General features: G+C 42.3%; 2 protein-coding genes and 1 pseudogene across 2 annotated transcripts; 1 reads left to right on the top strand and 2 right to left on the bottom strand.

Moving 5' to 3' along the window:
• Window positions 1-14,579: 14,579 nt before the first annotated feature.
• LOC115169178 (retinoid isomerohydrolase-like) lies at window positions 14,580-19,131 on the top strand (annotated as a pseudogene).
• Window positions 19,132-24,143: 5,012 nt separating this feature from the next.
• On the bottom strand, window positions 24,144-28,153 carry LOC115169614 (RING finger protein 11). The gene is made up of 3 exons (XM_029725410.1): window positions 27,532-28,153; window positions 26,191-26,360; window positions 24,144-25,872 (listed from the first exon to the last, which is right to left on the bottom strand). Exons 1-3 carry the CDS (start codon window positions 27,643-27,645, stop codon window positions 25,701-25,703), a joined length of 456 nt encoding a protein of 151 aa, XP_029581270.1. The 5' UTR covers window positions 27,646-28,153; the 3' UTR covers window positions 24,144-25,700.
• Window positions 28,154-32,880: 4,727 nt separating this feature from the next.
• On the bottom strand, window positions 32,881-134,219 carry LOC115169613 (voltage-dependent R-type calcium channel subunit alpha-1E-like). The gene is made up of 50 exons (XM_029725409.1): window positions 134,152-134,219; window positions 131,442-131,925; window positions 119,113-119,388; window positions 117,204-117,309; window positions 116,122-116,261; window positions 81,970-82,073; window positions 81,660-81,818; window positions 69,279-69,469; window positions 68,883-68,986; window positions 68,639-68,754; window positions 67,534-67,587; window positions 66,431-66,502; window positions 65,982-66,185; window positions 65,548-65,660; window positions 65,153-65,265; window positions 64,542-64,673; window positions 64,092-64,161; window positions 62,242-62,359; window positions 61,871-61,938; window positions 61,632-61,699; window positions 60,972-60,977; window positions 59,059-59,859; window positions 58,572-58,915; window positions 58,270-58,411; window positions 54,304-54,433; window positions 54,150-54,209; window positions 53,799-53,905; window positions 53,327-53,338; window positions 52,879-52,975; window positions 52,539-52,699; window positions 52,187-52,324; window positions 51,589-51,790; window positions 49,627-49,791; window positions 48,976-49,086; window positions 48,748-48,828; window positions 48,347-48,466; window positions 42,834-42,899; window positions 42,157-42,248; window positions 41,799-41,973; window positions 41,330-41,457; window positions 41,009-41,105; window positions 40,691-40,796; window positions 40,310-40,417; window positions 40,116-40,216; window positions 39,865-39,974; window positions 38,669-38,768; window positions 34,860-34,970; window positions 34,226-34,361; window positions 33,735-33,904; window positions 32,881-33,496 (listed from the first exon to the last, which is right to left on the bottom strand). The coding sequence occupies exons 2-50, from the start codon at window positions 131,789-131,791 to the stop codon at window positions 32,948-32,950; spliced, it is 7,284 nt and encodes a 2,427-aa protein (XP_029581269.1). The 5' UTR covers window positions 131,792-131,925; window positions 134,152-134,219; the 3' UTR covers window positions 32,881-32,947.
• Window positions 134,220-144,179: the final 9,960 nt, after the last annotated feature.

Genomic DNA, 144,179 nt, shown 5'->3' with positions numbered 1-144,179 from the left:
TTTTACATATGATCATTTTTGTTTATCAACAATCCCACCTAGGTACAGTTGTCTGTGGTTGTTTCTGTAACAAAATCATACAAACTAGAGTGAAGAATTCTGGGAATATGCAAATCAAGAAGCAAAGATCAGTCATTAAAGGGATAGTTCGGGATTTGGGTAGAGCAGTCTAATAGTAACTGACATTTGAATAATAAAATGTATTTTTATTTAGTTGAAAGAGTAAACGTGAGAGAAAGGGGTACAGTAGTTTGAGAACAAAACTGTGGGCAGAGAGTAGTCTGAATTGGGTTCTGGAGGTATACTCCAACTCACACATTGCACTCACATGCCAGCCATGAGTGATTCCAAACCAGTGAAGTCACATCCACCAGAAGTGCTGGAGAGCTACACTTGCTGGTTTCTCCTGTGAAGACAGCTCACAACAGCCAATATTTTCTGTGCACTCATTCACCCAGAGAGGGTGATGCCCTGCTAGGGCAGTCATTGGCTCCTGTCTCAGATCTTCCCCAAGGTGGTTGGTTAAGTGACTAGCACTCTGCATGTGACCTCTACGATGAGCTTCCACCCACAGGAACAGCATTAGAGTAGATCTTGTTATATAGTGCCACAGCAACCTCGACCTCTTCTATTACGGTTTTACAACTACTTATAAAAGTACCGTTTAAAAAGAATCATGGGCAGACAATATATTTTACATATGATCATTTTTGTTTATCAACAATCCCACCTAGGTACAGTTGTCTGTGGTTGTTTCTGTAACAAAATCATACAAACTAGAGTGAAGAATTCTGGGAATATGCAAATCAAGAAGCAAAGATCAGTCATTAAAGGGATAGTTCGGGATTTGGGTAGAGCAGTCTAATAGTAACTGAAATTTGAATTAATAAAATGTATTTTTATTTAGTTGAAAGAGTAAACGTGAGAGAAAGGGGTACAGTAGTTTGAGAACAAAACTGTGGGCAGAGAGTAGTCTGAATTGGGTTCTGGAGGTATACTCCAACTCACACATTGCACTCACTATGCCAGCCATGAGTGATTCCAAACCAGTGAAGTCACATCCACCAGAAGTGCTGGAGAGCTACACTTGCTGGTTTCTCCTGTGAAGACAGCTCACAACAGCCAATATTCTCTGTGCACTCATTCACCCAGAGAGGGTGATGCCCTGCTAGGGCAGTCATTGGCTCCTGTCTCAGACCTTCCCCAAGGTGGTTGGTTAAGTGACTAGCACTCTGCATGTGACCTCTACGATGAGCTTCCACCCACAGAAACAGCATTAGAGTAGATCTTGTTATATAGTGCCACAGCAACCTCGACCTCTTCTATAACGGTTTTACAACTACTTATAAAAGTACCGTTTAAAAAGAATCATGGGCAGACAATATATTTTACATATGATCATTTTTGTTTATCAACAATCCCACCTAGGTACAGTTGTCTGTGGTTGTTTCTGTAACAAAATCATACAAACTAGAGTGAAGAATTCTGGGAATATGCAAATCAAGAAGCAAAGATCAGTCATTAAAGGGATAGTTCGGGATTTGGGTAGAGCAGTCTAATAGTAACTGAAATTTGAATAATAAGAGTATTTTTTATTTAGTTGAAAGAGTAAACGTGAGAGAAAGGGGTACAGTAGTTTGAGAACAAAACTGTGGGCAGAGAGTAGTCTGAATTGGGTTCTGGAGGTATACTCCAACTCACACATTGCACTCATATGCCAGCCATGAGTGATTCCAAACCAGTGAAGTCACATCCACCAGAAGTGCTGGAGAGCTACACATGCTGGTTTCTCCTGTGAAGACAGCTCACAACAGCCAATATTCTCTGTGCACTCATTCACCCAGAGAGGGTGATGCCCTGCTAGGGCAGTCATTGGCTCCTGTCTCAGACCTTCCCCAAGGTGATTGGTTGAGTGACTAGCACTCTGCATGTGACCTCTACGATGAGCTTCCACCCACAGAACAGCATTAGAGTAGATCTTGTTATATAGTGCCACAGCAACCTCGACCTCTTCTATAACGGTTTTACAACTACTTATAAAAGTACCGTTTAAAAAGAATCATGGGCAGAGAATATATTTTACATATGATCATTTTTGTTTATCAACAATCCCACCTAGGTACAGTTGTCTGTGGTTGTTTCTGTAACAAAATCATACAAACTAGAGTGAAGAATTCTGGGAATATGCAAATCAAGAAGCAAAGATCAGTCATTAAAGGGATAGTTCGGGATTTGGGTAGAGCAGTCTAATAGTAACTGAAATTTGAATTTAAAAAATGTTTTTTATTTAGTTGAAAGAGTAAACGTGAGAGAAAGGGGTACAGTAGTTTGAGAACAAAACTGTGGGCAGAGAGTAGTCTGAATTGGGTTCTGGAGGTATACTCCAACTCACACATTGCACTCACATGCCAGCCATGAGTGATTCCAAACCAGTGAAGTCACATCCACCAGAAGTGCAGGAGAGCTACACTTGCTGGTTTCTCCTGTGAAGACAGCTCACAACAGCCAATATTCTCTGTGCACTCATTCACCCAGAGAGGGTGATGCCCTGCTAGGGCAGTCATTGGCTCCTGTCTCAGACCTTCCCCAAGGTGATTCATTAAGTGACTAGCACTCTGCATGTGACCTCTACGATGAGCTTCCACCCACAGGAAAAGCATTAGAGTAGATCTTGTTATATAGTGCCACAGCAACCTCGACCTCTTCTATAACGGTTTTACAACTACTTATAAAAGTACCGTTTAAAAAGAATCATGGGCAGAGAATATATTTTACATATGATCATTTTTGTTTATCAACAATCCCACCTAGGTACAGTTGTCTGTGGTTGTTTCTGTAACAAAATCATACAAACTAGAGTGAAGAATTCTGGGAATATGCAAATCAAGAAGCAAAGATCAGTCATTAAAGGGATAGTTCGGGATTTGGGTAGAGTAGTCTAATAGTAACTGACATTTGAATTAATAAAAGTATTTTTATTTAGTTGAAAGAGTAAACGTGAGAGAAAGGGGTACAGTAGTTTGAGAACAAAACTGTGGGCAGAGAGTAGTCTGAATTGGGTTCTGGAGGTATACTCCAACTCACACATTGCACTCATATGCCAGCCATGAGTGATTCCAAACCAGTGAAGTCACATCCACCAGAAGTGCAGGAGAGCTACACTGCTGGTTTCTCCTGTGAAGACAGCTCACAACAGCCAATATTCTCTGTGCACTCATTCACCCAGAGAGGGTGATGCCCTGCTAGGGCAGTCATTGGCTCCTGTCTCAGACCTTCCCCAAGGTGATTGGTTGAGTGACTAGCACTCTGCATGTGACCTCTACGATGAGCTTCCACCCACAGAAACAGCATTAGAGTAGATCTTGTTATATAGTGCCACAGCAACCTCGACCTCTTCTATAACGGTTTTACAACTACTTATAAAAGTACCGTTTAAAAAGAATCATGGGCAGAGAATATATTTTACATATGATCATTTTTGTTTATCAACAATCCCACCTAGGTACAGTTGTCTGTGGTTGTTTCTGTAACAAAATCATACAAACTAGAGTGAAGAATTCTGGGAATATGCAAATCAAGAAGCAAAGATCAGTCATTAAAGGGATAGTTCGGGATTTGGGTAGAGCAGTCTAATAGTAACTGAAATTTGAATTAATAAAGTATTTTTATTTAGTTGAAAGAGTAAACGTGAGAGAAAGGGGTACAGTAGTTTGAGAACAAAACTGTGGGCAGAGAGTAGTCTGAATTGGGTTCTGGAGGTATACTCCAACTCACACATTGCACTCACATGACAGCCATGAGTGATTCCAAACCAGTGAAGTCACATCCACCAGAAGTGCTGGAGAGCTACACTTGCTGGTTTCTCCTGTGAAGACAGCTCACAACAGCCAATATTCTCTGTGCACTCATTCACCCAGAGAGGGTGATGCCCTGCTAGGGCAGTCATTGGCTCCTGTCTCAGACCTTCCCCAAGGTGGTTGGTTAAGTGACTAGCACTCTGCATGTGACCTCTACGATGAGCTTCCACCCACAGGAAACAGCATTAGAGTAGATCTTGTTATATAGTGCCACAGCAACCTCGACCTCTTCTATAACGGTTTTACAACTACTTATAAAAGTACCGTTTAAAAAGAATCATGGGCAGAGAATCTATTTTACATATGATCATTTTTGTTTATCAACAATCCCACCTAGGTACAGTTGTCTGTGGTTGTTTCTGTAACAAAATCATACAAACTAGAGTGAAGAATTCTGGGAATATGCAAATCAAGAAGCAAAGATCAGTCATTAAAGGGATAGTTCGGGATTTGGGTAGAGCAGTCTAATAGTAACTGAAATTTGAATTAATAAAATGTATTTTTATTTAGTTGAAAGAGTAAACGTGAGAGAAAGGGGTACAGTAGTTTGAGAACAAAACTGTGGGCAGAGAGTAGTCTGAATTGGGTTCTGGAGGTATACTCCAACTCACACATTGCACTCACTATGCCAGCCATGAGTGATTCCAAACCAGTGAAGTCACATCCACCAGAAGTGCTGGAGAGCTACACTTGCTGGTTTCTCCTGTGAAGACAGCTCACAACAGCCAATATTCTCTGTGCACTCATTCACCCAGAGAGGGTGATGCCCTGCTAGGGCAGTCATTGGCTCCTGTCTCAGACCTTCCCCAAGGTGATTGGTTAAGTGACTAGCACTCTGCATGTGACCTCTACGATGAGCTTCCACCCACAGAACAGCATTAGAGTAGATCTTGTTATATAGTGCCACAGCAACCTCGACCTCTTCTATAACGGTTTTACAACTACTTATAAAAGTACCGTTTAAAAGAATCATGGGCAGAGAATATATTTTACATATGATCATTTTTGTTTATCAACAATCCCACCTAGGTACAGTTGTCTGTGGTTGTTTCTGTAACAAAATCATACAAACTAGAGTGAAGAATTCTGGGAATATGCAAATCAAGAAGCAAAGATCAGTCATTAAAGGGATAGTTCGGGATTTGGGTAGAGCAGTCTAATAGTAACTGAAATTTGAATAATAAAGTATTTTTATTTAGTTGAAAGAGTAAACGTGAGAGAAAGGGGTACAGTAGTTTGAGAACAAAACTGTGGGCAGAGAGTAGTCTGAATTGGGTTCTGGAGGTATACTCCAACTCACACATTGCACTCATATGCCAGCCATGAGTGATTCCAAACCAGTGAAGTCACATCCACCAGAAGTGCTGGAGAGCTACACTGGCTGGTTTCTCCTGTGAAGACAGCTCACAACAGCCAATATTCTCTGTGCACTCATTCACCCAGAGAGGGTGATGCCCTGCTAGGGCAGTCATTGGCTCCTGTCTCAGACCTTCCCCAAGGTGATTGGTTGAGTGACTAGCACTCTGCATGTGACCTCTACGATGAGCTTCCACCCAAAGGGAAAGCCTTAGAGTAGATCTTGTTATATAGTGCCACAGCAACCTCGACCTCTTCTGTTACGGTTTTACAACTACTTATAAAAGTACCGTTTAAAAAGAATCATGGGCAGAGAATATATTTTACATATGATCATTTTTGTTTATCAACAATCCCACCTTGGTACAGTTGTCTGTGGTTGTTTCTGTAACAAAATCATACAAACTAGAGTGAAGAATTCTGGGAATATGCAAATCAAGAAGCAAAGATCAGTCATTAAAGGGATAGTTCGGGATTTGGGTAGAGTAGTCTAATAGTAACTGACATTTGAATAATAAAGTATTTTTATTTAGTTGAAAGAGTAAACATGAGAGAAAGGGGTACAGTAGTTTGAGAACAAAACTGTGGGCAGAGAGTAGTCTGAATTGGGTTCTGGAGGTATACTCCAACTCACACATTGCACTCACATGCCAGCCATGAGTGATTCCAAACCAGTGAAGTCACATCCACCAGAAGTGCTGGAGAGCTACACTTGCTGGTTTCTCCTGTGAAGACAGCTCACAACAGCCAATATTCTCTGTGCACTCATTCACCCAGAGAGGGTGATGCCCTGCTAGGGCAGTCATTGGCTCCTGTCTCAGACCTTCCCCAAGGTGATTGGTTGAGTGACTAGCACTCTGCATGTGACCTCTACGATGAGCTTCCACCCACAGAAACAGCATTAGAGTAGATCTTGTTATATAGTGCCACAGCAACCTCGACCTCTTCTGTTACGGTTTTACAACTACTTATAAAAGTACCGTTTAAAAAGAATCATGGGCAGAGAATATATTTTACATATGATCATTTTTGTTTATCAACAATCCCACCTAGGTACAGTTGTCTGTGGTTGTTTCTGTAACAAAATCATACAAACTAGAGTGAAGAATTCTGGGAATATGCAAATCAAGAAGCAAAGATAAGTCATTAAAGGGATAGTTCGGTATTGGGTAGAGCAGTCTAATAGTAACTGAAATTTGAATAATAAAGTATTTTTATTTAGTTGAAAGAGTAAACATGAGAGAAAGGGGTACAGTAGTTTGAGAACAAAACTGTGGGCAGAGAGTAGTCTGAATTGGGTTCTGGAGGTATACTCCAACTCACACATTGCACTCATATGCCAGCCATGAGTGATTCCAAACCAGTGAAGTCACATCCACCAGAAGTGCTGGAGAGCTACACTTGCTGGTTTCTCCTGTGAAGACAGCTCACAACAGCCAATATTCTCTGTGCACTCATTCACCCAGAGAGGGTGATGCCCTGCTAGGGCAGTCATTGGCTCCTGTCTCAGACCTTCCCCAAGGTGGTTGGTTAAGTGACTAGCACTCTGCATGTGACCTCTACGATGAGCTTCCACCCACAGAAACAGCATTAGAGTAGATCTTGTTATATAGTGCCACAGCAACCTCGACCTCTTCTATAACGGTTTTACAACTACTTATAAAAGTACCGTTTAAAAAGAATCATGGGCAGACAATATATTTTACATATGATCATTTTTGTTTATCAACAATCCCACCTAGGTACAGTTGTCTGTGGTTGTTTCTGTAACAAAATCATACAAACTAGAGTGAAGAATTCTGGGAATATGCAAATCAAGAAGCAAAGATCAGTCATTAAAGGGATAGTTCGGGATTTGGGTAGAGTAGTCTAATAGTAACTGACATTTGAATAATAAAAGTATTTTATATTTAGTTGAAAGAGTAAACATGAGAGAAAGGGGTACAGTAGTTTGAGAACAAAACTGTGGGCAGAGAGTAGTCTGAATTGGGTTCTGGAGGTATACTCCAACTCACACATTGCACTCACATGCCAGCCATGAGTGATTCCAAACCAGTGAAGTCACATCCACCTTAAGTGCTGGAGAGCTACACTTGCTGGTTTCTCCTGTGAAGACAGCTCACAACAGCCAATATTCTCTGTGCACTCATTCACCCAGAGAGGGTGATGCCCTGCTAGGGCAGTCATTGGCTCCTGTCTCAGACCTTCCCCAAGGTGATTCATTAAGTGACTAGCACTCTGCATGTGACCTCTACGATGAGCTTCCACCCACAGGAACAGCATTAGAGTAGATCTTGTTATATAGTGCCACAGCAACCTCGACCTCTTCTATAACGGTTTTACAACTACTTATAAAAGTACCGTTTAAAAAGAATCATGGGCAGACAATATATTTTACATATGATCATTTTTGTTTATCAACAATCCCACCTAGGTACAGTTGTCTGTGGTTGTTTCTGTAACAAAATCATACAAACTAGAGTGAAGAATTCTGGGAATATGCAAATCAAGAAGCAAAGATCAGTCATTAAAGGGATAGTTCGGGATTTGGGTAGAGTAGTCTAATAGTAACTGACATTTGAATAATAAAAGTATTTTATATTTAGTTGAAAGAGTAAACATGAGAGAAAGGGGTACAGTAGTTTGAGAACAAAACTGTGGGCAGAGAGTAGTCTGAATTGGGTTCTGGAGGTATACTCCAACTCACACATTGCACTCACATGCCAGCCATGAGTGATTCCAAACCAGTGAAGTCACATCCACCAGAAGTGCTGGAGAGCTACACTGGCTGGTTTCTCCTGTGAAGACAGCTCACAACAGCCAATATTCTCTGTGCACTCATTCACCCAGAGAGGGTGATGCCCTGCTAGGGCAGTCATTGGCTCCTGTCTCAGACCTTCCCCAAGGTGATTCATTAAGTGACTAGCACTCTGCATGTGACCTCTACGATGAGCTTCCACCCACAGGAACAGCATTAGAGTAGATCTTGTTATATAGTGCCACAGCAACCTCGACCTCTTCTATAACGGTTTTACAACTACTTATAAAAGTACCGTTTAAAAAGAATCATGGGCAGAGAATATATTTTACATATGATCATTTTTGTTTATCAACAATCCCACCTAGGTACAGTTGTCTGTGGTTGTTTCTGTAACAAAATCATACAAACTAGAGTGAAGAATTCTGGGAATATGCAAATCAAGAAGACAAGATGAGTCATTAAAGGGATAGTTCGGGATTTGGGTAGAGCAGTCTAATAGTAACTGAAATTTGAATTTAAAAAATGTTTTTCATTTAGTTGAAAGAGTAAACGTGAGAGAAAGGGGTACAGTAGTTTGAGAACAAAACTGTGGGCAGAGAGTAGTCTGAATTGGGTTCTGGAGGTATACTCCAACTCACACATTGCACTCATATGCCAGCCATGAGTGATTCCAAACCAGTGAAGTCACATCCACCAGAAGTGCTGGAGAGCTACACTTGCTGGTTTCTCCTGTGAAGACAGCTCACAACAGCCAATATTCTCTGTGCACTCATTCACCCAGAGAGGGTGATGCCCTGCTAGGGCAGTCATTGGCTCCTGTCTCAGACCTTCCCCAAGGTGATTGGTTGAGTGACTAGCACTCTGCATGTGACCTCTACGATGAGCTTCCACCCACAGAAACAGCATTAGAGTAGATCTTGTTATATAGTGCCACAGCAACCTCGACCTCTTCTATTACGGTTTTACAACTACTTATAAAAGTACCGTTTAAAAAGAATCATGGGCAGAGAATATATTTTACATATGATCATTTTTGTTTATCAACAATCCCACCTAGGTACAGTTGTCTGTGGTTGTTTCTGTAACAAAATCATACAAACTAGAGTGAAGAATTCTGGGAATATGCAAATCAAGAAGACAAGATGAGTCATTAAAGGGATAGTTCGGGATTTGGGTAGAGTAGTCTAATAGTAACTGACATTTGAATAATAAAAGTATTTTATATTTAGTTGAAAGAGTAAACATGAGAGAAAGGGGTACAGTAGTTTGAGAACAAAACTGTGGGCAGAGAGTAGTCTGAATTGGGTTCTGGAGGTATACTCCAACTCACACATTGCACTCACATGCCAGCCATGAGTGATTCCACCTGTGTGGTTGTTTCTGTAACAAAATCATACAAACTAGAGTGAAGAATTCTGGGAATATGCAAATCAAGAAGCAAAGATCAGTCATTAAAGGGATAGTTCGGGATTTGGGTAGAGTAGTCTAATAGTAACTGAAATTTGAATAAAAATAGTATTTTTTATTTAGTTGAAAGAGTAAACGTGAGAGAAAGGGGTACATTAGTTTGAGAACAAAACTGTGGGCAGAGAGTAGTCTGAATTGGGTTCTGGAGGTATACTCCAACATTGCACTCATATGACAGCCATGAGTGATTCCAAACCAGTGAAGTCACATCCACCAGAAGTGCTGGAGAGCTACACATGCTGGTTTCTCCTGTGAAGACAGCTCACAACAGCCAATATTCTCTGTGCACTCATTCACCCAGAGAGGGTGATGCCCTGCTAGGGAAATCATTGGCTCCTGTCTCAAACCTTCCCCAAGGTGATTGGTTGAGCGACTAGCACTCTGCATGTGACCTCTACGATGAGCTTCCACCCACAGAATCAGCATTAGAGTAGATCTTGTTATATAGTGCCACAGCAACCTCGACCTCTTCTGTTACGGTTTTACAACTACTTATAAAAGTACCGTTTAAAAAGAATCATGGGCAGAGAATATATTTTACATATGATCATTTTTGTTTATCAACAATCCCACCTAGGTACAGTTGTCTGTGGTTGTTTCTGTAACAAAATCATACAAACTAGAGTGAAGAATTCTGGGAATATGCAAATCAAGAAGCAAAGATCAGTCATTAAAGGGATAGTTCGGTATTGGGTAGAGCAGTCTAATAGTAACTGAAATTTGAATAATAAGAGTATTTTTTATTTAGTTGAAAGAGTAAACGTGAGAGAAAGGGGTACAGTAGTTTGAGAACAAAACTGTGGGCAGAGAGTAGTCTGAATTGGGTTCTGGAGGTATACTCCAACATTGCACTCATATGCCAGCCATGAGTGATTCCAAACCAGTGAAGTCACATCCACCAGAAGTGCTGGAGAGCTACACTGGCTGGTTTCTCCTGTGAAGACAGCTCACAACAGCCAATATTCTCTGTGCACTCATTCACCCAGAGAGGGTGATGCCCTGCTAGGGCAGTCATTGGCTCCTGTCTCAGACCTTCCCCAAGGTGATTGGTTGAGTGACTAGCACTCTGCATGTGACCTCTACGATGAGCTTCCACCCACAGAAACAGCATTAGAGTAGATCTTGTTATATAGTGCCACAGCAACCTCGACCTCTTCTATTACGGTTTTACAACTACTTATAAAAGTACCGTTTAAAAAGAATCATGGGCAGAGAATATATTTTACATATGATCATTTTTGTTTATCAACAATCCCACCTAGGTACAGTTGTCTGTGGTTGTTTCTGTAACAAAATCATAAAAACTAGAGTGAAGAACTCTGGGAATATGCAAATCAAGAAGCAAAGATCAGTCATTAAAGGGATAGTTCGGGATTTGGGTAGAGTAGTCTAATAGTAACTGAAATTTGAATAAAAATAGTATTTTTTATTTAGTTGAAAGAGTAAACGTGAGAGAAAGGGGTACATTAGTTTGAGAACAAAACTGTGGGCAGAGAGTAGTCTGAATTGGGTTCTGGAGGTATACTCCAACTCACATGCCAGCCAGCATGAGTGATTCCAAACCAGTGAAGTCACAATCCACCAGAAGTGCTGGAGAGCTACACTGGCTGGTTTCTCCTGTGAAGACAGCTCACAACAGCCAATATTCTCTGTGCACTCATTCACCCAGAGAGGGTGACGCTCTGCTAAGGCAGTCATATGCTCCTGTCTCAGACCTTCCCCAAGGTGGTTGGTTAAGTGACTAGCACTCTGCATGTGACCTCTACGATGAGCTTCCACCCACAGAAACAGTCTTAGAGTAGATCTTGTTATATATTGCCACAGCAACCTCGACCTCTTCTGTTACGGTTTTACAACTACTTATAAAAGTACCGTTTAAAAAGAATCATGGGCAGAGAATATATTTTACATATGATCATTTTTGTTTATCAACAATCCCACCTTGGTACAGTTGTCTGTGGTTGTTTCTGTAACAAAATCATACAAACTAGAGTGAAGAATTCTGGGAATATGCAAATCAAGAAGCAAAGATCAGTCATTAAAGGGATAGTTCGGTATTGGGTAGAGCAGTCTAATAGTAACTGAAATTTGAATAATAAGTGTATTTTTTATTTAGTTGAAAGAGTAAACGTGAGAGAAAGGGCTACAGTAGTTTGAGAACAAAACTGTGGGCAGAGAGTAGTCTGAATTGGGTTCTAGAGGTATACTCCAACTAACACATTGCACTCATATGCCAGCCATGAGTGATTCCAAACCAGTGAAGTCACATCCACCAGAAGTGCTGGAGAGCTACACTGGCTGGTTTCTCCTGTGAAGACAGCTCACAACAGCCAATATTCTCTGTGCACTCATTCACCCAGAGAGGGTGATGCCCTGCTAGGGCAGTCATTGGCTCCTGTCTCAGACCTTCCCCAAGGTGATTGGTTGAGTGACTAGCACTCTGCATGTGACCTCTACGATGAGCTTCCACCCACAGAAACAGCATTAGAGTAGATCTTGTAATATAGTGCCCCAGCAACCTCGACCTCTTCTATTACGGTTTTACAACTACTTATAAAAGTACCGTTTAAAAAGAATCATGGGCAGAGAATATATTTTACATATGATCATTTTTGTTTATCAACAATCCCACCTAGGTACAGTTGTCTGTGGTTGTTTCTGTAACAAAATCATACAAACTAGAGTGAAGAACTCTGGGAATATGCAAATCAAGAAGCAAAGATCAGTCATTAAAGGGATAGTTCGGGATTTGGGTAGAGTAGTCTAATAGTAACTGAAATTTGAATAAAAATAGTATTTTTTATTTAGTTGAAAGAGTAAACGTGAGAGAAAGGGGTACATTAGTTTGAGAACAAAACTGTGGGCAGAGAGTAGTCTGAATTGGGTTCTGGAGGTATACTCCAACTCACATGCCAGCCAAGAGTGATTCCAAACCAGTGAAGTCACAACCACCAGAAATGCTGGAGAGCTACACTGGCTGGTTTCTCCTGTGAAGACAGCTCACAACAGCCAATATTCTCTGTGCACTCATTCACCCAGAGAGGGTGATGCTCTGCTAAGGCAGTCATATGCTCCTGTCTCAGACCTTCCCCAAGGTGGTTGGTTAAGTGACTAGCACTCTGCATGTGACCTCTACGATGAGCTTCCACCCACAGAAACAGTCTTAGAGTAGATCTTGTTATATATTGCCACAGCAACCTCGACCTCTTCTGTTACGGTTTTACAACTACTTATAAAAGTACCGTTTAAAAAGAATCATGGGCAGAGAATATATTTTACATATGATCATTTTTGTTTATCAACAATCCCACCTTGGTACAGTTGTCTGTGGTTGTTTCTGTAACAAAATCATACAAACTAGAGTGAAGAATTCTGGGAATATGCAAATCAAGAAGCAAAGATCAGTCATTAAAGGGATAGTTCGGGATTTGGGTAGAGCAGTCTAATAGTAACTGACATTTGAATTAAAAAAATGTGTTTTATTTAGTTGAAAGAGTAAACGTGAGAGAAAGGGGTACAGTAGTTTGAGAACAAAACTGTGGGCAGAGAGTAGTCTGAATTGGGTTCTGGAGGTATACTCCAACTCACACATTGCACTCATATGCCAGCCATGAGTGATTCCAAACCAGTGAAGTCACATCCACCAGAAGTGCTGGAGAGCTACACTGGCTGGTTTCTCCTGTGAAGACAGCTCACAACAGCCAATATTCTCTGTGCGCTCATTCACCCAGAGAGGGTGATGCCCTGCTAGGGAAGTCATTGGCTCCTGTCTCAGACCTTCCCCAAGGTGATTGGTTAAGTGACTTGCACTCTGCATGTGACCTCTACGATGAGCATCCACCCACAGAAACAGCATTAGAGTAGATCTTGTTATATAGTGCCCCAGCAACCTCGACCTCTTCTATTACGGTTTTACAACTACTTATAAAAGTACTGTTTAAAAGGAATCATGGGCAGAGTATTTATTTTACATATGATCATTTTTGTTTATCAGTTGTCTGTGGTTGTTTCTGTAACAAAATCATACAAACTAGAGTGAAGTATTCTGGGAATTTGCAAATCAAGAAGCAAAGATCAGTCATTAAAGGGATAGTTCTGCAGCACTCCATCAACCAGGCCTTTATGGTAGAGTGGCCAGACAGAAGCCACTCCTCAGTAAAAGGCACATGACAGCCTGCTCGGAGTTTGCCAAAAGGCACCTAAAGACTCTCAGTTCATGAGAAACAAGACTCTCTGGTCTGGTGAAACTAAGATTGAACTCTTTGACCAGAATGCTAAGTGTCACATCTGGAGGAAACCTGGCACCATCCCTACGGGGAAGCATGGGGGTGTCAGCATCATGCTGTGAGGATGTTTTTCAGCAGCAGTGACTGGGAGACTAGTCAGGATAGAGGCAAAGATGAACCGACCAAAGTACAGAGAGATCCTTCATAAAAACCTGCTCCAGAGCGCTCAGGACCTCAGACTTGGGCTAAGGTTCACCTTCCAACAGGACAACAACACTAAACACAGCCAAGAAAATGCAGGAGTGGCTTCAGGGACAAGTCTTTGAATATCCTTGAGTGGCCAAGCCAGAGCCCGGACTTGAACCCGATTGAACATCGCTAGAGAGACCTGAAAATAGCTGTGCAGCAACGCTCCCCATCCAACCTGACAGAGCTTGAGAGGATCTTCAGAGAAAACTGGGAGAAACTCCTCAAATACAGGTGTGCCAAGCTTGTAGCGTCATACCCAAGAAGACTCAAGCCTTAATCACTGCCAAAGGTGCTTCAACAAAGTAAAGGTTCTGAATACCTATGTAAATGTGATATTTCATGGGTTTTTTGTTTAATAAATGTGCATAAAAATTCAAAAAAACTGTTTTTGCTTTGTCATTATGCGGTATTGTGTGTAGATTGATGTGGGAAAAAAACAAATTAATACATTTGTAAATATGGCTGTAACGTATCAAAATGTGGAAAAAGTAAAGGGGTCTGAATACTTCCGAATGCATGGTGTCTATCATCACTTTTCATGTTTGCCATTAAATTAGATGAGTAACATTTCCTGTAAATTATTATTTTCTAGCCTGTATCTGATCCTTCATATCAATCAGTGTGTATATTTTTACGGTCGCTGCCCTGAACGTCATTTTAATGATGACTCAGGTCAATTTCAAAACTGGTGTGTGGGTTTCTCCGTGCAGGTTTTTCACTTACTTCAAGGGTGTTGCGATGACTGATACTTGCCTGGTGAGCGTTTATGTCATTGGTGTAGATTACTACGCCATCACAGAAACCAATTACATCACTAAAGTCAACACTGACACACTGGAGACACTGAAGATGGTAAAAATTGAGATTCCATCCCCCTGTATTACATTATTCCCAATATATTAGGAACCACAGTGTTTACATATATTCTTTGTTCTAATTCAACTGACTCCAAAAACAGAAGTGTTACCGACTGGTCCACTGATTATAGACAGAAATTGCACTTCTCAATAAGTTATAACACATGAATAATGTATAACATGATTCTGAATAACACATTAATAACACTATGACTTCACTTCCCCTCAGGGGGACTTCGTCAACATCAATGGAGTGACAGCCCACTCGCACGGAACAGTGTTCAACATTGGAGACTGCATGGGAAAAGGAGCGTCACTGACCTACAATGTTGTCAGAACCCCGCCCACACAGAAAGGCTGGGCTTGTATCCCAAGAAATTAAAAAGGGTACGATATTAATTCAGACTTCATGCACATGTTCCACCTCTTAGTCGATGTTTGAGTTAAGCTACAACATGTAAGCAACTTGTCCTTGATATCTTAACATGTTCTGGATAGGAGAACTTGTAACAGTAAGGCAAGCTGAAGGCTTGTGCCCTGATTGCATCTTGTGTTCTTTCCTCAGACCCCATTGAAAAGTCTATGGCTGTGGTGCAATTCCCGAGTGCCAAGAGGTTCAAGCCCTCCTATGTGCACTGGGGGGTCATAATAACATGTCCACCATGTTTATAGTCAAACTTGAGGTCCCCAAAACAGCATAAAGTCTAACATCAACACGCCTCCTGTGGTACAGACTGCAGTGGCAGTTTGTGTAATTGGACTAAGCCATATGTCATATGGTTTCCATATCACCCTTAGTTTTGGCATGTCGTAGAACTACATTGTCTTCGTGGAGACGCCTGTGAAAATCAACCTTCTTAAGTTCCTGAGTGCATGTTATTATGATGTACTGCTTCGAGTCCAATAAAGTTATTGATGTCAGGAAATAAACACTCAATAAACTTTGGTTTAAAAGTGACACATTTATATACAGGAACATACACAGTAACAGCATACTGTACCTAATCTTGGCACTGAGAACCAAATCATGCATGTGTGCTGTCCCCACCTGCATTTCACAGACGTTGTTCCACATCGCCAGAAAGGACATTGGAGGAGGACAAGGAGAGTATGTTGACCATAAGTTCAGAGCTGCTCCTATCAACCTGTTTCATCACATCAACACTTACGAGGAACAAGGCTTCATCGAGGCTGACCTGTGTACGTGGAAAGGGTAATGGAATAGCAAAAAATTTCTCTCATAAGCAATGGCAATGTCAGTACCCTGGCAAATGTAAATGTGTATATAAAAAGTGATGACGTCATGACTGACTAGATAATTTATGGACTGAGGGATTTCAGGGGTGGCATACATTTTAAGAGAGTTGCCTTAACACGAAACCCAAACCGGCAGCGCGCGTGCACCATTGTGCACAAATGTATTTTGTCCCCCCCATACCAAACGTGATCACGACACGCAGGTTAAAATATCAAAACAAACTCTTAACCAATTATATTAATTAGGGGCAGGTCGAAAAGCCTTAAACATTTATGGCAATTTATCTAGCTAGCTTGCACTTGCTAGCTAATTTGTCCTATTTAGCTAGCTTGCTGTTGCTAGCTAATTTGTCCTGGGATATAAACATTGAGTTGTTATTTTACCTGAAATGCACAAGATCCTCTACTCCACCAATTAATCCACACATAAAACGGTCAGCCGAATCGTTTCTAGTCATCTCTCCTCCTTCCAGGCTTTTTCTTCTCTTGACCTTATATTGCAATTGGCAACTTTCATAAATTAGGTGCATTACAGTCACTGACCTCGTTCGTCTTTCAGTCACCCACATGGGTATAACCAATGAGGAGATAGCACGTTTGTAGCTGCTTCTATAAACCAATGAGGAGATGGGAGAGGCAGGACTTGCAGCGCGATCTGCGTCAGAAATAGAACTGACTTCTATTTTAGCCCTTGGCAACGCAGACGCTCGTTGGTGCGCGCGAGTAGTGTGGGTGCAACAATTGAATAACATGTATGTCTAAATTTATTTTGCAACGCTCGCACATGCGATGCGAGCAGTGTAGTCAGTCTGTTAGCAATGCCATTTTTCAGAAGAATTGATTAATGATTCCTAGCCCATGGTCTTTAAACACTGTCAGTTCAAAGGATTATAAAACTCATTCTTTATTTTGTTTCCTGGTAGGTTTGAGTTTGTTTACAACTACCTTTGGCTGGCCAACCTGCGCTCCAACTGGGAGGAGGTGAAGAAGGCAGCCATGATGATGACTCAGCCAGAGGTCAAGAGATACGTCATCCCACTGGACATCCACAGGGTAAATTATTCCCTTCCCTGAATGGAAATCCTGAAATGGAAGCTGAAATCCCCGAAAGGTGAAACAGCGCCACTGGTTGCCCCAAGCATGTTATTGTTTTTGTTCTGGTTTTGAAACGGAGGACATGAGCATCCAGCTTCGTGAAGAAAAACAAATCTTGGGACGTACTATGTTCTATTGCGCTTGCAATGATGTCCGAGGCGGGGAAAAAATGCATTTGTTTGAAGTCACGTCTTTGTTGTTGTAATATCGCAAACACCACGGATTCCAGCTTTAGAAAAAATAAATTTTTCATTTCCATATTTGTGTCCATTTTTTTTTTTACATTCAAGTGCATATGTGCCTACCCTGTATTTCCCCTTCTTTTGGATAGCAACATATACTGATTATATGTTCCAGGAGGAGCAGGGAAAGTACCTGATCTGCAAGCCGTACACCATGGCAACAGCTGGAGCCTGAAGTGCTGTTCTCTGGGCCCCGCCAAGCCTTTGAGTTCCTTCAAATCAACTATTAGAAGCACGGTGGGAAGAACTACACATATGCGTGGTTGAGGCGATCCCTGACAGGGTGAGTCGTCTTGTTTGCCACAAATCTGTCTTCAAAATCTTCTAACTCTGAGCAGTGAATAGCAGGGGCCATAGCATGTTACCTGAGTGACCATGAGTTTCTGTCTATATGTGGTTGTACATCATCAAGCTGAATGTGAAGACCAAAACATGTATGTTAGACCTTGATGAGTCTCTGTCCACTTGCGGCTGTAGATTATCAAGTTGAACGTGAAGACCTAGGTGTGGCAGGAGCCGGACTGCTACCCATCAGAGCCCGTTTATGCAAACCCCCAGTGGCGTGGATGAGGATGATGGTATGTACTGTACTGTACTGTTACTGTAGTATACGGTAACAGTTACAGGTATGGTGCAGGGAAAACACATACCCAGTATCTTGTTTGTGTTAGTGTTAGGAAGAGAGTTTAAGAGACTTTAGCTATTTATCCAGGGCATTTTCGATTTAGTAGAAAAATGTTCTCAGCAAAATTGATCAAAAGTGGGGTTACTGTAAAATTTGGTGGGCACTGTATTTTCAAACCTGGACTCAGGGGTAGACGTAACATAGTAAATGTAAATCTGTCTACCTCCATTTAGTATGATATGTTGTGTATTAATTTGTGGATGTCCATCATCCATTTCGTGTAATATGGCATGAATTACAATTCGTATGATTTGTTACTAATTTCAATTTGTCGTGGCTAACGTTAGCTAGGTGGCTAACGTTACCTAGGCTAGGGGTTTGGGGCTAAGGTTTAGGTTAAAGGGTTAAATAACCTTCTGTCTTATGTAACCATACCAAACATAACATATCATACTCATTTGAGATTCCCCGATATAAAATGTAATATGTTACGTCTAGTCTATGAGTCCAGGCTGTTTTCTAACAACCAGTGTGGTTTTCCAATGACCCACAGGTGTCCTGTTGACCATTGTGGTGGCCCCCGGGGCCCAGAGGCCAGGGTACATGCTGATCCTCAACGCCAAGGACATGTCCGAGATCGCCAGGGCAGAGGTGGAGTGCTCTATGCATGTCACCTTCCACAGAATGTACAAGCCATAACCTGGCAACAATACTCAGGGCACAAAGACTAGTAGTCAACATTCCAAGCTATTAAAACTAACTAAGCATCAACTGTCACTCAACAATAGAACAAACAAATAAACAATGACAAACTATAGGTTACAAATAACTTGCAAAAAAAGCCACGTACCTGGTCATCTTACATCATGATTTGAAGTCATTTAACTTTGTGAAACCTATGATTTAGTATGGTTGAGCGTTCATTTTGGTGAAAATGGAACCTGCAGGTATCAGAGTATCAGTAGGCTTCTTACAATTATTTCTCAGGGAGCCCACAGACCGCGTACAAGATCAGCGGCACCACAATCACAACAATCTGAATACAATTATTGTGCCAGTGCTGGAAATCAATGACTTTGTTCACAATGCATTGTCTTTTGGGTACTTCAAGGTTGCAATAATAAAAAATAGAATCAAAACACTGGCCTTTCTATTGTATGCTAGTTATTTTGGGAAAGTTGCATGGTGTAACTAATAATTTGACTATTTTATATTGTATAAGAACACCTCATCCCCTATAGATGCACATGTAGTGCAGGTACATATATGAAAGCGCTAGTCCCAAAAGGCAACAATAAAGTCCCTCTGCTCCATGTCAATGCTCCTTCATGAAAATAAGATTTGAATACATTCTGAGACCTTGCACCCAAAAACCTTTCTAATGCTGATTGGAACTACTAGTGAAAGAGCAACAAAGACGAGCTGTTGCCATAGAAAATCTGATTAGTTGTATTGTAAAAGTGTCTGCTTAATGGCATATATTATTATGATTGTATTAAGTTTCAAAGAAAAGTACAAACATGTTAGCATGTTGCAACTAGAGTAATTCTTTTGACAGAGCCCATGTTTTGTTTAACGTTGCCTAATGTAATCTTGCCTACGTATCATGACATTAGCCCCGCTAGCCTAAGCTTTTCAGGTGATTGCATTCATACCCATCAGATCAGCTCTGAAAAACATGTTATGTGAAAAGATCTTATGTGATTGGTCAAAAGACCAATTAGCGTTAAAAAAAATCTGAATTGGGCTGCCTGTGGCAAGAGACTTTCAAACACCATGGCCACGATAATAACAGCTAAAAAAAAAAAAAAAAGGAGAAAGATATACTGTATTTACTGTGTTGATAGAACTAGCTTTAAAGAGGAAATGTAACATTGTAGTACCATCTGGTGTAACAAAAAGATACTACAGTCTCAGAACATAAATAATTCAGAGATTACCCAAGTGTGTGCTTTCCGGTTTATTATTTTTTATTTACAGATTCAATATAGGGGCTGTTTGGCCTTCCAAAAACCAAGATGACATTTATTTTCAGATTCCTGAACAAAAAAAAGAAGTAAAAGATGTGAAAAACATGTACTTTTTCCACATTGTTACATTACAGCCTTATTCTAAAATGGATTAAATTGTTTTCCCCCCCCTCATCAATCTACACACAATAGCCCATAATAACAAAAGCAAAAACTGTTTCTTACATTTTGGAAAATGTATTAAAAATTTAAAAAACGCAGCACATTTACATAAGTATTCAGACCCTTTACTGAATACTTTTTTGAAGCACCTTTGGCAGCGATTACAGCCTCCAGTCTTCTTGGGTATGATGCTACAAGCTTGGAACCCCTGTATTTGGGTAGTTTCCCACATTCTTCTCTGCAGATCCTCTCAAGCTCTGTCAGGTTGGATGGGGAGCGTCGCTGCACAGCTATTTTCAGGTCTCTCCAGAGATGTTAGATAGGGTTCATGTCCAGGCTCTGGCTGGGCCACTCAAGGAGATTCAGAGACTTATATGAAGCCACTCCTGCGTTGTCTTGGCTGTGTCCTTATGGTCGCTCTCCTGTTGTAAGGTGAACCTTGGCCTCAGTCTGAGGTCCTGAGCGCAGGTTTTCATTAAGGATCTCTGCACTTTGCTCCGTTCATCTTTCGCTCGATCCTTACTAGTCTCCCAGTCCCTGTAGCTGAAAAACATATCAAGAGCATGATGTTGCCACCACCATGCTTCACCGTAGGTATGATGCCAGGTTCCTGCAGCAGTGATGCTTGTCATTCAGGCCAAATAGTTAAATCTTGGTTTCATCAGACCAGAGAATATTGTTTCTCACGGTCTGAGAGCCTTTAGGTGCTTTTTGGCAAACTCCAAGCGGGCTGTCATGTGCCTTTTACTGAGGGGTGGCTTCCATCTGGCCACTCTAACCTAAAGAACTGATTGGAGGAGTGCTGCAGAGATGGTTGTCCTTCAGGAAGGTTATCCCATCTCCACAGAGGAACTCTGGAGCTTTGGCAGAGTGACCATCGGCTTCTTGGTCACCTCCCTGACCAAGGCCCTTCTCCCACGATTGATCAGTTTGGCCGGGCGGCCAGCTCTAGGAAGAGTCTTGGTGGTTCCAAACTTCCTCTATTTAAGACTGATGGAGGCCACTGTGTTTTGGTACCCTTCCCCACATCTGTTCCTTGACACAATCCTGTCTCGGAGCTCTACGGACAATTCCTTCGACCTCACGGCTTGGTTTTTGCTCTGACATGCACTGTCAACTGTGGGACCTTATATAGACAGGTGTGTGCCTTTCCAAATCATGTCCAATCAATTGAATTTACCACAGGTGGACTCCAATCAAGTTGTAGAAACATCTCAAGGATGATCAATGGAAACAGGATGCACCTGAGCTCAACTTCGTGTCTCATAGCAAAGGATCTGAATACTTATTTACAGTTGAAGTTTACATACACTTAGGTTGGAGTCATTAAAACTCGTTTTTCAACCACTCCACAAATTTCTTGTTAACAAACTATAGTTTTGGCAAGTCGGTTAGGACGTCTACTTTGTGCATGACACAAGTAATTTTTCCAACAATTGTTTACAGACAGATTATTTCACTGTATCACAAGTCTAGTGGGTGAGACGTTTACATACACTAAGTTGACTGTGCCTTTAAACTGCTTGGAAAATTCCAGAAAATAATGTCATGGCTTTAGAAGCTTCTGACAGGCTAATTGACATCATTTGAGTCAATTGGAGGTGTACCTGTGGATGTATTTCAAGGCCTACCTTCAAACTCAGTGCCTCTTTGATTGACATCATGGGAAAATCAAAAGAAATCAGCCAAGACCTCAGAAAAAAATTGTGGACCTCCACAAGTCTGGTTCATCCTCGGGAGCAATTTCCAAACACCTGAAGGTACCACGTTCATCTGTACAAACAATAGTATGCAAGTATAAACACCATGGGACCACGCAGCCGTCATACCGCTCAGGAAGGAGACGCGTTCTGTCTCCTAGAGATTAACGAACTTTGGTATGAAAAGTGCAAATCAATCCCAGAACAACAGCAAAGGACCTTGTGAAGATGCTGGAGGAAACAGGTACAAAAGTATCTATATCCACAGTAAAACGAGTCCTGTATCGACATAACCTGAAAGGCCGCTCAGCAAGGAAGAAGTCACTGCTCCAAAACCGCCGTTAAAAAAGCCAGACTACGGTTTGCAACTGCACATGGGGACAAAGATCGTACTTTTTGGAGAAATGTCCTCTGGTCTGATGAAACACAAATATAACTGTTTGGCCATAATGACTATTGTTATGTTTGGAGGAAAAAGGGGGATGCTTGCAAGCCGAAGAACACCATCTCAACTGTGAAGCACAGGGGTGGCAGCATCATGTTGTGGGGGTGCATTGCTGCAGGAGGGACTGGTGCACTTCACAAAATAGATAGCTCATGAGAAGGAAAATGATGTGGATATATTGAAGCAACATCTCAAGACATCTGTCAGGAAGTTAAAGCTTGGTCGCAAATGGGTCTTCCAAATGGACAATAATCCCAAGCATACTTCCAAAGTTGTGGCAAAATGGCTTAAGGACAACAAAGTAAAGGTATTGGAGTGGCCATCTCAAAGGCCTGACCTCAATCCTATAGAAAATTTGTGGGCAGAACTAAAAAAGCGTGTGCGACAAGGAGGCCTACAAACCCGACTCAAGGAGGCCTACACAAGCTCTGTCAGGAGGAACGGGCCAAAATTCACCCAACTTATTGTGGGAAGCTTGTGGAAGGTACCCGAAACGTTTGACCCAAGTTAAACAATTTATAGGCAATGCTACCAAATACTAATTGAGTGTATGTAAACTTCTGACCCACTGGGAATGTGATGAAAGAAGTAAAAGCTGATATAAATCATTCTCTCTCCTATTATTGACATTTCACGTTCTTAAAATAAAGTGGTGATCAAACTGATCTAAGACAGGGAATTTTTACTAGGATTAAATGTCAGGAATTGTGAAACTGAGTTTAAATGTATTTGGCTAAGGTGTATGTAAACTTCCAACTTCAACTGTAAATAAGGTATCATTTTTGTTTATATATATATATATATACACATTTGCAAAATGTCTAACCCTATAATGACAAAGTGAAAACAGGTTATTGTGTGTAGATTGATGGGGGATTTGTTTTAATGTAATCCATTTTTAAAATAATGTGGAAAATGTGGAAAAAGTAAGGTGGTCTGAATACTTTCCAAATGCACTGTAAATCTTCTCCCTCTTGCACTCTATATCTTTGGGACAGAGTTTTGCAGATGCATAGTCAAACCAGTGTAAACTCTAATGGGCAAAACTTTTATCTCCTACAAACACAATGACAAACAATACATCTAAAGGTAGGACATATACAAACATCCAGTGGTGTAAAGTACTTAAGTAAAAATACTTTAAAGTACTACTTAAGTAGTTTTTGGGGGTATCTGTACTTTACTTTACAATTTATATTTTTTACTACTTTTACTTCGCTACATTCCTAAAGAAAATAATGTACTTTTTACTCCATACATTTTACATGACACCCAAAAGTACTCGTTACATTTTGAATGCTTAGCAAGACTGGAAAATGGTCCAATGCACGCACTTATCAAGAGAACATCCCTGGTCATCCCTACTGCCTCTGATCTGGCAGACTCAATAAGCACAAGTGCTTTGTTTGTAAATTATGTCTGAGTGTGCCCTTGTCTATCCGTAAATTAAAAAAACAAGAAAATGGTGCCGTCTGGTTTTGCTTAATATAAGGGATTTGAAATGATTTATACTTTACATTTGATACTTAAGTATATTTTAGCAATTACATTTACTTTTGGTACTTAAGTATATTTAAAACCAAATACTCTAACTTTTACTCAAGTAGTATTTTACTGGGCGACTTTTACTTGAGTCATTTTCTGTTAAGGTATCTTTTATTTTTTACTCAAGTATGAATTTGGGTGCTTTTTCCACCACTGCAAACATAAATACAGAAAAGGGTATCATTATAATATAAACTAAACATTTAACAGAAATAATTCACCGCAGCAGCAGTTACAAACATATATAAATATATATATATATATATATATATAAAAAGCGACAAACAAAAAAAGGAAATCATAGTGTATGTAAAAACAGCCAGAACGTATTTTTGCGCAATGATGTATTTATTGACTGTGGGAGAAGACTGAAAATACAGATAAGTAAGCTAAGTACTTAAGGGAAGAAATTCCACTATTCTTAATGTCTCCCCTTCTCCCAGTCACTTTCACACAAAAACACACACTAGGATCAAGACAAGCAAAACAAAGCAGAGACTCACTCTACTGAATCACACAATTCATGAACATATATTCAGCTATTGAGCTTTTCTTTAATGTGATAAGTAACCAATGGTAGCATTGATACCATTATCAATATCAATCCTAACTTCTGTGCTTCAAAAATAATAAATAATATTGAAAAGTGCAAGGTTATAGATATATATATATTAACATAATGCTTCCGTTAATGTCCTATAAGTAAAGTGCAAATCTCGGGATCAGATTTAATGTGTGTGCAAGCATTCCTAACTTCTAGACTGATCCTCCAGCACATGCACAAATGAGCCCTTTACATTGGCTGACAGCTATGTTAATCCTCTAAAAGTAAAACATATTAACCTTACACAGGGTGACTGACATACAGCTCATACACTTCTTTAGGCCATTCGGAATGGCAGTGGAGCTATTTCGAATGGTAAATCTGAATGACAAAAGAAAAGCTAATGCATGTAGTACATAGTCTAATAAAGGATGGACTTTGGGTGATTTCTGCACTGTGTATGTGCATACTATAGTTACTTTGTTGTAAGCCTAAAGAATACTATGCTCTGTAACTTATTTTACTTTGCAACTGTAACACTAAAACAGGGTAAGCTTCAGTCCATAGAGAGATACCTATTATTATGCCACCATGGAGGATTTCCTGGGGCTTTTTTACCCTTACTAAGCCATATTCAGAGTGCAGGATTTGGAGCCTTTAGAAGACAGATGAGTCATGTCATCGTGTTGCCAGCTGTGGCTTTTAAAGGAATCTGATAGGATACCTCCTGGTGGCCAAATTCAGACTACAGAGAATTATCCAATCCCATTCCCAGCTACTAATCATGGTGAACAATTTGCTGGGATGGGATACCACCGAGACCTGCTCAAGTGGAAATGCAGTGAGCCATCACTACGGTAACAGCCCCTCCCCCTCCTTCCCACCATTACATCACCAACCCAGGCCTACTGTATTCAACAGCTGGCTCAGGAACCCAGTCCACCACAGACACACAAACATATTTTGCATGCTTGTCCTCCTATGTCCTCCATGACTCAGCCTGTTCAGTTCAGTGCCAGTTCCAGGTGATGGGTGGATGGGTCAAAGTCTTTTCCTTGTTAATCACTAGTGTTCGCATAGTCTCTCTCTCTATGTCATCACCGACCAAGACACCATGCTACTTTTTATCCCAAAGTTAAAAGCAGAGGGGAGGAGGGCAGCGTGTGTATGTATTTGTTGGGGCTGGTGGAGGTGGCGCTGTAAGAAGTCTGTGATGGTTGTAAAATGTGTGTGTGTGTGTGTGTGTGTGTGTGTGTGTGTGTGTGTGTGTGTGTGTGTGTGTGTGTGTGTGTGTGTGTGGCTAGGCGGAGCTCATCATAATGGGGTAGGGTTGTCTTAGGGGTCAGTTGGTCTCGTAGGTGGAAAGCAGGGCAGCATCCACAGGCTCCATGCAGGAGGGGCAGGTGAAGGACCTCATCAGCCAGTCGTCTATACAGTCCATGTGGTAAATGTGCATACAGGGCAGGAACCGGATGGGGTCCCCGTACACAAAGTCCATCATACATATCACACACCTAGAAAATGGATTTTATACAATTATGAATAGTAGTTTTGATTAGAGTCTATCGTATATTTTTCCTGAGCACATTACCTGACCAGGAAAACCTATGGGCACTAGCTTTGTTAAACACACAGTTACATGTTATAGCTAGGGCCGAAGTTTTACCTAGTTAGGTCACATGATCAGTGATCTTTATCAATAACATCAGAGAATAAAAACAGTGGTAAACTAATTATATCAATATATAATATCCGAGAATAAAAACAGTGGTAAGATAATTATATCAATATATAATATCAAAGAATAAAAACAGTGGTATGCAGATGCTCACTCTCTGATTTTTTTCTCGGAGCCGTCCCGTCCTCCGTCATAGACGCCCCGGGGAAGATGCTGGATGAGGCCGATACGCTGGGCGATACGGACCTGCTCCTCCTCAGTCAGCTGGGTGGCCAGGCGGGCCTGGCTGGGGGTGGGGTGGTACACCGGCATGTGAGCCTGCTCCTGGAGAAAAGACGCACATACAGAGGAGAGTCAATACACATGCCAACTCAACTGGACTGATCGCACAACCCAGTGTTTTATCAATCACTGTATGGGTGAGGTGGGATGGGCACCCCTCCTAGCTCGGTTTCACCCTGCCTATAAGAGTGGCTTGGCTTATATTGGTTTCAGTTGATAAAGTTGATGCCAGAGGACACCTAGTTGTAATAGTAGAATGCACAAGGTGCAATGTAGAAATTGGTTAGTGCACCATGAGTTCCTCTTGTCATGTCAGTCATTACATACCTTAGAGAGCTATTTCTAACTTGTCAGAATTTTTATGTCAGCTAAAGTTTTTTTTATTTAGGCATCTTAAGGGCATAGATACTGTTGTACTGTTATCCATCCTGCCATGGATAAAGCAGTTGACAAAAACTGCCCATTCTGGACATTCTGTCAAGCCTGTTTGGAACACTTTTATGAGATTGAAAAGCATTTGGGCAACAAAAGTGCTGCGTGTGTGGTTTTTCCTTTGTGTAACTGGGTTTGTTAAACTATTGTGATATGAAAACTCAGACCCATAATCAGTTGCAATACCTAGCTATGAAAATAATAATTTTATTGCACTACGGACTCCTGTGTGGCGCAGCAGTCTAAGGCACTGCATCTCAGTGCAAAAGGTGTCACTACAGTCCCTGGTTCAAATCCAGGCTGTATCACATCTGGCCGTGACTGGGAGTCCCATAGGGCTGAGCACACTTTGCCCTTGTCCAGGTTTGGCCGGGGTAGGCCGCCATTGTAAATAAGAATTCGTTCTTAACTGACTTGCCTAGTTAAATAAAGGTAAAAAAATATATATAGAAATATTCAAACCCTATTAATTCCCCTGGTCTTTCATTCGGGCTAACCTAAATTCAAACTATACATTTGACAGCAACTATAACGTTACCGAGCTAGATGAATGAGTCATAAATGGTCTGGAAGAGTACAAAAGAAAATACATCAGCTAGCTAGCTAAATAATCCGTTTTTTTTTTACAAGATTCCCTAGATGTTCAATGCATTTGACCCCTACCCTGGGTTTTGCATGATTCTGTCAATTATCATAGCCCTACTTCACACCAGTGACTAGCTAACGTTTGCTAGCTAAATAACTAATAAAACTATCTAGCTAAGTTAATATCAAGTCTGACCTGGTAAGGCGGAGGTGGCTCCAAATCCGCGTCTGCGTCCCCATAACTTCCTCTGTCAGACTCGTGAAGCAAAGATATATCGTCCGACGTCGGCGATTTGAGACAATTGCCCATGTCCTGTTCTCAGCCCCTCGTTGTTTAGCTAGCTATAGTAGCTAGCTTGTAAACTTACTATTGTTAGTTTACAACCACATGTATCCTCCACTCGTTACAGAAGTAACGGTATTACACATTAACTACTGTTTAACAACCCATTAAAATATAATATGTCTGTTCATACGAATACTATATCGAGCCCCAGCAGCTGTCCAAGCTATTTAACATCATCAGACCATCACAGTCAAAACAAAGAGCTAGATAATAACAGTAGCTAACGGCTAGCTAGCTAATGTTAGCGACATGTTATTCCAAAATGAATATCACTCATTCCTCGGTCTACGATTTGAAATGTAAAACGTTCGGATAAAAAGCAACTACCATAACAACATCAAGCAATAGAAAATGAATATTTTGCACAAATATCGACCACTGACTTCGCGAAAAAATTAACAAATAACTGCCTGGCTAGCAATATTATCAGAGATCCTGGACATAATGACAAGATGCTTGTGACTCCGCCCTAACAATGGGATTCGCTGTCCATAGAGCGGAACAGTGGGACGTCCAAGCTCCCGCCCATTCCTCTCTGGATTGGTGGATACATCTCATTGTTTGAATATATTTTCAATATTCGGTAAGGATGTTGACGTCAACCGCCTGTATTCAATGGAGAGTGAGATGCTATTCTAGCCTCATGAATACGCATAGACGCCTTGAATTTCAACAGGGAAAATTCAATGCAAAGTGTTTTTTCTCAGTTTAACCAGAATGTCACGTGCATCACACTTATTATCAGTATGCTCATAACAACCTAAGCATTACTTAACTTATATTAGATCAAATAAGCCTCAGGTATCAAAAAAAACATTCATTTTTTTTCTTGACTAAATTCCAACCTCTCAAAAACTCCTCACTTGCTTAATAATTAAAATCGCTCCGCCATTTCTTCAATGCAAAAATTCTAATAGTTCACCTAATTTCAGTTTATGTAACAAAACAATTAAGTATAGTGTAGTGTAGAGTATAGGTAGAGAATCATTAAGTGCTGATGGTGCTGACAGAGAGGGCTGCCTCGCTTCTAGTCAATAGGAAACTGTGCAGTATTTAGTTTTTTTATGTATTATTTCTTACATTGCTTGCCCAGAAAATCTTAAGTGTTATTACATACAGCCAGGAAGAACTATTGATGGCGCCGGAGGTGTGGCTGCCATCTTATCGACTCTTAACCAACCATGCTATTTTGTTTGTTTTTTCGCGTTGTTCGTAACTTGTTTGGTACATAATGTTGCTGCCACCGTCTCTTATGACCGAAAAGAGCTTCTGGACATCAGAACTGCAATTACTCACCTCAGATTAGACAAACAGTTTTTCTTCAATGAGTCGGCGCGGGAGGGAGATACTACAGACACCCGACCAAGCCCAGATCCCCGGCATTCACTGGAGAAGGAAACTGAGATTTTGTGGAAAAAGATCAGGGTGCCTTTTGAGGATCAGGCGACGAGTGGCTAATCTGCCTTTGCCTTCCGTCCTGCTAGCTAATGTTCAATCTCTGGAAAATAAATGGGATGAACTGAAAGCACGCATATCCTACCAACGGGACATCGAAAACTGTAATATCTTATGTTTCACCGAGTCGTGGCTGAGCAACAACATTAAGAACATACAGCTGGCGGGTTATACACTCTATCAGCAGGATAGAACAGCAGCCTCTGGTAAGACATGGTACGGGGCCTATGCATATACACTACCGTTCAAAAGTTTGGGGTCACTTAAAATGTCACGTCCTGACCAGTAAAAGAGGTTGTTTGTTATTGTAGTTTGGTCAGGGCGTGGCAGGGGGTGTTTGTTTAGAGTGTTTCGGGGTTTGTTGGGCTATATTCTTTGTTAGTCTATTTCTATGTGGTGTTTATTGGGTTGACCTTCAATTGGAAGCAGCTGCTCCTCGTTGCTTCTAATTGAAGGTCCTATTTAAGAGGGATGTTTTTTTCTATGGGATTTGTGGGTAGTTATTTCCTGTTTTGTGTTTGTGCACCTGACGGGACTGTTTAGTGTCGTTTGTTGTTTTTGTATACGTGTTTCTTTTGTTTTCCTTCTTTAATAAAACATGAAGATGAGTTTACAGGTTCCCACTGCGTCTTGGTCCAATCCCTACGACACCCGTGACATAAAAATATCTTGTTTTTGAAAGAAAGCACATTTTTTGTCCATTAAAATAATATCAAATTGATCAGAAATACAGTGTAGACATTGTTAATGTTGTAAATGACTATTGTAGCTGGAAACGGCAGATTTTTTATGGAATATCTGCATAGGTGTACAGAGACCAATTATCAACAACCATCACTCCTGTGTTCCAACGTTGTGTTAGCTAATCCAAGTTTATCATTTTAAAAGGCTAATTGATCATTAGAAAACCCTTTTGCAATTATGTTAGCACAGCTGAAAACTGTTATGCGTATTAAAGAAGCAATAAAACTGTCTACTTTTAGACTAGTTAAGTATCTGGAGCAACAGCATTTGTGGCTTTGATTACAGGCTCAAAATGGCCAGAAACAAAGAATGTTCTTCTGAAACTCATCAGTCTATTCTTGTTCTGAGAAATGAAGGCTATTCCATGCGAAAAATTGCCAAGAAACTGAAGATCTCATACAACGCTGTGTACTACTCCGTTCACAGAACTGTGCAAACTGGCTCTAACCAGAATAGAAAGAGGAGTGGGAGGCCCTGGTGCACAACTGAGCAAGAGGACAAGTACATTAGAGTGTCTAGTTTGAGAAACATGCCTCACAAGTCCTCAACTGGCAGCTTCATTAAATAGTACTCGCAAAACACCAGTCTCAATGTCAACAGTGAAGAGGCAACTCCAGGATACTGGCCTTCTAGGCAGAGTTGCAAAGAAAAAGCCATATTTCAGACATGCCAATAAAAATAAAAGATTACGATGGGCAAAAGAACACAGACACTGGACAGAGGAACTCTACCTAGAAGGTCAGCATCACGGAGTCGTCTCTTCACTGTTGACATTGAGACTGGTGTTTTGCGGGTTACACCAAGCAGTTTAGTCTCCTCAACTTTCTCAATTGCCACGTTATTCATTACAAGATTTAGATGAGGTTTAGGGTTTAGCGAGTGATTTGTCCAAATTACAATGCTTTTAGTTTTTTTTAATATATTATGGACCAGCTTCTTATTAGCCACCTATTCTAAAACTGACTGCAGCTCTTTTTTAAGGGTTGCAATGATATCACTTGCTGTGGTAGCTGACATGTATAATGCTGAGTCATCAGCGTACATAGACACACAGGCTTTTCTCAAGGCTAATGGTAGGTCATTAGTAAAAATAGAAAACAATAAAGGACCAAGACAGCTGCCTTGATCTATACCACACTGGTTTACGTTAGAGAGGCTCCCTTTAAAAACCTTGTGTTATGTTAGATAGGTATCTCTGAATCCACAATACGGCAGATGATGTAAAGCCTCTTGGTCTAGTCTACCTTAGATATGGAGACAAGCAGCCACATATTGTATGTGCAATTGAGGACACTTTTATTGCAATTGAGGACACTTTTATTAATATATACAGCTATTATACACACATAAACCAAACAACTATTTTGCATTCCAGGACAATTCTCCATGTTTTTTGGTTAACTGAGTTTCACAGAATCATTACCCTTTTGCAGGCAAATAAAACAAATACAAATACCTTAAATTAACATTCCAGAGATATCCTATTCCATCCTTCAAGCGTGTTGTGAGCAGAACGGGATCTTGTCTCTTACAATCCTACAGAAAACATGATATAAATGTACTGTACATTATTAGTAAACCATTCTAAATAACGGGTGAAACCAGGTGCGGAAAACATCTTTCTACATCTGTCGTCTGTAATGGTTCATACAGTATTGACATAAAGAATTAATGAAGAAGATATACAGTTGCGGTGAGTTCTTTGACACATACTGATGATGTTGTAAGCTAATGTAGAAGAGGAGAATGTGGACGGCTACATTGATGAACAACAAAACACTCAAGTTCATGATTGCTTCTGTGCCCGTTATTGATTCTGGAAGATGACAAGGAATGAATCCGTCAAATGGTAGAATATTGTAACAACTGAAGAAAAACAGGTACAGTACATTGACAAGATGAAAGTTGGTCCAAGACAGGCAAATGGTCTGCTGGTTTTCCTAGTGACTTAATAAAGTTTCGTTGAGGAATTGAAGCCATGTTCTGGGTGTAATTCTAGTCATTTGGTTCTCTAGAGTCCAGTTCATAGCAAAGCACTGTCTTTCAAATCACACTGGATATTTAGGCATTCCTTTCTGAAAAATAGTTTATCACATTTCATAACATTGTTGGTTGCTTTCAATTGTCCTGCAAGTCGGTAAAAATGTTAAATAAATCATACATTTTCCCAACGGAAGAGTGTGCCATTCACTTCCTGTTTGTATAAAGTGGATAACTGTCCTATTGATCATTGTTTTATTCCTTTGACATTTTACAACAGGAATTACATAGTTTACGTATGAATAGATAATTAAAGAAGTGTGTTCCCTTTGTAGACAGTAAATGGATAGGAAATCTAATGGTGGAGGGTGCAAAAGGTAAAAAAAAAACAATCTCTACTACATTTTAAAACACATTGGTTTGATCAATTATTGTTTGGGTGTATTTTTTTACAGACATGATTACATTTGATTAACTTAATAATACGTAAACAGTTAACCTTCTCTATGGCCATGTATCCTACTCAGACAATCAAGTGGTATTGGTGGCATTACAATTTTATGACAGAAATCTAATGTATTTACAAAAACCATGGTTTTCAAAGATATTGTTTCTCCTTATTTTGCACATATTCACACACCCCACATACACTGTTAAGAGAAACACAAAATCAATGTCAGAGAAACACCTTCAGAAATGACAATACCTATTGACACATAATGTAATTCTATCCTTTCAATTTATTTAATCTCTTTTCTGTACATCCAAGGCTATTTGAGGTTTATTATTAGTCACTTTCTTTTGTTGGTCAGAATATAAATAAACCACAGTCAAATATTTGTGGGTAGATATTTATTGTACATTTTCTGTGTGACTTTAAAAGGGATCCCACTTGCAGGAAGTGAAAAAAGGGATGTTCTTAATTTTTTTCTCACCCTCACATTTTATCAAACATACTGCAATCCCACAGGTATGCAGTAGTAATGCAAGAGAGCGACAAATGTCCCTTTTTCTTTTATATTGTAGTACATCTTATACACTAGCACCTTCCTCACCTCTCATCCACCACCACTTCCTCCTCCTCCTCCTAGCAGCGGTCGTCCTCCTCTGTGTCGCTGAGTGGCTCACAGCCCGCAACAGAGACGGTCTGAGCCAGGCGTTTCCGGAAGTGTCCATTGGGGATCTGCCAGCCGCTCCTGGAGCCCCGTCGGGCCGAGCTGTAGCTAGAGCTGGAGGTGGAGCTGACCGTGTTAGCGCGTCCCAGGCTAGTGGCCACCGCCGCCTCGAAGGTCAGTGTCTCCATGAACCCGGAGGGGTCCGGACTGTGCTCGTCCTCCTGCAGGGTGAGATAGGGCTCCGACGGGTAGCGACGCAGAGGGGAGCCCTGCTGGTGGTGGTGGCGACGACCCCTTGGCCCGGTCTGCCCCTCTCCACCTGCCTCTCTGGAGGCCTCCCCCCGCCTCTGGGTCTCTGGGCTGCCCCTGTCGTCATCATCGTCCCCGGAGGGAGGGTGCGTGCGAGACACCAGAGGGGAGTAGGAGATGTGGGGATGGGAGCGAGTTGGGGTCTGGGACAGGGGGCGGCGACTAGGTGTACTAGATTCAGAGGTGGGGATGGGGCTGTCGGAGCTGTTACCCTGGACACAGGAGTCGAAACACATTTAATACAGACGTCTGATTGCCTTTTTTAAAAGTGTCTATTGTGTATCCAATGTGGGTATGTGTTTGTGGTCTACTTCGTCTCAACCAGAGTTTACACCAGTGGCATATGGCCCTTTAATGTTTGCCCTTGGTAAGGCATCCAGTGTGTGTGTGTGTGTGTATGTGTGTGTGTGTGTGTGTGTGTATATATGTGTGTGTGTGTGTGTGTCCTACCTGTTTGTCCAGGGGGTGTGTGCGCTCTCGGCTAGGGGAGCATGAGGGCTGCAGACTCCTCTCCTCAGAGTTACAGCGGGATGTGTCTGGGGAGAGGAGGTGGCGGCGCTCTTTGGACCTCCCACGCTCCTTCTCTGTGTCCAACTGCCTCTTTCTTTCTGAACGGGAGACTGGAGGAGGACGAGGAAGACCATGGAAAGGAGCACAGAGAGGGAAAGCAAGATAAAAATCTATATATATTTTTTTAACACTGTAGATCATTAAAAAGTATGTTGACAGGTAGATCATTGATGCACTTAGGATAAAAGAAAAGGAAAAGCGACACTTGTAAATAGGATAAAGACATAAGAAAGGAAAGGGAAAATGCGGGGAAGAGAACTTGACATATTAACACATGCAAACAATAACCACACAGTAACATCACTCATCATGCCAGTGGGAGAGATAAGAGGAGAGGTCACGTGAGTGGAAATTGGAGAGTGGAGACTGACCGGCAGCCTTGTAGCTCTTGTGGCGTGGTCTGTACAGTCTATCAGGACTCTTCTTCTCCTCCTGCCACAGGCCATTAACCCTCTGGTCAGCCACAGTGGACGAGGACCGCTTAATGGAGCCACTGGCCATCTCCGTCTGCACGCACACGCACACGCACGCACACAGAGGGAGACACAACTAAATACCCACATGTACCATAAAATAGGTTTCGTTATTTTCAAAGAGATCCATCCATCTGTCGATCCATGCAGCATTCTCTGTTTTTAATCCATATCCATGCTCACTATTTCAGGAAATTAACAGGTCAACTAGGATGCTTGAACCTCTTCATTTTACTCTTCAACACATTGTTTAGTGGAAGACAGAGACAAAACATACCAGTAACCCAGGATCAATCAAACACTATTCTGAAACGCTAGCATTCTTTTGAAACATCCATGTTGATTATCCCTCTCCAGAAACCCAGCAGCAAACAGAAGATACATAAACCCATTTTTCTATCCAAACGGCACAACCAGTGTAGCCTGGTCCTCGTCCTCTGTCAAACAAACATGCATGTCACACTCTAGGTCCGCCTTGCTGCCCAGGGCCCTTCTGGCCCCTGGAGGAGTCAGTGTGGTCAGAGGGCAGTACCTGTGGCTCTACAGCCAGACGGGGCATAGAGGAGGCCCGTACACACAGCCCCTTGCCAAACGGGAGCTCCAGTGAGTCAGGAATCAACCCACTGAACTCCCCTGCACTCACCTATATGAGACCAGAGACAGAGAGAGGGGCGAGGGGAGAGATAGAGTACAGTACAGATCAGGCTGGTCAATTTAATACCGGTACTAACTGCCTTTTGGGGTTCCAGCCAAGGAGGGTTTCGGCCAATGTTACATCGTAATAATTTGCGAGTGCCTTTCTGCAATTGGGAGAGAACTTAAGCCATTCCATCATCACCAACCAATCAGAAGCCATTCCAGCCAAAGAGCCACAGATTAACAACCAATGACAACAAGGAGACTGACCCCAGAAGGATTGGGCAAAACAGGAGTAGGAGAAAGAGTCAGAGGGCGTAAGGAGACGGCGACATAAGCACATCGCTACGACAATAAATGAGAAGAGAGAGGACAGAACAACTATCGGGCTGTTGTTACACATACACTCATGCAAGTTCAGATCTGGATGCACCAAACATACTGAGCCAGACAAGTTCACCTGCTTTAAAGCCAGTCATGTTACTCCCCAGTGAAAATATACATAGAAGAAGGCAAACACTAACAGATTCCTATAGGGCAAAAAGTACACTCCAGACCAGTTCAACCAAACAGCATAGAAACAGTACAGTGAGCACTGAGAATGACAACATCTCCTTTCAAACCTCCACTAACCGGACTACAACTTGGCAAGGACAGAAACACCTTGAAACATCAATGCCGTGCTCTGCAATGCAGTACTAGTATCTTCATTCAACTATTACTCGGGACAGTTATTTTTTTCTAAGTGTTTTTCTTTGACCGGTATTTCCAGCATTATCCACTAGGTTTGCTGCAGGTAGAAAATCCTAGGAAATCTTCTTTAATTGACAGAAGTTGTCTCCAATCAATCAATGTCTGGTTGTGCATGAGTGTTTGGTGGCGGGGATCGCCTAAGCCAGGGGAGGCGTAGCTCTTCGAATCTTAATTAACAGGGAATATTATTTGTAGATCGGATATTCTACACCTCACTTTGCTCAAGCTGATCCTCTCCAACAGAGTTAGAAGTGTAGCTAAAAATTGGTAAATTAGGTGCTGTTAAGGGGCGAGTCAATGAAACCAACCATGGAAGTGTGTTGTAGCAAATTGGGGTAGCCCCGACTAGGACTCGAACCCAGGTCCAGCAACTGTCAAGCCAACACCTTAACCAGAATTATGAATTTCTTGACGTTTTTACAAGGAAAAGTACTTTTATTCATGGTTATTTCTATTGTTTTTAACAACATGTACTTTTTAACATATTTAAATGTAATATTCAAATGCTGTGTTTTATGTTTTTATGCTGTTTTTATGTGTATAAAATTCCGTACAAAAATTTGCTGTTTTTAAAGGAAATACAAATAAAAAATGAATTTCTTGCAGTAAAATTATACAACAAATGTTAATTTTGTCTCAGGAACACGAGTGGAGAAATATTTCTTTCTTTCAGCATCTCTTGAGAAAACACAAATGTGCCTGTAATGTGTAATCTTTGACACTTATGCAAGCAGACAGTATTTCAACCACATGGAATATGCACCCAAGATGAACTGAAGTCTTATCAGAAAGGTGTTTCGGCGTTTTCTCAGCTTTTCATTTCCTTAAAACCGATCAAACTGATGACATTTGGACATTTTGCACAGGACCAATCTTTCCACTGTTTGAGTTATTGTGTTTTCTCCCCAGTCCCTAAACAAAACAGACAACTTTACTGGTGTTAACTAGATCACCAATGCATTAATTCTACTGATGTAAGACATTCTGGTAGCACTACTTTACTTTGACAGAAGAGAAGCTGCATGTATCAAACGATAAACAAATGTCCTACCAAATGTCGGAAATTATAATATGGCCAGTGTCGGAAATTACAGTTGAAGTCGGAAGTTTACATACACTTAGATTGGAGTCATTAAAACTCGTTTTTCAACCACTCCACAAATTTCTTGTTAACAAACTATAGTTTTAGCAAGTAGGTTAGGACATCTACTTTGTGCATGCCACAGTAAAACGAGTCCTATATCGACATAACCTGCATCATGTTGTGGGGGTGCTTTTGCTGCATGAGGGATTGGTGCACTTCACAAAATAGATGGCATCATGAGGAAGGAAAAATATGTGGATATATTGAAGCAACATCTCACGACATCAGTCAGGAAGATAAAGCTTGGTCGCAAATGGGTCTTCCAAATAAGCTTAAGGACAACAAAGTCAAGATATTGGAGAGGCCATCACAAAGCCCTGACCTCAATCCAGTAGAAAATTTGTGGCCAGACCGTAAAAAGTGTGTGCGAGCAACGAGGCCTACAAACCTGACTTAGTTACACCAGCTCTGTCAGGAGGAATGGGCCAAAATTCACCCAACTCATTGTGGGAAGCTTGTGGAAGGCTAACCGAAAAGTTTGACCCAAGTTAAACAATTTAAATGCAATGCTTCCAAGTACTAATTGAGTGTATGTAAACTTCTGATCTACTGGGAATGTGATGAAAGAAATAAAAGCTGAAATATATAATTCTCTCTCCTATTATTCTGACATTTCACATTCTTAAAATAAAGTGGTGATCCTAACTGACCTAAGACAGGGAATTTTTACTAGGATTTAATGTCAGGAATTGTGAAAAACTGAGTTGAAATGTTTTTGGCTAAGGTGTATGTAAACTTCCGACTTCAACTATATAACAGAAACTTGTCTAAATTACAGGTGAACGTAGCAGTGAAAGTAGCAAGTAGTAAATTAATTATAATAAGCAAAATTATTATTGAATTATTATGGTGGCTCAAACTGCACAGGTAGACTACTTTTTGAAGTGATTTGTTTGTTTGACAATCAGATGAAAACATCTCACAATACGCATGACATGCGAAACTGAGCCTACACAGTAAACGGGATAAGATGTTTACACAGTATCCCGTTTTAGATCAGAATATCCCAGGCATCTTATCCGGGTTTCTCATAACCAGGATATAGGCTTTTTCCAGTGATGGTAAACGGGATAGGATGTTTATTTGAGTCAACTCAAAAACATTGGTGTGCATATAAATGTGGTCATTGACTCTCCCCTTAAACTGCCTCTAGAGCTGCGTTTAAACAGGCAGCCCACGATTTGTAGAGCAGTGACTCTACACCTCACTCAAGTCGATCCTCTCCAATGAACTCGGAAGCTGTAGCTAAAGATGGCTCAATTAGGCTGCGTTTACATAGGCAGCCCAATTCTGATCTTTTTTTCACGAATTGGTCTTTTGACCAATCAGATCAGCTCTGAAAAAGATCTGATGTTCTTGGTAAAAAGCATTGTGCTGCCTGTATAAACATAGCCTAATTGACCAACTTTTTGCTACAACTGCCGAGTCCATTGGAGAGGATCGGCTTGAGCAAAGTGAGGTGTAGAATCACAAAAAACAACTAAAACAGCTGGCCCTAACCCTTACTACTAGATCATTGATTCATTGTTGTCTATGTGTGATATTGAGCTTTACCACAGGAGGTTAGGTTTTCTATGTGCAGTACTTCATATTTTGCCCATAGCTACTATATCATTGTGATTTTACTTTTTCTTTTCGGCTCCTAGCAAAGGGTCTTATAGAGTTATTATTGTACGCTTACTAAATTATATAAAGGCTCCTTTGTTGGTGTACTATGTGTCAGTGTCTGTTCTAGTTTAGTGTGATGTACAGTACTCATGTGATACGTTTCTACAGTACAGTACGTAGTCCTTGGTACTTCTCCTTACCCTGGAGTGTTGACTGCTGGTGTCCTGGTCAGAGGTCATGGGCTGCATGGAGAACAGGTCCTGGGAGAGAGGACTCAACGCCACCAGGCCTCCTCTGGTCCTACACATGGAGGCAAGCCCCACAGGAAATACTATCAAATATGTACTAAAGGCACAACACACACACACACACACACACACACACACACACACACACACACACACACACACACACACACACACACACACACACACACACACACACACACACACACGCAGTCTTGAACAACTAACCTTGTGGGGACACACAATTCAGTCCCACTCAAAATCCTATTTTCTCTAACCCTAACCTTAACCTGAAAGCCTAACCTTAACCCTAAACCTAACCCTAAAACTAACTTCTAACCCTGACCGTAATTCTAACCTTAACCCTAAACCCCTAGAAATATTATGTGACCTTGTGGGGACAAACAAAATGTCCCCAGTTGGTCAAATTTGAGTTTGTTTACTATTCTTGTGGGGACTTCTGGGCCCAGATTCACAAAACCTTCTTAAAAATAAATGTATTCTTAACTGCAATTTTTCCCTTAACTATAGACTTCAGAAGAAAGTTAAGCAAAGTTGCTATTCCTCAAAATGGTTATTGGAAAATGTATTGCGCTATTTCTTGTTTCTCGTTAAGCAAAAAGTTAAGAAGAAATGTGATTCTTGAAAATAAAGATATTGAAAATATTCTTAATTCCAAGATAGCTAAACCCTTGTCTTAAACTCAGGGCAGTGAGAGAAAAAGCTCAGGAAAGCAATTGAACATGTTTAATTCACTCACAAACTTAATCTGAAAGTTTCAGTATTGATTATTTTGAACCCAAAAACATGTTTTAGAACAGTAATCTCAGTGAGAAATAGGCTAACATGATTGCCATTGCTAGCTAGATAGCTACCTAAAACAGTTGCCTAGCAACAAACATCTTAAGAAGATATGTAAAAAGATATTTGAGAAAATCAAAAATATATTTAAGAAAATCAAAACGATATTTAAGAAAATCATAAAATCTTAAGATATTGTTGAGGAATTGCACTTACGAACTTGTTTTTTTTCTTAAGAAGCTTACGTTTTTGCGTAAGAAATTTTTTGTGAATCTGGATCCTGGTCCCCACAAGTATAGTTAAACATGTCCACACACACACACACACACACTGAGCGTGGATTGACTCACAGGGCGGAGCCGGCACTGAGGGACATGCAGGGCAGGGGATGGGCATTGTACAGAATGTCTTCAGAGAGAGTCGAGGCATCCAGCCTCTTGAACGGCATCAGGTTGGCCTTCTGTAGAGGAGACCACACCAAGCAATGTATCACTACAGGCACTGGGTTGTGTCAACAGATCAGATGCCATGATAATCTTACACAAAAGAGAAGTGAGGTTTATACAGTATATATGATGTTAATATAGTGTGTATATCTGACCTGTGCTTCCAGCTGCGCTCTCAGCTTCTTGGCTTTGTTCTGTTTGAAGTAGTCCATGATCATCATGGAGGCATATATCTTACCTACTGTCATGTCGGAATCTGTAAGACACAAACACAGTTAGATTGCTAGTCATTGAGTAACTGACTGCCTCCCAGCTCTACCTCTCCAAATCTCTCTAACGTGGGTCTGACCTTTGTTGATGGGCACCAGTACATCCAGGGTCTTCTGGGGGAGGTATGGCCATATCACACTGATCTCCTTCTGTAGCTCAGTGTCCAGAGCTACTCGGTCCTCCCCACCTGGAGCACAATAAAATAGATATTTATTAATCCATTATACACAGGCAGTGGAAATTGTTGATATTGCTAAATTTCCTGATTCAACTACTCAACCAATCATCAAGCCATTTATAAGTTGAATCAGGTGTGTTACCAGTAATGGGCTGGACCAAAAGCCTGCATCCCTAGGATGTGTGGATCTCCAGGCTTAAGATGGAAGACCAAGTCTAAATTGGATAAACGCATGCAGATGCAGTGATGCATGGTGGTTTCAAACTCAACTCATTCCCTGACCTCGTGCGATCTTGATCTCCAGAGCGGTGCGGATGAGAGACATCAAGGTGGAGGTGAAGTGGACTGACATGTCCTCGTCCACTGGCATGTTCATCAACACTAGCCTCTGTGGAGAGAGGGGGGAGAGGAGGGAGGGGGAGAGAGCGAGAGAGAGAGAGCGAGAGAGAGCGAGAGAGAGCGAGAGAGGGAAGGAGGGAAGGAAGGAGGGAAGGAAGGAAGGAACAGAGAGAGAGAGGGTCCCACTTGCTTTACAGTAAAACAACTTAAATATTTCTCTATCCTAAATTAAAAAGAAGAAAATAAGTGGTTCTCCCATACCTTGTAGGCCATACCTCTGGGGCATTTCTTCCCCAGACCAAGGGGTGGAGACATATGGGTCAACATCTCATACATGGCAGTGTAGTGTATACGCCCACTACGGAGGAAACAGAGAAGATGAGGAAGGAGAGAGACAGAGAGTTGAGGAAAAAAGGAAAAGGTAGAGGCATTCATTACAAGTTTGTGTAAGTTTGAAACAGAACAAGTTGGCAAATCTTGCACAGGAATTTAAGGCAGTTTAGGCCTATTTTGTCTTTAGTGAATCAATACACTGCCCTCTGCTGGGCAAAGTTGAGACATAATGGGGTTCTTATCTCTCACCATGCTGCGCGGTCGTACTCTCCCCAGACACGAACAAACTCATCCAGGTGATGAGGTCCCAGGATGGAAGAGTCTCTGGTCAGGTACTCAAAGTTATCCATGATCACAGCCACAAATAGATTCAGCATCTACAGAGTCACACAAGAGGAGAGGACGTGTGAAGGACAGCATGTGTGTATATACAAATATGCAGTATGTGCTATACTGATGTGCACATGTGCATGCATACAATAAAAATAACTGCTTTTAAGTATGAGAATGAAAAAGATGAACAGAGAGTGCTGACAGAGTGGAGAGAATGTGTATTTGTGTTGCACAATCAAAATGTACTTTGTGTATCAGTAAGATGGACAGAAAGAGAGAGAGAGAGAGAGAGAGAGAGAGAGAGAGAGAGAGAGAGAGAGAGAGAGAAGAGCACTGACAAATAGTGGAGATAAGGAGAAAAACTGTATTTCAGGAGCGTCCTCACCAGGAAGGAGCTGAAGAAGATGAAGGAGACAAAGTAGCAGTAGGCGAAGTCAGTACCACAGCCTCCCTCGTGGTCAGGGGACATGGTCATGGGTGCCATGGAGGAGTCTGGCTCACACTCCTGCCCCCCCAGACACGATAACATGATCTCCTGCCATGACTCCCCCGTCGCACTCCTGTCAATCAATGAGTTAATCAATGAGTCAATTAATTAATCAAGCAAGCAAGCAATTATTTGATCAACCAATTAGTCTATTAAACATTAACCAATATATTAATTCATCATCAGTCAGCATAATCATCTACTTATAGTTTAGAATATCTCAGTTCAGCTTCCGAGTACTTCTCAATGCGCCCACCTGAAGAGAAGCATCAGCGCTCCGGAGAAGGTCTTGAAGTTGTTGTGCTGGTTAATGTGGTTTTCGTCATTCAGTTTGATGTTTCCAAACACCTTGTATGGATCAGGTGAGAAAAAAACATTATACAACATCCCTTTGAGCAGGGTTCCCCAACTGGCGGCCCCCCATGTTTTCTAAGCAAAAAATAAATACATACATTTTTTTCTTGTTGGTCATAAAAGACCGTAAAAACACTAACAAATCAGCTCCAAGTGATTTTAATTTTGGAAATCTGTTCCAAAGTATTCCCACGTATAATAGAGAGATATAAGGGATGGTATACAAATGTAAACATGGTTTGAAACGATCAGGGGCGCAACTTTTTAGAAGTGAGATGTACTGCTTGTCTGTATGGTCCTAAAGCACACCGTTGCCTCATTTTGTATCACATTCCAATGATAAAACTGGGGGGGGGACAAAAATGCAATTTCAGAACGTGTGGGGGATATGTCACAAGTGAAAGTTGTGCACCTGGGAACAATTATGTTTTAGTCAAATATTATATCTGTTTGGGCTTCTTGGTAACTATCGGTGTGTGTTCCAGCTGCCTGATCATCCACTCCTGAATCCAGTGGATGATCCATGCCTTTGAGGCTGAAGTTACCACTGTAAAGCATATAAGCTTTTGGATGCTTTACCTGCATCCCAATGATGGCATAGATGAAGAACAGCATGGCGATGAGCAGACACACATAAGGAAGGGCCTAGAGAGAAGAAGAGATACAAAGAGATAAATAATTATTTGGTTTTCCCAATAGCATACACTCTAGCAGCATACTGCAGGTCAGTGGTCATCAACCAGACTGGTCGATCTTCAAGGCATTCCTAGTCGATCACCAAACACTTCTGTAGAAAAGCCAACGATTAAGGCAGCGCTCCTTTTTTTTGTGTTGCGCTGTTGACGGCAGATGTACTTGATTTAGAAGCCCTGCACACTGGGTAGGCAAAGTGTTCCCTTTTGAACCATTCCATTTGTCTGAAAATACAAACTGCGGGAGATCTGTGGCTAAATCAAGTGCGCCTACTGTGCTGGCCAATCGGATAGCTCAAATCACAGTGCCTACCTACAGCTTCCATGACTCTGGCCACAGCAAAGTTTGATACTAGCCTGCGTGAGATTTCATAACTTTTAAAACCATGACCAGAGAGACTGTCAAATACAGCAAATAGCTGCTGTTTTTATGGGTGAGTTCATGTATACGTTTTATCCAGCACTTTCAACACTGTTTATTATTCAACACTATTACAAAACATAAAACGGGCTTCTCTCTGCTTACACTCGGGCTGCAGCTGCAATGAATGAGTAGCCAAGTGTATCGCTAACATTGCGTTTTTATCATTAGCAGCAGCTCATCGTGTCTATTTTAATATCGAGGAGTATTTCACTTTCTCTGGACATAGGAACAACATGAATTTGCGCCTGAGGCAGATGCGGTGCAACTGAACTAAATGACTATCGCCCCGTAGCACTCACTTCTGTCGTCATGAAATGCTTTAAGAGACTAGCCAAGGATCATATCACCTCTACCTAACCTGTCACCCTAGACCCACTTCAATTTGCTTACCGCCCCAATAGATCCACAAACGATACAATCGCCATCACTGCACACTGGCGTATCCCATCTGGACAAGAGGAATACCAATGTAAGAATGCTGTTCATTGACTATAGCTCAGCATTCAACACCATAGTACCTTCCAAGCTCATCATTAAGCTCGAGGCCCTGGGTCTGAACCCCGCCCTGTGCAACTGGGTCCTGGACTTCCTGACGGGCCGCCCCCAGGTGGTGAAGGTAGGAAACAACACCTCCACTTCATCGATCCTCAACACTGGGGCCCCACAAGGGTGAGTGCTCAACCCCCTCCTGTACTCCCTGTTCACCCATGACTGCGTGGCCAAGCACGCCTCCAACTCAATCATCAAGTTTGCAAACGACACAACAGTAGTAGGCTTAATTACCAACAACAACGAGAAAGCCGACAGGGAGAAGGTGAGGGCTCTGGGAGTGTGGTGCCAGGAAAATAACCTCTCACTCAATGTCAACAAAACAAAGGAGATGATCGTGGACTTCTGGACAGAGCAGTGGGAGCACCCCCATATCCACATTGACGGGACCGCAGTGGAGAAGATGGAAAGCATCCTGTTCCTCTGTGCACACATTACTGACAAACTGAAAGGGTCCACTCACACAGACAGTGTGGTGAAGAAGGCGCAACAGCCCCTCTTCAACCTCAGGAGGCTGAAGAAATGTGGCTTGGCAACTAAAACCCTCACAAACTTTTACAGATGCACAATTGAGAGCATCCTGTCCGGCTGTATCACCGCCTGGTACGGCAACAGCACTACCCGCAACCGCAGGGTTCTCCAGAGGGTGGTGCGGTCTGCCCAACGCATCACCGGGGGCAAACTACCTGCCCTCCAGGACACCTACAGCACCCGATGTCACAGGAAGGCCAAAAAGATCATCAAGGTCAACAACCACCCGAGCCACTGCCTGTTCACCCTGCTATAATCCAGAAGGTGAGGTCAGTACAGGTGCATCAAAGCTGGGATCGAGAGACTGAAAAACAGCTTCTATTTCAAGGCCATCAAACTGTTAAATATCCATCACTAGCACATTAGAGGCTGCTACCTATATAAATAGACTTTGAAATCACTGGCCACTTTAATAAATGGAACACTAGTTGTAGAAAAGGCCCATGGAGTTGGTGGAATAATCCTTTAATTAATGGCCAGTTGCTCAGCTGGGCCAGGGGACTTTAACTTCTTTGGGATAGGGGGCAGTATTTTCACGGCCGGATAAAAAACGTACCTGATTTAATCTGGTTACTACTCCTGCCCAGAAACTAGAATATGCATATAATTAGTAGATTTGGATAGAAAACACTCTAAAGTTTCTAAAACTGTTTGAATGGTGTCTGTGAGTATAACAGAAATCATATGGCAGGCCAAATCCTGAGAAGATTCCATGCAGGAAGTGCCCTGTCTGACAATTTGTTGTCCTTCTGTTGCATCTCTATCAACATTACAGCATCTGTGCTGTAACGTGACACTTTCTAAGGCTTCCATTGGCTCTCTAAAGCCGCCAGAAAGTGGAATGGGGTGTCTGCTGTCTCTGGGCAAAGTATGGGAGCAGAGTTTGTAAGTGGTCAGCCTGGGGACAGTGAGACTGGAGATGCGCGGTCACGAGAACTCGCCATTTTTTTCTTTCTCTCTTTGAATGAATACAACGTTTCCCGGTTGGAATATTATCGCTATTTTAGAAGAAAAATAGCATAAAAATTTATTTTAAACAGCGTTTGACATGCTTCTAAGTACGGTAATGGAATATTTTGACATTTTTTGTCACAAAATGCGCTCGCGCGTTACCCTTCGCATAGTGACCTGAATGCACGAACAAAACGGAGGTATTTGGATATAACTATGGATTATTTGGAACCAAAACAACATTTGTTGTTGAAGTAGAAGTCCTGGGAGTGCATTCTGACGAAGAACAGCAAAGGTAATCCAATTTTTCTAATAGTAATTCTGAGTTTAGGTGACCCCGAAGTTGGCGGATGTCAAAATAGCTAGCCGTGATGGCCGAGCTATGTACTCAGAATATTGCAAAATGTGCTTTCGCCGAAAAGCTATTTTAAAATCGGACATAGCGATTGCATAAAGGAGTTCTGTATCTATAATTCTTAAAATAATTGTTATGTATTTTGTCAACATTTATCATGAGTAATTTAGTAAATTCACCGGATGTTTTCGGTGGGTATGCTAGTTCTGAACATCACATGCTAATGTAAAAAGCTGGTTTTTGATATAAATATGAACTTGATTGAACAAAACATGCATGTATTGTATAACATAATGTCCTAGGAGTGTCATCTGATGAAGATCATCAAAGGTTAGTGCTGCATTTAGCTGTGGTTTTGGTTTATGTGACATATATGCATGCTTTGAAAATGGCTGTGTGATTATTTTTGGCAGGGTACTCTCCTGACATAATCTAATGTTTTGCTTTCGCTGTAAAGCCTTTTTGAAATCGGACAGTGTGGTTAGATTAACGAGAGTCTTGTCTTTAAAATGGTGTAAAATAGTCATATGTTTGAGAAATTGAAGTTATAGCATTTATGAGGTATTTGTATTTTGCGCCACACGATTCCACTGGCTGTTGACTAGGTGGGACGCAAACATCCCACCTTGCCCAGGGAGGTTAATTAGGTCAGGTGGAATGTCCGACAGATCCCAACTCATTAAAAGGAGGAAATCGCCATCGCCCGACCTGGCTGCTTTCTCTTCCTTAACTACGTCTAATTCAGACATTCTGTGCGTCCGTGAATCCACGTAACTCCACCGAATCTGTTACCTTTCATCTGAACTATCTGTTGCGATCGGGAGAGCGAGCCATCAGTAATTATTTATAGTTATTACCGCGGAACGCGGCTTGGAGCGCAAGCTTCAAACCTATTGTGTAATGTAAATAGACAATAATCACAGCCCTGCAGATCATCACAGGCCAATTATGCCATCGATATCTGGTTAATATGGAATGAAATGACATGTACATATGAAGTCAAACTTGAAAGGTGAAATATGAAACGTCATTATTGTTTGCTGAACTGATCAATTCTGATAAACTGATGGAGATTATAGATTGAATAACCGATCACTGATTTCATTATTTGTATTATTATTCTCCTGATTATGATGAATAGTTATGAGCCTAAATGACTCATTGATGATTCCTATTGACTTCTTATTGAACTGAATTGCTGAATTACGTAATTATGTTAATAATGAGAATGAATGTTATGACTTGACATTTGTGATTATGAATTTGATTGGATACATGTCTTTCTGTTTCCTTTGTTATGCAGCACAGATTACCCAGTAAATGTACCCCTTTATGGTTAAAGGAATTCCTGCCTCAATCTCATCCATTCCTCTGTCACCTGACCCGTGACCACCTGTTCACCTTCACTGTCAGTCATCCTACCTGTCCAGCTTCCCACACAGTTCCCAATAATCTTTCACTAGTCATTTAAATAATGTTTACATATCTTACATTACTCATCTCATATGTATATACTGTATTATATACTATTCTACTGTATCTTAGTCTACGCCGCTCTGACATTGCTCGTTCATATATTTATATATTCTTAATTCCATTCCTTTACTTAGATTTGTGTGTGTTGGTATATGTTGTGAAATTGTTAGATATTACTTGTTAGATATTACTGCACTGTCGGAGCTAGAAACACAAGCATTTCGCTGCACCCACAATAACATCTGCTAAGCACGTGTATGTGACCAATAAAATTTGATTTGAACTCGAGTTTCGCCATCAGGTGGAAGACTGGCCCTCTCTCTGGTCAGTCTCACCGGAGGACAGGAAGAAGAGAGCAGACACGGTGAGAGGCGGACCCTCTGCTGCTCTCTCCCTCCCTCCGCTGAGACTAATGCCATGTTAAAATAAACTGGGAACTTGGAAATCTCCGACTTCAGATTTCAGTGCGTTCAAGACAACTGTGAACTCTGTGAAAAAAATCAGACTGGGGAAAATCATTTTGAACGGTCATCCAACTTGGAAACTCTGGCATCTTTTTAGAGCGCCGACTTTCACTGACGTCATGATTTGACCTTGTTTTTTCCAAGTTCCCAGTTGTCTTGAAAGCACCATGACCATCAGATGCAGGTACCATCAGTCCAGTAAAATAAAAATGTTAATTATTAGCAAATATTTTCAATTTATGCTCAGCTGTGCCCCGCAAGTGTTACACCAACTGATCTATTCTGTTATGCAAGCTTGAGTTTTCAAATATAATATGGTCTGAGGAACAATATTGGCAGGCCAGGAATATCGCCAATATGCTGTGATAATATATTAGACCTACTGCACAAACCTCATTCATATGGAACTGTTTTTATTAGTTTAATGTTACATTTATTAACTCAAGTAAAATAAAAATTGTTAGCGGTAGATCTCGGCTTGCTTTTTCACTGCGAAAGTCATCTTAACTCAGAAAAGGTTGGTGGTCCATCGTAGTGTACTGGGACCAGGGACATACAAAATAAAGACTGAAAACCATTTATATTAACAAAGTTGGATATTTATTAAGTGGACATGAGAGATGGTAAAAGTAGGAGAGAACATGGCTGACCTTAAAGGATTGTACGAAGGTCCAGAGCAGGATTCGTATGGTGTAGCCCTGCCTCAACAGCTTGATCAGCCTGGCAGCCCGGAACAGCTTCAGGAAACTCATATTGAACGTGTTTATTGACTGAGATAGACAGACCATAGGAAATATAGAGAGGTGGAGACGGCAAGGAATATACAGAAAGGAGAAGGGTCCGGGGAGAGAGAAGGTGTTAGAGAAATTGTAAAGATATAGGCAGATAGGGACATATAGAGAGATTTGATTGAAAGGCACTCAAGTCAACGAAGTGAGTTTACAACTTTAATAGCCTAGTTTTTACTGAGAGAAAAAGCTTTACAGTACTACCACCTTGTGAATCAGAATTGTTATAAAGTAAAGGTTAAGGAGCTAGAGTGAAATTTCACCTGTAAGTCCACAATGATCTCAGTGATGCTGCCGAGCACGGTGATGAAATCAAAAATGTTCCAAGTGTCTCGAAAATAGTTCTGTCAGGGGACAAATGAAACACCACTGTAAAATGGCAAGGCTACTTTCTTGAATGGAAAGGATTATATCTGTACATGCTACCATGTCATTGGATGAGTTAACTACATTTTGCCAACAGTTCACTAATGTCCTACTGTCTTGCTCACCACAAAACCAAAGGCCATGATCTTGAGGATACACTCCAGGGAGAAGAGAACGGTGAAGGCTGTGTTCAGGTGCTTCAATACTGTATCATACGCTGCTGGAGCGGAGTTGTACTGCAGATAACAGGACACAGTCAGGGTAATACCAGGATGTATTAAAGGTGAGCAGTTTGGCATTTATTGAGATGTCTCATGAACTGGAGGCAGCTCTGCACAGTGGTTACTAGCCAAGTCATAAAATCAGAGTTTAAACATAACCCTAACCTTAACCACACTGCTAACCCTAATACCTAACTCTAACCTTAAATTAAGACCAGAAAGCGAATTTTTGTTTTAACCTATCTTTACGATATAGCCAATGTTGACTTTGCAGCTGGCCCATCTAGTGGAAACCTCTCAGTTCTGCCTCCAGGGTACAACTCATGACAATAAATGTCAACCTCTGCAGAGCGATGGCAAAGAAGAGGGTAATATATTTAAAATATTTAATACAAAGAGTCTGAGATGTGTAATATTAAACTGTTATCAGACAAACAGGGGCACACTGGGCTCTCTCCTATGGATTTGAGACTTTGAGAGTGAAACTAGATTCTAACAAAGGCCTGCACATATGTCATGTTCATAAGCTCTGTTAAAAAGATATAGGTTCCATACCTTCATCATGAGCACCACAGTGTTGAGGGCAATCATGACCAGCACTGTGTACTCAAACGACGGTGACACCACGAAGTGCCACAGCCGGTACTGGAAGGTCTGTCTGTTCTGAGGCATGTAGCAGGTCAGGGGCTTGGCACTGATGGTAAAGTCAATGCATGCCCTCTGATGGGGAGATAACAAAAAGAAGAGGGAAAAAAATCAGGAATTCATCTGTTACGAGTATTGTGATCAATAAAAAGTGTATATCTGATCAAGACACCAAGATGGTTATTGTAGGTGAATCAATTTCATGAACTCCTGTAATTGTACAGAGCATTCGGAAAGTATTCAGACCCCTTGGCTTATTCCACATTTTGTTACTTTACAGCCTTATTCTAAAATGCATTACATAGTTTTTTCCCCCCTCATCAATCTACACACAATACCCCATAATAACAAAGCAAAAACAGGTTTTTCGAAATGTTTGCAAATTTACAAAAAAAACAAAACTGAAATATCACATTCACATAAGTATTCAGACCCTTTACCCAGTACTTTTTTTAAGCACCTTTGGCAGTGATTACAGCCTTGAGTTTTCTTGGGTATGATGCTACAAGCTTGGAACGCCTGTATTTGGGGAGTTTTTCCCATTCTTTTCTGCAGATCCTCTCAAGCTCTGTCAGGTTGGATGGGGAGCGTCGCTGCACAGCTATTTTCAGGTCTCTCCAGAGATGTTCGATCAGGTTTGGGCTCTGGCTGGGCCACTCAAGGACATTCAGAGACATGTCCCAAAGCCACTCCTTGCGTTGTCTTGGCTGTGTGCTTAGGGTCAATGTCCTGTTAAAAGGTGAACCTTCGCCGAGTCTAAGGTTGTGAGTGCTCTGGAGTAGGTTTTCATCAAGGATCTCTCTGTACTTTGCTCTGTTCATCTTTTCCTCGATCCTGACTAGTCTCCCAGTCCCTGCCGCTGAAAAACATCCCCACAGCATGATGCTGCCACCACCATGCTTCACCGTAGGGATGGTACCAGGTTTCCTCCAGAACTAACGCTTGGCATTCAGGCCAAAGAGTTACATCTTAGTTTCATCAGACCAGAGAATCTTGTTTCTCATGGTCTGAGAGTCCTTTAGGTGCCTTTTGGCAACTTTAAGCGGGCTGTCATCTGCCTTTCACTGAGGAGTGGCCACTCTACCCTAAAGGCCTGATTGGTGGAGTGCTGTAAAGATGGTTGTCCTTCTGGAAGTTTCTCCCATCTCCACAGAGGAACTCTGGAGCTCTGTCAGAGTGACCATTGGGTTCTTGGCCACCTCCCTGACTAAGGCCCTTCTCCCCCGATCGCTCAGTTTGGCCGGGCGGTGAGCCCTAGGAAGAGTCATTTAAAAATGATGGAGGCCATTGTGTTCTTGGGGACCTTCAATGCTGCAGAAATGTTTTGGTGCCCGTCCCCAGATGTGCTTCGACAAAATCCTGTCTCGTAGCTCTATGGACAATTCCTTGGTTTTTGCTTTGACATGCACTGTCAACTGTGGGAACTTATATAGACAGGTGTGTGCCTTTCCAAATCATGTCCAAACAACTGAATTTACCACAGGTAGACTCCAATCAAGTCGTTGAAACATCTTAAGGATGATCAATGGAAACATTATGCTCAAATAGCTCAATTTTGAGTCTCGTAGCAAAGAGTCTGAATACTTATGTAAATAAGGTATGTGTTGTTTATTTTTAATACATTTGCAAAAAATAATAAAAAACAGATTTTGCTTTGTCATTATGGGGTATTGTGTGTAGACTGATGAGGATTTTGTTTTATTTAATCAATTTTAGAATAAGACTAACATAACAAAATGTGGAAAAAGTCAAGGTGTCTGAATACTTTCCGAATGCAATGTATTTGTGTTGTAAGTATTTGTGTATGAGTGAAGTATGTTTAAGCTACAGTAAACTGGGAGTGCATTTGTATGGCGCTTTTCTGTCCTGTACCTCGTTTTTCTCCAAGCTGCACTCCTCCATCATCTTATCCCCCTGCTCCTGGAAGGTGATGATGATGAGAGCAACGAAAATGTTGACAAAGAAGAAAGGGAAGACCACGAAGTAGACGACGTAGAAGATGGACATCTCCATCCTGTTGCCCCGACTTGGACCCCTGTCCTCCTCTGTCACATCCACAGAATGCTGCAGGACCCTGGAGGGAAGGAGAGAGAAAGATAGAGAAAGAGAGAATAGTAACACTCTAATGTCTAAACAGTCTCTCTGAATCCTCTATCAAATGGCATTCATTTGGTGTTAGAGCATACCCTCTTAGAAAAAAAGGTGCTATCTAGAACCTAAAAGGGCTCTTCGTCTGTCCCCTTGGGAGAACCGTTTGATGAGCCCTTTTTGGTTCCAGGTTGAACCCTTTTGGGTTCCATGAAGAACCCTTTCCACAGAGGGTTTTACATAGAAACAAAAAGTGTTCTACCTGGAACCAAAAAGGGCTCTACCTGGAATCAAAAAGGGTTCTCCTATGGGAGACAACCGAAGAACCCTTTTGGAACCCTTTTTTTCTAAGAGTGTAGGGCTGGGAACATCAGGGACTCACTGCGGCCAGCCCTCTCCAGTGGAAACAGTGAAGAGGGTGAGCAGAGCCCAGCAGACATTGTCATAGTGGAACTCATGTCTCTTCCACTCCCTCTTCTTCACTTCCTTCTTGTCTCGAGTGTAGTCTATGTAGTAACCTCTGTAGGAAACAGAATGGTCGTTAGGGGACAGAGCCAGAGGATCACTCACAAAATGGGTGGTGAGTGGATGATCACGACTTAATGGTATTTATTTATTGATTCGATTATGAAGAGATAAATTAGTAAGGTCAATGTGTATAGCTTTGTTTGTTCCAGTGTGTGTATTGTAAGAGGGGGCAGCAGGCAGTGTGTATATCTGTGTGTTTGACTCACTGGCACTCCTTCTCTGTGTCCATGGAGCTGTCTGTGCAATAGAAGAACTTTCCCTTGAAGAGCTGCACGGCGATGACAGCGAAGATGAACATGAAGAGCTTGTAGACGATGAGGATGTTGAAGACATTCTTCAGGGATGTCACCACACAGTCAAACACTGCCTGTATAGGAGAAAGAAAGATGATAGCATAATGACATGGTAGCACAAATCGAAGGTAAAAACCCACATTCACTGGAAATTCCTTGAAAGGTTTCATTCATTTTAACGTAGAAGCTAAGTTCAACTAAACATTGACATGTTGGCAGATGAACATAAATTAACATATACACAGTACATTACCTTGAGTTTGGGGAGTCTCTTGATGGTCTTCAGAGGTCGTAGGACTCTCAGGACCCTGAGGGACTTGATGGTCTTGATGTCTCTGCCTTTGTTGTTGCTGTTGATGTAGACATGTGTTTTAGTGTACTGTGGGGAGAGGGAAGACACACACGCATGCACGCAAACATGCACGAGCGAGTGCAAGTACGCACGCACGCACACACACACACATTAACAAAAAAGATTTCAATCTATCTTTTGATGACAAACAATACTATAGAGAAAATTATCATAGTAATATGAATTCGCTTGTATTCAGTACTTTAAAGTTTTGTAGCTGAGTGGGAAGTATCAGACAAAAGACACAGCGAATCGTGTACAAGAAGTATGGGAAGTGCATGAGAATTCTATGAGAAGTGTATGACAAATTGTACATGACAAGTATGAGAGTGAGAAGTGTTTGCTTTACCCAATCACATTCCTGGAAGCCCCAACAGTGATAAATTCCACAGGAACAACAGAGAAATAGAAGCATAAATAGAGATACACAATGAGGATCACAGTTACAGCTATATCCACAACAGAGAAATCAACACACAGTCATATCTATATATAAGGCAGGGGAGAAGCACAAGTTAATTCATCTCGCAACCCAGAACGGAATATTTGGTGCGTTAGCAAGATACTTGATTACGTTACTAGTCTGTTAGCCTACAAGACACTGAAGGTTATTTAACATGTTCACCTGTCAGAGGGGAAAGAGTTAAACAAAGACATAAGAAATGTAATATTTATATCCCCGCATGAGGCATCAACCAAAAGATGCTTGTCAGACACTTAGTTTTATATATTTGGAGATATGCTACAGCGCAGTGTATAATATATGTGAGTCAGTGAGTCAGTGTGATTACTAATCCAGCACCAGAAGTATTGTGACTCACGTCAGAGCGAAGGCGAACAGAGCTCCCACCACCACGATGAAGTCCAGAATGTTCCACAGGTCACGGAAGTAGGAGCCGTCGTGCAGAAGCAGGCCCAGGTCAATCATCTGGAGGACACACACACACCCACATACACACACACACACACACACACACACACACACACACACACACACACACACACACACACACACACACACACACACACACACACACACACACACACACACACACACACACACACACACATAAGACAACATAAGTTACTACACTGAAAACAATGTTACAAGTGTATTTCTGTGCATTGTTTTAGGAGGTTCATAATTGATCATTTCTCTTTGAGTATCTCACCTTTATGATCATTTCAAAAGTGAAGACTCCAGTAAAGACGTAATCAAAGTAACGAAGAACCTAGAAAAGCAAAAACACATCCAACAATTATGTGAGAGGAAATACACAGCTTCACGTCACTGACACAAACATTCCAGATTCATATTGAACTTACCCTGTTTCTGTCAGAGTTGGTGCACACAGGGTCTTCAGCAGCCAGAGCGATGCTGCTAGCCACGATCACCAGCAAGATGGTCATCTCAAAGTAGCGCATGGTCACCACATAGTGACAGATCCTTCTGATCCTACAGATCAAAAAAGAGGAGCGGAGTTGACAGTATCGCATACACTTATGGTCACTCATACAGGCTCAGAAAAGAGGGTGCAGAATTGTACGTAAAGGGGTACAAACGCTTGCCACTGTAGTGGTACCCTCTACGGTAATTGTACCCTTGTAGTTTGTACCTTAAAAGAGGCAATTGTGTACCCTAGGGGACAAGATAGAAAAAGGTACAAATGTGCCTTTTTAGGGTACCACCACAGTGACAAAGCCGTTTGTTCCTTTTAAGTGGCAAAAATGTACATATTCTCTATACCAAGACCCTCACATGTACACACCTCTCTACAATCCTACTTCTGACACCGATGTAGCGAATTCAGCCCTGACCAGGACTTGAACCTGAGTCCAGCCAACACCTTAACCATTATACCAAGAGATCCGTACCTCTTGACATTGTCTCTCAGTGTTGGGTCAAGGCCAGGGACCACACCCAAATAAGGTATTTTTATTCCATGAATCATATCACAATCAACTTTAACCAGTTGGATGTGGACACAAATTAGGTTATATCTAATTAAGTATGCACATATATTCTAATAATGTTTTTCTGGCCACTGATGAAGTCAGCTTAAATATTTTGGCTTTTGTTAAGACACTTCATGACTGGACTTTGAGATAGCAGATTGGTTAAGGGCTTGTAAATCTACACCTGTTGTATTAGGCGCATGTGACAAATACGATTTGATTTGAATTGAGATTGTGGATTAATACTTTTTATATACTAAAGAAAGGTACATATAATGAATGTGTCAAATTTTGGGGAAGAAAATGTAATCTAAAATAAACATTTGACAACATATCAACAATTCCCGATGTATAAATCTGGAGAACACGCGTAAAGATAACCACACAACATTTGGTGAATGCAGATGCTTCTGAGGCTGAGAAATTTGTTGGCGTATGGGAAGAGTCTCACTTTCGAGTAATGGTAGTTACAGACAAGCACACTGAATTTAGACTAACAAACGACAAACTCCTATTTAGACCCAATCACCATCTTTTCAAAGTAAGTTACTACATTTAGACTAGTTTGTAACATTCTCTATGAAATGGGCTTTTAAATGATGTGTGATTCAACGTTGTAAGCTTTGAAATGATGGCTGTACAGTTGAAGTCGAAAGTTTACATACACCTTAGCCAAATACATTTAAATACAGTTCCTGACATTTAATCCAAAAAACAATTCCCTGTCTTAAGTCAGATAGGATCACCACTTTATTTTAAGAATGTGAAATGTCAGAATAATAGAATAATAGTAGAAAGAATTATTTATTTCAGCTTTTATTTCCTCATCACATTCCCAGTGGGTCAGAAGTTTACATACACTCAATTAGTATTTGGTAGCATTGCCTTTAAATTGTTTAACTTGGGTCAAACGTTTCAGGTAGCCTTCCACAAGCTTCCCACAATAAGTTGGATTTTATATAATGGACACACACAAAACAGTCCAAATTGGTGAAGTGAAATGAAATGAAAAAATAATAATAAAGTTGTGCGTGCATATTTAAGTATTCACCCCCTATGCTATGAAGCCCCTAAATAAGATCTGGTGCAACCAATTACCTTCAGAAGTCACATAATTAGTTCAATAAAGTCCACCTGTGTGCAATCTAAGTGTCACATGATCTGTCACATGATCTCAGTATATATACACATGCTCTGAAAGGCCCCAGAGTCTGCAACATCACTAAGCAAGGGACACCACCAAGCAAGCGGCACCATGAAGACCAAGGAGCTCTCCAAACAGGTCAGGGACAAAGTTGTGGAGACCTAAAGATCAGGGTTAGGTTATAAAAAAATATCAGAAACTTTAAACATCTCACGGAGCACTACTACATCCATTATTAAAAAATGTAAAGAATATGGCACCACAACAAACCTGCCAAGAGAGGGTCGCCCACCAAAACTGATGGACCAGGCAAGGAGGGCATTAATTAGAGAGGCAGCAAAGAGACCAAAGATAACCCTGAAGGAGCTGCAAAGCTCCATAGTGGAGATTGGAGTATATGTACATAGGACCACTTTAAGCCGTACACTCCACAGAGCTGGGCTTTATGGAAGAGTAGCCAGAAAAAAACATTGCTTCAAGAAAAAAATAAGCAAACACGTTTGGTGTTTGCCAAAAGGCATGTGGGAGACTCCCCAAATATATGGAAGAAGGTACTCTGGTCAGTTGAGACTAAAATTGAGCTTTTTGGCCATCAAGGAAAACGCTATGTCTGGATCAAACCCAACACCTCCCATCACCCCGAGAGCACCATCCCTACAGTGAAGCATGGTGGTGGCAGCATCATGCTGTGCGGATGTTTTTCATCTGCAGGGACTGGGAAACTGCTCAGAATTGAAGGAATGATGGATGGCCGTAATACAGGGAAATTCTTTTGGTTGAAACCTGTTTCAGTCTTCCAGAGATTTGAGACTGGGAAGGAGGTTCACCTTCCAGCAGGACAATGACTCTAAGCATACTGCAAAAGCAACACTCAAGTGGTTCAAGGGGAAACATTTAAATGTCTTGGAATGGCCTTTTCAAAGCTCAGACCTCAATCCAATTGAGAATCTGTGGAATGACGTAAAGATTGCTGTTCACCAGCGGAACCCATCCAACTTGAAGGAGCTGGAACAGTTTTGCCTTGAAGAATGGGCAAAAATCCCAGTGGCTAGATCTGCCAAGCTAATAGAGATATACCCCAAGAGACTTGCAGCTGTAATTGCTGCAAAAGGTGGCTCTACAAAGTATTGACTTTGGTGGGGGTGAATAATTATGCACATTCAAGTTTTATTTTTTTGTGTCTTATTTCTTGTTTGCTTTACAATAACAAATATTTTGCATCTTCGAAGTGGTAGGCATGTTGTGTAAATCAAATGATACAAACCCCCCCAAAAAATCCATTTTAATTCCAGGTTTTAAGGCAACAAAATAAGAAAAATGCCAAGGGGGTGAATAATTTCGCAAGCCACTATATGTGACAGGCGGTCCTCATGAGAGCCAGTTTCATCATAGCGCTTGATAGTTTTCGCAACTGCACTTGAAGAAACTTTCAAAGTTCTTGAAATGTTCCATATTGACTGACCTTCATGACTTAAAGTCATGATGGATTGTCGTTTTTCTTTGCTTATTTGAGCTGTTCTTGCATAATATGGACTTGGTCTTTTACCAAATAGGGCTATCTTCTGTATACCCCCCCACCTTGTCACAACACAACTGATTGGCTCAAACGCATAAAGAAGGAAATACATTTCACAAATTAACTTTTAAGAAGGCACACATGTAAATTTAAATGCATTCCAGGTGTCTAACTCATGAAGCTGGTTGTGAGAATGCCAAGAGTGTGAAAAATGGTCATCAAGACAAAGGGTTGCTATTTGAAAAATCTCAAATATAAAATACATTTTGATTTGTTTAACACTTTTTTGGTTACTACATGATTCAATATGTGTTATTTCATAGCGTTGATGTCTTCACTATTATTCTACAATGTAGAAAATAGTAAAAAATAAAGAAAAACCCCTGAATGAGTAGGCGTTCTAAAACTTTTGATCAGTAGTGTACCTCTGAAGATACATTATGCGCATTCGGATATTTTTGTACCGCAGGGAACAATATGGTACCCTAACCATACCTTTTTCTCTGAGAATGAGAGTGCTGTACAGCTACAGTGCATGAGAGAGAAACACAATAGCCTACGTACACTAAAAGGGATCAAAGAAACATGTTTCTGAGTCCTTTTATAAAACTGAACTGAACTGATTAGTACCGTACTAGAATGCATGCCAAGACATGGCCAGGAAGGAGAGTCTTACGGATTGGAGGCCTTGAAGAGGAACATGCTGTCAGGAGGTACAGGTTTTGGCGGGCTGGCCTCCTCCTGCGCCTCCTTCTCCTCCTTTTCCTTCTCCTTCCTTTCAGGCTGGTACACATCCATCTCTTTGTTGCTGTGTAAAGCTACATGTAAATTGAAGATAAAACAGTCCATCGTTATCGTTACCATCCTTGTTCCAGCAGGAAACGGTACAGAACAGTCAATGGCAATTACATTGCTTTCAATGAACTAGAATGTATCAAGCTACGAATGTCGGTCAAGAGCGACTATATGGAAGCATACCTGTCATAGGGATGATCTCCAGCAGTGGCTGTTCTCCAGACATCTCTATGATCACAGTACTCTGGCTTTCTAGGACTTGGCCTGGCTCCTCACCCTCCTCACGGTTCAGGGAGGCTGGGTTGTTTTCTGAATCATTGACCCCGGATGCTGCCTGGAGCTCTGGGGGGTCTGTGAACTGTTCTGGGGCTGGCTCCAATGGAGGGTCCTGAGACAGGGGCTCACACTGCCCAGTTTCCCCCACCTCGCCCTCCTCCATCTGGGGTGGAGGGTCCAACAGGGGTGGGGGTAGGGACTCAGGGAAGTCATCACATAGGGGAGGCTCAGGGATGTCTGCAATACACACTCTGAAGAGGAGGTGTATGGAAGAGAATGTGTGGATGTGTTTAGACACTTAGCCAATCCTAATGTGGGCCTGAAGTCTTATCTCACGAATCACAATGCCTTAACCCTTAGTGTAAAAGAATGGAACCTAGCACCACTGTCTTACCTCAGATGCTCTTCTTTACTCTCTAAGTTGACAATGCTGGCTCCTTTTTCCTGGCCCGACACTCCTCCCTCCACCTCGGCGACCTCTCCTTTGTCCGTCTTCTCCTCTTTTTCTTCTTTCTCCTCCCTCTCTTCTAGTATCTTCCTCTCTCTGCTGCCTGATTCTCTGACCTCCTCATGTGGGGACTCTCTGCTCTTGGCCTCAGCCCGGGCCTCACGATGACGGTGCCTCCTATGCCGAGCCACCCCTCCCTCCTCCGCCCCCCCAAGGCCAGGCCTGAACTTCCGGGCCACCCTGTGCCTCCTGTCCCCACCGGCGGGTCGATGGTGCACTGCTCTCTCCTCAACCAATGTAAACAGAGGCCTAGGCTCAGAGTCTGGAGGTTCCGGCAGCCGGATGGCGATGGACATCGGGGGTTCAGGCATGGGCATGATCCCGGACATGGGCGACTCGGGCAGGTGACCGGGACTGGCGTCTGGGGAACGGGTGGGTGCACGGTAGGCGGTGGTAGGGTTGTCAGTGGTGTCCTCGGTGGGGCTGCCTCCGAACAGCACCTCCTGGCTCTCCATCTGGCGCCGCTTGCGTAACTGGTTGGCCCTCTGCTCCCACACGGATCTTCCGCCTCTTCCTCCTCCTCCTCCCCCCCTCCTCCGTCTGTCACGGCGGTTGGAGAAGGCGTTGGCCCCATTGGGGGGCTGGTCAGCTCCGCCCGGGGCGCCGCTCTCCTCCTCCTCTTCGGGGACGGCCATACGGCCCCTGTGAATGGCTTTCTTCCTGCGGAGATAGGGCCTCCTCCTCCTCCTACAGAGCACAACACAAAGCCTGTCACTAGAGGGCAGCATCACGCCTATGTCATATGTACACTTACAAATCAATGAAAGGATACATTTCAACAATAAATACAGTATAAACATATTACATATTATATAACATTGTATGTATTCATGTATGTATGTAAGTAAATAATGAAGTACGAAAATTGCATGACATATATTAACATTTTGACTCAGATATATTGCATATTGTATGGCTAAAGATTAATTCAATTCACATATTGAATTATCATCTAAATAAAACAAACATCCATAAATTCAATTGAAATTCAAATGATGAAAGTACCTGGGAAGAAAGCACACAAACTCAAAAAGGAATAGTGCAGGATTAAAATAGGGAAATACTGTTATATCTAGCAATTAACTTCTTCTAAGATAAAGGAAATGGAATTAGGTGTCACAGGGGTACAGACAAACAACTTTACTTACGGGTATTCAAACTCTTTTGTAGTCCATGTAATCAATGAGTGATTGGTTGAAAACAAGACATTAGTGATTTTGGAACAAAGACAGAACAGAACCTTGTGACACAGTCCAAAACCAGGTCAAGGGTCAAGGCCAATGGTCAACAGACGTCACCTTAATGCCAGTCTAGTATATTTGGTTATATCTTATTTTATTTTTCTTATAATTATATTTTTATATTTGGCATGGGGATTTGGCTTTGACGGCTTGATAAATGAATCCAAATCCTGTTCACTTAGAAAAATCATTATTTCCTAAGTAGTGACAGTGGATGTTTAGAAATCTTATCAGATAACAGTGGTTATCCAAGTTACAAATTGTTTCACCTTGACCGTACAGGGGCAGTGGTAGAATTTAGACTTCTATATTTTGTCATTTCTATTTTGGTCAGTGCAACATAACAGGCATAGAGTAACAAGACAACAAGATGGAAGCAGCATTAGATAACATTACACCATAGTACAGTATATGTATCAAAAGCAGCACCATCTTGACAGCTCTGAAACACATAGGACTGACACTCAAATATGTAGTAACAGACAAATGACAGAGTCAGCGTAACGTGCCTGGAGAAGATCAGAGGACAGTACAATCCATGCATCCTTTTCCCCCTACCTGTACCTGTTACAGAGGGAGCAGAATGGTTGGTGGTGCTTATACACTAAGCACATACTATGCTTATATTCCATAATTGCCCTGTCATTCGGTTTAATTTACCTGTTGACTGACATGCACAAATAAACAAATTCGAAAATAAAAACATGCGTGTATGACTGGCCTGTTATCTTTCTTAATTTGCCTGTTGAATGACATGCTCAAATAAACAAACAAAAAAAGTATCATTAAAATCATGCATTATCCTTTAGCAAGTCCCCAGAACAACATCAGATTCATGAGCGAAGATGCTTGTCATGACTAGGATGTGCACCTCATCCCTAATTTCACTAATGCAATTTCCATTACACATGCTATGTAACAGGCAGGTACACATACATTTTCCACACTCAGAACATGCCTCTCTAACCCTGAAGACTCATCATGCGGCTGCACTTAAGGAAAATAAACATTCTTCCCGGTAACGCCTACATCAGATTCTCAAAGAGAATAGTGGATCCTTATTTTTCTGTGGGTGTTATGGCTGTGTAATCGATAGATATTGAGAAAACATCATGATCACCCCTCAGATTCAATCTCCTCCTAATCATTATCAAGACTAGGCCAAAGTAGGTGACTGACCAACTGCCATTGTGATAAAAGTATAAACAGAACACTTACTCAGACATCGGGCCATCTCTGCCTCTGGCGTATCGTGCATTGAAAAACTCCTCTTCCTCCTCTTCGTCCTAACAAAGGTAAAATAAAAACAATCTGTAAATAATTTTCATCCCACAATTAGTTTATGATATAGGGCAGATATGGCCTTAGGTCATGACCCTTACACATTTCTTTGAAAGCACTTATTTTAATTTAAAGATACCCCATTCCGTAAAAACTCTTAAAACAGTACTACACACCTTGGTGAGTTCCTGTGCGTTGGCAAGGTTATCCACAGCGATGGCCAAGAAGACATTGAGTAGTGTATCTGTTCACAGTATGGTCAAGAGTCCTAACAGGGGTGGATGAAACTGCAATACATGAATTAGGTTACTGTCGGACAGTTCCACAAAACATCTGAAATACGTTGAAAACAAATGGAATCGCTTTAAAGGGTTATCCCCTGGGTTGTACTCAGTCCATCTTTTCCCCCAATAAATCAACCCATGACCCTACAACTACTTTAGGTCTATGCTACAACTTTCAAAGAAAAAGAAAGATACATGTAAACCTATCGACAATGTCAGCAGAATCTGTCACTTGTGGTTAGCAGGATGTTGAGCAAGGATACAGTTCCCAAACAGGGTGAGTACTATGAAGTATATGGAGGACCACATGCCGTACTGCACTCCTCCTTGGGAGCGGATGCCATTGTACATCACCTCATTCCAGTCCTCACCAGTCAGAATCTAGATTGAAAAGTACAAGATCTATAATGATCAGCCTCTTGAAATCTGAATGAAAGTAATATGCAAACAGAAAGCATAAAGTGCATTTGGAAAGTATTCAGACCACTTACATTTTTCCACATTTTGTTAAGTTACAGACTTATTCTAAAATGGATGAAATAGTTTTTCTTTCTCATCAATCTACACACAATACCTTATAATGACAAAGCAAAAACCTGAAATATCACATTTACATAAGTTTACTCAGTACCTTGTTGAAGCACCTTTGGCAGTGATTACAGCCTCGAGCATTCTTGGGTATGACACTACAAGCTTGGCACACCTGTATTTTTTTTTTCTTCTCATTCTTCTCAGCAGATCCTCTCAAGCTCTGTCAGGTTGGATGGGGAGCGTCACTGCACAGCATATTTTCAGGTCTCTTCAGAGATGTTCGATCAGTTCAGGTCCGGGCTATGGCTGGGCCACTCAAGGACATTCAGAGACTTGTCCCGAAGTCACTCTTGCGTTGTCTTGGCTGTGTGCTTAGGGTCGCTGTCCTGTTGGAAGGTGAACCTTCGCCCCAGTCTGAGGTCCTGAGCTCTGGAGCAGGTTTTCATCAACAATCTCTCTGTACTTTGCTCCGTTCATCATTCCTTCGATCCTGACTAGTCTCCCAGTCCCAGCCAATGAAAAACATCCCCACAGCATGATGCTGCCACCACCATGCTTCACCGTCGGGATGGTGCCAGGTTTCCTCCGAACGTGACACTTGGCAATCAGGCCAAATAGTTCAATCTTGGTTTCATCAGACCAGAGAATCTTGTTTCTCATGGTCTGAGAGTCCTTTAGGTGCCATCTGGCAACTCTAAGCGGGCTGTCATGTTTTACTGATGAGTGTCTTCCGTCTGGCCACTCTACCATAAATGCCTGATTGGTGGAATGCTGCAGAGATGGTTGTCCTTCTGGAAGGTTCTCCTGTCTCCACAGAGAAACTCTGGAGCTCTGTCAGAGTGGCCATCGAGTTCTTGGCCACCTCCCTTACCATGGCCCTTCTCCCCTGATTGCTAAGTTTGGCCGGGCAACCAGCTCTAGGAAGAGTCTTGGTGGTTACGACCTCTTCCATTTAAGAATGACGGAGGCCATTGTGTTCTTTGGGACCTTCAATGTTGCAGAAATGTTTTGGTGCCCGTCCCCAGATCTGTGCCTCGACACAATCCGGTCTCGGAGCTCTATGGACAATATCTTCAACCTCATGGCTTGGTTTTTGCTCTGACATGCACTGTCAACTGTATATAGACAGGTGTATGACTTTCCAAATCATGTCAAATTCATTGAGTTTACCACAGGTGGACTCCAATCAAGTTGTAGAAAGGGAAGGAGTCTGAATACTTTCCGAATGCACTGTATCTTATAAAATGCTAACACACAAATGCATTATGGGCCATAATTGAATCACATCGTTAACAGGGTTCTTTCTCCCTGCAGAGTTAAAAATGTCAGAAGTAGTATTATTTGATTTGTCTCAGAAACCCAGTTTATGGTTTTGATCAAACATTCTTCCATATTTCACAGCTCTGACATGTATGTGCATATGTGTATGTATGGGATGCTAGTAGATGGAGTGGGAGGTGAGCAGTGAGCAGAGTTGTTCCATTTTGGCCCTTGGGGGTTGTTGGAGATATTCCCGGGTAGGTTATGTGTGTCACAATGGAGAAGCCAGTGAGAGGAACGATCTGGAGTGTACGAGCCAAACCTGGAACACTGTCATGATGGCAGCTGGAAACGTGTCAAAGTTGGCAGGAGTGTAATCTTCAAAGATGAACCTAAAGGGAGAGAAAGAATGGATGGGCAGATATGACCGGGGAAGAAGAGGAGGAAGAAGTGGGAAGAGGAGGAGGTGGAAATTGCTATTTTCAACTAGACGTGTAATTTCAGGTCTATCATTCCATTTCCGACGCAGCAAAACAAAACATGGCAAGCTTCAAGCTGCATCTGAAGTTATATTTGCAAATATATGGAGACGTGATGATGGCCAATACACATCATTAGTCAATGAACAGATCAACTGAAAATACAGTCATGGGACCTGGGACCTGTGCATACCAAAACATATTGACATCCTAATATTGGTGAAGCACTGAATCACTATCCTGAGATCAGTGACACCCTATCTAAGTGTTCCCAACCCTCTCGTTGTGCTCACCTGCCCCCAAAGAGCTGCATGCCCAGCAGGGCAAAGACGACAATGAAGAGGAAGATGAGGAAGAGCAGACTGATGATGGACTTCATGGAACTCATAAGAGACACAACCAGGTTCCTAAGAGATGCCCAGTACCTGGTCAAGAAAAAAGGAAAAAAGGTCCACATACAAAATAGACAGACCTCGACATCTTCCGTTTGCCATTTTAATGTATTTTGGAGAGTAATACATTGTACTTACAGCAGTATAACCAATGCTGACCCTACATTTACATTTGAGCAATTTAGCAGAAGCTCTTATCCAGAGCGACTTACAAAAGTGCATTCATCTTAAGATAGCTAGGTGAGACAACCACATATCACAGTCGTAGCAAGTGCATTTTCCCTCAACAAAGTAGTTATCAGACAGATCAGTGCTAGTAGGAAAAGACAGCAGTAACACTAATGCTGACCCTACCCTAACCTTTAACCTAGAATGGTAATACATTGTACTTACAGCAGTAAAAATATTGCTGACCCTACCCTAACCCTAACCCTAAAATGGTAATACATTATACTTACAGCAGCAACACTAATGTTGACCCTAACCCTCATTCTGGTTGATGTCCCACTCACTTGGTGATCTTAAAGATCCTCAGGAGTCTCAGTGCCCTCAGGACGCTGATGCCAAAGGACATGCCAGGCCGGAAAAAGCCCCACACCACCTCAAAGATGCTGCCAACTATCACCTGCACGGGAGAGACACCACGCAACATTCAAGCACCATAAGAGAAGTTACGACAAACCTTTATCATTAAGAACACACATTAGTCAGCAATATAGGACAGTATCACATAAGAATAGCACTTAATTGTCCATATTGTTAGACATGAAATGTCTTGTTGTTTTTCCTAATTCCCTAATATAACACACCTTGATTCACCTGTACAACCATAAGAACATCTTATGTTGACCCACTTCTAATTCTTGGTTCACCATAAGCTAACATGGAGTAAAATGAATGAACTCACTCCGCAGTCGAAGCAGTTGAAGGAGGAGTGGAAATAGAGCCGGAAACCCAGGCCGTACATCTTTAAGAACATCTCTGCCAAAAAGAGCCCCAGGAAAACAAACTCCGCATAGTCTGAAGAGAAAATAAATCATTATGAATCAAAGACTGGGCAAATGTTCACAGTTTTTTCTGTTCAAACCAAGCTATTTAGCTTTTTTTCATTTGATAAACTCTGTACAACAGAAGAACCACATCTCCATAGTCTAGAAGTATATTTGAAAGCCGGCCAGATTGCATTGATAGTTTGCTACTGTAACTGTAAATACACTAAATAGCCTATACTTAGGACCTGGAGTTTCTTCTGAATGTGCAATCGTTGTTGTAAAAAGGGCAATAAAGACACATTTTCATTCATTGATTGGTTGATTGATTGATAGTCCAGCCCAGACGTACACAAGAAGGTGGAGAGCCATTCGGGCTGGTTGTGATGTACGATGGCCACACAGATGGTGTTGAGAGCCACCAGGCTGAGGACGGTCCAGTAGAAGGTGTCGGTCTTCACCATGCGCCGCAGGGAGATACGCAGCATACGCTCCTTACGACGTATATACGCTACCGGGCCACGCCGCACTGTACGGATCCGCATACGAGGTGCTCCTGGGGCAGGAAGAATGAGAAGAGAGGATGAGTAAATAGAAAGAAAGAGAGCGAGCGAGAGGAAGGATATGGAGAAAGAAATAGGCAGGGTTGGAGAGGAGAGAGAAAGGGTGTTGAAAATAGTAAATATGTCAAATAGAGGTCAAATACAGTAGATATTGGGGAAAGAGAGCAGATATGAAGGTGGGGAGAATGACAAAAAGACCCCTAAATATGAGGATCTGGGCTGTGTGTTCCTCTCTCACCTATAGTGGAGATCTCTGCATCCCCAGGACCTCCTCTATGCTTAGCATTTTTACTGGTGGCCCGCTTCAGCACTGAATACACACACAACAGAAAATTAGGACAAACAATAGCATAGATAGAACAACAGATGCTTATAAGCATAACGGCACAACATATTTCACTTGCCAGCCATTTCGTCCAAAAGGAACGACAAGCTAGTTATAGAGATAATGATATATTAATGGATGGAAATGGTAATGTTGACATACTAACTTTCAGGGCAAACTGACTGAAATACTCTGAACATGAGAGGAAGGAGGAAGAGACAATTAAATGTGGCTTTATTGATGGCAACTTTTTGCTAGGTTGATAAGGTATGGTGTAAATTAAAGTGTCATATGAACCATTCGTTTTCCAAAAAGGAGTGAGACTCACAAAAACATGATAAAAACAAGACTGTTGACAGACGATATATCACTACAGGCGTGCGCCAAGCCATTTTCACCTTGCTGTTACCAAGACACCCGCGATGTTCACACAGTAATCAAAGCAAATTAACTTCTTGAGAGTTTTACGGTATATTTTCCTCTGAAAGAGGTTTAGCCTTTTCACTGCAATTTTCAATTGTCTGCAGCAGCTCTAAGCTAATGGAGGTCAAAGAGAAACAACATGTCTGCCTTTGTTTACAACTGGAGTTAAAGTGTAGTGTAGTGGATGGAGAGAGGCAGGTTGTGGAACAATTTTGGAACATGGTATAGAACATTCAAAAACATTGTACTGTACTGTAAGTGTAGCGGAGTTAAGAAGATACCGGAAACTCATTCCACAGCAGCTTGAAATGTCGCGGATTGAGCTTTCCAATTAGATATTTTCCCGGCAGCCAAAACCATTGGAATGTTGTCAAGGAGAGGAATCACGTCTTTTGCAAAGCAGAGGATCACTGGTTCAAGCCCAGTAAGGGGCATTTGGACAGTAGAGGAAGCAAAGCTCTTAGCAGCACACTGACCCCTGTTGTTACATAAGGATTTACTGATGTGAACGTGGGAGGAAAGGACTTCAGTACAATTGAATTCACCATTGTGGTGGTGACTCCTCTCAATGAATTGTGTTTTCTGGTTCTTACCATCTAAAGCAGATCTCCCTGAATTCTTGTTCTCCTCCGCCAGCATCACCTCCTCTGAAACATTGGGGTGAACATGTCATTGTCATCCACACAAAGTGAATTCCAGGTCAATCATAAAGTGCTCCTGAAACATAAACAGGGCTCTCTCTCTCTCTTTCCCTTAGCACTCTCAGAAGATCGTGAGCATATCATGGGGCAAACCTGTTTAAAGGTAATATTGAGATGATTTTATTAGCATTACAAAGGTGAGTATTTGGGCTGAATGCATAGTGTTGCATAGTGTTGATGCTCTGAGAGGGGGAAGAACTCATCATCAGGTAAGAGCTCATCCAGCGCTCGCCTGGTAGCTAACTTTTCACTTTCAGGGCCCTGATGACGCCCTGCACAGAGGGAACACTTACTGATTTCTATGACTAATGCATACATTCAAAACACACACGGATGGACGCGTGGATGTGCACACACACACGGACATTCACACGCACACACACACACACACACACACACATACAGATGAGCGTACACACACACAGATGAGTGAACACCCACCCACACGGATGGACGTGTTGATGTGCACACACACACACACACACACACACACACACACACACACACACACACACACACACACACACACACACACACACACACACACACACACACAGACATTCACACACACACACACACACACACACACACACACACACACACACACACACACACACACACACACACACACACACAGACATTCACACGCACACACACACACACACACACAGATGAGCGTACACACACGGATGAGTGAACACACACCCACACGCATGCGCACACGCTCACACACACAGATATGCACAGACTCGCACTCACACATTTACACTTGCGTCAAGGAGTCCGCATCACCTTCCTCTCAAACTCTACTTGCGTGGGAGAAAGATACTGTAGATTGCCATTATAGCACTGCAGCTTCACAAAGTCACCCTCCATCAACATATTCACCAGGTAGCTCCATCACGGCAGATCCACTTGGATCTTATAATACATACATTTTTGCGTCTTATGTAGTTATCTCTCGGGTGGTAGCGGTTGTAAGGTAACAGTACAGTACCTGCTCGGTCTATCCAGGCTCTGTATCCGTTGAGTTCTCTCTCCACCTGCTGTTGACGTCTCAGCTTCATGAAGGCTCTCCTGTTCTCCACCCGCTCCCTCTCTTTGGCAAACTCCCTACACACGCAGGACATGAGGCAATCCATTGTTTCCTCTTCCAAAACCCTCATAAAATCACACACAAACGTCCACATGTGCACGCACACACACATACACACATACACACACAGCTTTTATTTACTCACCCAGAGAGGACTCCCAACACCAGGTTGAGTACGAAGAATGAGCCAATAATGATGAGAGGAATAAAGTACATCCAATTCCACATAGAGCCCAAGGCATCGTTGGTCTAAAGGAGGTACAATAGACATGTATAGGGTACATAAATACAGGTACAGACTTAACACTTCACTACTGAAGAGTTACTATGTAAGAACAAGGGGCTATGCATTCTCTGGAGATCAAGCACAACGCGGAAGCTGTGCCATAGTCCAGCCCAGACGTACACAAGAAGTTGGAGAGCCACGCACATTGTGGGTTGTTTCCACCGGACAACACAGCCCCTCTTTGATTATCCCTTACTTCAATGTCTCTACCTTAAAAATAGTTCCTAAAAAATACTTTGAGTAATCTGTTCTCACATTGTAGAGTACAGCTGTCCATCCCTCCATGGTGATGCACTGGAAGACAGTGAGCACAGCGAACAGGATGTTGTCAAACTGGGTGATGCCGTTGTTGGGGCCAATCCATGACCTGATGCAGTCATACTTTTCTGGACACTTCCTCACTCCACACGCAAACTCCACCTCGGTCGTATCCATCGTCTCATTTTCTAACACAGGACAAGGCAGGGGTTGTGGAGGTTAACGTGTAGGTAGCTTGTTACTTTCTACACGAAACTAACAGTGTCGCAGCTTTTTCATTGTTTGATTACATTAGCGCTGCATCTGACCTTTTCAATGTGACAAAGTTGCCTTAAAGGGGCAATCTGCAGTGGGTACATCCAATTTAGACCTTTTAAATGAATGATATGTACCCATTGATTTTTGAAGAATATAACTTATAAAAACCCCATTAGCTCAGTTCAACTGTCTTTGCCCATCTGAACCCAAAATATAAGCTTGTTTTATAGGTCCCGTGTGGCTCAGTTGGTAGAGCATGCCGCTTGCAACGCCAGGGTAGGGGGTTTGATTTCCACGGGGGACCAGTTGGAAAATGTATGCACTCACTACTGTAAGTGTGTCTGCTAAATGTAAAAAATGATACTCCATTGTTTGTAAGCAAAGTAATTGAGAACAAACACTGTATATCCTCAAAATATTGTTAAAACTAACATTTTGATATCATGGATGGTCAGTCCTGGCATCCATAACTCTGTCTATGAATTTGAGAGTGGTTACATTTCTCCAGCCCCATCCCTCAGCTGTTTACCAAAACAGTGGTAGGGTAAACGCTTTGTTATTGTTTGAAATGCAGATTGCTCTTTAAGAGGGCAATAAGGTTTAGGAGTAGCGTATGTCTAGAGCGTTAACCTTAATTACAACAGGAGAGCTGTGATCCTTCCTCCTTCAAGGACCTCTTAGATTAAAAACTGCCACTTGAAACCTGACTGAATCTGTTTCAGCTAACCACCTCAGGGACCGGTCACCAACATCCCAGGGGTCAGTGCTGCTTCGTGAATTGAGGGTTGAGAAATACACATTCTGGAGAGATCATATCTGACTGTGTTAAACCATATTTTATAAAAATACTATATTTGGCTTGTGTGATTACAGAGTAATTCATGTTGGCTAATTAAATGGGTAGCTAGGGAGCCCAGTTGGGCGTATTAAGGGATGGATTCCAATTTACAGAATGGTTACCTGAAGGAAAATGGGGGAGTGTCATGTTCAATTTCAGTCAAGGGGAGGGTTTGGGGTCATGTAATTTGTAATTGATGACATTTTTATATTTCTCAGTGTTTTAGAATTAGTTGCTTATTAGGCTATATATCGATGTGTGCCCGATGCCGTCCCTCATCTCTGATTCTCTGCTGGGCGTGCAATATCAAGTGTGCCTATATGCTATTTAGTGTGGTCTCAATCAAGTGATCCATAGCCTATAGGCTACGAACTGCATGCTTGGAGAAGCACAGAGCAAAGTTATATTTCTAAGATAGCTAATGGGATGGTGTAAATTAAACTAGGCTTTATTACACACGGAAATGGATATTCCAACCCTGAGCCCCAGCCTGCTCTGCTTTTTTTGTGTGCTGCCTAACTAATGGCTGTGCTGTGTAGGCCTACGGTGGTAGTTCAGGAGGTGAGTCAAAGGTTTCTACCAAAAATAGGTTTTGATTGGGCCTTCTCCAAAAAATGCACTTTCTTGCGCGCGAACTAGCATATAACCTATGTTCTGTTCAGTTTGAGAAGAGAGAGCGAAGATGAGGAGGAGGACCGGAGGTCAACATTGATAGCTTGCTACTACTGTAATTGATTTGATTAAAAACAATATGTTTCTTGCCCCTGATGTTTTTATTAAACTTATTGACCTCACAATAAGCCAGATTCGAGTAACTTAATGTACATTGTGGTGCCGCGGCACAATCAATCGAAAATGGACAGCTCATGGTGCTGAAAGCAGTCAAATTGTAGTAGGCATCATTTATTTCAACCGTCACAATTTTAATTTGACTTTAATAACAACAAGAGGGTTTTGTGTTGGAGCCTGTTTCTTCCTATTTAAGAAAAAAGAGGTAGGCCTACCTGTTTGACAGACAAAATTAGGCTGTAGGCTGCTATAGCCATAGATTTGTTGGTTATTCTTCCACCCACAATGCACTCTTTAATTATTTAGAGTCTAAGACGTCGGAGGAGGAGGGAGGGGTGCTAAGCTTACATATGGAATTGTTTTAAGGTGGTTATACCATGGATCATTTAGCTATTTGATTTTGAATTGTTGGACCCCTTAAGTTATAAAAAAAAAAAAAACTTTTTCTTTGGGCCTTTACTACTAAAGCCCATAGAAACACATTGAATAACATATTCAATGCCAAAACAATCAAAAATGAAATCGTAAGAAACAAGGTTTTGAAGTGTCTGTCCTAAATCTAGGAGATATTAAAAAAAAACTCAGGATATATATATTATTTTTTTTTATACATATTTAACTACCTTCATACTTCCATTCACTTTTTTAAACCGGTACCGGTTACCTTCAGACGAGTCCTGTGACACTTTTGGGGCTTGTAGATGAAAACGGAGAACACCATCCTGTTCCCATTAGTTTGTAGCCCAAACAGTTTGGATGTTACCAAACAGAAGTTGGCACATCGACGGTACACACTTCAGACAAGTCAAAACGGAGAACACCATCGTGTTCGTGACAGTCTCCCCTTTAGAGGGTGGTCATAATAATTTATAGGTCAAACCGTTCCGACGCTACAGATGTTTACGTGAGTTGCCAAAGCAAAAACAAACTGATATCTCTAGTTTAAACAAACGGATTTTGATAGGGATTTTTTGGTTATTTAATTTAGATTGACGCACTGGTGCGGCAATTGACTCTAGGGAGTTAAATAGCCGTGTCAGTGAAGGGTTGCTAAGTTAAAACCAAAACTCGAATTATGGGGGTATGAGAGGGTATGCCATAGGCCTACCTTTTATTAAAGAAAATGGCAACAACAAAAAAAGCACAGGCCTACTGCTTGTTAGTTTAAGATTTTCAAATCAAATCAAATCAAATTTATTTGTCACATACACATGGTTAGCAGGTGTTAATGCAAGTGTAGCGAAATGCTTGTGCTTCTAGTTCCGACCATGCAGTAATATCTAACAAGTAATATAACCTAACAATTCCACAACAACTGGCACTTGCACAGTCACTGGCACAGTCAGTCAGTGGCACTGTATTGTCCTCAAAGCGAGCAAAAAAGTTGTTCAGTCTGTCTGGGAGCAAGACATCATGATCCGTGACAGGGCTGGTTTTTCTTTTGTAGTCCGTGATTGACTGTAGGTCATCCCACATAACTCTCATGTCTGAGCCGTTGAATTGCGACTCCACTTTGTCTCTGTACTGACGCTTAGCTTGTTTGATTGCCTTGCGGAGGGAATAGCTACACTGTTTGTATTTGGTCATGTTTCCGGTCACCTTGCCCTGATTAAAAGCAGTGGTTCGCGTGTTCAGTTTTGTGCGAATGCTGCCATCAATCCACGGTTTCTGTTTGGGGAATGTTTTAATAGACGCTGTGGGTACGACATCACCGATGCACTTGTTAATGAACTCGCACACCGAATCAGCGTATTCGTCAATGTTATTGTTCGCCGCAATGCGGAACATATCCCAGTCCACGTGACCTAAGCAATCTTGAAGCATGGAATCCGATTGGTCGGACCAGCGTTGAACAAACCTGAGGGCGGGAGCTTCCTGTTTTGGTTTCTGTCTATAGGCTGGGAGCAACAAAATGGAGTCGTGGTCAGCTTTTCCAAAGGGAGGGCGAGGGAGGGCCTTACATGCGTCGCGGAAGTTAGAATAACAATGATCTAGGGTTTTGTTAGCCCTGGAAGCACAATCGATATGCTGATAAAATTTGGGGAGCATTGTTTCAGATTAGCCTTGTTAAAATCCCCGGCTACAATAAATGCAGCCTCAGGATATGTGGTTTCCAGTTTACATAGAGCCAATGAAGTTCTTTCAGGGCCGTCGATGTGTCTGCTTCGGGGGGGATGTACACGACTGTGATTATGATCGAAGAGAATTCTCTTGGTAGATAATGCAGTCGGCATTTGATAGTGAGGAATTCTAAGTCAGGTGAACAAAAGGACTTGAGTTCCTGTATATTGTTATGATCACACCACGTCTCGTTAATCATAAGGCATACACCCCCGCCCTTCTTCTTACCAGAGAGATGGTTGTTTCTGTCGGCGCGATCCGTGAAGAAACCAGGTGGCTGTACCGACTCAGATAGCGTGTCTCGAGTGAGCCATGTTTCCGTGAAACAGAGAATGTTACAATCTCTGATGTCTCTCTGGAATGCTACCTTTGCTCGGATTTCGTCTACCTTGTTGTCAAGCGACTGGACATTGGCGAGTAGTATGCTCGGGAGCGGTGCGCGATGTGCCCGTCTACGGAGCCTGACCAGAAGACCGCTCCGTCTGCCCCTTCTACGGCGTCGTTGTTTTGGGTCGCCGGCTGGGATCCAATCCATTGTCCTGGGTGGTGGTCCAAACAGAGGATCCGCTTCGGGAAAGTCGTATTTCTGGTCGTAATGTTGATGAGTTGACGTTGCTCTTATATCCAATAGTTCCTCCCGACTGTATGTAATAAAACCTAAGATTACCTGGGGTAACAATGTAAGAAATAACACATAAAAAAAACAAAATACTGCATAGTTTCCTAGGAACGCGAAGCGAGGCGGCCATCTCTGTCGGCGCCGGAAATAGGTATTTTGAAGAAAATAAATTGGATCTGATTACATAAAGTGATCTATAAGAGCACTTTGATCGGCGATGCCTTATGCTAGAAACAAGCTGCAAAATACCCGGAAAAGATGCATATGGGGATATCACTGTTTCGTTTTTTTGACATTCACGGGCTGACTTTGCTTGGGAAGTAATCTAATTATGTCACTATCAATTGATTAAGCTATTCACTTTCTGTACAATAGAAGATGTTAAACTCAGACAGCTTTTAAGGAAACACTTATGACCTTCTCTCGTTGGTTAAGCCATGGAAGAAAAGTAGCCAGCTGTTAAAGCTGTAATTTTTCTGCATCGGTAGGCTTACTCTGTCTGGGGTGGAAAGGTAGCCAAACTTTTGAAAGCACCATGCACAGAATCCTAATGATGTCTCAGATTGAATTATTTGAAAACAAGGACAGTTTGGTTGCAAACAAGACACACTGATTTGGCATTGGAGAAATATTATAAGATGAACACATAGGCCAATCTCTCTGTCCATTCTTAGCCTGTCATTTCAATTACTTGTGTGGTATTAAAATACGATTCCGCTAATATGTACAATCCCGTGACATTTTTTATAAAAAGGCCATTTTTTTCTCGGACCTGCAAATACAACAACAGATTCATGTAATGTTTTTACTATAAAGGAGATCTTTCCACCCCTACTCTTGTCCATGGTGGTCTGCGAACCCACAACCTTCTGGCCCGCAGCCCTGTGAGCTATCAAAATTCCTGCATTGCCATATCATGCTTACAGGATGAATAACAGTTTCTAAAACTGCATATCTAAGTCTCTGGTCTGTATAAGAAGTCAGGGTAAACGATAGACATGTTCTCTGCTATCCACTTTTTCATTATTATTAGGGGAGGGTCACCTGTTTATTCTTTAAGTGTTCAGGGAGGGTTTATGTGAAATATATTTTGCTGAAGGGAGGGCCATCCATTTTCATTTCAGAGGTCAGATTTTCTCCATGTAACCCTTATTATAAATAACGTTAACTCCCAAACATGAATAATATGTTTGCCCGAATGCCATCACCTTACAAATCTGTGCACATTAAAAGCCTATAAGTACAGTACACTAGTTAGAACAAGCAGTTTGAAACATTACTGTGTAAATAAAAACAAAACAAAAATATTTTTTTTGTAGAGTAGGGTCAGATTGTAACGGCTGTCTTCATAAATGGACCAAAACGCAGCAGGCATGCGGTTGTTCATTTTGAACATTTATTAAATCAAAACGAACATTCCAAAACAACAAAACGAAACCATGAACAACAAAACAGTCTGGCTAGGCCCAAGGCTAAGCACAGAACAATCTCCCACGAATCACAAACACACCCCAATATATGGGACTCTCAATCAAAGGCAAAGAGAAAACACCTGCCTTCAATTGAGAGTCCCAACCCCAATTAATCAACCATAGAAATACACTCACTAGACTCCACATAGACATACATAAACCTAGACCATAAACCAAAACCCCAGAAATACTAAATCAAACACACTTTAAACAAACACACCACCCTGAACCACATAAAACAAATACCCTCTGCCACGTCCTGACCAAACTACAATACTAATTAACCCTTATACTGGCCAGGACGTGACAGTACCCCCCCTTAAAGGTGCTAACCCTGGAAGCACCTTAATAACAAAAAACAAAAAAAAACAACAACCCCAAACAACAAAACAAAAATTCCCCTCTACTAAAGGGAGGGAAGGGAGGGTGGCTGCCGTCAACGACGGCACTGTGCTACACCCCCCCTCCCCAACCCACCTATATCTGGAGGTGGCTCCGGCTCTGGCCGTTCCAGGCAGTCGGGGCAGTCTGGCAGCTCGGGGCAGTCTGGCCACTCTGGCAGCTCGGGGCAGTCTGGCCACTCTGGCAGCTCGGGGAAGTCTGGCCACTCTGGCAGCTCGGGGCAGTCTGGCCACTCTGGCAGCTCGGGGCAGTCTGGCCACTCTGGCAGCTCGGGGCAGTCTGGCCACTCTGGCAGCTCGGGGCAGTCTGGCCACTCTGGCAGCTCCTGACTAGTGGGTGGCTCTGGCGACTCTTCACTGACGGGCGGCTCTGGTGAATGTTGACTGGCGGGCGGCTCTGGTGACTGTTGACTGGCGGGCGGCTCTGGTGACTGTTGACTGGCGGGCGGCTCTGGCGACTGTTGACTGGCGGGCGGCTCTGACGACTGTTGACTGGCGGGCGGCTCTGGCGACTGTTGACTGGCGGGCGGCTCTGGTGACTGTTGACTGGCGGGCGGCTCTGGTGACTGTTGACTGGCGGGCGGCTCTGACGACTGTTGACTGGCGGGCGGCTCTGGTGACTGTTGACTGGCGAGGCTGGGTTTACGCACTTGAAGCCTGGTGCGTGGTGCTGGTACTGGGCGTACCAGATTGGGAACACGCACCTCCAGGCTAGTGCGGGGAGCGGGAACAGGATGAGTCGGACTGGGCTGACGCACTTCCGGGTCCGCACGAGACACAGGAGCTGGAAACCCAGGGCTATGGAGGCGCACAGTCGGTCTTGATCTTACCTCCTGCACAACCCGTCTTGGCTGGATGGAACTAGTAGCCCTGTACGAGCGGGGTGCTTGTACAGGGCGCCCTGGGCTGTGCAGGGGCCTGATGGTAGCCGTGCGTAGAGCGGGAGTTGGGTAGCCTGGTCCTCGGAGGCGTACCGGCGACCAGATGCGCTGCGCAGGCATCCTCCTACCAGGCTGGATGCCCGCTCTAGCACGGCACCTGCGAGGGGCTGGAATAACGCGCACCGGACTGTGCGTGCGTATGGGTGAGATAGTGCGCTCCTCAGCGAAACATGGCGCTCCCCACCTCATACGCTTCTCCATATAACCACGGGTAGCTGGCCTCCGGCTCTTCCTAGGCCTAGCCAAACTACCCGTTTGCCCCCCCCAAAAAAAATATTGGGGGTGCCTCTCGTGCTTCAATGCCAGTCTTGTCCCTCGGAAACGTTCCCGGTCCATACCAGCCTTACTCCTTTCCTCTCTCTCGCGTACCACCTGTTTCCATGGAAGGCGATCTTTTCCTGCTTGGATCTCCTCCCAAGTGTAGGAGCCTTCTCCCTCCAAGATCTCCTCCCAAGTCCATCTCTCTCGTTTGTCCAATTCGAATTTCCTCTGCTCCTTCCTCTGCTGCTTGGTCCTGGTTAGGTGGGAGATTCTGTAACGGCTGTCTTCATAAATGGACCAAAACGCAGCAGGCATGCGGTTGTTCATTTTGAACATTTATTAAATCAAAACGAACATTCCAAAACAACAAAACGAAACCACGAACAACAAAACAGTCTGGCTAGGCCCAAGGCTAAGCACAGAACAATCTCCCACGAATCACAAACACACCCCAATATATGGGACTCTCAATCAAAGGCAAAGAGAAAACACCTGCCTTCAATTGAGAGTCCCTACCCCAATTAATCAACCATAGAAATACACTCACTAGACTCCACATAGACATACATAAACCTAGACCATAAACCAAAACCCCAGAAATACTAAATCAAACACCCTTATAACAAACACACCACCCTGAACCACATAAAACAAATACCCTCTGCCACGTCCTGACCAAACTACAATACTAATTAACCCTTATACTGGCCAGGACCTGACACAGATGCAGTGGTGTATCTGTACTTTACTTTACTATTTATAGTTTTGACAACTTTTACTTTTACTCCACTACATTCCTAAAGAAAATAATTTACTTTTTACTCCATAGATTTTCTCTGACACCAAAAAGTACTTGTTACATTTTGAATGCATAACAGGACAGGAAAATTATCCAATTCATGCACTTATCAAGAGAACATCCCTTGTCATCCTTTTTGAAAAGATGGTGTCGAAGAACATGGCTGCCGTTTTACATTCTCCTAACCAATTGTGCAATTTTCTTATTTTTTTGCGTTTTGTGCAACTTATTTTTTTACTTATTGTGTACATAATGTTGCTGCTACCGTCCATTATGACCGAAAATAACTTTTTCCTTTAACGAGTCCGACGAGAAGGATAACCTGCTTTCACTGGAACAGACCCAGATCCACGCCTTTTGCGTGAAGAAAAGACGCCGGAAAAGAGGACGCAAATTGGGGCTCCATCTGAGAAGCCGGAGGCGAGCGAGTAAACTCCCAATGCCATCCATTCTCCTTGCTAACGCGCAATCGTTAGAAAATAAAATTTATGACCTACTATTAAGATTATCCTACCAACGGGACATTAAAAACTGTAACATCTTATGTTTCCCCCGAGACGTGGCTGAACGAAGAAACGGACAATATAGAGCTGGCGGGATTTTCCATGCACCGACAGAACAGAGACGCTACCTCTGGTAAGACGAGGGGTGGGGGTGTGTGTCTTTTTGTCAATAACAGCTGGTGCGGGATGTCTAATATTAAAGAAGTCTCGAGGTATTGCTTGCCTGAGGTAGAGTACCTTATGATAAGCTGTCGACCACACTATCTACCAAGAGAGTTCTCATCTGTATTATTCGTAGCCGTCTATTTACCACCACAAAGCGAAGCTGGCACTAAGACCGCTCTCAACCAACTCTATAAGGCCATAAGCAAATAAGAAAATGCTCACCCGAAAGCGGCGCTCCTAGTGGCCGGGGACTTTAATGCAGGCAAACTTAAATCAGTTTCACCAAATTTTTACCAGCATGCCACATGCGCAACCAGGTAAAAGAAAATCCTAGACCACCTTTACTCCACACACAGAGATGCATACAAAGCTCTCCCCCACCCTCCATTTGGCAAATCTGACCACAATTCTATCCTCCTGATTCCTGCTTACAAGCAAACACTAAAGCAGGAAGTACCAGTGACTCGCTCAATACGGAAGTGGTCAGATGATGCGGATGCTACACTACAGGACTGTTTTGCTAGCAAAGACTGGAATATGTTCCGGGATTCATCCAATGGCATTGAGGAATCTGCATCGAGCTAAAGGCTAGAGCTGCCGCTTTCCGGACGCTTATAAGAAATCTCGCTATGCCCTCAGACGAACCATCAAACAAGCAAAGCATCAATACAGGATTAAGATTGAATCCTACTACACTGGCTCTGACGCTCGTAGGATGTGAAAACTATTACGGACTACAAAAGGAAACCCAGGCACGAGCTGCCCAGTGACGTGAGCCTACCAGACGAGCTAAATGCCTTTTATGCTCGCTTCGAGGCAAGCAACACTGAAGCATGCATGAGAGCGCCAGCTGTTCTGGATGACTGTGTGATAACGCTCTCGGTAGCTGATGAGAACAAAACCTTTATTAAACAGGTCTACATTCACAAAACCACTGGGCCAGACGGATTACCAGGACGTGTACTCATAGCATGCGCGGACCAACTGTCAAGTGTCTTCACTGACATTTTCAACCTCTCCCTGACCGAGTCTGTAATACCTACATGTTTCAAGCAGACCATCATAGTCCCTGTGCCCAAGGAAGCGAAGGTAACCTGCCTAAATGATTACCGCCCCGTAGCACTCACATCGGTTGTCAGGAAGTGCTTTGAAATGCTGGTCATGGCTCATATCAACAGTATCCTCCCGGACACCCTAGACCCACTCCAATTCGCAAACAGCACCAACAGATCCACAGATGACGCAATCTGAATCGCACTCCACATGTGAGAATGCTGTTCATCAACTACAGCTCAGCGTTCAACACCATAGTGCCCTCGAAGCTCATCCCTAAGCTAAGGGCTCTGGGACTCAACACATCCCTCTGAACTGGATCCTGGACTTCCTGACGGGCCGCCCCCAGGTGGTAAGGGTAAGTAACAACACATCTGCCACGCTGATCCTTAACACTCGGGCCCCTCAGGGGTGTGTACTTAGTCCTCTCCTGTATTCCCTGTTCACCCATGACTGCGTGGCCAAGCACGACCCCAACACCATCATTAAATTTGCTGACGACACAACAGTGGTAGGCCTGATCATCGACAATGATGAGACGGCCTATAGGGAGGAGGTCAGAGAACTGGCAGTGTGGTGCGAGGACAACAACCTCTCCCTCAATGTGAGCAAGACAAAGGAGCTGATCGTGGACTACAGGAAAAGTTCCCCTTAAAATCGATGGGGCTGTAGTGGAGCGGCTCGATTGTTTCAAGTTCCTTGGTGTCCACATCACCAATGAACTATCATGGTCCAAACATACCAAGACAGTCGTGAAGAGGTCACGACAAAGCCTTTTCCCCCTCAGGAGACTGAAAAGATTTGGCATGGGCCCCAGATCCTCAAAAGGTTCTACAGCTGCACCATCCAGAGCATCCTGACCGGTTGCATCACCGCCTGGTATGGCAACTGCTCGGCATCTGACCGTAGACGCTACAGAGGTAGTGCAAACGGCCCAGTACATCACTGGGGCCAAGCTTCCTGCCATCCAGGACCTATATAATAGGCGGTGTCAGAGGAAGGCCCATAAAATTGTCAGAGACTCCAGTCACCCAAGTTATAGACTGTTTTCTCTGCTACCGCACGGCAAGTGATACCGGAGCGCCACGTCTAGGATCAAAAGGCTCCTCAACAGCTTCTACCCCCAAGCCATTAGACTGCTGAACAATTCATAAAATTCACCACCGGACAATTTACATTGATACCCCCCCTCTTGTACATTGCTGCTACTCTCTGTTTGTTTGTTACCTAGCCATAGTCATTTTGCCCCCACCTACATGTACAGATTACCTCAACTAGCCTGTACCCCTGCACACTGACTCGGTACCGGTGCCCCTGTATATAGCCTCATTATTGTTATTCTTATTGTGTTGCTTTTTATTATTACTTTTTATTTTAGCCTACTTGGTAAATATTTTCTTCTTCTTGAACTGCACTGTTGGTTAAGGGCTTGTAAGTAAGCATTTCACGGTAAAGTCTACACTTGTATTCGGCGCATGTGGCAAATAAAGTTTGATTTGATTTCATTTACTGCCTCTGAACTGGCAGACTCACTAAACACTTTGTTTGAAAATTATTGTCGAAGTGTTGGAGTGTGCCCCTGGCTATCCCTAAATATATATATATACACACAGTATATATTTTTTTTATTGTGCAGTCTGGTTTGCTTAATATAAGGATTGTGAAATGATTTAAACAATTACTTTTGATACTTAAGTATATTTAAAACCAAATAATTTTACACTTTACTCAAGTAATATTTTACTGGGTGACTTTCACTTTTACTTGAGTAATTTTCTAATAAGGTATCTTTACTTTTACTCAAGTATGACAATTGGGTACTTTTTCCACCACTGGTTAGATGGGACAGTCCGGTCCTCATGAAGCTGTCAGGTAAAGAGTAGCAGTATAAAGATGTTCTTAATAACGATGCAGGAGGGAGAGCGTGAGAGACAGAAAGAGAGAGAGATAGAAAAATACAGGATAATAGAGATGAGGACCCTGTGAAAATAGATGAGGACCCTGTGAAAATGCAACACAGAGTGGAAGGGAACCTCTTGAATGGATAGAGGTACAGTAGAAGTGGTCAAAGAGGTTTTGGGTAGAGAGCGAGTATGAGGGAGTGTGGGGTAGTGTATAAAACACAGAGAGTGTGAGGGAGACTGGAGTATGTAACTACCCAGGATGTCAGCAGTAGGTAGACAGGTGTGGTGGAGCTTCCCGCTGTAGAACTCCAGACCGATGATGGCGAACATAAGAATGGCGAAGAACAAGAGCAGACCGATCTGGAGCAGGGGCACCATGGCCTTCATGATGGACTTCAGCACGATCTGCAAGCCTGATGATAAAATGTTATAACACACACACACACGTGTGAAGAGTTAATGTCTGATTGCCTCTGAGAGTTAGACATTATAGTAAGGTACATATTGAAGTATTATGACACTGTAAATTATATTGATATGCTGGTAGATATTGACGGTACTCACTGGGGATCCCAGAGACCAATTTAAGGGGCCTCAGGACTCTCACCGCCCTCAGGGTCCGCAGATCCACTGGTATGTTCATGTGGGCCCCTGCTGTTGCCAGTATTCTGCAGATAGAAATACATGATCAGATTCAGAATAAAAAATTGAATGAATATTTTCCAGTGGGATCAACGGTTAATAAGCAGTGTGGTTTATGAATAAACGGTTTTGGGGCGGAAGTGGTGTACATTGAATTATAATTTATACTGAGTATACCAAACATTAGCAACACCTTCCCAGTATTGAGTTGCACCCCCTTTTGCCCTCAGAACAGCCTCACTTCGTTGGGGAATGGACTCAACAAGGTTTCGAAAGCGTTCCACAGGGATGCTGGCCCATGTTGACTCCAATGCTTCCCACAGTCGTGGCAGTTGGCTGGATGTCCTTTGGGTGGTGGACCATTCTTGATACAAACAAGAAATTGTTGCGCGAGAAAAACCCAGCAATGTTGCAGTTCTTGACACAAACCGGCTTTGCACACCTGGATTGTACAATATTTGCACATTCTTTTTTTTTTTATTCTTCAAGCTCTGTCAAGTTGCTGGACAGCCATTTTTGAGTCTTGCCATAGATTTTCAAACTGATTTAAGTCAAAACTGTAACTAGGCCACTCAGGAACATTCAATGTCTTCTTGGTAAGCAACTCCAGTGTATATTTGGCCTTGTGTTTTAGGTTATTGTCCTGCTGAAAGGTGAATTTGTCTCCCAGTGTGTTGGAAAGCAGATTGAAACAGGTTTTTCTCTAAGATTTTGCCTGTGCTTGGCTCTATTCTATTTCTTTTCATCCTAAAAAACTCCTCAGTCTTTGCCGATGACAAGCATACCTATAACATGATGCAGCCACCACCATGCTTGAAAATATGAAGAGTGGTACTCAGTGATGTGTTGTGTTGGATTTGCCCCAAGCATAACGCTTTCTATTCAGGGCGCACATATTTTGCAGTTTTACTTTAGTGCCTTATTGCAAACAGGATGCATGTTTTGGAAAAATTTTATTCTGTACAAGCTTCCTTCTTTTCACTCTGTCATTTAGGTTAGTATTGTGGAGTAACTACAGTGTTGCTGATCCATCCTCAGTTTTGTCCTATCATAGCCAATAAACTCTGTAACTGTTTTAAAGTCACCATTGGCCTCATGGTGAAATCCCTGAGCGGTTTCCTTCCTCTCCAGCAACAGAGTTAGGAAGGACACCTGTATCTTTGTAGTAACTGGGTGTATCCGAAGTGTAATTAACAACTTCACCATGCTCAAAAGGATATTCAATGCCTGCTATTTTTATTTTTACCGATCTACCAATAGGTGCCCTTCTTTGCAAGGCATTGGAAAAGTTCCCTGGTCTTTGTGGTTGAATCTGTGTTTGAAATTCACTGCTCGACCAAGGGGTCCTTACAGATAAGTCCATGCAACTTATGTGACTTGTTAAGCAAATGTTAACTGCTGAAGTTATTTAGGCTTGCCATAACAAAGGGATTGAATACTTATTGACTCAAGACATTTTAGCTTTTCATTTTCAGCTTTTCATTTTTTATTAATTTGTAAAGATTACTTTGTCTTGACCAAAAGAGTATAACATGTTGCCGCCGTAGCACTTGATTGATTCCAGCAAGCATTTGGCCACCCTTGATTAAAAAATTATAAAATAATTAGCCAATCAGCATTGAGTTGAGCTCAACTGTGGGTTGTCCTGGTGCAGCAAAGCACCGCCCAAGGGAGGCCTGTTTGGATTAGGCTTCAGACCAATCAAATCACTTCCTTTGCAAAACGTCATTGTCAGAAAAACGTGTCTGTTTCTGGTCTGCTTGTGTTGATGTTCTGCAGTAGCTAGCTTGCTAAATCATCCCTTTCCTAAGCCATGGACGGAGATGGGGATTTGAACTTCTGGTTTTGACTTAATTCTCTGTACAGGCCAATGATTATGACAGCGATTCTGATCTAACCATAAATAAATATGTTGTGCCACTGGCCTGAGACAATTTAAGTTTAATATGTAGCCTAGATGTAGCCTAGTAGGTTCGCATTAACTAGCTAGTTAACTTAGATGGTTCATTGTTGCCCATGTGAGGAATTCAGGCTAGCAAGTATTTTAGCTAGGTAGCCTATCACAACAAAAACTAAAAGTGTGTGTCATGACGTTGCCCTCTTTGGACACAGCGAGCACCATCCCCCTCTCTCTCTCTCCTACACTCAAGCTGCTGTGGTCAGAGAGGTCGTAAATTCCTGGAGGAGAATCTTCCTCATGGCCAGACAGTATAGAGAGAGTGAGTTTCATAGAGAGAACAAAGGAATTTCTTCCACCTTACAGAACTGGAGAACCGAACGTCATTCATGTTCTGGAGAATGTATAAAAGATCGGTGAAGTAACGAGCTACGAACTGGTCCGTTTGGTACAATTTTGTGAAACTCATGAGAGACAATATAGCCACATTTCCATAACCCCATTTATACAAGAGTCTCAGTTATGAGGCTTACATCTAATTGTTGTATAAAATGAATGAGTAAAGATGAAACTATTTGTGAAATGATGTAATGTGATTTTAGACTGTTTAATGAAGGAAATTCCAATTCCCTTTGGAGTTTAACTAAATCAGAGGACCGCCCCTTGAGCACAGGCAGGACCCGGAGTCATGGGACAATAAAACCCCCACCTGGGTTTTCTCACTTCAGACCAGCTTACCTCGATTACCACGAGAGGGCTAAGGTTTGAGTAGAGACCAGCTTACCTCGATAACCATGAGAGGGCTAAGGTTTGAGTAGAGACCATGCAATTCTCTTGCTGAATTCTTAACCATACCATGTGGTTAAACTCTTAGACTATTGATACCGACAGAATAAGAACAAATCTTTAATACTAATTACTAGTCTGCAGCTAGGAATTATACATTTACATTTACATTTAAGTCATTTAGCAGACGCTCTTATCCAGAGCGACTTACAAATTATGTACCCGTGAACGCGAAGACATCTACTCTATAACAACATTAATGAATGTTACTCTGAACTATCCATTCTAACCGCGGCAGAGAGAGAGAGAGAGAGAGAGAGAGAGAGAGGGCGGACAAACTCTCCAACAGAAACAAACTTTTCAACAGAGATCCCGACGACACACTGAGCATAAATATACATATATATATATATATATTGATTGCAATTATTCCCGAATGAGTGAGCGTTCATGTGCAAAGCATTAGCATTTCAATTGTAATAATTATCAACTTTGTGGTGTCTTATCTCAGTCGAACCCCACTTCCCTTTTGTCCACCAAGCCGCGATGCCGGTTTAGCCCACTAGGGCACATTCCCCTATCATTTCCCTGTAACCATATCTACTGTTTGTTATGCATTTCTGTGATTACTTAGTTAGTAAATAAATGATTTAAGACAATTGATGTATGGATGACTCATAGTGAAGACTGGGTTCGTGCAGATAACCAACAATTCACGACGTTTGGAATGAGACTAACTTGAGGTAAAGAACAATTCATTAATTCGAAGACTAATTGATCAGATATTAAAATATCTTAAAGTTATATTAGGAAAATTATAACTTTGTAATCTGAATCTTTTCCTTGGTGCCCAGACTTCCTAGTTAATTACAGTTACACGATTAATTAGTTTAATCGCGTAATAATAATTACAGAGAGTTATTTGAAAAAAATAAGTCTTCAGTTTGAATGATGCCAAAGACACGACATGTGTATGACGTTTTGCCAACAAGAGAGGAGGATGGCATTGGCGTTCAACTAGTCTACAAGTAGGGTCAGTCAACAGTTTTTGTTTTACTTACTTACACACACACACACACACACACACACAAACCAACACAGACAAATCAGCACCATGGACAGCTACATGATATTTAGCAACATTGATTGGACTAAATCATTTTTGGTATCTTTAAGTTTGTTTTCAGTGTATTAAACTAAGCATGTATAACCTTGTTGAGCTGATGATGTTTCAATGTTTAAGTTGAAATGGTGCTGGAATAGCAGAGGCAGTCCTCCTGTTGTCTTAGTACTGACTTGCGGTAACTCTGTGGTTCTAAATCACTAGTTGTCTAGTAAACTGTAGATATTAACTTGCTTGACCATGCTGCAGGTGATATAACTGTTGGTATGCACTACTTGCTTTGTGGACTTCACCGGACATATGTTAATTTCCGGTTTTGGGATGAAACAAATGTGTGTCACGCCCTGATATGTTTCCCCTGTCCTTGTGCTTGTCTCCACCCCCCTCAAGGTGTCATCCATCTTCCCTATTATACCCGGTGTGTACTTATACCTGTGTCCCTGACCCTGAGTCCGCCTGCCGCCCTGTACCTCTGCCTTACCCTGGATTTTCGACCCCTGCCTACCTTGACCTGTTTTGTCTGCCCCTGTTTGCTACAATAAACAGTGTTACTTCGACAGTCTGCATCTGGGTCTTACCTTGATCCCTGATAGTATGTGTAGTTGAATTTATTCCGACACTGTGTGACTGTTGTCTTTTTGTTGTCACGGCCTTATTGTATGTCATGGTGGTGTATGAACTAATGGGTTATAGAGCAAACAACGCAATTATCACAACATAGGTTGTAATATGGCTTTTTTACTGATTTGGCTTGGCTTCCCCAGTGATGTTATCCACGCACCGCTACTGGTCAGGAATGCAGCGTACAGTACAAGATATACAGCGTATACAGTACATAGAGACTGTGAATTTGCCTTTCTTTGCCTCCTGTTGGTTGCTGTAAATGGTGTTTCAATGTTTGTGTGTGTGGGTGGAGGGCTGTCAATACGTGCGTCGGCTGTTGAGAGATGTGAGATTTGGTTTGTACTCTCTCCCTCCAGAGAGAGCCACACTGAATGATGTCTGTGTTCTTACCTACTGATAATGACTCTCTGAATGTAATGTGGTCAGATGATAATAAATAATAATCAGTGGTGTAGTCAATGATTTATACACTGAGTATACCAAACATTAGGAACACCTTCCTAGTATTGAGTTGCACCCCCTTTTGCCCTCAGAACAGCCTCAATTCATCAGGGCATGGACTCTACAAGGTGTTGAAAGCGTTCCACAGGGATGCTGGGCCATGTTTACTCCAATGCTTCCCACAGTTGTGTTAAGTTGGCTGGATGTCCTTTGGGCGGTGGACCATTCTTGATACACACTGGAAACTGTTGAGCATGAAAAACCCAGCAGCGTTGCAGTTCTTGACACAAACCGGTGCACCTGGCACCTACTACCATATCCCTTAAAAAATGTGGTCTTGCACATTTACCCTCTGAATGGCACACATAGACAATCCATGTCTCAATTGTCTCAAGGCTTAAAAATCCGTCTTTAACCTGGCTCCTCCAATTCATCTACACTGATTGAAATGGATATAACAAGTGGCATCAGTAAAGGATCATAGCTTTCACCCGCTCTTTCTATGTCATGGAAAGAGCGGGTGTTTTGTATACTCAGTGTATATTAGTGTTTTGTTGTACATACTTTTTCATTTTTTACAAATGTTCGAATTTCTTTCCACTTTTACAGTACAGAGTATTTTGTGTAGATCACTGACAAAAAATGACTATTAAATTCCTTTTAATCCCACTTTGTAACACAACAAAATGTGAAAAAAGTCAAGGGGTGGGAATACTTTCTGAAGGCGCTGTAGATTAATAGATTCACTCACTCACACACGTCAGTGCTGTGGATTGTGGGCGAGGGTGTGTGTGTGTGTGTGTGTGTGTGTGTGTGTGTGTGTGTGTGTGTGTGTGTGGAGGGGTGCAGAAAGCACATGGCAGAAACTCAAGTGTGGGCCCACGCCATATTCACTGAAAGAGGAGAGAGAGAGGGACAGAGAGAGGGAAAGAGGGAGAGAGATTGATGAAAAGAAAGAGCGAGAGATTGAAGGAGAGAAAGAGGGTAAGAGAGAGAGCGTGGACAGAACGAGAGAGAGGGGGGTTGTCCTGAGACTGGGGAGATAGCGAGAGAGCGAGAGATAGCGAGAGAGAGAGAGAGAGAGAGAGAGAGAGAGAGAACACATGGAAACCATATGTTTTCTGTATTTGATACCAGTCCACCAATTCTGCTTCAGCCATTACCACGAGCCCGTCCTCCCCAATTAAGGTGCCACCAAGCTCCTGTGGTGGAGAGGTGTAGGAGTCTACAGCCAGAAAACACATTTAACAAAAGCTGCAGCACTGCTGCTTTTTCAAGGCTGATCTGCTGGGGGGGAGACTGGTTTTGAGACTGGTTAGGTTTGCTCTCAGAACCACACGACCAATAGCCTCGTCCCAGATCTGTTTGTGCTTTTGCCAACACCACTGCTGTCACTGTCAAGCCAAACATGACAATGAGTGACAGTTGATATGATAGCACAAACAGACTGGCACTCAGGTTACACAAACCAACTGTCACATAAACACAGTCTAAATCAAGCAGTTCCTGCATTGGAGAAATACACTAGCTAATAGTGATTAGTATTTTCAGTAGTTGTTAATGTTAAGGGATTGATAGGAGTAGCATCGGCAGATTTCTGGAATTGATTTATGTTGTTTAAGTGTTTGTTTGTCGTCGTTCATTCGCGCTACAGTGAGAAGTTGCTTCACTATCACGTTCATCCTCATAGTGTAACTCTTAATTGTACTGAAACTGACTTTTAAGTGATTGAATTCATTACGTGAACAGAATGCGGCCTGCCGGCCTCTCCCACACACCTCCACCTACACGGAGAACCAGCACTGAACACTGGGAGGGAAAAATAGAGAAAAAGAGAGAGAGAATAACTCTAATCTGAACATCACGTTGCTGCCATTATAAGACAACTCTGCTTACAGCTAACGACAACAACACAAACAGAGGAGTCCTTCCTGTATGTAGAAGAGAGTGGGGGAAATTACACCAAAGGGGTAAGTTGAACCAGCCTTGTTTCTAGGAAACCATACACAAAATGAATCATTTCACCAAATATTTCATGGAGTCTGTGAAGGAAGAAACTACATGGAAAAAGTGGTCAGCAAGTTAGATCCAAAAAACTGATTTTCACCAAGTCAAATTAATTTATTGTGTTAGAGGTTTCATGATGCTTCCATCTAAACCAACATCAATCATTTTATGATTGTTCTATACATTAGTTGGGGTCTATAAGCTTCAATATGAGGTCTTAAACCTACTGTAATATGAAAGTGCATCCTTGTACCTGTGTGGGCTAATATAGTCAAAATGTTTGCCTATGGGTAAATTGAGCCAATGGCCATGGGGTATGTTGAGCCGATGGCAATTAGAGCAAATTGAAATGTTTTCTTCCCAGACATAATGCAAGGCCTTATCGCTGGGATACAAGGTAACAACAGGGTCTGGCCTATGTTAAAACTGTTTAAAAAAGTACAAAGTGTTTTTTAGATGTTAAGCCTCTGTTAAAAGATGCTTAAAATTATTAAAAGATTGTGTTCGTATTTGTTTGATTGTGTTGTCTTGTGTTTGGGAAAAAAATATGGTTATGGTAGTGATAATATTTCATTCAGTACAGAAATTTGTAGGCGGCTTAACTTACCCTGTCTCGCGGCTCAACTTACCCCATATCCGGGCAAAGTTGTGCCAAGAGAATACAATTTTTAGACAAGCTAGCTTTTCAAAACTGTAGAGTTTACATGATTCTGATTATTTCCAGGGATACACAACATCGTGAAATATATGTAGATATATTTTCCTTGACGGAGTGCTCACTGACAAAGAAATTATCAGTCTATAATTTTAATGGTAGGTTTATTTGAACAGTGAGAGACAGAATAACAACAAAAAAATCCAGAAAAACGCATGTCAAAAATGTTATAAAATTATTTGCATTTTAATGAGGGAAATAAGTATTTGACCCCTCTGCAAAACATGACTTAGTACTTGGTGGCAAAACCCTTGTTGGCAATCACAGAGGTCAGACGTTTCTTGTAGTTGGCCACCAGGTTTGCACACATCTCAGGAGGGATTTTGTCCCACTCCTCTTTGCAGATCTTCTCCAAGTCATTAAGGTTTCGAGGCTGACGTTTGGCAACTCAAACCTTCAGCTCCCTCCACAGATTTTCTATGGGATTAAGGTCTGGAGACTGGCTAGGCCACTCCAGGACCTTAATGTGCTTCTTCTTGAGCCACTCCTTTGTTGCCTTGGCCGTGTGTTTTGGGTCATTGTCATGCTGGAATACCCATCTACGACCCATTTTCAATGCCCTGGCTGAGGGAAGGAGGTTCTCACCCAAGATTTGACGGTACATGGCCCCGTCCATCGTCCCTTTGATGCGGTGAAGTTGTCCTGTCCCCTTAGCAGAAAAACACCCCCAAAGCATAATGTTTCCACCTCCATGTTTGATGGTGGGGATGGTGTTCTTGGGGTCATAGGCAGTATTCCTCCTCCTCCAAACACGGTGAGTTGAGTTGATGCCAAAGAGCTCCATTTTGGTCTCATCTGACCACAACACTTTCACCCAGTTGTCCTCTGAATCATTCAGATGTTCATTGGCAAACTTCAGACGGGCATGTATATGTGCTTTCTTGAGCAGGGAGACCTTGCGGGCGCTGCAGGATTTCAGTCCTTCACGGCGTAGTGTGTTACCAATTGTTTTCTTGGTGACTATGGTCCCAGCTGCCTTGAGATCATTGACAATATCCTCCTGTGTAGTTCTGGGCTGATTCCTCTTTGAGAATAAACTCCATCCCCCCCATTGCCCCAGCAGGCTGTGACAGCCTCTGGTCCCATAACAGACACAAATTAAATGTGTGGTGCTTTTACTAACCATTTAGCCCCAGCTGGCCATCTATTTGTAAAAATTCTGGACACCTGCTCGTCGAACATCTCATTCCAAAATCATGGCCATTAATATGGAGTTGGTCCCCCCCTTTGCTGCTATAACAGCCTCCACACTTCTAGGAAGGCTTTCCACTAAATGTTGGAACATTTCTGTGGGGACTTGCTTCCATTCAGCCACAAGAGCATTAGTGAGGTCGGACAGTGTTGTTGGGCTATTAGGCCTGGCTCGCAGTCTGCATTTCAATTCATCCCAAAGGTGTTCGATAAGGTTGAGGATAGGGCTCTGTGCACAGGGCGTTGTCCCGCTGAAACAGTAAAGGGCTTTCCACAAACTGTTGCCACAAAGTTGGAAGCACAGAATCATCTAGAATGTAATTCTATGCTGTAGAGTTAAGAGTTCCCTTCACTGGAACTAAGGGGCCTAGCCCGAACCATGAAAAACTTCCACAGACCATTATTCCTCCTCCACCAAATGTTGCAGTTAGCACTATGCATCGGGGCAGGTAGCATCTGCCAAACCCAGATTTGTTGGTCGGACTGCCAGATGGTGAAGCGTGATTTATCACTCCAGAGAACGCGTTTCCACTGCTCAAGAGTCCAATGGCGGCAATCTTTACACCACTTCAGCCGACGCTTGGCATTGCGCATGGTGATCTTAGGCTTGTGTGTGGCTGCTCAGCCATGGAAACCCATTTCATCAAGCTCCCGACAAACAGTTCTGTGCTGACGTTGCTTCCAGAGGCAGTTAGGAACTCGGTAGTGAGAGTGCCAGTTGGTCAGCACACATCCTGGTAATCTGTCTGGCCCCGCAGCCTTGTGTATGTTGACCTGTTTAAAGGTCTTACACACATTGGCTACGGAGAGCGTGATCACACAGTCGTCCGGAACAGCTGATGCTCTCATGCATGCCTCAGTGTTGCTTGCCTCGATTTAGCTCATCTGGAAGGCTCGTGTCACTGGGCAGCTCGCGGCTGTGCTTCCCTTTGTAGTCTGTAATAGTTTCCAAGCCCTGCCACATAAGACGAGCGTCTGAGCCGGTGTAGTATGATTCAATCTTAGCCCTGTATTGACGCTTTGCCTGTTTGATAGTTTGTCGCAGGGCATAGCAGGGTTTCTTGTAAGCTTCTGGGTTAGAGTCCCACACCTTGAAAGCGGCAGCTCTACCCTTTAGCTCAGTGCGAATGTTGCCTGTAATCCATGGCTTCTGGTTGGGGTATGTACGTACAGTCACTGTGGGGACGACGTCCTCGATGCACTTATTAATAAAGCCAGTGACTGATGTGGTGTACCCCTCAATGCCATCGGAAGAATCCCGGAACATGTTCCAGTCTGTGATAGCAAAACAGTCCCCCCCCCCCCCGTCTTACCGGAGTGTGCTCTTCTATGTTGCCGGTGCAGCGTGTATCCCGCTAGCTGAATATCCATGTCGTCATTCAGCCACGATTCCGTGAAACATAGGCTATTACAGTTTTTGATGTCCCGTTGGTAGGATATTCGTGATCGTACCTCATCTAATTTATTGTCCAATGATTGCACATTGGCGAGTAGTATTGTTGGTAACGGCAGCTTTCCCAGTCGCCTTCCGTCCATCGTCCGTTTGATGCGGTGAAGTTGTCCTGTCCCCTTAGCAGAAAAACACCCCCAAAGCATAATGTTTCCACCTCCATGTTTGATGGTGGGGATGGTGTTCTTGGGGTCATAGGCAGTATTCCTCCTCCTCCAAACACGGTGAGTTGAGTTGATGCCAAAGAGCTCCATTTTGGTCTCATCTGACCACAACACTTTCACCCAGTTGTCCTCTGAATCATTCAGATGTTCATTGGCAAACTTCAGACGGGCATGTATATGTGCTTTCTTGAGCAGGGAGACCTTGCGGGCGCTGCAGGATTTCAGTCCTTCACGGCGTAGTGTGTTACCAATTGTTTTCTTGGTGACTATGGTCCCAGCTGCCTTGAGATCATTGACAATAGCCTCCTGTGTAGTTCTGGGCTGATTCCTCACCATTCTCATGATCATTGCAACTCCACGAGGTGAGATCTTGCATGGAGCCCCAGGCCGAGGGAGATTGACAGTTCTTTTGTGTTTCTTCCATTTGCGAATAATCACACCAACTGTTGTCACCTTCTCACCAAGCTGCTTGGCGATGGTCTTGTAGCCCATTCCAGCCTTGTGTAGGTCTACAATCTTGTCCCTGACATCCTTGGAGAGCTCTTTGATCTTGGCCATGGTGGAGAGTTTGTAATCTGATTGATTGATTGCTTCTGTGGACAGGTGTCTTTTATACAGGTAACAAACTGAGATTAGGAGCACTCCCTTTAAGAGTGTGCTCCTAATCTCAGCTCGTTACCTGTATAAAAGACACCTGGGAGCCAGAAATCTTTCTGATTGACAGGGGGTCAAATACTTATTTCCCTCATTAAAATGCAAATCAATTTATAACATTTTTGACGTGTTTTTCTGGATTTGTTTGTTGTTATTCTGTCTCTCACTGTTCAAATAAACCTACCATTAAAATTATAGACTGATCATTTCTTTGTCAGTGGGCAAACGTACAAAATCAGCAGGGGATCAAATACTTTTTTCCCTCTCTGTAAGTGCATTATCTTCCATTTAACTTCATAAACAAAATGTTTTATAAAACGTTTAGCGTGCTTCCATTGGGATTAGTAAAGCATGCGGCATTAAACCATTATTAGTCACAGAATAAATAGCTGGGTCTGTGTTTTCCCAACCACTACCCACATGGGACTAGAAACCATTGTTTATACAGTTCAATTAGCACAGCAAGATTGGAAATGTGCCCCCCTATCCCCCCATCCCCCCTATAATATAAGTGCTGTATAATATTGCCAATGCTGTGTACAGACTGAAAATGGAGAGAACGGGAATCAAGAGGTGGACTGAATATATGTTGAGGAGCTGGGAGTGTCCACTGTAGCTGTGTGTGAGGTGTGAGGCGATGCCGAGTACAGGTAATCCACACACACACATATACACACACACACACAGACATCATGGAGTAGCTGTCTCTGTGCCAGATGGCTAATAAATCATTCAGAACACCCTTCCAGATCTATTATGAATCAGAGCTAAGTGTCACACACACACACACACACTCTAACAGGAACAGCAGAGGGACAGCATGAGGAGAGGCAGGTGATGGCTGGGGGATGAGGGGAGTATGGAGGATGAGCTGGTCTGGCACGGCACATACGGTAGAGAGAGGGGTGAGGGGGCAAGGGGTGAGAGGCGAGGAGTGGGGAGGGTGAGTTGGTCTGTGGTCTGAATGTGTCATTCAGGCTGACACATACATTGTAGAGGGGTCAGTAGTACAGTACAATGAAATGCAGTTTGGCATAGAGGGTATTCAGCAAACCAGGAGCATTCCCAGAACATTAGCTAAGATTCCCATTAAGTTCAAGTTAGGGTTGTATGTAACATTAGGATGATAACATAACCAAAACATTCAAAAACCAAAAATGTTTTTTTTTTATGTGTAAAATTAAATATCCTTGGTATGTTCACCTAGCATTCACTAAAATGTTCCCAGAAAGTCAAAATTCTGGGAACATTGTGGGAACAGTCGGGTGGGAACATTGTGTCCAGCACGACTGGACAGTTTTTGTGTTATGAGAATATTTGCCACAACTTAACTAATGTTTACAGAACCAACATTGTGAGGACATCACAAAAGATGAACTGACCTGCTGTACGGATGATTATACAATGTTTATTTTAGGGTGCAAAAAACATTTACCTGATGTTACAAGAACATTCCCAGAACACATGTTTTATGTTATTTAAAAGCTCCCAGAACATTTAATTAGGTTGTGGGAACAGATCAACACACCCCAATTTAAAACTGCCTGAAAAATCTACTTTTTTTCATTCTGACAAACGCCCCTCATAAGTTTACTGCCAATGGAATCTTTGCTAATGAGCTCAGTGACCATTGTCCCATATAAGAGATTAAAGATTTCATGAAAGAAACTTGCTTGGAGTAAGGCTAGATTGACTGATTCTTCCCGTGACTGGCAGTCCATCAGACGTTTGAGAATATATGTCTTAATCTGTTTCGAAAAGCAAAGTCAGCATACTTCTTCAATTGTGTACGGAGAGTGGTGGAAATCCAGCTAAATTCTGGAAAGTGGTCAAATCTTTGAGAATAAACTCCATCCCCCCCATTGCCCCAGCAGGCTGTGACAGCCTCTGGTCCCATAACAGACACAAATTAAATGTGTGGTGCTTTTACTAACCATTTAGCCCCAGCTGGCCATCTATTTGTAAAAATTCTGGACACCTGCTCGTCGAACATCTCATTCCAAAATCATGGCCATTAATATGGAGTTGGTCCCCCCCTTTGCTGCTATAACAGCCTCCACACTTCTAGGAAGGCTTTCCACTAAATGTTGGAACATTTCTTTGGGGACTTGCTTCCATTCAGCCACAAGAGCATTAGTGAGGTCGGACAGTGTTGTTGGGCTATTAGGCCTGGCTCGCAGTCTGCGTTTCAATTCATCCCAAAGGTGTTCGATAAGGTTGAGGATAGGGCTCTGTGCACAGGGCGTTGTCCCGCTGAAACAGTAAAGGGCTTTCCACAAACTGTTGCCACAAAGTTGGAAGCACAGAATCATCTAGAATGTAATTCTATGCTGTAGAGTTAAGAGTTCCCTTCACTGGAACTAAGGGGCCTAGCCCGAACCATGAAAAACTTCCACAGACCATTATTCCTCCTCCACCAAATGTTGCAGTTGGCACTATGCATCGGGGCAGGTAGCATCTGCCAAACCCAGATTTGTTGGTCGGACTGCCAGATGGTGAAGCGTGATTTATCACTCCAGAGAACGCGTTTCCACTGCTCAAGAGTCCAATGGCGGCAATCTTTACACCACTTCAGCCGACGCTTGGCATTGCGCATGGTGATCTTAGGCTTGTGTGTGGCTGCTCAGCCATGGAAACCCATTTCATCAAGCTCCCGACAAACAGTTCTGTGCTGACGTTGCTTCCAGAGGCAGTTAGGAACTCGGTAGTGAGAGTGCCAGTTGGTCAGCACACATCCTGGTAATCTGTCTGGCCCCGCAGCCTTGTGTATGTTGACCTGTTTAAAGGTCTTACACACATTGGCTACGGAGAGCGTGATCACACAGTCGTCCGGAACAGCTGATGCTCTCATGCATGCCTCAGTGTTGCTTGCCTCGATTTAGCTCATCTGGAAGGCTCGTGTCACTGGGCAGCTCGCGGCTGTGCTTCCCTTTGTAGTCTGTAATAGTTTCCAAGCCCTGCCACATAAGACGAGCGTCTGAGCCGGTGTAGTATGATTCAATCTTAGCCCTGTATTGACGCTTTGCCTGTTTGATAGTTCGTCGCAGGGCATAGCAGGGTTTCTTGTAAGCTTCTGGGTTAGAGTCCCGCACCTTGAAAGCGGCAGCTCTACCCTTTAGCTCAGTGCGAATGTTGCCTGTAATCCATGGCTTCTGGTTGGGGTATGTACGTACAGTCACTGTGGGGACGACGTCCTCGATGCACTTATTAATAAAGCCAGTGACTGATGTGGTGTACCCCTCAATGCCATCGGAAGAATCCCGGAACATGTTCCAGTCTGTGATAGCAAAACAGTCCCCCCCCCCCCCCCCCCCCCCCCCCCCGTCTTACCGGAGTGTGCTCTTCTATGTTGCCGGTGCAGCGTGTATCCCGCTAGCTGAATATCCATGTCGTCATTCAGCCACGATTCCGTGAAACATAGGCTATTACAGTTTTTGATGTCCCGTTGGTAGGATATTCGTGATCGTACCTCATCTAATTTATTGTCCAATGATTGCACATTGGCGAGTAGTATTGTTGGTAACGGCAGCTTTCCCAGTCGCCTTCTCCGGGTCCTGACCAGGCATCCGGCTCTTTGTCCTCTGTACCTGCGTCTCTTCCTCTTGCAAATAATGGGGATGTCGACCCTGTGGGGTGTTTGGAGAATGTCTTGTGCATCATCCTTGTTGTAGAAAAAATCTTTGTCTAATCCGAGGTGAGTGATCGCTGTCCTGATATCCAGAAGCTCTTTTTTGCCGTAAGATACGGTTGCAGAAACATTATGTACAAAATAAGTTACAAATAATGCGAAAAAAAACACATAAAAGCACAATTGGTTGGGTGCCCATAAAACTGCTGCCATTTGTAACCTGTGGTAAATTCAATTAACCACCAAGACTCTTCCTAGAACTGGCTGCCCGGCCAAACTAAGCAATCGGGGGAGAAGAGCCTTGGTCAGGGAGGTGACCAAGAACCTGATGGACACACTGACAGAGCTCTAGAGTTCCTCTATGGAGATGGGATAGCCTTCCAGAAGGACAACCATCTCTGCAGCACTCCACCAATCAGGCATTTATGATAGATTGGCCAGACCGAAGCCATTCCTCAGTTAAAGGCATGACAGCCCTTTTGGACTTTGCCAGATGGCACCTAAAGGACTCAGATCATGAGAAACAAGATTCTCTGGTCTGATGAAACCAAGATTGAACTCTTTGGCCTGAATGTCAAGCTCTACGTCTGGAGGAAACCTGACACCATCCCTATGGTGAAACATGGTGGTGGCAGCATCATGCTGTGGGGATGTTTTCATCGGCAGGGACTAGGAGACAAGTCAGGATCGAGGGAAAGATGAACGGAGCAAAGTACAGAGAGATCCTTGAATGAAACCTGCTCCAGAGCACTCAGGATCACAGACTGAGGGAAAGGTTCACCTTCCAACAGGACAATGACCCTAAGCACACAGCCAAGACTATGCATGAGTGGTTTTGGGACAGGTCTCTGAATGTTCTTGAGTGGCCCAGCCAGAGCCCAGACTTGAACCTGATCGAACATCTCTGAAGAGACCTGAAAATAGCTGTGTAGTGACGCTCCCCATCCAATCTGACAGAGCTTGAGAGGAACTGCAGAGAAGAATGGGGGAAACTCCCCAAATACAGGTGTGCCAAGAAGACTCGAGGCTGTAATCACTGCCAAAGGTGCTTCAACAAAGTACTGTGTAAAGGTTCTGAATACTTATGTAAATTTGATATTTCAGTTTTTTATTTTTAACCTTTTCACACGTGAGTTCCAAATATCTCTAACCATCGCCCCAGCGTGAGTTGTTTTATGGCCGTGATGTCAGAATGCACTCACTGTTCCAAAATGTGACTATTACACAACAGGACAGTTAACACGCGCTACCTGCTAATTCTCTATAGGCTATGTTTCAACTTGTCAATTTCCAAGTATTTTCTAACAATAGTTTGAATTGAGGTGTGTTCGACCTCATTAATTCAGATGGAAGTAGCCCATTTCAGTGTAGATTACAATTTATGTTTGAGGCTTTACTGAGCCAGACAAACTTTCCTCTTCGAGGAGAGCTCTTCACAATTTTTTTCGCACTTCAAGTATGCAGACCTTTGCACAGTCTTGCACGAACCAGCTGGCCCTTGCATTGTTGCATTGTTGTTTTCCTTACAAATAATAACTTTGGACGTGTGCGTTCCTATCTATTTAAGTGCCTTTTTTTCTGTATGTTCTCATTTCTACTGAAGCATACAGTGTGGGTGTGTCACGGTTGTCGTAGGGTAAAGTGGACCAAGACACAGCGGGGAAATGTGCACTCATCTTCTTTTATTTAAACAGACAAAGAAGGTAAACCAAAATAAATACGTACACAAAAAACACAACGACAAATAACAAGCCGGTAAGGCACAGAGCTATACACGGCACAATCTCCCACAAAATTACTAAGACAAACACATACCAATATATAGGACCCTCAATCAGAGGCAACTAGAAAACACCTGCCTCAAATTGAGAGTCCAATCCCCAATTAACTAAACATAGAAATACAAATAACTAGACTAAACATAGAAATACATTAACATAGAACAGTGCCCAAAACCCAGAAAAATAAATCAAACACCCAACTAATAACATAACCAGCCCGAACCACATAAAACAAATACCCCCTGCCACGTCCTGACCAAACTACAATAACAAATAACCCCTATTACTGGTCAGGACGTGACAGGGTGTATGTATGGGGCATTATGTATTTCATTTTATTAACATGTTTTCAAGTACGGGTGACAAATAATGCATTCCGATTATTGCATAGATTGTAATGGACACCTATGATGTGTAAAAAACTTTTTTGTATTTTGTTGTACTGATTATAATTAGCTAATTCTAAGCTATTTGCCAGCTATGTGTGTGGCGTCATGTTTGTTGACATTATACAATGCATTCTGGGTTTCACGTAAACGTCTGTCAGACCAAATATGTTATAATAAGGTGAAGGAATTGTTCACTTATCCTTCAAATAAACTTCCGGAAGTGAATGAAGGGAAGTGAAAGATCGTAGACGACACACCCCTTCAACATGCATACTGCAAACAGACCAAACTAATCTTGTCTCCTCTTATCTTTGGTTCACGCGAGAGAAAAACTACCCATTGTCTGATTACTTTTGATTTGTAGAAAGTGTTTTGCTCAGTTATTTCGATCAATGTTGAGCTCACCCGTGATGTGATGAATTATAAATATAAATTGTTATTAGCTAATTCACTTTGTGGTTTCTGTCACCCGAGAGTTCTCTAAATAGGACTGCTTGTTTTACGTCAATCTTTCCTCAGTTAGCGCTAGGACCAATGTAGCCTACATTTTCCGGTTTGGATGATTGTGTTATGCTGTCGTTATTTCTGTGAATGTCTGAACATTGCATCCAAAAATAAACTGGTAACATTCAGGACATAACTATGTAAGGACTGTGTGCAACATGTTTCTGTGAAAAAAAAACAGTGTGGCCAGCTCAAGCGCTGACTGTTGCATCAATCGAAACTGGATGTTCTAAATAAGCGCTCTAATCACACCGGTTTGAGCGTATGCTACAGGGACCACTGTAGAATGACCACACCCGTTTATTGCTACGTGTGAAAAGGTTAATACACTTGCAAAAATGTCTAAAAACCTGTTTTTGCTTTGTCATAATGAGGTATTGTGTGTAGATTGATGATTAAAAAAATAAATAATCAATTTTAGAATAAGGCTGTAACATAAGGGTCAAGGGGTCTGAATACTTTCTGAATGCAGGCTGTTTTTTATACATGCAGTTACACTGCAGTTTTTACAACTGCAGTGTATGATATACCATTTGCATACAAGGATGTGATGAGTCTTGGAATATTGAACACTGTAAATGTGAACTGGTGTCACGGTCGTCGTAATAGATGGACCAAGGCGCAGCGGGTACGTGAATGCTCATTTTATTTATCCAAAACAAACACGAAAAACTGACGACAAAACAGACTTGTAGGCAACACACAGCAATACAAGAAACAATCTCCCACAAACCCAAAAACAAACACACTCCTAAATATAGGACCTTCAATCAGAGGCAACGATAGACAGCTGCCTCCAATTGAAGGCCCCAATCCCCATTACCTAAACATAGAAATACAATACCCTAGCACAGACATAGAACTAACAACATAGAACTAATAAAAAAAACAGACTAATAAATCAAATACCCCTCTACATGAACACATACTCAAACACACCCTGAACCACATAAAACAAATACCCCCTGCCACGTCCTGACCAAACTATAAGAACAAATAACCCCTTTACTGGTCAGGACGTGACAACTGGAGAGACAATGCACAACATCCCAAGAAAGCTGAGCAGACGAAACGCAAACGATGGGGACATTTGACTAACTTACAGTAATTCTCCTGTTTTATATGGTGTCCTGTGTGAATTTAGGTATGCTCCCTCTAATTCTCTCTCTCTCTCCTCCCAGAGGACCTGAGCCCTGGGACCATGCCTCAGGACTACCTGGCCTGATGACTCCTTGATGTCCCCAGTCCACCTGGTCGTGCTGCTGCTCCAGTTTCAACTGTTCTGCCTGCGGCTATGGAACCCTGACCTGTTCACTGCACATACTACCTTGTCCCGGACCTGCTGTTTTCAACTCTCTCTCTCTCCACCGAACCTGCTGTCTCGAACTCTGAATGCTTGACTATGAAAAGCCAACTGACATTTATTCCTGAGGTGCTGACCTGTTGCATCCTCTACAACCACTGTGATTATTATTATTTGACCCTGCTGGTCATCTATGAACGTTTGAACATCTTGGCCATGTACTGTTATAATCTCCACCCGGCACAGCCAGAAGAGGACTGGCCACCCCTCAGAGCCTGGTTCCTCTCTAGGTTTCTTCCTAGGTTCTGGCCTTTCTAGGGAGTTTTTCCTATCCACCGTACTTCTACATCTGCATTGCTTGCTGTTTGGGGTTTTAGGCTGGGTTTCTGTGTAGCACTTCATGACATCGGGTGATTTAAAAAGGGCTTTATGAATAAGTTTGATTGATTGATTGATTGATTGATTGATTGATTGAATAGAGACCCATCCATTTAGCTAGATGTGTCTGAGGGGTGGTTTGATTTGATTTGATATATAGTGTGTTTACCAGAGACAATGTGAAGAACACCATGCTAGGATATAGGCCAAGGACTAGATAAAGTATTTTTACCTGGAGATTTTATTGTTGGCTACTACTTTCACCACTTGTTTACTACACTACCTTAATCACTCAGTTTAGCCTTTAGTTTGGGCTCACGTGAATACTTAAAGTGATGGGTGGGGTTAAGGCTTAAGGGGGTGTGAACGATGCTGAGTGGGCATACTCAAGAAAGAGCCCTCGAGCAAGTGTGAAAATCTTTCAAGGGGATTTTCTGGTACTTGTTTACAAGGTGGAATCATTTATCACATTTCAAATAAGGTTAACTTTCCCATGTTTCCCCCACCTGCAGTTGTATGATATACCATTATGAAGCTCTGAGTCTGTACTTTTATATAATGTACAAAAAAGCCAATCTTGGAAAGGGTACATAAGACTCAATTGGGACATGTAATCACATATAAAATTAACATTATTATTTATCAGTGGTGGAAAAAGTACTCAATTGTCATACTTGAGTAAAAGTAAAGATACCTTAATAGAAAATGACTCAAGTAAAAGTGAAAGTCACCCAGTACAATCCTACTGGAGTAAAAGTCTAAAAGTATTTGGTTTTAAATATACTTAAGTATCAAAATTAAATGTAATTGATAAAATATACTTAACCCTTCTGTAGTCTTAACATTCTGTATACTACCCTTGTCCCAAGGGTAAAAAATGACCCGCCTTCACTAAACCCCTAAAATAAAGCAACTTAATTGAATTTTAAACCCCAAATCTATTTTGCATGATGAAACAACCTGTCATTCATCACAAACTTTGTGAATATCTGGGTTTTCCCTCTTCACAATGCAGAAAGACTGCATTTAATTAGCGGACACCACTCATTTTTATTACAACACACTTGTCATAATTGTTTTCTTTACTAAAGTAAAGGTTTATTATTATTTTTACTAAAGGTACTGCATAGGTGTAAACATAATTTTTTTTAGCAAGAGATAGCACTTGTATAGCCTAAGAAAGTAGCATAAATGAGCAGAAAGTAGTTTTGAATGCATTTTATTGAAGGGAAGCAGTAACAGTCTTGAACGTTTTTGGCAACATAGTGATATATTCTTACATACTGTACAATGTGGAATTAAACTACAAAATACTAGTCTTCTCCCATTTTTTAACCATTGCCCCCACCCACAAAGTGTATAAACAACAACAATAAATAAGAATAAAATAAGATAAGAGATACAAAACAAAAACGTAAAGAACGTAAATCAATCAACTCTAATTAGCACATGTAGGGCAGTATGCAAGTGTGTGTGCATGGACTTTGAAGATGTATTTCTCACATGTGTAGCACATAGTATTTGTTTTACAGTCCTTCTTTGGGGGCAGAATTGGCATCTCCTCTTGCCTTCCCCAGCTGCAGCCTCAGGTGGATCAGGACAAGATTCAGCCCCCTGAAAAATCTTTCACAAGCGCTGCAGAGGCTGCTGTGCGGGGGAGGTGCTCCCTTCTTTGAATGTGTGGGGTTACAAGTGCCTTTCCCAGCTGCTCCAGGAGCACCCTCCTCTTGTTCCGCTTGTCAGGCATCCAGGTATGGTTGATCTTGTTCCATATCACGAAGGCATTGTATGAGGACACATCAATGATGTTATGGAAAATGACCAGGGGCCAGCAGGCAGTCATCCTCCTGCAGCTGTAAGTTCCAATCACCTTGTCCAGGTTGTCCATGCCTCCTTTGTTGTGGTTGTAGTCCAGGATGACGGCTGGCGTCCTGTCCTCACAATCACTGATCTCAGCCGTTTTGTGCAGTGTGCTCAGGAGGACCATATTCTTGTTCCTCTTTGGGAGGTAAGAAACTAGAGTGGTGGTGGGGGTGAAGACAAACTTTGATGAGAAGGCCTCTCTCCCCCTTGTTGTGAGGAGTGCAGGGCGGAGCTTAGGCTTGTTCTTTCTAACTGTGCCAACCATGGCGATCTTCCTCTTCAGTAGCTGCTGGCTGAGTTCAATCAGTAGCATACATAATCTGAATTTCTCATTGTGTGTGTGGGTGGGTGGGTGTGTGTGTTTGTGGTGTGTAAATGATTTTATAACTGCCGGGTAAAAAATGACCCTAAGACAATCTTTGTACCCTGGTGGTGTACAGCTTTCATGGAAATATGAACAAAGGCGATATTTAACTTTTTCTAATGTTGGGGTCAATCTAGGAAAAGTCATCAAATTTTAAGCTGATTTTTTTTAATTTAGGGAGTTTTCTCTGCTGTTAAACATAGTGGCGGGTCATTTTCGACCTTAAGACAACACAAGGGTTAAGTATCAAAAGTAGAATTAAAAGTATACATTGTTTCACATTCCTTATATTAAGCAAACGCGGATAGCCAGGGGCACGGTCCAACAATCAGACATAATTTACAAATGAACCATGTGTTTAGTGAGTCTGCCAGATCAGAGGCAGTAGGGATGACCAGGGATGTTCTCTTGATAAGTATGCGAATTAGACCATTTTCCTGTCCTGCTAAGCATTCAAAATGTAACGAGTACTTTTGGGTGTCAGACAAAATGTATGGAGTAAGGAATGTAGTGAAGTAAAAGGAAAAGTTGTGAAAAATATAAATAGTAAAGTAAAGTACAGATACCCCCAAAAGCAGCCCTTAAAGCAGCCCTTCTTAAAGTATGGGTCGCGACACTTAATGGTGGGTCGCGACGTGTCAGAGTAAATGTATAATTATTTCATTAATAACTGGAATTGATTTGGACAAGTGCACGTTTACTTCACGGTTTACCGGATCTTTTTTCTGCAGTTTTCTTGAAGAACACTCCGCGACACACGCTGCGGCGCTGTCGTTCAGCGGCAGATGAATCGCTGTCAGCCACTGACTTGTCATTCCCACTCGCCGTCATTCACCGCTGTCATCAAATTGACTCATGCTAGACACAAGTTCTAACTGAGCTCAATTGTCATGAAACGCAAATACAGCGATAAGTTTCTCTCTCTTTCATACAAACTTATAACGAGGAGCGCCCACAATGTGTTCTCGGCGGGGAAGTGCTTAGTAGTGCTTCGACAGTGGAAAAGTAAGTCAGCTAGCAAGTCATTGTTGTCATTTTATAACAGGTGAGGACAGCAGAAATAAGGGAGTACTGACTAACTCTCATAGTACTAGATGTGAGTTTGTCTTTCAAACAATCCCCTGGCCTTGTAAACAGCTAATAGCTAACATTAGCCAAAGCAAGCTAGCTACTGTAACAGTACAGATGAAGATGAAAAATGATCAGGCTTACTGTACATTTTACTGTTGAAATTATTGTTGAAAACTAGTCTAGGTTGGAACTGTTGCTGTTAAAATACAAGTAATAACTGTTATTCTTAACTGGAATAAACTGAAGCAAGATGCTTTTTGAGTCAGTTCTGGGTTGCTCATCTACAGCAGGAAGCGGTCTCCTGCCTGACTGAGAAAGCAGTAGATTTTCTGATCCAGTTTGGCACCACATACCTATGCGAGCCAGGGTTCTCAACTCTGACATACTTAAAAAACAAGTACAGAAAGAGTTTGAAGCTGAGAATGACCTCAGTGTTGCACTGTTAAAAACAGAGCCCAGAATAGACATGCTTGTTGACAACCTCAACCAGCCACACACCTCTCATTAGGACTGTGTGTATGTGTGTGTGTGTGTGTGTGTGTGTGTTTGTTTGTTTTCTGGTCTACATCTGTGTGATGTGATCAATCAGTTTATTCCAGTTCAGAATAAAAAATATGTATTGTATATTAACAGCAACAGTTCCAACCTAGACTTTCTTTCAACAATAATTTCTACAGTAAGTTATACAGTAGGCCTGATAATTTTCCATCTGTACTGTTACTTTCAGTAGGGTTGCACAATCAAAAAGAATGTGTGTGTGTTCTGTTATTCATCTGTGTGATGTGATCAATCAATTTATTCCAGTTCAGAATGAAAATAATTTATTGTATTTTAACAGCAACAGTTCCAACCTAGACAGTTATGTAAGAGTGTTTTTAATGGGGGAAAATAAAAATGAATAGATATTTAAATGGATATTTAATTTCATTGTTATTTGTTTTTGTCTATATTGCATTTATTTTAGGCATAAGGGCAATAAAATGTACCAATATTTATGTATAGTTGTATATTTTCCTAAACTTGGGTCCCAGGAAAACACAGAATTTCTCATTTGGGTCCCAGGCTGAAAAAGTTTAAGAACCCCTGCTTTAAAATATTTTTACTTAAGTGCTTTATACCACTGTTATTTATATATTGTAACAAGTGGTAACTATCCCAACACTGGGATATGCATAGGCTTTTGAAGAACTCATACACTTGTGTAAGCCACATTAAAGCTACAAATGTGGCAGCGTTCAACCTTAACATGTGATAACAAAACAACAGATTAACCCGAATTACATTTACTCTTACGGGTGACCAAAAATATCTATCTGAAAGCCACACCCTACTAAGCCACGCCTCAAGTCTTCTGATCTGACCCGCTGGGTCATATCTCAACAACCTAGCATCAATAACCCTGCATCAACAACCCAACCCTGCTCTTTTTAAAGAAAACAACCCAACTAAGTGACCCAATGCCTGCAACCCAGAAATTGGGTCATCGAAACAACCCAGCATTTTACTGAGTATAGAGAAATTGAGTAGTGATAAGAGGGTTGCAATTTAAAATCCTTGGAGCTGGAAACCCCACCTCTGTATAGGTGCATATATTGTAGCTATCCAGTTGTCCAACTAATTCAGAATGCAGCAGCATGTCTGCTAACGAAGACCAGAAGGTGAGCACACGTAACATCTATTTTAAAGTCCCTGCATTGGTTTCCTGTTAGTTTCAGAATTGATTTAAAAATTGCTTTATTGCTTTATAAAGCACGTCGTGGCCTTGCACTCGAATACATGTCTGATATGCTTTTAAGATATGTGCCTGGTCAGTTCCTCAGATCCTCTGGCAAAGGTCAGAATAAAAGTGTTTGGTGAGGTTGCCTTAAGCCACTATAGTCCTGGCCTCCGGAACAGCCTGATGGAGCATCTTAGGGCCTCAGAAACTGTAGAAATGTTTAAGAAAGATCTTAAGACCCACCTTTTTAGTCAAGCTTTTACTTAGGGGGCTTTTATTTCATGTCCACTGCTATTTTATTGTTGTTTTACTATTTAAATGTCTCACCTTTTATTATTCTCTTTTGTTAAGCACTTTGAAATGCAATCCCATGTAAGATACGTGCTCTATAAATAATGTTTGATTTGTTACAGTACTAAAGCATAATTGGAATACCAACATATGCAATTAAATTCACCTGGGATATGCTAATCAAAAATGACATACCAAACTTGTTGCCAGGGGAGCTACTGTAATTGACCCTATAAAATATCCCAGCAAATCAAATCGTTTTTTGGTGTACGATGGACTAGTGCTGGATTTTTCTACACACTCTCCCCATCAAAATTAAGAATTCTTAATTGAGATCTGAGTCCCTGTAGATTAGGTTCCAGCGATTTGATTATTTTCAGATGAAATGAAAGCTGCCAGCTGCTGGCCCACTGGCCTTGTTTCAATTCCCATCCGGCCGCCGCCGTGACACGTGTGCTGTTTCTTTTAAGTCTGACTTACTTCCTAGCTGGTGGAGGGGAGGGAATGGGTGGAGAGGAGGGGAGAGGGGAAATATGCTTCCAAACAGAAAGTGTGTCAGATAAGTGCAGTAGAAAGCAGGTCATCAGTATTACAGGTTCCAGATGTGTCCGTGTGTGAATCCATGCTGGACAAAAGGATGTGGAAAACATTATAAGTGACAGATTTTGTATATTTTGTTCAAATGAATTGAATTGTAATAGGAGAAGGAGAGTTTGATTTTCAAACCACCCAGCTGCAGTGACCTTTTAGAATATTTTCTGGGTCACGAGATCAGTCCAACTTCCTCAACTGATTAATTCTTCAATATTGATAACACACCTGATTTAATATTTTTCTAGTGAAATATTCTGTCAAATATTTATTTGATTGATTGACTAATCAGTTGATTACTACTACCCAAGAATATACAGTACGTAGCATGCAATATACTGACTATGAGTAGCAGGAAATGGCATGACACATCTTCCATTTGAAATAGTGACATTTGTCAGGGGATGAAGCATTGAAATTAAATAGCTTTGATTCACCCAGGTCCTGACCTGACCTCCATAGGCATATTGCATTTACAACTCTCTCTGTCACGCGCACATGCGCACACGCGCACACACACACACACACACACAGTACACACACACTTTTTTGACCAGCCAGCAGGAGAGCTACTGTACAGTAATGGGCCGGCTCTGTGGTACAGATCGATCATCAACCTTTTTCTTTCCAACAAGAACAGAATGGATGTTCTGTCCTCGAATCATTATCGCCTCAGAAAAAAAGGATTTACTCTGTAAACACCACACCTCTATGTACTCAATAACCGTGTCAGACAGTGACCATACTGTGTCTGTCCTCGTAACACTTGAATACAGAGACTGTACAGACATGGAGTGGTCTGTCTGCCCTGCCGTGACCCGCCCACTGATGACTCTGATAAAAGGGGGGGGGGGATTTCAACCCGAGTTAAGCATGACTAGGTGGAACGTAAAATTCCCTTTTTATGCACTTTTCTCTCTACGCATATTATGACCTTGAACTTAAGCATGAGAATAGCATGCTAGTCACCCACTATTCGTTTGGGGTAGAGATCATAGAAATGAAGGTGTGGGGGAGGTGTGTCTACATATATGCTGTATTCTGACCTCTGAGCTCTACTTTCTTTTCAACGATAGAAATAACACCATTCTCCATGCACTGTAATTTACAAATTGATAGGAGCTATTGATAAAAGCTAGGTAAATGAGTAAGCTGTTTGGATAAATGGATTGTAAATATAAATGACAATTGTTTTCGATCTATTTTACCTTGATCGCTGCAGACAAATGTGAAACCAGTCATATGTTAGAAAACTTAAGCATATCAACATATCACATTTTCCACAGTGAAGTTTATGAAATGCTGGCCTTATAACTTGCAGGAATCAAATTTGACACTCAAGCTATAGGCTTCTGTAGCCATAAGCAAGTGACAGTATAGCGCCAAACCTACCGAGTTGATTTGTGATTTCTAGAATGTTTTAATGATATGCCCTTTTCACTGTATTTTTTATCATTTGCATCGTGTTAAATATTAGACACTGTCGGTAGCCACCATCACTTACACCCACATTCATTCATACGGTTCACGCGACTGGACCGTTGTCATTACAGTTCTATGATTAGTGAGGATTACTTGGGTAGATTTATAGGACTACTGTTCAACCCCTACACTTTTCTCACCTTCCAATATTTCATGGATTGAACAATTGAATATGGCATTTTTTTATTATTCAGAAATAGTTACCTAACTCTAAATAATATGCAAGATCAGAGTATTTTTAAAACTTCTCCAGGATCGGTGGGTCCCCTGCGGGACAGTTCAGCTAACATAGGCTAATACGATTAGCATGAGGTTGTAAGTAACAAGAACATTTCCCAGGACATAGACATATCTGATATTGGCAGAAAGCTTAAATTCTTGTTAATCTAACTGCACTGTTCAATTTATAGTAGCTATTACAGTGAAAGAATACCATGCTATTGTTTGAGGAGAGTGCACAGTTTTGAACATGAAAAGCGATTAATAAACAAATTAGGCACATTTGGGCAGTCTTGATACAACATTTTGAACAGAAATGCAAGGGTTCATTGTATCAGTCTAAAACATTGCACATACACTGCTGCCATCTAGTGGCCAAAATCTAAATTGCACCTGGACTGGAATGATACGTTATGGTTATTCTCTTGCATTTCAAAGATAATGGTACAATTTTTTTAAATTGTTTTTATTTGTATTATCTTCTACCAGATCTAATGTGTTATATTCTCCTACATTCCTTTCACATTTCCACAAGCTTCAAAGTGTTTCCTTTCCTTTCCTTGCTTCAGGGCCTGAGCTACAGGCAGTTAGATATGGGTTTATCATTTTAGATCGAAAATTGAAAAAAAAGGGTCTGATACTTAAGAGGTTTTTAAATCTAGCAATTGGTATTGAAAAGGAGGTGAATATGTGTGTATACATGGCTTTCTTCCATTGATCCCTAATATTCTGAACAGTTCTCTCATATATTCTAGTCCAGTGGTCACCAACCGGTCAGTCGCATTTCTGTAAAAAAACAAAACAATAAAGCCTTGCGTTCCATTTTTTTAAATTAGTTTTTCACTTTTGGTGGTACTGTAGGGGCACTTGATTCAGCAGCCCTCACACCGGGAAGGCAAAGTCTTCCCATTTTCAACCATTTCATGTGTATGAAGGTAGAACTCTGCCTCCCCGGCAGGCCTAGACAGCAAGTTAAGTGCCCCCATAGGCCGACCGCTGCCCAAATGGATAACTCAGGTCACCTTGTCTGCACAGTTTCCTCGAGCCATAGACTAAAAAGAAGCCTCAAACGCACCGCAAAGTTTATACTGTGAGATTTCAAAACTTTTAAAACCATGACTAGAAATAGACGCAACAGATACAGCAAAGAGCTGCTGTTTTTCTGAGTAGGTTATTCAAGTTGTTATTCAGCACTGTCAACACTATGTTCAACAGTTTTATAAGCCATAAAATGTGCGTTCTCCCTACGTCCACTCATGCTACAACCAGCATTGCAGCTGCAATGAATGAGTATTGCAAAGTGTTTCAGTAAGCTTGTGTTGTTATTATTAGCAGCTTGTGTATTTTTTATATTGAGGAATATTTCACTTTCTCTGGTAATAAGAGTAACAACATGAATTAGTGCATGAGGCAGAAATAATGCAGTGCAACTTGAGTTTCGCCATCAGCTGGAAGACTGTCCCCTTTTCTCAGTGAAGGGAGGGAGAGCAGAGGGACGGTGAGTCAAGTGAGCGGCAGCCTCACAGCTGCTCCCTCCCTCCCCTCAGACTGACCATGAGATGCAGGCCATCAGGCCACAAAAAAATATTATGCTCACTCAGCTGTGCCTCATAAGTAATACAACAAATGATCTATTACTAGTGTGATCATATACTGTATCTACATTTTTTCAATAGAATTTAAAAATTGTCTGAGAAGAACAACATTAGTAGGGCAATTCAAGCATAGCCAATATGCAGTGATAATGTTTTGGGCTTATAGCCCACGGCACAAACCTATTGCTAAAAATAATTGCTACAGAACTGTTAATTGGTTAATGTTGCATAGGCTTACGTTTTTTAAATAATGTTTAGAAAAAACTCAGAAAGTAATCTTGACTCAGAAATGTTTGGTGACCACTCTTCTTGTGAGTCTGTCGAGAAAATTCTAATGAAAGTTGCACCAATTTTAAAGGTAGGGCTTTAGATAAATGTACTGAAAACCCAATGAATGAAAACTCTATGAGAAATTCTGTTAGCCAGGAAGTGGGAGGGTTATCAGCGGTTGTATTACATTTATTCAGCGCGCGCAAGGTGTCCGTAACGCACCTGCATAAGGTAAGTCTGAATATCAACTACTGAGAAGTGCATAGGAAAGGCGTACATTTTCTAAGCCTGAATCGGTGCCCAAAATGAATAAGATATATTTTGAATCTAAGTAGAGCCTCTGTTTTGGATTCTTCCAGCGATGGGCATCTATTCTTCCAACACTAAATGGTGAAAGAACAGCTGTTGAGATTGACCTGTTGGTTGCCATGTTCTCACAATGTTAGATATTAATGTTCTAAACACATTTCATGAGAACGTTGCAAGAACATTCCTGTGTCCAGTTTTCTGAGGGTTATGCGAATATTCCATCAAAGTCACTTCAAACATACACAGAACATGGTTGACATGTTCTCAGAATGTAAAAAGATATTCATGTTCTAGACACATTTCATGGGGACGTTGCAAGAATGGTTCCAAAGAAACGTTCTCAGAACAACAACAAAAATTCATTACACATTACGCCTTGTTACTGTTGCCAAGCCCATTAAGGCCCTGATTGGTGAACCACTGATTCAGTCAAAGCTCTTTTTGTCTGTTGACACGGTCAGTGATACACACACATACAGTAGGGCTGTTATGGTGACCGTATTACCGCCACGGCAGTCATATTCCACGTGACTGTTTAGTTACAGTAATTAGGCTTCTCCAAGCTCTGATCCTGCTGATGGTCATTAGTAGCCTACCAAACTTGTTAACTGCCTGGTACTCAGCACTCTATTGTCCCTCTAATCATTCTGACATCAATGCAAATGTAATCATAAAATCTAATCCTATGAGCTCATGTTGCGCAATATTTCTATAGGCTATGCAATTGCGTTATAAAACAGAGTGATGGCCTCTATTAAAAAGAGGAGGATTCCATCAGCTTTCTATAGGCTAGGCCTACTATATTTATTTCTCAACTTTCCTAATAAAAAACATATTGCTTCTCTTTACAACAGGAGTATGGCATAACTGGCTGGCATGAAAATGAACCACGGGAAAAGCGTCCTCCGTTTGCTATTTAAGTGCATAGATGACATGTATTTTTTCCCCCCTGCCACTGTTTTTCGAGACAGGTGCATGATAATGGTCCATTTTAAATCAAAACAAATTTCACACATATATTATTTAGTATATGTAAACACAAGATTAAATCAAGAATAGTCTGATGGGTGGCAACATTAGCCTCTCACTTGTGAATGATATATTCTACTTGTGAGGCTATATTAAATACGATGTTTTAAAATGTAGATGTTCCAAAGGTCTGCATCAGTGGATGGTAATCTAGGCGTGGAAGCCAGGAGATTCTAAATGTGTTTATGTTATTTAAAAGTCAATTACTGTGAGACCGGCAGTTATTTGCTTGATAATTACTGGTTAACTAAATTTAATGAACACTACAGCCCTACTCACACACACTGCTTTTAATATACAGTGTTTTTAACTTACAGATTTTACACACAATATTGCATTGTGCATGTTCATTTATACAGTAATTATTATTCAACATTTCTTCACCTGGGATTTGAACTCACTACCTCCTGGTTCATGGCATTTGTATTGTATTGATTATGCATGCCAAGGCAGCAGCTATTCTTTCTGGGGTCCAGCAAAATTAAGGCAGTTATGCATTTAAGAAAATATTACAATACATTTACAACAGATTTCACAACATATTAAGTGTGTGCCCTCAGGCCCCTACTCTACTACCACATGTCTACAACACAAAATCCATGTGTACGTGTGTGTATAGTGCGTATGTTATCATGTGTCTGTGCCTATGTTGGTGTTGCTTCACAGTCCCTGCTGTTCCATAAGGTGTATTTGTTTGTGTAAATATAATTTTACTGCTTGCATGAGTTACATGATGTGGAATAGAGTTCCATGTAGTCATGGCTCTATATAGTACTGTGCGCCTCCCATTGTCTGTTCTGGACTTGGGGACTGTGAAGAGACCTCTTGTGGCATGTCTTGTGGGGTGTGCATGGGTGTCTGAGCTGTGTGCCAGTAGTTTAGACAGACAGCTCGGTGCATTCAACATGTCAATACCTCTCATAAATAAAAGTAGTGATGAAGTCAATCTCTCCTCCACTTTGAGCCAGGAGAGATTGACATGCATATTATTAACATTAGCTCTCTGTGTACATCCAACGGCCAGCCGTGCTGCCCTGTTCTGAGCCAATTGCAATTTTCCTAAGTCCCTATTGGTGGCACCTGACCACACGACTGAACAGTAGTCCAGGTGCAACAAAACTAGGGCCTGTAGGACCTGCCTTGTTGATAGTGCTCTTAAAAATGCAGAGCAACACTTTATTATGGACAGACCTCTCCCCATCCTAGCTACTGTTTTATCAATATGTTTTGACCATAATGGTTTACAATCTAGGGTTACTCCAAGCATTTTAGTCTCCTCAACTTGCTCAATTACCACATTATTCATTACAAGATTTAGTTGAGGTTTAGGGTTTGTCAATTATCTTCCTGCTACTCCACCATGTCCATGTCAGTTATCAGTTAAATTGACTATTCTCTCATCATTGATTTTTACTTGAACAATTTAAAGGATTTCTGTATAGATGTCTAATGTTGGTTGGGGCATATTAACCTTAAACTATACTAGCCCAATAAGCACATGCCCTAGAGATCTCTCTTATTGGGACAGTGGTTAGGGTGTTCATCATTGGTGCTGATGGCCTGTGTTCCAGACCTGCTAGGGGAATCATCCTACTCTCACATTCTTAGCAATATATGATGATGTCATTATTTGCTGTTCTAGATTGTATTTATCAGACTTGTTTATATGGACATAATGTGTATACAGTTGTCCTCTTTCACACATTTGTGGAACTTTGGCTGCCTCTTTCACACATTTCTTGAATTTGGCCGAAGTTCCAGACATGCGTGAAATCCAAAAGAAGGTATAGAAAAATGGTTTTTAAGCCTTGAGACAATTGAGACATGGATTGTGTTTGTGTGCCATTCAAAGGGTGAATGAGCAAGACAAAATATTTAAGTGCTTTTGAATGGGGTATAGTAGTAGGTGCCAGGCGCACTGGTTTCAGTGTGTCAAGAACTGCAACTCTGTTGGGTTTTTCATGCTCAACAGTTTCCCGTGTGTGTAAAGAATGGTCCACCACCCAAAGGACATCCAGCCAACTTGACACAAATTTGGGAAAACGGTCAAAACGGACAAGTCAAAACGGACCAGCATCCCTGTGGAACGCTTTCGACACCTTGTAGAGTTCATATCCCAACAAATTGAGGCTGTTTTGAGGGCAAAAGAGGGTGCAACTCAATATTAGGAAGGTATTCCTAATGTTTTATACACTCAATGTATGTTAAAAACAATGTTTGTGTTAAAAACACTGTCTGTTTTCTAACCATTTTCTGTGTATGTTTGATGGAATATTCTCCTAACCCACAGAAAACTGGACACATTAATGTTTTTGCCACGTTCTCATGAAACGTATCTAGAACATTATTATCTTATGTTATGAGAACATAGCAACCATGTTCTGTGTTTGTTGGTGGGATGTTGATGGAATATTCTCCTAACCCACAGAAAATTGGATGCATTAAACCTCTTAAGGATCTGCCCCTTTTTTTCAATTTTAACTGCCTGTAGCTCAGGACCTGAAGCAAGGATATGCATATTATTGATACCATTTGAAAGGAAACACTTTGAAGTTTGTGGAAATGTGAAATGAATGTTGGAGAATATAACACATTAGATCTGGTAAAAGATACAAAGAAAAAAACACGCATTGTTTTGCCTTTTTTTGTACCATCATTTTTTAAATGCAAGATAAAGGACATAATGTATTATTCCAGCCCAGGTGTGATTTAGATTTAAGCCACTAGATGGCAGCAGTGTATGTGCAAAGTTTTAGACTGATTCAATGAACCATTGCATTTCTGTTCAAAATTTTGTCTCAAGACTGCCCAAATGTGCCTAATTGGTTTATTAATAACTTTCAAAGTTCATAACTGTAAACTCTCCTCAAACAATAGCATGGTATTAGTTCAATGTAATAGCTACTGTAAATTGGACAGTGCAGTTAGATTAACAAGAATTTAATCTTTCTGACAATATCAGATATGTCTATGTCCTGGGAAATTGTCTTGTTTCTTACAACCTCATGCTAATCACATTAGCCTACGTTAGCTCAACCATCCCGACCCACCGATCCTGTAGAGGTTAATATTCTTGCAAGGCTCTCATTTAACGTTTCTAGAACAGTCATATCTTAAGTTCTGAGAACACGGTAACCACGTTCTTGATAAATTATATTTGATATTAAGGGAACGCTCTCTTGGAAACATTCCTTGCAAATCACAGGAACATTCCTATGAAAACATTAGTTAATGACCTAATGAAACTCTTAAGGGAACGTTCTCTTAAGTTGTTGGAACGTTTGTTGTTAGCTGGGCTTTTATGTAAGTACATTCAGTAAGAGAAAGTGGAGAGAGAAAGAGATAGATGTGGGCGTTGGGGTGAGCTTTGATGTCAATATGCCAACAGCTATATTCCCTGAATACTGTATGCTGTATGCTGCTTCTCCCTCCATACAACAGAACTGAACGAATATGGATGCCAATAATATTGACTTAAAGCATTATGAATAAGTAAACATAAAGCATAAATTAACCCATTCCTGGGGGAACAAAAGAACGGTCTCTGTGTCTCTCTCGCTCTGTCTGCCTCTTTTTCTCTCTCTCTATCCCGCCTCTCTCTCCTTTTCTTGCATAAAATCTTCTTCAGGAATACATTTACAGGTCCTGGGGGCGAAACAGGTTTTCGAAACGACAGCCAATCCACTTATCCACCCACCTATCTGCTGGCCACACTGTGCAAGGGGAGCACACACTTCCCCTAGTTATGCATAAACACACATGTTAGTTGTTACACATTTTCATTTCGTAATGATGAACAGCTATCTAACCAACACAAGTCATGACATGAGCAGGTATCCAGGTTTGGAAATATGGATCCATCCTCATATACAGTACATCTAAGTACAAACACTGACTGAAGCCCAACGCACACAATGTATAGTCATTACTGTAATAGTCACTGCCTAACTACCATAGACTAGATCCATATGGACATGTTTGCAATACAGTCCACAACAAACCACTGTGGACACCCACACAGCCATAGCTTTGGAGGTCACAGAAAAGAGAGGAAAGCGGCCCATGCTGCCACTCACCCATTGAACTCAAAGAAAATGTTCTAATTTAGGCCTTAAACCCAAAACCTTGGCACAAAATAAACAAGTCATATTCGTGCAGGAGCTTCTTTTCTTTGAACTATTAGTCCAAATTTCACACACATACGTAAAGCAATCCATATTTCACTAGTTGTAACTCACCCGCTGACCACGACGATGAAGTCCATGATATTCCATCCATTCCTCAGGTAGGAGCCTTTATGGAACACAAAGCCCAGTGCCACCAGCTTGATTCCAAACTCAAAGCAGAAGATCCCGATGAAGTAAGGCTCAGTACACTCCTGTAGAGGAAGAGACAACATGGATGGATTAGGATATCTGTCTGAAATTTCTAAATGGAAATTAAAAACTTTAGAAGCCTTTTTTAAACCACTTTCATTTCCTCAGGAAAATTCTCAGCGACAAAACCTGTATATAGTGCCATATGGACCATGGTCAAAAATTAGTGCACTATTATACACTGAGTGTACAAAACATTATGAACACCTGCTCTTTCCATGACATAGACTGACCAGGTGAAAGCTATGATCTCTTATTGATGTCACTTGTTAAATCCACTTCAACCAGTGTAGATGAAAGGGAGGTAACAAGTTAAAGAAGGCTTTTCAAGCCTTGAGACAATTGAGACATGGATTGTCTATGCCATTCAAAGGGTGAATGTACAAAATAAAATATTTAAGTGCCTTTGAACAGGGTATGGTAGTAGGTGCCAGGTGCACCGGTTTGTGTCAACAACTGCACACCGCTGGGTTTTTCACGCTCAACAGTTTCCCGTGTGTATCAAGTATGGTCCACCACCCAAAGGAAATCCAGCCAACTTGACACAACAGTGGAAAGGATTGGAGTCAACATGGGCCAGCATCCCTGTGGAACGCTTTCGACACCTTGTAGAGTCCACTAATTGAGGCTGTTCTGAGGGCGAGGGGGTTTGCTGGCCACTTTAGACTGTACAAAACAGTAAAAGAAAGGTAGGTAAACTTACAGTTTTTTAGCCAATAGGCCTACAAAATAAAAATTGTAGTAGTTCTCAGTCACATGAATTGCAATGTAATACAATGACTCTCTTGTAAATAACATCTGTAGATAATTCTTAATGAAATTAACTGTGTCTCATTTAACTCTGTAACCCATTTACTGTACGTTAAAACACTATAGTGAACAGGGGGTCATTTGAGATGCAGCCTAAAAGTCCAATAAAAACCAATCAGGGCCTGTAGTCTCACCAGTCTTTTGGCCATGGGAGTCTTGTCCTCCCCAGGAAGATGTTGCTCCAGGGCCAGGACGATGCAGTTGGCCGTGATGGTTGCCAGGATCACCCACTCAAACGGTGTAAGGGCCATAAGGTTAAGGAAAGGGCTTTTTTACACATCATATACAGTACACAACAATCCTTTGACAAACAGATCATAGTGATAATGCTAATTATATTGGTGTTGTGGGGAGGGGGCTTATCATTACAATGGAATCTGTTATACTTCTACGGCTGTGGATGTTGGTAGTTCCAGTGAAATGAAAACTGGATGGATGGATTATCAGATGATGGACAATGGAATGGTTGATATAGAGAATGGCATCGAAATAAAGCAGTCAGAGATAATACAGTATCCATGGCAACATGACAATAACAGTTATTTGAGTGTGCTCAAAAGTCACTTTGGACTGACAGCCTCTTCCCACAGGACAACTCTTTGAGGGACCTGTTGGATGTGAAATGTTATACCCACAGACTTGCTGCTGCATCGCTGTGTGTATGTGCCCGTGTGTGTGTGTGTGCATGTGTGTGTGTGTGGGTGTGTGTGTGTGTATGAGAGACTGTGGTTGTCTTGGCTATCGTAAGCGGCGCCACATGGAACACTCGCTCCATCACTATTAATTTCTAGCCTTGAGTGAAAATGGTGTCACTGAGGTAGGATGTGGCGGGGGCCTCTGGGAGCTACTGTGAATGAGTCCACATCATGTCAGCACGACACAAACTATTTAAAAATAGCCAATCCAGAGAACAAAATAATACTCTGCAGATTCATGACTCCCATTAGTCACTCACAGTCACTTGAATTAATATTCACCACAAACTACCAGACCTGGGCTCACAAAGTATTGTTTTCTTTCAAATATTTTAAGCGTTTGATTGAACCTGCCTGGAAGTGCCATGTGTACACCATGTGCACTTTGGCGACGATTCTATTAGGTCCATTGCCTCACAGACGCTCAATCAAGTGCAGAAAATAAAATACTATCTGGTCCTGAACACTCACAGTCTCGAGCCGTATACCTTCTACCCTTTGCGTTCAACTTGCCTTGACCACTCAGGTCCCACACCCACACAACAACTAGGATGGTGGTTAGATAACAGCAAGCAGGAGAGTGACACAATGTATGAGTATGACCATACTCAAAAGAGCAGTGTATTGCATTATGGAATCAATGCAATATCTGTATGGCTAGAATGTAAAACGTATTAGTACAGATGTAGGATCTTAATTTGAGCCAGTTTCATACAGCAAAAGTATCTGCAATGACCGACAACGACAGATATTCATGTCGCAAAACACAAAAGTGAAAAGAATAATGCATTTGTCCTGACTCTTACTGTTGTTTAAATTCCATCATGCACCAAGGCAGCAGAGATATGCCTACAACCTAGGCCTGTTCATTTCAGTGAGCACAACCAGCTCACATTCACACAGCATTTTATTGCACAATAGGTACAACTATGGGTTTGAGGGAGATGGATAAAGGTACAGAAGGTAGACCACCTATTTAAAGTAGTCATGAAAAATGGAAAATGATAGATTGAAATACAGACAGTAACATTAGACTGATAGACAAATGTGCTGTGCCTCATCAAATAAAAGATTGCAGGGGGCCTAGTAACAGTCCAATCAAATCTAAAGAACTACAGTGATGACTGTGGACAGCCAATACATAACATAACCTTCAACTAAATTCACTAAATTCCAATAGTGAAACGAGTAGAATAGCGCACTAGATAAGTATGGTGCTGTCCATGGTGCTGAACTGCACTATAGTCAATGTAGCGCTAACTTTTAGACAACGGAAAACTACTCTTAGGTGCTGTGATATTCAGGAGGTAAGCTTTATAGTGAGTATTTAAAGTATAAGGAAGGATATGGCCATTCTATGATCCTCTTGGCAGTTTTCCGAATGAAATTGTCCTCGGCGAATATAAAGAGTGACCTGTTGACGGTGAGGCAGTTCTGCCGGTGAGGTATAGGGTTGTAAAGAGCCATGGTGCGCGCCCTCGCTGCTTTGGTTTGTTTCAGCGTCCCTGACCCTGTCCCTGACCCTGTACCTGAAGCCGTGTCCCCGCCGTCCTCCCCGCGCTCCGGGTCCCCGGAGTCTCGAGAATCCATCGCCATCTGAACCTCTTCTCCAAACCGAGCCATTCTATGGAAGAAAAAACGATGATCAGCCTTGCTAAATGTTGTTTTCTTGTATATCAAAGCATGAAACATCTAATGGATTGAAATAGTAAAAGATCCACTTTCAATCCATTGACAGCCTGAGACGACCTTTTGGAGCACCAAGATTATCCCTCAAAAAGTTACATGTAACGTCATTCCATGCTGAAGTAAACTACAAAAGGTAAAATTCGTGAGGCGTCTTAATACAAATTCCACAATGTATAACGATTCAGTTACAAGGATTGTAAAATATCTCAATCTATAGCCTATCAATCATCCATCTGTCCAGGCGAGTGAAAAGTGATTGTCAGCCTCGCTCCAGGCAAGTTTCAACATAAGAAAATCATTGGATGCACCGACTTTCTAAAAACTATTAATAACTTGAGTTACGTACACTATAGAATGCATGTTTAGCCTAAACCCAGTTGATCTTCGTTAGACAATGGAATACTCGTCTCCAACAACTTTAAGCATCTCCTCTCGCCCAGCCAAATTCGATATTGGTAACTTTCCGAAACGATTGGTGTACTAACACATTTTTGCATTCCTTTATCCACTTATCAATCAGAAATGTAATTGTTTTTGGAGAGAGAAACATTTGATGCGATAATACTGGTTTGATAGGCGCACGCTTATCTTTCAATATGATCACCTGCCTCTAAAAGCGCTGCCAGCGCAAGCTCCCGCACGCTTGCGCAACGCAACCCCCTCCCACGTCTTTCAGTATGGCAATTTCCAACACCCATCTCAATGAGAATTATCATAAGATAGAAAAATCATATTTCCGTTTCCATGGCAATACATCTTTCAGCGTTCAATGATATACGCTGACATTTTCTCAAAATTGTCACTTTCCAAAGATACACATGAACTATGCATTATATAAATCCATTATCCAGACCATTTGCAGGTCCTTGTAAGTTCTAAATGTATAGCAAGAAGCATCATTCATAAGGGGGTGGGTAGAAGGGTGGGCTGAAATCGCCGTTGAAATTGAAGGAACACATTAGGAATCCTATCTGTGAGCATTATGCTATAGTAAAATACAGGTAGATACACATACTGTAGGCCTCTTTCTCTGAAATGCATTTCAAAACGTTTTCTGCGTAACATGAGGTGTGTCCTTGGTACCACTAGGTGACAGTCATTGCATGAGTGAACACACCATCAACAAGAACTGTAGGGTTTCTATGGAACCACTAACATGACACTAGTCTCCCACTGGGCACCAACTGGTTAAATCAACGTTGTTAATGTATTGTGATGTGGAATCTACATGGACAATACACTGGATTTGAAAAAGTAGTCAACTGTTGTTTCGAGTGTAACATTTCTACCATAGGATTATGTCATCATGGTAACCAATTATCAACATAGACAAACCTTAAAACAACGTAATATCTTCTAAGTAATATCCACTATAAGAAAAACTATAGGCCGGGAAGCACCTTCTACTTAACAGAGCAAATGAAATGTAACCATCAATCGTACTGTATATCATCAATTAAGCGTTTTAAGCCTATTCAGCATTCGGAAAGTCATCAACAGCTATTGTTAAAATTCAGCCCAGGATTCAACTAAAAACGTTGGTAGATTTCAAATGGAATCTACAAGTTCATAATAAATATGTTGGATTCATCTCTCCATCTCAACCAAAAAATCGAAGTTAAAGAATAGAACAGTGGCGACCAGTCATTCAGGGCAGGAGAGGTGGCGACCCGTCATTTATTTTTTTTACATATTTTTTTCACCTTTATTCAACCAGATAGGTCAGTTGAGAACAAGTTCTCATTTACAACTGCACCCTGGCCAAGATAAAGTAAAGCAGTGTGACAAAATCAACAACACAAAGTTACATATGGAATAAAAAAACGTACAGCCAACAGCACAATAGAAAAGTCTATATACAGTGTGTGCAAATGAGGTAAGATGAGGGAGGTAAGGCAATAAATAGGCCGTAGTGGCAAAATAATTACAATTTAGCAATTAAACACTGGAGTGATGGATGTGCAGAAGATGAATGTGCAAGTAGAGATACTGTGGTGCAAAGGAGCAAAAAAACAAAAACAAAAAACAATATGGGGATGAGGTAGTTGGATGGGCTATTTACAGATGGGCTATGTACAGGTGCAATGATCTGTAAGCTGCTCTGACAGCTGATGCTTAAAGTTAGTGAGGGAGATATGAGTCTCCAGCTTCAGTGATTTTTGTAATTAATTCCATTAACTGGCAGCAGAGAAGTGGAAGGAAAGGCGGCCAAAGTAGGAAATGGCTTTGGGGGTGACCAGTGAAATATACCTGCTGGAGCGCATGCTACGGGTGGGTGCTGCTATGGTGACCAGTGAGCTGAGATAAGGTTGGGCTTTACCTAGCAAAGACTTATAGATTACCTGGAGCCAGTGGGTTTGGCGACGAATATGAAGCGAGGGCCAGCCAACGAGAGCATACAGGTCGCAATGGTGGGTAGTATATGGGGCTTTGGTGATACAACGGATGGCACTGTGATAGACTGCATCCAGTTTGCTGAGTAGAGTGTTGGAGGCTATTTTGTAAATGACATCGCCGAAGTCAAGGATTGGTAGGATAGTCAGTTTTACGAGGGTATGTTTGGCAGCATGAGTGAAGGAAGCTTTGTTGCGAAATAGGAGGCCAATTCTAGATTTAATTTTGGATTGGAGATGCTTAATGTGAGTCTGGAAGGAGAGTTTACAGTCTAACCAGACACCTAGGTATGTGTAGTTGTCCACATATTTTGAGAATGCTATTCATTGACTACAGCTCAGATTTCAACACCATAGTACCCTCAAAGCTCATCACTAAGCTAAGGATCTTGGGACTAAACACCTCCCTCTGCAACTGGATCCTGGACTTCCTGACGGGCCGCCCCCAGGTGGTGAGGGTAGGTAGCAACACATCTGCCACGCTGATCCTCAACACTGGAGCTCCTCAAGGGTGCATGCTCAGTCCCCTCCTGTACTCCCTGTTCACCCACGACTGCATGGCCAGGCATGACTCCAACAAGATCATTAAGTTTGCAGACGACACAACAGTGATAGGCCTGATCACCGACAACAACGAGACAGCCTATAGGGAGGAGGTCAGAGACCTGGCCGGGTGGTGCCAGAATAACAACCTATCCCTCAACGTAACCAAGACTAAGGAGATGATTGTGGACTACAGGAAAAGGAAGACTGAGCACGCCCCCATTCTTATTGACGGGGCTGTAGTGGAGCAGGTTGAGAAAAATCTCTTGTAGGCTGCTGCATAAATGATGTAATATGCCAGGGAGATATGTATACTGTAGCTAAGAAATGAATACTAAGTGTATGTTGTGTAGTAAGCTGTTAATAGCCCATGTGCCTCACCCTAATAATTTGGTCCCTTTCCCCCTCATAACTTAGCCTACTGTTCTGACTTGGTGGTGCACATGTAGCCTACAGCCTGTTTTAGAGAAAAGTCATCATCAAATATTTTAAGAGCTTTTATTGTCTGCTTATAATCCCCTTTATTTATCTTACGGTTCTGACTTGGTGTACTGGGAGAATACTGTAAGAACGGCCCATGTTCTGAATTCTGTCGCTGTACATTTCAAAAGTGCTGAACAAATAGTTATATTGACTACATCCGTCCTAGCTTGCTCATTAATGTCTTAATCTAAATTACGGATTGCGATTTATACACTCGTCGTCCCCTTATGCCATAGTTTGTACACCTCAATTGTTAGAAGAAACCACATTTGTTTAAGCAAATCAGCCATATCAGATATGTTTTTTTAAAAGGCAGGAAATTAGGCTGAATGGACTGTTTCGCTGCCGGAAAAGGCTCCGATGATAGCCAGGGGTAGCAGTAGTAAGGTGTTGGGACATCTTTATGTATGCCCTAACAGTTTGTGGGCACCGTTTGTCACCGTTATAGTGAAATTAATGTATTGTTTAGTGTTGTACTGTGTATTGGCTTTGCTAAAAAAAACAAAATGTTTGCCCCACCAAGATTTACACGCTAATAGGATTAAATCAAATCAAACTGTATTTAAAGTGCATTTAAAGTTTGATTTGATCCTATTCTTTAACTTACATTTTTGTTTGAAATGGAGACGTGAATCTAACATGTAAATTATTAATTTGTAGACAAACTGGAATTAAAGCCAGAGTCAGTGGCATAGATGGAGCTATCCAAGCAGAAGAAACATCTTGTCACGTCCTGACCAGCAGAGGGCGTATTGCTTAGTCTAGGTCAGGATGTGGCAGGGGGTTTGTTTTTGTTTAATGTTGGGTTGATGATTGGGACTTCCAATTGAAGGCAGGTGTGTATAGTTGCCTTTGATTGGAAGTCCTATATAGGTGTGTGTGTGTGTTTGTCTTTGGGGTTGTGGGGAATTGTTTTTGCACTGCGTTTGCATAGCCTGTGAGACTGTCCATGTTGTGAGTATCATTTATTGTTTTGTTTTCCGGTGGATGCTTTGCCTTTTACCAATTAAAAGAATGAGTGTCCACACTTCCGCTGCGCCTTGGTCCTTCTCTCTCATGTACGACTTAGTCTGTGACAGAATTCCCCACCACCAAACCAGGACCAAGCAGCGGAAGAAGGCTGGCGAGGACTGGGAGACACGACGGGTAAGGGAGACCGAGAGGCACCCCCAAGATTTTTTTAGGGGGGGGCACAAGGGCTGTTTGACGGGGCAAGAGCTGCCCGCCAGTCAGTCACCAGAGCTGCCCGCCAGTCAACAGTCACCAGAGCTGCCCGCCAGTCAACAGTCGCCAGAGCTGCCCGCCAGTCAACAGTCACCAGAGCTGCCCGCCAGTCAACAGTCGCCAGAGCTGCCCGCCAGTCAACAGTCGCCAGAGCTGCCCGCCAGTTAACAGTCGTCAGAGCTGCCCGCCAGTCAACAGTCGTCAGAGCTGCCCGGCAGTCAACAGTCGTCAGAGCTGCCCGCCAGTCAACAGTCGTCAGAGCTGCCCGCCAGTCAACAGTCGTCAGAGCTGCCCGCCAGTCAACAGTCGTCAGAGCTGCCCGCCAGTCAACAGTCGCCAGAACTGCCGGAGTGGCCAGACTGCCCTGAACTGCCGGAGTGGCCAGACTGCCCTGAACTGCCGGAGTGGCCAGACTGCCCTGAACTGCCGGAGTGGCCAGACTGCCCCGAACTGCCGGAGTGGCCAGACTGCCCCGAACTGCCGGAGCGGCCAGACTGCCCCGAACTGCCGGAGCGGCCAGACTGCCCCGAACTGCCGGAGCGGCCAGACTGCCCCGAACTGCCGGAGCGGCCAGACTGCCCCGAACTGCCGGAGCGGCCAGACTGCCCCGAACTGCCGGAGCGGCCAGACTGCCCCGAACTGCCGGAGCGACCAGACTGCCCCGAACTGCCCCGAGCGGCCAGACTGCCCCGAGCGGCCAGACTGCCCCGAGCGGCCAGACTGCCCCGAACTGCCCCGAGCGGCCAGACTGCCCCGAGCGGCCAGACTGCCCCGAGCTGCCAGACTGCCCCGACAGCCTGGAACGGCCAGAACCGGAGCCACCTCCAGGATAGGTGGGTTGGGGAGGGAGGGTGTAGCACAGGGCCGTTGTTGACGGCAGCCACCCTCCCTTCCCTCCCTTATGGTTTAGGGGTTATTGTTTGTTGGTTTTTGTTGGGGTATTGGGGATTTTCTTGTGTTTTTTTTTTTTTAGGTGCATCCTGGAGTCTGCACCTTGAGGGGGGGGGGGTACTGTCTCGTCCTGACCAGCAGAGGGCGTATTGCTTAGTCTAGGTCAGGATGTGGCAGGGGGGTTGTGTTTGTTTAATGTTGGGTTGATGATTGGGACTTCCAATTGAAGGCAGGTGTGTATAGTTGCCTTTGATTGGAAGTCCTATATAGGTGTGTGTGTTTGTTTTTGGGGTTGTGGGGAATTGTTTTTGCACTGAGTTTGCATAGCCTGTGAGACTGTCCATGTTGTGAGTATCATTTATTGTTTTGTTTTCCGCTGGATGCTTTGCCTTTTACCAATTTAAAAAATGAGTGTCCACACTTCCGCTGCGCCTTGGTCCTTCTCTCTCATGTACGACTTAGTCTGTGACACATCTCAAATCAAATTAAACTTTATTTGTCACATGTGCCGAATACAAGAAGTGTAGACCTTACCTTGAAATGCTTACTTACAAGCCCTTAACCATCAGTGCAGTAAAGTAAAAAGTAACACAATACAATAACGAGGCTATATACAGGGGGTACCGGTATCGAGTCAGTGTGTAGGAGTACAGGTTAGTTGAGGTCATTTGTACATGTAGGTAGGGGTGAAGTGACTATGCATAGATAATAAACAGCCAGTAGCAGCGGTGTACAAAACAAGGAGGTCAATATAAATAGTCCGGTGGCCATTTGATTAATTGTTCAGCAGTCTTATGGCTTGGGGGTAGAAGCTGGGAGCCTTTTGGTCCTGGACTTGGCGCTCCGGTACCGCTTGCCCGTGCGGTAGCAGAGAAAACAGTCTATGACTTGGGTGACTGGAGTCTCTGACAATTTTATGGGCTTTCCTCTTACACTGCCTATTATATAGGTCCTGGATGGCAGGAAGCTTGGCCCCAGTGATGTATTGGGCCATACGCACTACCCTCTGAAGCGCCTTACGATCAGATGCCGAGCAGTTTCCATACTAGGTGATGATGCAACCGGTCAGGGTGCTCACGATGGTGCAGCTGTAGAACATCTTGAGGATTTGGGGACCCATGCCAAATCCTTTCAGTCTCCTGAGGGGGAAAAGGTTATGTCATGCCCTCTTCACAACTGTCTTGGTGTGTTTGGAGAATGATAGTTTGTTGGTGATGTGGACACCAAGGAACGTGAAAATCTCGACCCTCTCCACTACAGCCCCGTCGATGTTAATGGGTAGCTGTTCGGCCCGCCTTTTCCTGTAGTCCACGATCAGCTCCTTTGTCTTCCTCACATTGAGGGAGAGATTGTTGTCCTGGCACCACACTGCCAGTTCTCTGACCTCCTCCCTATAGGCTGTCTCATCGTTGTCGGTGATCAGGCTGTTGTGTCATCACTGTTGTGTCATCAGAAAACTTAATGATGGTGTTGGAGTTGTTTGGCCACGCAGTCGTGGGTGAACAGCGAGTACAGGAGGGGACTAAGTACACACCCAAGAGGGGCCCCAGTATTGAGGATCAGTGTGGCAGACATGTTGTTGCCTACCCTTACCACCTGGGGGCAGCCCGTCAGGAAGTCCAGGATCCAGTTGCAGAGAGAGGTGTTTAGTCCCAGGGTCCTTAGCTTAGTGATGAGTTCATCTCCTTTAAACGTTGATATTTGTTTGCGTTGACAGCCAAACACAATTCAGTAACACTTTTGCAATATGGTAAATAGCCTATTAACTTATGATATGTTGGATTCAAATCTGCATCTCAACCAAAAAATACAAGTTAAAGAAATAAAATAATAGGATTAAGCCAGTGGCTCAGATTTAACTATCCAAGCAGTAGATAGTTGATATTTGGTTGTGTTGTCAACCAAGCATAATTCAATATATTAGGTAGGAATTTCATTGATCAAATATTTCCCAATATTACCCAATTTTCCACGTTGAAATTACATGGTGTGTCCAGTGAGCTGGGTACCAGTCTTTTGAGCTAACATTGCACTCCTTGTAGCCTACTCCATGTCAAATGCCAAAGAAATCTCCAGAAGATATTGGCACCGCTATTTTCAATACTTTGTGTACCCTCCCCTTGCGAGGATAAAAGCCTTTTTCTATAATGTTTCATGAGATTGAAGAACACATTGTGAGGGATCTTAGACCATTCCTCCATACAGCATCTTACCTGATCCTTGATATCCTTCGGTCTGCACTTATCAACTGTGCTCTTCAATTTAAACAACAGGTTTTCAATGGGGTTTAGATCCAGAGACTGAGATGGGCATTGGAAAATGTAGATTTTGTGGTGAATTAACCATTTCTTTGTACATTTGTATGTGTGCTTGGGGTCATTGTCTTGCTGGAAGATCCACTTGTGGTCTGGTTTCAGCCTCCTAGCAGAGGCAACCATGTTTTTGGCTATAATGTCCTGGTACTTGGTAGAGGTCATGATGATGTAGACCTTAACAGGGGCCCCAGGACCAGTGGAAGCAAAACAGCCCCATAACATAAAAGATCCACCACCATATTTTACAGTAGGTATGAGGTTATTTTCTGCATATGCATCCTTCTTTCGTGGCCAAACTCACCACTGGTGTGCGTGGCCCAGGAGCTTTATTTTCATCTCATCTGACCATAGCACCAGGTTCCAATCCAAATGCCAACGCATTTGCATTTGTTGGTTGCTCTCAAGAAAGTTTTTTTTTATGGCAACCCTTCCAAATAGCCTATTGGCATGCAGGTGGCGTGCAATTGTAGATTTGGAGACCCGAAGATGCGACCAAGTTCCGTAATTCTCCAACGGTGGCCCTTGGATTTTTCTTTGGCTTTTATTTGTGCGTCTAACTTTGTGTGGACTGATATGGATAATTTTTTTAAAATCCATTTTAGAGTAAGGCTGTAAGGTAATAAAATTTGAAAAGGGGGAAGGGGTCTGAATACTTTCAGAATGCACTGTATGTACAAAAAGTGCTGTAATTTTCTAAGCGGTTCACCTAATATGGATTAAAATACCCTAAAGTTCACTACATCAAGCTTGTGACTCTACAAATTTGTTGGATGGCATTTTCTGTTTGTTTTGGTTGTGTTTCAGATTATTTTGTGCCCAAAAGAAATTAATGGTAAATAATGTATTGTGTCATTTTGGAGTCCGCCATGAATAAGGATAATCCTGAATGAATCGTGAATAATGATGAGTGAGAAAGTTACAATCGCACAAATATCATAACCCCACCCCAAAATGCTAACCTTCACTGGTATTGTAATGGTGAGAGGTTAGCATGTCTTGGGGGTAATTTCTAAACCCACTATGGATGAAAATACCCTCAAATTAAAGCTGACAGTCTGCACTTTAACCGCATATTCATTGTATCATTTCTAATCGAAAGTGCTGGAGTACAGAGCCAAAACAACCAAAAATGTGTCACTGTCCCAATACTTTTGGAGCTCAATGTAATTTCCCCCTTTTTTGTATTATTTCATACAGTTTTTTTTGCTGTATGAAATAATCCTTTATCAAGGGTGCCAATACTTCTGGAGGTGACTGTATTAGCTTTAGGCTACACACTGAGAGCATTGAGATATTTGTATTAATGAAGACAAACTTGTAGGCTACTATTAAAAACATTTAACCAATCCAGGTCATTGTGCTAATATCGGAATATCATGTCTGAAATAAAAATAGATCATGAAATAGATCCTGAAGGGCTGCCCCCTTTTTTGAGGGAGAGGAGAAGAACGCAGGGGCTTTAACACTAGTTCAGAGTGTGATGGAGACCTAATTTGGCAACCAGGCTCTCTCATTCCATCTGCGGCTGTCCTTCCCTTCCCAATGGGGACCGAGGGAGATGTGGAGATGGGTCTTAAAAATGACTACCACGTCATCCAAACACTCCCTCCCCCCATCCCTATGGGTATACTGTATGTGATGTATACTGTATGTGCAGATAAGGAGAGAGAGATAAAGATAAAAAGAAAGAGAGGGGGAGCGAGAAAGAAGGAGGGAGAAATAAATAAATAAAATAATAATACATATTTAAATCCAGCTATCTGTTTTACATAAACCTCCATTACATAAAGCACAAAAAAAGACCCTCAGAGGTAGGCCTAAAATATTTGTCAATTTCTATAAACATTCCTTTTTCTCTATCTTAACAGTTGTTTCCATAGCGACACAGCTCTCTTGAATTTCTGCTCTGTTCTTTTCATTTTGCCAACAAAAGCCACGTTGCACAATAGAGCAACCTCTTCCTACAGAAATCGTTTTTCCCCCAGGGCAACTCCGCTTCAAGCACATCATGTCAAGGTTTCAGTCCCCCTAGATAAACGGAGAGGCCAACACCACCTTCAAACAATATTTCTCTCCGGTAAAATAAGTGAACTGAACGTGTATGAACACCGCTCGGCTTACTATGTTGAATGTAACAACCGATCGTGATCCAATATCTAATCATCAAAGTTGCACAGAGAAACACGTTTGAGTTTGTTTCCAGATTGAATCCACTTCATGCATAATAATCATGCATTCATCATTATGTCAGCTCATCATCATCATGCCTTCAGATGTCACTTCATAATTCATGGCATCAGAAGGTTTAGCATGGTTGTTCCTATGACAGCATCAGGAACAATCTAGTAACCTTCTGCCTGTTCTGGTGGGGGTAGCTGGATGTAGTGGGTGGAGGCCACATCTACACTACACCTCCACTAAGATTACCTCAGTAGGGGGGTCATGGCAGAAATGGTGTGCTGTTATTATGTGTTTCAGTAGGAAGTTCTGTATTGGATATACAAAGAGGAGAAGAGCATTTCCGTTGCCATCTCTTGTTTCTCTAGACATTGCAGGAAAACAAATGATGTAGTTATCTCTTCACAACATTTAGGAGGAGGAAGTTATAATAAGCACAGCCCTTTTTAAAGATATTCCTAGATGCACCACGTTAAAACGTTAATGGGTGTACTTATCGCCAGAACTCTGAAGAGCATTTATGTAACTGTCGACAGAGACTTTCACCAAAAAACACTGACTGGAGTGGCTTTATCGTTTTTATTTTTCTCCGTTACCTAGCAACAGACATGCTATATTCCTGAGTTATGTTGGTTTGGACATACCAATAACTGAAGCTTATATAAATAAACATATTCATCGTAACTAACTGTACACCACACCCCCAAGATCCTTAGAAATACTTTATTGAAACCAGTCATCCACTACTTGTGTAGCCTAATCGTCTCTACTGCTCTACTGCTCATGTTTAGCAAATACCCAAACTATTTTGTGTACAGCTAGGAAGAACAAGACGTTCTCTTTCAATTGTCATCTCCACTATCTATCTGACTTTCCACGGTCTGCTTTGTTTTATTCTGTGGCATCCTCTAATGGTCAGGTATGCACACTACACTCAGATAAACCGTTATGTCTGGCCTTTTTATTCCCCTCTCCCCCCCTTTCGGAATAAAGGGGGGAGAGGGGGAATAAAGGGGGGGGGGAATAAATGTGTGAGTTCCCAAATTGAATCTCATTTTAACATGCTGAAACTGTTGTTAAGGGTGAATTCCCAGTGATTCCCAAACCTGATAGACACCGTAGTGCGAGACTGAGAGAGTAACCGTTGCATTCAATGTTGCACATTGGAACACTGGGTTGCAACCCAAAATAAACAACTCTCCCAATTATGTTTGGCTGTATATGATGAATGAGTGAGGGGGCCGTGGGGGGGGGGGGGGGGGGGATGTGAAGCAAGAGAGTGTGTGCTTGTATAATAGGGATACAAAAGAGTAATTACGTACGTGTGTTTGACAGAGTGAGAGAGAAGACAGAATGAGAGTGAATTCATCAGAGAGAAATAGACAGAGAAATAGGGAGAGAGAGGATGCATGAGAGAGAGAAAGCATGAGAGAGACAGAGACAAAGAGAGAGTGACACAAGAACCCAGGATATACCAGTATGTGCTGTATGTACGGTATGATGAAGAGCGTGTGTTGGGGCTGGTGGGGGGCGAGAGGGGGGTATAGAAATGAGGGGGGTCGACAGTGATGGATTGCACAGTCAAGTGAGTTCCTAAGGAGTTCCTTCCTGATGCTAAGGAGTTAATCAGAGCTCCAGGCTTCAGAGCTCAATGTTCCACAAGCAAGCTACGCATACAGTAGCTTGGGTTCAACATCATTTCGCTCTGCCCCATGGCAAAAATATAATAATAAATAGTAAGAATAATTATAATAATATATTTTGGGGGGGTTTGGGAGGCAAAACTGCGCTACGCCACTGACCTCAATGTAGGCTGATTATACTGTGCATTCATAGAAATGATTGTATACATTTTATTCCTGTATACATTCTGTACATTTCTTTCCCTGTGCTTCTTTTCATCTTGACACATGCCAGAGATGTTAAGAGAAAACCACTCCCCCTCTATCTTGTGTACTTACTCCCACTCTTTCCTGCGGGCCTGTGGTGTGCTCTGCATCTTGTGCGACTCGTGGGCTCTGATCACATCCTTCTGATCCACGATGCCCCCGCGTCTCCTCTGCATACTACAGGGGCTCACAGACCCCGAGCCTGTGTCCGACCCGGCCTTTTCCACCCTGTAAGGGACGTCGAAGCTGGCCGCCCGCGGGGGTAGAGCCAGGGTCTCCAGACCGGAGCGGGGAACCTGCAGGGAGCAGGAGCGGGACCCCTGGGCTAGGCCCCCCTGACGGGTGGTGCCCGGGCTCGGCCTCGGGGTCCGACGCCATGCCTCGGGCTCAGGGAGAGAGAGGGAGGAGCGGGTGCCGTGCATCGCCCTACTGGTGGTGCAGACTTTGGGACCGGAAGCCAAACCCACTGGGGCGCAGTGGTCTGGCATCAGAGAGAGATATTTATCTGAGCTGGTGAGCATCTCTGGATAGAAGAGCTTCTGGGATCAACATTATGCTAGAGAGAGAGAGAGAGAGAGAGAGAGAGAGAGAGAGAGAGAGAGAGAGAGTGTGTATATTAACAATGTTCTGGTAATAGTTTTCTGTGCAGAGTCTTAGAATACATTTTTTCTGTAACTCAATCTGATAACCAGAAGCTAATAAAAGCTAGAAAATGCAGACCAGACAGATTTGTTTTCTCCTATCTCCCAGACAGTGAGTCCACCTGCCTCGAGGTTCCCTATTTTAACCTTTAACATCTTGTCTGATGTAGGAGCACCCAATGGTCACCATTATTTGACAGTTGGTCCGTTCCTTTTAGTGATGATGGCGATGTTGTCAAATAAAAGGGGTTAAAAGTCTGATCCTTGCGGAGGCGTAAGTCTGTATTGATATTTCACTGAAGAGTAATTGGGTGTATCTTGCCATTTCACACAGCTGGATGAAAAGTACAGTGACCTCCCTGGATGCAGTCCTATTTTCTTTCAGCGTTAATAGCTGTTTGTGTGAAGCTAACTACTAATACACAACTAATATTGACTAACAAACCAAGCACGTAGAGATGATAATAGGGTAAGGAGAATTATAGATGGAAAACCGAGCTTTCACTTTATACTTTTGTTTCTAGGGAACACAATACAAACTCCAAAATGAGGGTGCTGAAAACAGAATACCGTAATTACCATGCACCAATAGGAGAACATTCATTTCAATGGAGTAAAAGAATGACCTGATCCTCTCTAACCTCACCTTTCCTGAATGCAATCTGATTACATGAACAAAATCTACCCAATCATACACTATATTAAAATGACCTGAATAAGAGCACATCATTGGATGATTATGTAAATGCCAGGGGTTCATCACACCATTATCAACATCCTTGCTCCAATGGATCTCACAGGATTACCCTGGCTGATCTTAATTTGATTACCCTGTTGCAGTATAACTTCCCTGCAGTGCAGGAAATGTGAAACTTGTAGTATATTTGAGGTTTAAAAAGACTTCTGAAGTTTGTCATTTCCACTTTGAAATTTCAGACTTGATTATACCTTATGAAAAATGTACAAACCTCTACAAAATTGTCCATTAATTATAATCCATATAAAAATGTGTATTTCCTGTTACTGCAGGATTATTTTCTTGCTGTAGTAAACTGGCTCAGATTAAGATCCTACACCTGTATCAGGCACCTCAATCGGCTATTTAAGTATGTTGGCATTGGCAAGAGAACAGAACAGCGGATAGCTGTGACACTGTCTGAGACAGAGGAGAGACAAGGCCGTTTCCACTGAGCAGGATCTGAAAGGAGCTTTATGGAGTGTGGGAGAGCTGAGGCACATGGAGAGGAGGGAGAGTGAGTCACTTATCAGCAGCTAGGCTCATTAGACTTGTACAGCCACAGGAGACATGACTGCAGAGCTGCCTCTGCCCTCACCTAGGCTACAGGAGAGGGACAGCCAGTGACAGCCAGCATACTGTGAAAGGGTGAGAGTATTCTATTGTGCTTTGTGTGCTGGACCTTGGCCTCATATTATCATTAAAGCAACATTGAAGCTGTGGGAAATAGGTTAGACACACCTGAACCAACATTATGGGAATCATATCAGTCTGGACTTCAGTTAATGCATAAGGTATATTTGAGGGGATTATTAGTAGTACTATTTATTCTGCCATATGAAAGATGTCATAGTAGCTAAATAAATGAATGACAGAAAAACGTCTTCAGACTGCGTCAAGCCTTGAGCGTCTTCCCTCACAAACATAAAGCCATGGGGTAGCAAGAATATAATAGGATAGACCAGATAATCAGGATGTCCACATGCCTTTTCAATCTTCATTATAAATTTAACCACTCCATTGAGATTCTCTGTCATTTTTAATTTGGAAACATTTCCTTGGCTGTTATCTTGCACAACACTTAATTAGTGCGCCCACGTACCGGAATTGTTTGAAACAAGAGTTGGCAAGTTATACCGCCTTTTGCCTAACTGGTGTGTGTCAAACATGGGTCGGCTGCGAATCAATGCAATAATAAAAACCTGGCTACCAACAGGTATATTTGGAATTATAGGATGTTTTTATGGACATTTCAAATGAACGAAAACAACCAATTAAGAACACTACAATATAATCAGAGAACATAACAAACAACTAGAAACAACTTAAAATGGTTCCGCAGGGAATATAGCAATGGAAGGTCGGGAAAAAGACCAATTAACTGATCTGTAAAAACATCATTTACCTTGAAGTGACGTCCCTTTCTCCATTCTAGATGTCATGCGACTCACAGCAGGGCACCTGCTATCAAAATGACACGAAATTCGTCTTATTCTCTTCTTATTCCTCAAGTTGTCGTTGACTATGGTTAGAAAAGATTTCGTGTGGAATCCTTGAGTGATGATGATTAGTGCTGTGCGGCTAAATCCAGGAGAGTGGTAGCCAAGGAGTCTAGCTGAGATCAACGTAGGCTACACAGGCTGCATTGGGAAGGAAGGGAAAGGGGCTATGCATGGAAATCATCCCAACAATCATATACTCTCTGCAGGGATATGAGTCAGTCAGTGTTAGATCAAGTACAGCATGTTATATTATATAGTCATGAGTATATTGCTAACATCTGTTTAATTGATCATCTTAATGTTTACTGTGAATAATGTAACCTACTCAAGCCTATTTGAAAAGCCTAATAACAATAATAATTGATTCAACTTCTGTAGCGCTTTTCATTACAAAAATAATCTCAAAGCACTTGAAAAAGGCAGAAAAAGACAATCAAGAATCAAATAAAACAGCTACAGTATATGGTAAGAGTCGGTCTGTACCACGATTTGAGTGTTTCCAGCCTCCAGCTGATGGAGCAGACAGTCAATAGGGGGTCACATGGCTTGAGCAGAGGGAGGTCAACAGTCCCACCTAATGTCACACCTGGTTTTATTTATTTGGGAAAACATTTTTGGAATTCCTTTTTTTTCAGTTGAAGCACCATGCAAGGGCTTGGACATCCTTCTGCTTAATGGATCAATAAAGAACAAGGGTCAAAACTACTGTATGCCTAAGGAAGTGAATAAGAACATTATTTACATAATACACATCAATGCAATATTGTTGAAAGGGTCATAGGCTATTTGATACTATGGTGCTAAAGTAGAACTACAGTGTACCACACATTTTCCACTAGATGGTGGCCTAGTCTTACAAGTATTACATTTACGTTTGAGTCATTTAACAAACGCTCTTATCCATTGCAACTTAGAACCAATCACTCAATGACAGTCAGCCATAGACTCCTCAACTTGTTAAATATTCAGCTTTGTCAACTTTTATTTTGAAATAAAATTGTCAAGCGTCGCAAGGAACGGAATTCTGAATATTAGATTTTTGAGTGATAGTCATACGGAAAGTGAAATGTGACGTTTAATTAAAGCCAGACTCAGTAAGTCCCAAATAAAATGTCACTACTTCACCAAAATTATGTGGACACCTGCTCGTCGAACATCTCATTCCAAAATCATGGACATTAATAAGACATTGGTCCCCCCTTTGCTGCTATAATAGCCTACACTCTTCTGCGAAGGCTTTCCACTAGATGTTGGAACATTGCTGCAGGGACTTGCTTCTATTCAGCCACAAGAGCATTAGTGAAGTTGAGTAGTGATGTTGGGCGGTTAGGCCTGGCTCACATTCGGCCATCCAATTCATCCCAAAGGTGTTTGATGGGGTTGAGGTCAGGGCTCTGTGCAGGCCAGTCAAGTTCTTCCACACCAATCTCAATCAACCATTCCTGTATGGACCTCGCTTTGGGCATTGTCATGCTGAAACAGGAAAGGGACTTACCCAAACTTTTGCCACAAAGTTGGAAGGACAGAATCGTCTAAAATGTTATTTTATGCTGTAGCGTTATGATGTCCCTTCACTGGAACTAAGGGGCCTAGCCTGAACCATGAAAAACAGCCCCAGACCATTATTCCTCCTCCACCAAACTTTACAGTTGGCACTATGCATTCGAGCAGGTAGCGTTTTCCTGGCCTCCGCCAAACCAAGATTCGTCCACCGGACTGCCAGATGGTGAAGCGTGATTCGTCACTCCAGAAAATGCGTTTCCACTGCTACACGTTTCAGCACTCGGTTGTCCCGTTCTGTGAGCTTGTGTAGCCTATCACTTCGTGGCTGAGCCTTTGTTGCTCCTAGACATTTCCGATTCACAATAACAGCACTTACAGTTGACCTGGGCAGATCTAGCAGGTCAGAAATTTGACGAACTGACTTGTTGGAAAGGTGGCATCCTATGACGGTGCCACATTGAAAGTCACTAAGCTCTTCTGTAAGGCCATTCTACTGTCAATGTTTGTCTATGGAGATTGCATGGCTGTGTGCTCGATTTTATACACCAATCAGCAACGGGTATGGCTGAAATAGACAAATCTACTAATTTGAAGGGGTGTCCACATACTTTTGTATATATAGTGTATCTCGAAATGTATAGATGAAAGATTAATTTGCCATTTGGATCACCTCAAAGTGATACAAATAAAGGTTTTACGAATTATAAGTACATTAGCTTTGTTTGCAAATTGCAGGTCAGATTTCTCCAGGTAGTTATGACATGTTGCATGCATAAGCCTATTGATAATTTCTCTCGCACACGTTCTATCTGTCCTTCTGATCCATCCACGACTACAGCAACACTAACATCAACAATACATACAATACAGAGTTGAGTGATACATAATAAATGTGTAATTGATCTGACAAATTCATGACGTAAAGGTTAATAATATTGACTCCTGGCTGTCAGTCCGTCTATGCGTCTGCCTGTCTGTGCGACAGCTGACGATATGCAGGAGCACAGATTTCAAAACACTGGTGGTGGTTCTGCTGTTACAAAATGGCTTTGATGTTGAGCTTCTGAATGAAAACTGGAATTGTGGGCGATTTTCATTCAGCAAGGGATTGAGAAGATTTTCCTAGTGCAACACTTGCTAGTTGGACCATATTTTAGACTTCTCAGCATGACCAGTGTTGCCAGTAGCATGCTGGACACTACGGCTAATAATTACTAAAGCGAGCTCTATCTACTGGTAATTGAAGAAACTAAATTGCTAATTTAGCTGGCAAGCAAACAGATAGATCCACACACACATTGCTCGCAAATGTGCATAGCCTACCAGCGGGTGATTAGCCTACACAGTGGCGACGCATCATGTTTTGAGCCCGACCTGTATTTTTTTCTTCCTGTTTTGCATGTTATTTTGGCATTAATAAGTGTCACATATCAATTTGCAAACAATGTAAAAACAAATTTATTGAGTACAAACATGGTCTCTTTCTTGCTTCCTTGAGTAAGGCAGCTCCAAAATGCAGGTGTTTCAGCCTAGCTCAGTGCTTTCTGTGGTGGTGGGGCAGCCAGCGGAAAATACAGAGCGTAGGGGTAGGTAATGTTCTCCAGTTGCGCCGTGATTGGCTCAGTGCTCTGTCACTCATGGGGACACTACGTCACAGCAGAATCTACAGGGAGAGCTAGGCAGTTCAAGCCGCCTTGGGTGCTGCCATAGAAGTGCCCCATCCAAGAAGGCTTAAGGTCATTGGCCACAGATAAAATGATGTCAAATCACGTTATATCTACCATAGCTTTGATTAGACTGATTATGTCAACATCATACCTTCAAAATCTTAGCTAGCAAGCTAGACAAACAGTCATCAGCATGAATCACATTGACAATCTACTGGCAAATCCTTTTCAATCCTTGTCATATGAAGAGAAAATATAGATAAAACGTGTCGGTGCTCATCGGCCATTGGACATAAACATTACACAACAAGTTGGAAATCGCAAATTCAACAATGAGTGGTTTGAAAGGAATCAGTGGCTAACTGCAAGCGTTGCAAAGCAATCACTATTTTGTTTCCCCTGCCTGCTATTCATGAATAGGTTGTGTGGTCCATGTCTGGGTTTAAGGATTTAAAACATCTGTCTGAAAGGGTCTCTTTTCCAAGCTTAAAAAGATAAACATTCCTAACCGACATTCCAAAACTATAATTTGTTAACAAGACATTTGTGGAGTGGTTGTGACTCCAACCTAAGTGTATGTTAACTTCTGACTCCAACTGTATCCTAAGAATTGGCAATAGAAACTAAGGTAAAACAAATGAAAATGCACGTAGTTTTCTGCAGTGGCGACCAGTCACCTGTTTTGAGCCCAACCTGTTGTTGTTTTGTCTACTTTGTGCATGACACAAGTCATTTTTCCAACAATTGTTTAAATACAGATTATTTCACTTCTAATTCACTGTATTCCAATTCCCGTGGGTCAGAAGTTTACATACACTAAGTTGACTGTGTCTTTAAACAGCTTGGAAGCAATTTCCAAATGCCTGAAGGTACCACGTTCATCTGTACAAACAATAGTACGCAAGTATAAATACCATGGGACCACACAGCCGTCATACCGCTCAGGAAGGAGACGCGTTCTGTCTCCTAGAGATGAACGTACTTTGGTGTGAAAAGTGCAAATCAATCCCAGAACAACAGCAAAAGACCTTGTGAAGATGCTGTAGGAAACAGGTACAAAAGTATCTATATCCACAGTAAAACAAGTCCTATATCGACATAACCTGAAAGGCCGCTCAGCAAGGAAGAAGCCACTGCTCCAAAACCGCCCAATCAATTATGGGGCTTTTGGCATCTGGCACCTACTGGGCCTCTCCTCACCAGCCCAATTATTCTTTGATGATACATTTGCCTCTTTTGCTCAGCAACAGGAAAAGTTAAAACTTCCCCAATCCCACTTCTTCCACTATCTCCAGACTAGGAACTTTGTTAGAGCTAACACTACTGAATTTCCTGTGAGTACAGCTATAGAGAGCATCTTTGAGTTAAACAAGCTTCCTAAGGGTGCAATTTCAGATGTACAGTACCAGTCAAAAGTTTGGACACACCTACTCATTCAAAGGTTTTTCTTTATTTTGACTATTTTCTACGTTATGGAATAATAGTGAAGACATCAAAACTATTAAATAACACATATGGAACAACAGACAGGGACGTTGGACCATTGAAGAGGCGCAAATATGATGAGAACTACATTGATTTGGGGTTCACTTATAATGGGAGTAGTGCCTTTCCTCAGCCACAGTGTGTTATATGTGCAAAAGTACTATCTCACAACTCGATGAAACATTCACTCTTGCACAGACATTTAGAAACAAAACATGCCAATTTGAAAAATAAGCCACTGGAGTTTTTTGAATTAAGACGACTTTTGAGTTGTAAGACATGTATAAAAGCAAAAGGTACGATTAATAAAAAGAGGCTAGAAGAGTCGTATATGGTGAGCTACCAAGTGGCTAGGACAGGCAAGCCCCATACTATTGTGGAGGAGGAAGACATCCTCTTCTGCAATCCACTGGAAACCAGGACAACAGGAGAGGATATTTTTTAAGTACTGGACAGCTTTGTGACATCAAATGGACTTTGGTGGTCAAGATGTGTTGGTATCTGTACTGATGGCGCAAAACCCATGACAGGGAGACATAGTCGAGTGGTAACGTGCATGCAAGCAGTTGCTCCTGACGCCACTTGGGTACACTGCAGCATCCACCGAGAGGCTTTTGCTGCAAAGGCAATGTCTGACAGCTTGAAAGACGTTTTGGACACTACAGTGAAAATTGTAAACTTTGTTAAAGCAAGGCCCCTAAACACCTGTGTATTTTCTGCACTATGCAATGTTATAAGCAGCGACCATGTAACACTTTTACAACATACAGAAGCTGGTTATCAAGGGGCAAAGTATTGACACAAGCTTAAAGTTTTCTTTTACTGACCATCATTTTCATTTGTCTGACCGCTTGCATGAAGATGAGTTTCTCACACGACTGGCCTATCTATCTATCTGGGGCGGCAGGGTAGCCTAGTGGTTAGAGTGTTGGACTAGTAACTGAAAGGTTGCAAGATCAAATCCCTGAGCTGACAAGGTACAACTCTGTTGTCCTGAACAAGGCAGGTAACCCATGGTTCCTAGGCTGTCATTGAAAATAAGAATTTGTTCTTGACTGACTTGCCTAGTTAAATAAAGGTAAAAAATCATATCTGGGTGTTGTTTTTTTTCTCGCCTGAATGATCTGAATCTAGGATTACAGGGACTCTCTGCAACTATATTCAATGTGCAGGACAAAATTAAGGCTATGATTAAGAAGTTGGAGCTCTTCTCTGTCTGCATTAACAAGGACAACACACATCATTGTATGATTTTTGTGTGTGCAAATGAACTCAATCTTACAGACAATGTGAAATGTGATATGGCGAAGCACCTGAGTGAGTTGGGTGCGCAATTATGCAGGTACTTTCCCGAAACGGATGACAAACAACTGGATTCGTTATCCCTTTCATGCCCTGCCTCCAGTCCACTTAACAATATCTGAACAAGAGAGCCTCATCGAAATTGCAACAAGCGGTTCTGTGAAAATTGAATTTAATCAGAAGCCACTGACAGATTTCTGGATTGGGCTGCGCTTAGAGTATCCTGCCTTGGCAAATCGTGTTGTTAAAACACTGATGCCCTTTGCAACCACGTACCTATGTCACAGTGCCATCCGTTTTGTCACCAAAGCCCCATACACTACCCGCCACTGCGACCTGTACACTCTCGTTGGTTGGCCCTCGCTTCATTCTCGTCGCCAAACCCACTGGCTACAGGTTATCTACAAGTCTCTGCTAGGTAAAGCCCCGCCTTATCTCAGCTCACTGGTCACCATAGCAGCACCCACTCGTAGCACGCGCTCCATATCTCACTGGTCACCCCCAAAGCCAATTCCTCCTTTGGTCGCCATTCCTTCCAGTTCTCTGCTGCCAATGACTGGAACGAACTTCAAAAATCACTGAAGTTGGAGACTCATGTCTCCCTCACTAGCTTTAAGCACCAGCTGTCAGAGAAGCTCACAGATCACTGCACCTGTACATAGCCCATCTGTAAACAGCCCATCTATCTACCTCATCCCCTTACTGTATTTATTTTATTTATCTTGCTCCTTTGCACCCCAGTATCTCTAGTTGCACATTCAACTTTGGCACATCTACCATTCCAGTGTTTAATTGCTATATTGTAATTACTTCACCACCATGGCCTATTTATTGCCTTATCTTACCTCATTTGCACTCACTGTATATAGACTTTTTGTTTTCTTTTTTTCTACTGTATTATTGACTGTATGTTTTGTTTATTCCATGTGTAACTCTGTGTTGTTATATGTGTCAAATTGCTATGCTTTATCTTGGCCAGGTCGCAGTTGCAAATGAGAACTTGTTCTCAACTAGCCTATCTGGTTAAATAAAGGTGAAATAAAAAAATAAACAATTCTTGGCCCTCACTAGCATGAAAACTAAATATAGGCACAGACTGTGTGTAGAAAATGATTTAAGACTGAGACTCTCCAATACAACCCAACATTGCAGAGTTATGTGCATCCTTTCAAGCACACCCTTCTCATTAACCTGTGGTGAGTAATTCACCATTTTCAATGCACAAATAAGGTTTTATATGTAAAATAGTTAAATAAAGAGCAAAATTATTGATTATTATTATATTATATTATTATTTGTGCCCTGGTCCTATAAGAGCTCTTTGTCACTTCCCACGAGCAGGGCTGTGACAACAACTCATACTCATGTTTAAATGTATCGTATAGTGTGTGTGTGTGTGTGTGTGTGTGTGTGTGTGTGTGTGTGTGTGTGTGTGTGTGTGTGTGTGTGTGTGTGTGTGTGTGTGTGTGTGTGTGTGTGTGTGTGTGTGTGTGTGTGTGTGTGTGTGTGTGTGTGTGTGTGTGTGTGTGTGTGTGTGGCAGGCTTACAATGATGGCAAAAAAACAACATTTGAGAGTGTGCTGACCTTGGTGCTAGAGGGGATATGCAGCTGGAGGTTGAATCTTTGAACAGGTACGGGACATAAAAAGTTTGGTAACCACTGCTCTAGTAGGTTGACGTTCTCTGTAGGGTTCCTTCCCACTTTACACAGACAAGATTCCTACTCTGTGCTATTCTGAGTGTTTGCTTGAAGACTGCTTCTTCCTATATTGCAGTGTCATTGGCTGACGACATGGAGCAGGACACACACTCCACCACTGAGGCCATGATAGTCAGCCTTGAGGAGCAGCTGCAGGTAAACTGAGTTGGACCACACTGCGAACAAATCTCAGCTATCTCTTGTTCTGTGTAAAACTGTAGTTAGCTTATAAGTTCTCTCATGGGTTTCACATTCACTCTCAGGTGAGTACAGATGCTGTTAGTGAGGTGGAGAGAAGGAGGAGAAGGTGTCGTCGGATGAGGTAACAGTAACTTTTATTATTTACTTGGAATATACATGTAGTACCTAGTTATTGGCCATAGGTAATGTCCTGTTACTGTGGGTAACTGAATGTGTCTGTCACTATCACGCTTGTGTGGAGAAACGGACCAAGGCGCAGCGTGAGTATCGTTCCACATCTTTATTATTATGTGAAACTTAGCCAAACAAACAAACAAACAAACTAGAAACAAACAACAAACCGTGACGACAGAGGTGCAACATGCACTAACTCAAAATAATCTCCCACAAACACAGGTGGGAAAAACAACTACTTAAATATGATCCCCAATTAGAGGCAACGATGACCAGCTGCCTCTAATTGGGAATCATACAAAAAACCCAACGTAGAAAAAAGAAACTAGATAAACCCCCCAGTCACGCCCTGACCTACTCTACCATAGAAAATAAGAGCACTCAATGGTCTGGATGTGACAGTCACCAAGCCGAGGCTGACTATGTGGAGGACTTTCAGTCCTCTGGGGAGAGTGAGAGTAAGGAGAGCAACTCCAGGTTCAGCCACAGCTCCAGCAGTGGCCAAAGCAGCAACACCAACAGCATTGGCAAGCACTTACCATCTACTCCTGAGCAGAGCAAAATCCAGGTGAGTTATCCCTTCACATTGGCGGATGTTTTTGGATGCTTTTGTATTGTCCATGTCTTGAAACGTTCCTCTTTGAAGTGTCCAGTACAGTCTTCTACTAGAACTACTCCCTGTTCCACACTCTGTCCAGACACAGGGCAGCCGCACCACAGTCGCCGAAGTCAGTCCAGCCAAAGAGTTCAAAAAGACCAAACCTCGAGATGAGCTCGATGAGCTTCTGGACTCGCTCGAGGATGAGTGGTTTGATGATGATTTCGGCCTCAGTGGGGCAAAGAAGAAGCTGCCCAGTAAGCTGCAGAAGCCCCTGGCAAAGGCAGGTGGAAACCAGCAGCATCAGGTTGAAGCAGGTGGCAAAAGAGCCTGCCAAAGAAGGCTAAGATCCCTATGGGGGTGGCCCACACAGTGCCTGAGGTGACCAGGCTGGTGCATCTTGCCACTGGGCACATTTGGACCCACTGCAAGCTGGCAAGGCCACGCATCCTGGCTGACAAGGACAAACCAGACATCCCTCTGGGGATATATGCAGAGGGTTGTGATCTGGATACCCACAGCAAGCATAGCTACAGGATGGTAAGCCTTGTTGTAAATGCATAGATTCCCACTTTTCACACGTCGATTCACGCAATCAGCTATTTCACCCAATAAGTGTGAATTAGCTAACATGATATGGAACACTAGGGAATGGAAATCTCCTGACCTGACATTCTTTTTACAGGTGGTTGCTCATTGTTTGTGTGGTTTGGAGTGACCCTCTTCCCAGAAGGAAAAGTTAAGAGGCTGCCATGGGAGAAGCCTGAGGACAGACACCACACCTACAAGTGCACCCTCAGCTTTGATAATATGGCAGAGGTTCAGGTGAAACATAAGCAGGATTTGTGGTGTCAAGTCTTACTGTGTTTGGGTGTGTTTCTGTATGGGTGTGTTTCTGTGTGGGTGTGTTTCTGTGTGGGTGTGCGTCTGTGCGTGCATGTTTATTAACACTGCATGTGAGGTTTTAAAGGCCTATGGCTGCAAGAAGGTAGAGGTGGACCTAACCAATAAGTTTGGCCAGACCTTCGCAACAAGCCTCAAGCCAGAGGAAGCTTGACAGCGTGGACCACATTCTGGTAAGCTTTTTACAAGTGTGTTATCATTGTCCAAAATTGACATACACTGCTGGACCTAATGTAGCCTGTTGGGCTCTTTCTGCATCAGGAGATGCAAGAGGAGTTGGCCATAAAAATGAGGATGGCCGACAGCTTCTTTGAATACCTGCTGGAGGACACTATTGGTGTCCTCAACTCTATCAAATAAATACTGTATATCTGCTACTTGTGTTTTTTTGTATATTCT

Source organism: Salmo trutta, chromosome 31 (genome assembly GCF_901001165.1).
Source record: "Salmo trutta chromosome 31, fSalTru1.1, whole genome shotgun sequence".
NCBI classification, from domain to species: Eukaryota; Metazoa; Chordata; class Actinopteri; order Salmoniformes; family Salmonidae; genus Salmo; species Salmo trutta.
The sequence above is the reverse complement of the archived record's forward strand: the minus strand, read 5'-3'. Positions and strand labels throughout refer to the sequence as shown.

What these genes read in the sequence shown, in the direction of transcription:
- LOC115169613 (XM_029725409.1), bottom strand. Translation starts at nt 131,791, where the DNA reads ATGCACGGCACCCGCTCCTCCCTCTCTCTCCCTGAGCCCGAGGCATGG. An exon ending in TTCATCGTCGTGGTCAGCGG is followed by an intron (nt 82,074 to 116,121) that starts GTGAGTTACAAC and finishes TTCTATCTGCAG; the next exon opens with AATACTGGCAACAGCAGGGG. An exon ending in ATTGGTCTCTGGGATCCCCA is followed by an intron (nt 81,819 to 81,969) that starts GTGAGTACCGTC and finishes TTTTATCATCAG; the next exon opens with GCTTGCAGATCGTGCTGAAG.
- LOC115169614 (XM_029725410.1), bottom strand. Translation starts at nt 27,645, where the DNA reads ATGGGCAATTGTCTCAAATCGCCGACGTCGGACGATATATCTTTGCTT. An exon ending in AGCCACCTCCGCCTTACCAG is followed by an intron (nt 26,361 to 27,531) that starts GTCAGACTTGAT and finishes TCTTTTCTCCAG; the next exon opens with GAGCAGGCTCACATGCCGGT. An exon ending in TCCGAGAAAAAAATCAGAGA is followed by an intron (nt 25,873 to 26,190) that starts GTGAGCATCTGC and finishes TCCATTTTCTAG; the next exon opens with GTGTGTGATATGTATGATGG.